Source organism: Artemia sp. Qi Xiang Cuo, chromosome 11, assembly GCF_049724085.1.
Source record: "Artemia sp. Qi Xiang Cuo chromosome 11, ASM4972408v1, whole genome shotgun sequence".
NCBI classification, from domain to species: domain Eukaryota; kingdom Metazoa; phylum Arthropoda; class Branchiopoda; order Anostraca; family Artemiidae; genus Artemia; species Artemia sp. Qi Xiang Cuo.
In genome coordinates, this window is record NC_142804.1 from 47333644 (window position 1) to 47455539 (window position 121896).

Consider the following 121896-nt stretch of genomic DNA (forward strand, 5'->3'; position numbering starts at 1 on the left):
AAACACTAACAGATAGTGCACTAAAAACATCAGAATCGACTTTAGAGGCCAAATTAATTCTACAATACTTCCCCCTTCCCCCCAAACTCAATTTTTTTTAAATCCACCTTTGCCCCAAACTCAAAATTTTCCAAAATTCTACTATAGAAGCTTTTTTAAATATCTCTAAAGCGCTAAGACATAGAGCGCTACAAACATCAGAATTGACTTTAGAGGGCAAGTTATGTCATGGGAAAATGTTTTTGAAATTCCCATTACCCCCAAACTCAAAATTTTCAAAAATTCTACTTTATATGCTTTTTAAATATTTCCAAAGCACTAATAGATAGAGTGCTAAAAGCATCAGAATCAACTTCAGAGGACATGTTATGTCACAGGAAGAGGTTTTTAAAATCCCCCTTTCCCCCAAACTTAAAATTTTCTAAAATTCTACTTTAGAAGCATTTTAAATATTTCTAAAGCACTAATTGATAGAGGGCTACAAACATCAGAATTGACCTAAGAAGACAAGTTATGTCATGGGAAGATGTTTTTGAAATCCCTCTCCCCAAAACTCAAATGTCTAAAATTCTACTTAAGAAGCTTCTTAAATATTTCTAAAGCACTAATAGATAGAGCACTACAAATATCAGAATCAACTTCAGAGGACAAATTATGTTATGGGAAGATGTTTTTAAACCCCCTTCCCCCCAAACTCGAAATTTTCCAAAATTCTACTATAGAAGCTTTTTTAAATATCTCTAAAGCGCTAAGACATAGAGTGCTACAAACATCAGAATTGACTTTAGAGGACAAGTTATGTCATGGGAAGATCTTTTTGAAATACCCATTACCCCCAAACTCAAAATTTTCAAAAATTCTACTTTAGAAGCTTTTAAAATATTTCTAAAGCCCTAATAGATAGAGTGCTAAAAGCATCAGAATCAACTTCAGAGGACATGTTATGTCACAGGAAGAGGTTTTTAAAATCCCCCTTCCCCCCAAACTCAAAATTTTCCAAAATTCTACTTTAGAAGCTTTTTAAATATTTCTAAAGCACTAATTAATAGAGGGCAACAAACATCAGAATTGACCTAAGAAGACAAGCTATGTCATGGGAAGATGTTTTTGAAATCCCCCCTCCCCAAACTCAAATGTCTAAAATTCTACTTGAGAAGCTTTTTAAATATTTCTAAAGCACTAATAGATAGAGCACTACAAATATCAGAATCAACTTCAGAGGACAAATTATGTTATGGGAAGATGTTTTTAAACCCCATTTCCCCCAAACTCAAAATTTTACTTTAGAAGATTTTTTAAATATTTTTAAAGCACTAAGACATAGCGCGCTACAAACATCAGAATCAACTTTAGAGGATAAATTATGTTATGGGACGATGTTTTTGAAATCCCCCTTCCCCCCAAACTCAAAATTTTCCAAAATTTACTTCAGAAGCTTTTTAAATATTTCTAAAGCACTAAGACATAGAGCACTACAAACATCACAGTCAACTTTAGAGGACAATTTATGTCATGGGGAAGATGTTTTTGAAATCCCCCTTTGCCCCAAGCTCAAAATTTTCCAAAATTCTACTTTAGAGGCTTTTTTAAATATTTCTAAAGTGCCAAGACATAGAGCGCTACAAACATCAGAGTCAACTTTAGAGGACAAGTTATGTTATGGGGAGATGTTTCTGAAATCCCCTTCCACCAAAACTCAAAATTTTCTAAAATTCTACTCTAGAAGCTTTTTAAATATTTCCAAAGCACTAATAGATAGTGCGCTAAAAACATCAGAATTGACTTTAGAGGCCAAATTAATTCTACAATACTTCCCCCTTCCCCCCAAACTCAAAATTTTTTTGAAATCCCCCTTTGCCCCAAACTCAAAATTTTCCAAAATTCTACTTTAGAAGCTTTTTTAATTATTTCTCAAGTGCCAAGACATAGAGCGCTACAATCATCAGAATCAACTTTATTGGATAATTTATGTCATAGGAAGATGTTTTTGAAATCCCCCTTTGCCCCAAACTCAAAATTTTCCAAAATTCTACTTTAGAAGCTTTTTTGAATATTTCTAAAGCACTAATACATAGAGCGTTACAAACATCAGAATCAACTTTAGAGGACAATTTATGTCATGGGAAGATGTTTTTGAAATCCCTCTTTGCCCCAAACTCAAAAATTTCCAAAATTCTACTTTAGAAGCTTTTTAAATATTTGTAAAGTGCTAAGACATAGTGCTACAAACATCAGAATTGACTTTAGAGGACAATTTATGTAATGGGAAGATGTTTTTGAAATCCCCCTTTGCCCCAAACTCAAAAATTTCCAAAATTCTACTTTAGAAGCTTTTTAAATATTTCTATAGCACTAAGATATAGAGTGCTACAAACATCAGAATTGACTTTAGAGGACAAGTTATGTTATGGGAAGATATTTTGAAATCCCCCCAAACTCAAAATTTTCGAAAATTCTACTTAAGAAGCTTTTAAAATATTTCTAAAGCACTAATAGATGGAGTATTAAAAGCATTAGAATTGACCTCAGAGGACACGTTGTATCATGGGAAGAGGTTTTTAAAATCCCCTTCCCCAAACTCAAAATTTTCAAAAATTCTACTTTAGAAACTTTTTAAATATTTCTAAAGCACTAATTGATAGAGGGCTACAAACATCAGAATTGACTTTAGAAGACAAGTTATGTTATGGGAAAATGTTTTTGAAATATCCATTGCCCATTGAAATTTTGACAAAACAACATTTTATCTTAATTTTCTGTTATCAGTTTCTTTTTCTCTGGCTTTAGTTCTGAAAATCATTTGAGCAGAATAAGCATATCCATGTTTTATTTCCATAATTTAGGAAATGTATTTGCATATATTTAAAACTTTCAAAGTTGGGAATGAGCAAAGTTTTGAAGCTGAAAACATTTTTGTTGTAATTCATTTAAACAGAAGATCTATTTTGCAAGGTTCCATTGCTATAACTCACTGATTTTTAAACGTCATTCAAAGTTTTTGAAATCCCCCTTACCATTCATCCCATTCCCCCTTCATACTCTAAAATCTGGTTGATAATTTGAAATTAGAAAAGCCTTATTTTCCACGGGGGTATTTTTTTTGGGGGGGGGGGGAAGGGGGATTTTCCGTGAGGGGATTTTCCGGCGGGCATTTGCCAAGAACCACAAATTTGATGGTATGAGTTTTATTAAAATCTTTGACTTTTAGGGGTTGTTTCCCCCTTTTACAAAACTCAGACACATTTTTTAGATAGGCAAATTATCAACCAGATTTTAGAGTATGATTCCGGTGCAACAGGTTGCAGCGAAATGGTCAGCTTAGATTAGTATAAGCAGGGGCACCGCGAGCAGATTGCTGACCACCGCCCTGCCCTCCCCCTGCTATCAAATCCCCTTGCAGCTAACCTTTCCACCCTCGAAAGAAAATTTTTATATAAGTTCCAGCATTTTTAACATATTTTAAATGGCGGATGTAAAAAAGAAAAGCAAAATTTTTCAACATCATAGGATTAAGCTATTTGAAAATGTTTTATGTCTTTGTCTAACAAATACCCGTTTTTTTGGTTTATTTGTCTAACAAATACCCGTTTTTCTGGTTTCCTTGTACAGTCTATAGCGGTGGGTTATTTATAATGCACAAGTACCAAATAATCTATATTCGTTTTGATTATTTTTTTTGGAAACCCCTTAACATTTTGAGTTGGGTAACCACATAAAACATATTCAAATAGCTTAATCCTATAATGTTGAAAAACTTTGCTTTTCTTTTTTACATCCGCAATTTAAAATATGTAAAAAATGCTGGAACTTATATAAAAATTTTCTTTCGAGGGTGGGAAGGTTAGCTGTAAGGGGGTTTGATAGCCGGGGGAGGGGGGGGGCGGTGGTCAGCAACCTTCTCGCGGTGCCCCTGCCTATACTAATCTAAGCTGACCATTTCGTAGCAATGTGTTACACCGGAATCATGCTCTAAAATCTGGTTGATAATTTGCCTGTCTAAAAAATTTGTCTGAGTTTTGTAAAAGAGGGAACAACCCCTAAAAGTCAAAGATTTTAATAAAACTCATACCATCAAATTTTTAGTTCTTGGCAAATACCCACCGGACCCCCCCCCCTCGGAAAATACCTCCCCGCGGAAAATACCCCCCCCCCCATAAAAAATACCCCTGTGGAAAATAAGGCTTTTCAAATTACAAATTATCAACCAGATTTTAGAGTATGAAGGGGGAATTGGATGAATGGTAAGGGGGATTTCAAAAACTTTGAATGACCTTTAAAAATATGTGAGTTATAGCAATGGAACCTTGCAAAAAATATCTTCTGTTTAAATGAAGTACAACAAAATTGTTTTCAGCTTCAAAACTTTGCTCAATCCCAACTTATAAGGTTTTAAATATATGCAAATGCATTTCCTAAATTTTGGAAATAAAACCTTGATATGGCTTAAAATTCTGCTCAAATAACTGAAATTGCGTTTTCAGAACTAAAACCAGAGAAAAAGAAACTGATAACTGAAAATTAAGGTAAAATGTTGTTTTGTCAAAATTTCAATGGGTAATGGGTATTTCAAAAACATCTTCCCATGACATAACTTGTCCTCTAAAGTTGATTCTGATATTTGTAGCACTCTATGTCTTAGCAGTTTAGAAATATTAAAAAAAGCTTCTAGAGTAGGATTTTAGAAAATTTTGAGTTTGGGGGGAAAGGGGATTTCAAAAACATTTTCCCATGACATAACTTGTCCTCTAAAGTCGATTCTGATGTTTGTAGTGCTCTATGTCTTAGCACTTTAGAAATCACAAACAACAAAAGTACGAAGAACAAAGGGGAAATCTTTTTGTAAGACAGTGGAGATAATTTGAATGAATATTTCGGCCCTATGTCCAAGGGCCGTCCTCAGCAAGACAAAAATATATAAAAGAAAAAAGACTCACAACAACCTCCGACCAATAAAACCAAAAAAAGTGGAAATTCTTTCAAAACAATCCTAGCATCATTACTTCAGCGAAGTTCAACCAGGAGTCCTGGTTGAACTTCGCTGAAGTAATGATGCTAGGAGTGTTTTGAAAGAATTTCCACTTGTTTGGTTTTATTGGTCGCAGGTTGTTGTGAGTCTTTTTTCTTTTATATATTTTTGTCTTGCTGAGGACGGCCCTTGGACATAGGGCCGAAATATTCATTCAAATTATCTCCACTGTCTTACAAAAAGATTTCCCCTTTGTTCTTCGTACTTTTGTTGTTTGTGATGGAAAGGCAGTGTGGTCTTCGTCGCTATTTTCACTTTAGAAATATTTAAAAAAGCTTCAAAAGTAGAATTTTAGAAAATTTTGAGTTTGGGGCGAAGAGGGATTTCAAAAAAATTTTGAGTTTTGGAGGAAGGGGGAATTATTGTAGTATTAATTTGGCCACTAAAGTCAATTTTGATGTTTTTACCGTGCTATGTGTTAGTGCTTTGGAAATATTTAAAAAGAATTTGAAATAGAATTTTAGAAAATTTTGCGTTTGGGGCGATGGGGGATGGATTTCAAAAACATCTCCCCATGACATAACTTGTCCTCTAAAGTCGATTCTGATGTTTGTAGTGCTCTATGTCTTAGCACTTTAGAAATATATTAAAAAGCTTCTGAAGTTGAATTTTGGAAAATTTTGAGTTTGGGGGGAAGGGGGATTTTAAAAACCTCTTCCTGTGATATAACGTGTCCTCTGAAGTCGATTCTGATGTTTTTAGCACGCTATCTATTAGTGCTTTGGAAATATTGAAAAAGCTTCTAGTGTAGAATTTTAGAAAATTTTGAGTTTGGGGGGAAAGGGGATTTCAAAAACATCTCTCCATGACACAACGTTTCCTCTAAAGTCAATTTTGATGTTTTAGGGCTCTATCAATTATTGCTTTAGAAATATTTAAAAAAGTTTCTAAAGTAGGGTTTTAGTAAATATTTAGTTTTGCGAAAGAGGGGATTTCAAAATAAGCTTTCCGTGAGATAACTTGTCCTTCAAAGTCAATACTGATGTTTGTAGCGCTCAATGTCTTAGTGCTTTAGAAATATTTAAAAAGCTTCTAAAGTAGAATTTTGGAAATTTTTGAGTTTGGGGCAAAGGGTGATTTTAAAAAAAAATTGCGTTTGGGGGAAAGGGGGAATTGTTTTAGAATTAATTTGGCCTCTATAGTGGATTCTGATGTTTTTAGCGCTATCTATTAGTGCTTTGGAAATATTTAAAAAGCTTATAAAGCAGAATTTAATAAAATTTTGAGTTTGGGGCGAAGGAGGTTTTCAAAAGCATCTCCCCATGACAGAACTTGTCATCTAAAGTTGATTCTGATGTTTATAGTGCTCTATGTCTTAGCACTTTAGAAATATTTAAAAAGCTTCTACAGTAGAATTTTAGAAAATTTTGAGTCTGGGGGGAAGGGGGATTTTAAAAACCTCTTCCTGTGATATAACGTGTCCTCTGAAGTCGATTCTGATGTTTTTAGCACTCTATCTATTAGTGCTTTAGAATTATTTTAAAAGCTTCTAAAGTAGAATTTTTGAAAATTTTGAGTTTGAGGGGAAGGGGGATTTCAAAATTATCTTCCCATGACATAATTTGTCCTTCAAAGTCGATTCTGATGTTTGTAGCGCTCTATGTCTTAGCGCTTTAGAAATATTTAAAAAAGCTTCTAAAGTAGAATTTTGGAAAATTTTGAGTTTGGGGCGAAGAGGGATTTCAAAAAAAATTGAGTTTTGGGGGAAGGGGGAATTATTGTAGAATTGATTTGGCCTCTTAAGTCGATTCTGATGTTTGTAGCGCGCTATCTATTAGTGCCTTGGAAATATTGAAAAAGCTTATAGAGTAGAATTTTAGAAAATTTTGAGTTTGGGGGGGAAGGGGGATTTTAAAAACCTCTTCCCGTGACATAACGTGTCCTCTAAAGTTGATTCTTATGTTTGTAGCGCTCTATCAATTTAAAGTGGGATATCCACGTGAAAGATATTGTCCGTAAAGCTAATGCGTTCGCTGGAAACTCTTGAGCACAGGAGAGGAACGCTATGCCTCCGTTTTGCAAATAATGCAATAATAAAACCTCGCACGGAAAACATTTTCCCCAAAAGACACTACCCATCCAGACACTGCCTGCCACGTACTGTTTCTGAACCCGTCCCAATCTTGCCCCCCATCTGTTGTTTAACCTCCAGATAAGAAAAAACCTTTATCCCCTTCATTACTGATCAAATAAACCACTAGTTTTTTTTTTTTTTTTTTTTTTTTTTTTTTTTTTTTTTTTTGTACGGGTGATACCCATGCTTGTGTCCGTTTGGTTCTTCCGTTCCCTCCCCTTTTTATATACTCTCTTTTAAACCTTTTTAACACTATTTTTATCTCAATTTTTTTTTGTTTTAGTTTGTGCCTTTTTAACTTTTTTAAATTTGACACTTTTTGTTTTTTTTACTAATGAATGGCTTTGTCTTTTTGATATTGTTGTTTTTGGCATTGTTTAGCCAGTTTTTTAGTTGTTGTGCTATTTTTATGATTTTTTTTATGACTCCAAAATCCAAATTTGGCCCTTTGGAGCTTGTGATAATCCTTTTTTGAAATAAATATCTTATATCCTACCTTAAATTGCAGCTTGGAGCAATCTAAGGAATTCTCCTTGTAGAGTTGACAATTTGAGTTATATTCTGGATTCTTTAGTGACCAGGTGCACTGTGCTGATCCATAGCTTCCCAGTTGAGTTTCTTCACATAGTTTATTCAGATAGTTTCTTCACAGTTTTTTCAGATAGTTCATACCAACTGTTGACAATTCTTGAGAAAAGAATTGAGCACATACTCAGGAAAGGGTAGACTGCTTAACAAGTTTCAACTGATGACCTTTTGTCCTAGTTCTTATTTCCTACCAACAGTGGGGAATAATGCTGGGAGTATATTAGCCCTCATTAACTTGTAGGTTATAATGGCATCACCTTTATTTCTCCTGTATACAAGTGTTGGGAGTTTCAGCTTTGCAGTTCCCACAAAGGAAAGTTCCCATAAGCCAGATATCACTTTGGTGTCTTCCGACACTTTTTTATGTCTTTTAAAATAAGGGGAGGCTATAGACATTCTAACTTCAAGCTTAGGATGCACAAGTCCCTTATGCAGGAGACTTATGACTTTAGGGGAGCAAATGGAAACTTACTTAGTACTTCTTCCTGAGCCATCTGGGGCACATAGGGCATTGACAAAGCCTTGGTAAACATCACATATTGGCGCTGTGGCAAGTACATCCTTCTACTGGGGTTTTAGTGATGTGTGAGCACTGTGTAGATCATGATCACAAATTTCGGCTATATATTTGCACATTAAGGGTGGGGGGTAAAGCATAGCATATATTAAATACGCAACCTAACCTAGGTTCCTTTTCCCCCGTAAACCCCCAAAAACAAAGTTTAAATATTGTAAACGCAATGACAAACCACGGTCTGCAATCCAATTCTCTATTGAAATAAACCTGTTTGACTAGTTCCTTAAGCATCTTCCCTATGTAATATATCGCGTGTGTTCCAACGAGTTGACAAGTACCGACATTGCTTATATGCCCTTTCGAAAATCTGATTGCAAATAATATTCTTGTTTAATTAAAACATACTCTAAACGAGTAGAGAGGGGGGTACCAGCCCCACGAGAACACCCTGCTGTCACCTACAATTGAGTGCGCATGTGCCTAACCATATAGACAATGTATTGATCCACAAGAGGGGAACTAAGTTTCCGAGAACTTGATTTGCATAATCGAGGGGAATTATTGATTTACGAAAGGGTATAAAAAAACAAATATGGCTTCTTTGATCTTAGGTCTGAGGGATAAACGCTCTTTAGGTCAGAGAGAAAAATTAATATTCTATTTTTAAATAAGGCTTCGTTGATCTTTAGTGTCAGGAATTAGAAATGACATCACTTGTTATCTTGGAATTATGTGAGAGTCTAAAGAGATAAATTAATATTCTATTTTTAATTACGGCTTCACTTATCTTTAAGTCGGAGAGATAAATTGGTATTCTAACGAAACCTTAATAGTGTAGCTAGGAACATTCATGAGATGAAGAGATTAACGCGGGAAAGGATTTCCTAGGAATTTCAAATGTGAAAGCGCAGTGATGCCAAAACAAAAGGAACACACAGAAATTACTTTTAGGGGATTATTTGGGCGAAACCGTTTTGAGACATTTTAGGGAATTATTTAAGTGAAACCGTTTGAGGCATTTTAGAAGATGATTTGGGGTGAAACTCTGTGGCCGTTATAATACACAAGTTCTATTTGAACAGTGGTGTGAGGTCCCCTACCACAGCCCCAAAGGACCCTCCTACCCCAACCCCAAAGGGCCCTCCTACCCAACCCCAAAGGGCCCCCTCGAGCCCCCAAATGCCCCCGGCGCCCACAAAGGCCCCCCGGGCCTCCAAAGACCCCCCCTGGGCCCCCAAAGGACCCCCGCACCCCCAAATCCCCACCCAGCCCCTCTCTTCCTCCCTCCCTTATTGAATTTTTTTAAGTTTTTTCGGACTGAATTTTTTAGACTTAGAAATTATCCAACATTTTCCCGTTTTTTTCTTTAACCCATTGGCATAGAGTTTTAGCCTAGAGTCTTAGCTTAGAGTTTTTGTTAGAGTTCTAGTTTACTTTAGTTTTAGTTAAGGGTTTAGCGTTTTAGCTTAGAGTCTTAGCTTAGTGTTTTTGTTAGAGTTCTAGTTTAGTTTAGTAATAGTTAAGAGTTTAGTTTTTAGCTTAGAGTCATAACTTAGAGTTTTAGTTAGAGTTGTGCGTACGTAGGCTAACATAACTTAATCTAACCTAACCTAACCATACTCTTCGGAAAATCCCCCCCCCGGTCGACTTTGTACCATGTTTAAGTTAGGTTAGGTTAGCTTATCATGAGCGCTCATGATAAGCTAACCTAACCTAACTTAAACATGATGAAATGTTTCTATTTATTTATTAATATTTATTCATAACTAACCTAACTTATGGTTTTGGAGGTTAGATGAACCTAACTCTAAACTCTTAACTAAAACTAAACTAAACTAGAACTTTAAAAAAACTCTAAGCTAAGACTCTAAGCTGAAAACTAAACTCTTAACTATTACTAAACTAAACTAGATCTCTAACAAAAACTCTAAGCTAAAACTCTAAACTCTTAACTAAAGCTAAAGTAAACTTCAACTCTAACTAAAACTTCAAGTTATGACTCTAAGCTAAAAACTAAACTCTTAACTGTTACTAAACTAAACTAGAACTCTAAGCTAAGACTCTAAGCTAAAACTCTTAACTAAAACTAAAGTAAACTTCAACTCTAACTAAAACTCTAAGGTAAAACTCTAAACTCTTAACTAAAGTAAACTAGAACTCTAACAAAAAGTCTAAGCTAAAACTCTCTGCCAATGGGTTAAAGAAAAAACGGGAAAAATGTTGGATAATTTCTAAGTTTAAAAAATTCAGTAAAAAAAACTTAAAAAAATTCAATAAGGGAGGGAGGAAGAGAGGGGCTGGGTGGGGCTTTGGGGGTGCGGGGGTCCTTTGGGTGCCCGGGGGGGTCTTTGGGGTTGGGTAGGAGGGCCCTTTGGGGTTGGGGTATGAGGGCCCTTTGGGGCTGTGGTAGGGGACCTCACAACACTGTTCAAATAGAACTTGTGTATTATAAGGGCCACAGAGTTTCACCCCAAATCATCTTCTAAAATGCCTCAAAGGGTTTCGCTTAAATAATTCCCTAAAATGTCTCAAATCGGTTTCGCCCAAATAATCCCCTAAAAGTAATTTCTGTGTGTTCCTTTTGTTTTGGCATCACTGAGCTTTCACATTTGAAATTCCTAGGAAACCTTTTCCCGCGTTAATCTCTTCATCTCATAAATGTTCCTAGCTACATTATTATGGTTTCGTTAGAATATCAATTTATCTCTCTGACTTAAAGATCAGTGAAGCCGTATTTAAAAAATAGAATATTTATTAATTTATCTCTTTAGACTCCCGCATCATTCCAAGATAACAAGTGATGTCATTTCTAATTCCTGAGACTAAAGATCAACGAAGCCTTATTTAAAAATAGAATATTAATTTTTCTCTCTGACCTAAAGAGCGTTTATCCCTCAGACCTAAGATCAAAGAAGCCATACTTGTTTCTTTATTCCCCTTTCGTGAATCAATAATTCCCTTCGATTATGTAAATCAAGTTCTCAGAAATTTAGTTCCCCTCTTGTGGATCAATACATTGTCTATATGGTTAGGCACATGCGCACTCAATTGTAGGTGACAGCAGGGTGTTCTCGTGGGGCTGGTACCCCCTTCTCTACTTAAACGTTCCTTAAAAGTTTCATTTTAATACTCCTAGCGTTATTAGTTACAGTAATCGTAGAAGTAATATTAGTAGCATGTACATGGAGCCTTCTGGCTAGTTTGAAGCCCCCCACCCACAACTTATCCTGAAAGGTCTAACTTATTAATGGAAGCCGTTCTTGAGATATTTCTGTGTAACCCTTTTGAGAATGTTCATAATCATAGTCAATTTGATTCAGTTCAATATCCGCCGAAATATTCCTTGACAGCGTCATCTTAATACCCTTAGCTTGCGTATTAGCAGTAGTAGAATTAGTAGCAGTATGCACATAGAACCTTTTATTTTCTCCAACACACCAAAGTGTCCTTAGAATATTGCCGATGCGCCCTTTGGCAACCTGTATACAGATGGCGTGGTGTGATTCAGTTCACCTTCCGCCCTTAATATTCCCTGAAAATTCCACCTTTTCACCGTTCATTACCGTTAGGTACAGCTGTAATGGTAGTCCTAGTAATAGTATTAGAATAGTATTGGCTAAATGATTTATTGGCTAAAATAGCACAAAAGCTAGCATAAGCACGTCAGAATTAGCATAACAAAACAAATGTTATGGCATAAACATAAAACAAAAAATAGAATCAATAATAAAAAAGATGTTAGGGGATAAACATAAAACAAAAGTTATATACCAATTGTTAAAATGGGAAACAAAATGGGGACAAAAGAGTTTTTGTACCTCATGGTCAACATTTGGGGATACAGATCCAGTTGGGTGTTTGGAGCTCTACGAGCATTGAGTCTTGTATTAGGAAGGGTTGGGGGATTTTCTTTAAAGGGCGGGAGAAAACGTCGATGATAGTCAGAACTAAGGCACTTGTGACCGAAGTTCATGGTAAGGATGTGACGTCATGATTCCAATATAATAAGTTCAAGTCTAGCCAAACCTTCATCATATGTATATAGGCCGTCCCCAGAATAATTTTTATTGCCCCTTTTCGAATATGTTCAATTTTCGAACATTGGTCCTTGGTCAACCCAGGGTACCAGTCAGGACAATCATTTTCTAGACAGGGTCTTATATAAGAACTATAATTGGTTTTCAGGTTTTGGATTGATATGGAGAACCGTTTTAGAAGGGACAAAGATTTAAGGAGAAAACAACCTGACTTAAATAAGAGGGAAATGTGGGAGTTCCATTTAAGGTCGTCCAACTGCACACCAAGCAGTTTAACAGTATTTAAATTTGGTATGCAAAGGTAATTATTGATAGGGGTTATATTTAAAAAAAAGAAAATAACATGAAACTGCTTTTGGGTATGCTTAAGCTGAGTTTATCATTGACAAGATTGTTCTTTAGATAGTCCGTTAATTAATTGAGTGTAACATTCAGTGTATTAGATGTTTGACAAAGGTCCAGCAATGTCAAATCATCTACAAATGCAAAAGTGTTGTCAAAACTTGGTTAAACATTATTAAAAGCAATTAAAAATGCTAAAGGGCCTAACTTAGTCCCGTGAGGTGCTCCAGAGGAAATCGAGAAAAAACCTGGTGAATCCCCGTTAGGGAGGACTACACATTGCTCAAAGCCAGACCAAAAGCTATCTACCATACGTAAAACCAAGTCTCTTGCACCTAAGGTCCTTGCATTATCTGAAACTGTCTGATGATCCAAATTGTCGAAGGCTTTGCTAATATCAGCAAAAACAGCCTCAACGTAGGAACTATTGAACTCAAGATGTTTGAAAATAGTATCAAGTGTATAAATTAAGCAATGTGCGGTGCTATGATTCGGCCTAAGGCCAAACTGATTTGGGTTGATTTTATCATGAATATCGTAAAAAAGGAAATGGTAAATAAAACTTTCAAAGATTTTAGAGAAAATGGGGGTTTTTGATATTGGTCTTAAGTCAGAGGGAACTTTTGGGGTCTTAGTTTTTGGTATAGAAGATATAATAGCTTGTTTAAAACACACTGGAAAAATACCATCTATAAAACATTGGTTAAAAATAGCAATTAGAGGTACACTTAAATACTGGGCACATTCCACAATCAATTTGATAGGGATATCACCTGGGTATACTGACTTATTTGTGTCAAGAGTTTCGAGTTTAACTTGAGTCTGATGAATTTCAATCACAGGAATGTCACTCACTGCACTGTTGACCTGGACTTGCTGGAGTGGCAGGTGAATTTTACAAATTGAAGCAAAATGATCATTTATGACATCCGCACCCACTGGGTCACCATTATTGTCCAGTAAGAAAAATTTTGAAGACATTTCCCATGAGATCTTGGACACTTGTGGAATTTCTTAGTGTCCGAATACAATAACATGTTTAGGAAGTGCGCACCATGCTCCTTTCATGATTTACAGAATTCGCTAACAACGATGTTTCTAAGTTTTCGATATTCTTGAAAAAATCATTCGTTAAAGAGTTTATCACGTTTATTTATTATGCACAATATTTTTTTATTTATCCACGGTTTGCAATTAGACTTGCGAGTAACATTTTTCATTGGAAAGGTGTCACAATATAACTGGAAAGTTGTGCTGAAAACTTAGAAGCCATTTCATTACCATTGGTAAGACACAGGATATTAGCCCAAGATTCGGAACTAAGTTTTAATTTGAAATGGGCGACCTTCTCGTCAGTAATGGGTCTATAAGAGTTACTGATCAATTGCTTAGGGGGAAAGGAAGATAAAGGGGTCCAAAAGATGCATAGATGGTCCTTTGCCCCTAATGGAGGGGCTATTTTGGGGACACAGTAGTAATCTTCAATGTTGGTAAAAATTAAGTCTAGGGTTTTATCACCGCGTGTAGGCGACTTGATTAAGGCTAAGAGCAGAGCTAAGCCACTTTTGGTCTAGCTCATTAAAATCACCACATATTGTAATTGCAGCGAATTCTGTCAGTATAAAGTTGCAGATATGCCGTCAGCTCCTTCTTAAATCCACTACGAGTAGGGTAATAAATAATACAAAAAATCATGCAAGATACTTCTTTTGGGAGATTTTTGGGTCTGGTCCATAGCCATAGAACTTTGGTTTTGGAGTTTTTCACTATTTCAGAAAATAAAGAATTCGATTAGGAAGGGTAGACCGACAAAAAAAAGGTACTCCACCACCATGAGATAGAGGGATACCATCTTTGTCTATCCTGGGCTTAAAATGGGAAACATAATTTGGAATGGAGCAAAATTTTTGAGTTGCAGACCATGTTTCATTAAGGCAAGCAATATCTATCTGGTTTTTGTCAAGACTAATTTGAAGTTCATCCATTTTATTTACCAGTGACCTTACATTTGATATAAGGATTCTGGGAAATGTGTAGGAGGAGCAATGTATCAAACTAGGGTTTCTTGATTTGTTATTGTAGACTTGTTGTAAGTTCTTGGGTTCATTTGATGTAAATAACGGAACTGAGGAGATTGACTGATTTGGCAATTTAAATGGGAGGGAGCTGGAACGTAACATGGAGGTCTTCTGAATGGGTTTGTTCGGTGCCGTTGATAATTCGGAGTCATGTCGCTTTTGAGGGCTGGTATGGCGAACTTCGTTTTTTGGCTGCTCAATATTCATACTTATAATACACGGGAGAGAGTTTGACAGTTGATGATAACTCTATCTGGTATTATTAAAAAGTTTTTTGAATGTGTCATAGCCATGATTCAAATGAATCCTGACACAACCAAAACAACGACCACTTCCAAACTTAAAACAAACTTTCTGGTGTAATAGTTGGCAGTCAGAGACCTTACACTCACCTCCAACTTTAAAACTCTTGCAAACATGCGGATATTTACATTTTTTTTTTGCCTTTTTTGCAAATATTATTCCAGGCAAATTTGCATACACCCTTATGTGTAGTCAGTGCACGACCGCTTATCTTGATTGACTTGAACTTTAGTTCGTATTCATTAGTATTCAACTTCATGTTCTCCAGGTCAGATGAACTCTTAATTTTGTTATCCCAAATGTAACTGAACTTTTGAAAAAACAAGTTTGTTTCATCACATCTTTGTTACAGGAAACAATTGAATATTTATCCAGGTGGGATTTATTAGTGATAATTTCCTGATTTTGATCCTCATTAACATCAGACAACTTGGGAGGGATTTCATTTAGACGCGACTTAAAGTACCAAGGACATCAAAATGAAAACACATTTAGCCCTCTTAATCTATTTTAGGTCTATTCATACCTGAAAATCCGGGTTTCCTATGATTTTTTGTTTAGCTGCTACTAGCATTTTTAGTTTGAATAAATTCGCAAAATAGTGTTGTCAATAATAAAACAACGATAAACTTCGGAGCTGAATAATATTAGCGAAAACTATTTCCTACGAATCCGACACTGTTTTTCATTTGTGAAAATTCAAATTTACAAAATCTGTTGATTGTTATATATATATTAGTGAAAATACATTTTGTGAAAAATATGACCTCAAGTTAAGAAAGTGACTATTCTGATGTGTCAGAAAATATTTGGATGATGACCAAGCGCTAGATGGTATGCAAGATACCATTTCAGGATACTTGTTCCAGCTAGACCCCGAACGCCGCGCCGGCGGAGCGACCCAACGCCGCCGACGAGAGGCCTGGCGCCACCTACGTGTCGTAACGCCGCCGGCACGCCGCAGGCCCGCCCTCGCCGAGAGAGGCGGCGGCGTTCGTTCGATTTAAAGTTAATTTTTTGGCCATTTTTTATTGCGTCAACCGCAAATTCGGTGCTTTTCCTTCTTGTGTGGTTTAGTATTTCGATTTTCCTCATTAGAAATCAAGCAGGGCTTGCACTATCCCCAAATTTTTGGGTATTTCCCCGAAAATCAATGCGTCACACCGAAAAAAAATTTGGTTCTCCGAATCCCCGAAAATCACGCAATCATGGTGCCACCCCTAGCGATTTATCACCAGTGACTTTTCCTGCCAAATATTACTTGGCATACCATAATTCTTCACGACTCTCTTGTTCATTAATTTTCGTCTCTTTCGTTACTTTGCATAAAAAAGAGACAGATGCAATTGCAAATATTGCAATATACAGGTCCTCGTATGCTGACAAAAAACAGGATCGTCTTTATGCAATGAGTTAAAATCATTTCGAATGTAGTTTCCTAATCGCTATTTCTTACATCGTTTGTAGTCAAGAATTTTATTTTCAAGTTGAATCCCAAAAAAAAACCTTCTATTGTGACAAAATTTAGCTATAGACTAAGCTATGTACAAGGTTTGGGAATTAAAGATTGAACTGGAAGTTACCTAAAAAATATAATTCAAAAAGAAATTGTAAATTATTGCCTATAGGAGGAGGTATAGGGGGCTATCAATTTTAAATGATAATACCTCATTTTTTTTATTGAAAGTGGGGATGCCAAAAGGTTAATTATTTTTTTCATTTAAAATAGAGACAGAAGAAAATTATACCAAATTCCCTAGGGAACCATTGAAATATTTTGATATACACAAGGCCCCCCATTAGGACTTGATCATTATCTTGGGTCTTTTGCGATTTCTCATAGGCTAATGGCCTAATTTGGTTTTTGTGTGTGCTCCCTTTTAATTGTATTCTTTGGATCTTATTGAATGCCACGGCAAATCTATGACTCAAGTTTGCCAATAATTTGGGGTATATCTGAGTAATTTTGACATTTTTGTTGTTGTCTTGTACCCCCTTAATCATACCCTCAATTTTTTCAAGGAGCACTAAGCTTTTTAACGTTAGTTTCCATGGTTGTTTGAACCATATTGTGATCTAATTAATTATTAAGTATCTTATTTTTCTAAGTAAAGCTGAGACGGTATCCTTTCAGTGTGGTATCTAGAGGGGGGGAGGTAAGTATTACATTTAAATGATAATATCTCGAAATTTTTTTTATTTAAAGCAGGGATCCCCGATTTTTTTTTCTAATTTAAAGCAGACACGGTATTTTATCAAGGTGGTATCCAGAGAGGGGGGGAGTAGTGAGCTATAATATTTAAATCATAATACCTCGATTTTTTTTTAAAGAAGGGGTGCCAATAAGTTAAATATTTTTGTTATTTAAAGCACAGACGGTATCCTATCAAGATAGTATCCAGAGGGGCGGGGGCGCATAGGGAGCTATTACATTTAAGTGATAGTTCCTGTTTTTAATACAAGATATCTTTTTAAGAATCCAAAAGAGCAAAAAAAAAAAAAAAAATTGATCAATATCAAAGTCACCCATTTCAATCAAATGTTTTAAATGTGATAGGCAAAGGGCATTATAAAAAAATTAAGCTTCTATGTTCAAAGCTATATTCAAAGTTTTCTGATTAGCCTAATTTAATATTAAGATGGTCTGGCCTAAAAAATAAGACACACATATAGTCAGAACTCCTATGCAAATCCATATATAGCTAAATTTATAAAGACTTCCCCCCCCCCCTCCCTCCCTCCATAATGGTGAAAAATATACCCTGAATTATAAATCAACACCATATTTTTGGTACATAGCCTAGACTGCAGTTTTCAACAAAATTTAGCGTTTCAGCACAATTCAAAATACTGAGTATTTTTCATGCTCTTTTATAATTAAATTATCACTTGACAGGGACTATTAATTTTGAGCTCTGAAGGGGCTCGAAAGCTCAGAACAGCCCATAGAAACCTAGTAACCCTATGCTCAAAAATTTGCTTCTTTAAATAACTGGCTAAGGAGAAAAATAGGTCATATGTAGCTGACTAATGATTGAAGCTGGCTTAGGCTATATATTTCTATATTAGGGAGGGGGGAGTAAAGCATAGGCTCGTGGTATCAACTTCTTTTATTCAGGCTCATCACTAAACAAAATATAACCCAGTTGTGCTAATGATTTGTATCTAGTAATTATATCAGTGATTCCAATCCTCAAAATGTAAATGGGGCAAAAATAACCAGTTAGCCATGATAAAATAAAAAGTAGCAAAATAGAAATAAGAAGGTATTTTTCAAAGTCTAACTGAGGCAACTGCTCCCCCTCACATAATTGACACCCCAAAATTATGTGGCCTAATGCTGAATTAGAATAAACAGTGTACAATGGCAAGTACAAACAATACAATAATATATTGTATATGGTTCATAATACAATAATATATATTACATCATAACAATGACAGATAATGATCTAATAGTATTGCTTTATTTCATCAACATTTGTCATTCCGAGAAATTTTTTTTGGTATTGTTCTAATATCTGGGCAACATGCAAGAATGCAACTTGAGAAAAGCCAAGAACAGATAACATTACCCAGTAATTTTCTATCTTATGCTCTATAAACAAGGGGTTTCTCACTCCAGGAACTATATTCAAGCTTTAGTTTTTTGAGGTTTAGGAGAAAAAAAATTACCTAGGTTAATTTAGGTTATGTATTTATTATATGTTATGCTTTACCCCCACCCTCCTAATGTGCAAATATACAGCCAAAATTTGTTTCTAAACTATTATATTTTTATCCTATTTTGTTTTATTTCATTAGCAATAACCAAACTTCACTTCTCGCATGTTCCCCAGATATTAGAACAGTACCCTTTTCCTGCATTGCTTTAGTATAACAGTGTGACATACTTTTCACTAATAAATACCCATAATTTTTTGAAGGCCTATAGGATATATGTTCTGAAAATTCAATCGATTATTATTATTGTTGCTGGTTTGCCTGTGAGTCCAGGCAATTTGATGTTCATGTTAGTCCTAAAACTCAGCTGCCCTTGCCTGAGACTATAGGCAGGCAGACCTTATGTCACCTGTTCACCTGCAAATCCAGGCAACTTGTTGGGTCAACCAATTTTGTGTTAGTGTAACTGTCTGAGCTTATTAACTGGGTTGCCTGTCTAAGACTTTAGGCAGGTAGACCCTATGCCACTTGTTTGCACACAAGGCCAGGCAACTTTTCAGTCAACCAATTTTCAATTAATTCTGTTTTAGTGTAACTGTCTTGGCTTATAGATTGGGTTTTCTGACTGAGAACTGCAAGTCCAGGTGACTTAGTGGTCATGTTAATCCTAAAACTTGGTCAAAATGCCTTAGACTCTAGGTGGACAGGCCTACTTGGAAAGTCTACTTGAATTACAATAGAGATGACTAAGATTTTTGGGGTGACTCACAGCAGACAATGTCTATGGAACTTGCTGATGAAGAAGCATCCTAAGCCTAATTTTCCTGGCCGCATAAATTCTCAGGTAGGTTGACTAAGTTTTAGGATTGATATGTGACCACCAAGTTGCCCGAACTGCAATTGGAACTATGAAAAGCCATCTGTATGACTTTGTTGTTTTCTCTATGTATCAGTGGGGTAATGTAATTTCTTTTGTGTGACATTTTAGTGGATCATATATTAAATGAGAAAACCAAAAAGCATTTAGTATAACTTTATTATTGTTTCTCTATAACTATTTGATGTTTAAAAAGTCATACAGAAGACTTTATATCATTATCCATGTTTAAAGGAAACACAATATCGCCTATTGTTTTGATTTTATAGTGCTTTGTATATAAGAGTAAATGAAAATATTTGTTGCTTAGAGTATAAAGAACCAATGACTTTGCCTAGTCAAACAGTGCTCACCCAAGTAATTTGTGTTTCTAATATAAAAAAAGCATATAAGGTATATGCTACTATTATATAGTAACTATGAGGTAGATTTATATCAAAATATTCAAGCAAATCACACAACCTACTAGGTGTCTTACCTTAGCCTACATAAGGTAGGCTATCAGTGGAAGTCTTTAGGTCTGCAAAACTACCTGTAGGGTAGCCTATATATTGATACTTTTTTTTAGAATCATTAATGTTTACCTTTACACTGCTTCATGGTTAAAAGATCCTGGAATGCCAAAAATCCTAGTAACATCAAGACTAGGCCTAGTCTAGCCAAGCTCTTTTCAAGAAGCATTCCTTAAAAAGTATTTTTCCAAGAAAAGAGCTTTGCTAAACTAGGTTCCGATTTCTGTTTTACCAGAGTATACAAGAAAACTACACTTTCTGAGGCTATATGCTCAGTTTTTAATTTTTTGGTCATTTTCTACTGTTCTTCTGCTTTTTTAACACCGCACGTTCTTTATTTTTGACAATGGCACAAACTTTCGCATTGGAATATGTTATGTGAACGGGCGATCTTTCTCCTTAAAAAATGAATTATCGGTTTTTCACACTAATTTAAGACGTATATGCCTGTGTAAGTTTGCACTTGACCAATTTAATGAATTAGTTTTCATTTTAGGTGTCCTTGGTACTTTAAGGTCTGTGATTGCAGATATTTCCTTGCTTATTAATTCTAATTTATCTCTCATTGCTATAAGGGAAAGGAGTGATAAGTCTGATAGGGGATTAGAACAACAATTGCCACAAGTAGTAGTTTCAGTCTGGCACGAGGCATTAGATTTGTTGACTTCGAGATGGTCGTTATTTCTTGAAAGGTTTGTATCTAAAGGGGATGATAGAATTTCCATCACAATACTCGCTAGATCATTTTCCGAGAGACGACGAGGGCGGTTAATTCGAAAAGGCTGCGATTGACTGGAACAAGTATCGGTAAAAATGATTACCTTTTTTGGACTGTCCTTTTTCACAGAACAATCTAGGCATAGCCAACTTTTAGTCCATTTGAAACATTCAATTCTAGCACCATTCTTCGTGGAAATATTATCCACAGTCATTGCACATCAAACAGTTTAACGTTGCCCTGCAGCGGCATTCGGGTGACATACTCTCCTAGTCATTCTTGGGGTTTAGGATAAAATGAAGTTTAGTCTCTAAATAAGTCCAAATATAATCCTTTTAATTCACACCTGTTCAAAAACTGGGATTTAATCCTTTAAAAGAATAAATATGTCTTAACAGGTCAGAGACTGAATAGCGACTCAGTAGTATTATTAGTAATAGCACTAGTGCTAGTAGCAGCAGTAGTATTAACATATTGCCTTTTGGTCAGCTGAAGATTCCTCTTATCAAGTTCTAGAAGTTTCAACTTAATACAATTAGCTGTTACTATCCCATTGCCAATATTTCCTTTTGATAACCTATATGTTCATGTAGTTGCTTAATTTTCATCTTAATACTTTTAGCTTACAAGTGGTTGCAACAGAAGTAGCAGTAGAACTAGTAGTAGTAGTAGTTGTCTTAGTAGCAGTAATAGTAAATGTAATTAAAACAGTAATAGCATTAGCAGTAGCGTGCACAGGGCCAGATTTAAAGCTTTAACGCTTAAGAACTAAGCGTTTTTGCCCCTCTGTTTTTGCAAGATTTAGCACTCTCTGAAAGCTCCAACTTAATACACAAATCCCTTTTTGAGATACGTCATTTTGAAAATCTGCATATGCATAGTGTCTTTTGATTTAGTTCAAGTTCCACCTCAAATACCCATTCTGTCAAATTTTTAACTTGATTAGCTTAGCCTTAATAGTGCTAGTTTAATAGTAGCAGAGGTCGTAGTAGGAGCTTTAGTAGTAATAATAGTGTTGAATGAGTAGTAGTAGCAGCAGTAGTAGCAGGTAGATGCCCCAGAAGTTGTATCTTGATACGCTAAGCTGTTCCAAAAAAATTGCTGATACACCTGTATCAGCAATCTGTACGTTATTGCAATTTCTCAATTGTTAAAATGTAAGGTTTTTACAGAAGGGATGGTTGTAAAAACTTCGAAGGAGGCTCCTTCGATTGGAAATTCAAAGTTCAAATTCAATTTTGAAGAATCATAGGTAATCACAGGACAATCAGCTTTTCCCTCTTAACCCACATTCCCCCTCCCCCCAAATACATCTGATCAAAATAAAAATAAACATTTTTAAAAATAAAAATTGCTCAGGTCTGATATTAAATTCAGTAGACGGTATGACCTTGAATCCTTGTTTACTTCAGCAGTGTCTAATAGTAGGACTGTTTATTCTCTTGTCATTGATCTGAAAAGCCAGTTTGCATGTGATACTGTTTGTTTGTTTTATAAGCCCCCTCCTTTTCCAACACATCTGTTCTGTAATTTGCTTGATCAGCTTTCTTGTGCAGGGACTTTCTCTAAGAAACGTATTTGTGTTTTGGGAGATTTTAATTGTAATATGTTAAATATTGGATCAAGCGATGAATGTGACCATCTGTTTGATGTGCTTTCTTCTTTTGGGCTACTTCCTTCAATTTTTTTTCCTTCACGTGCTGATCCTACAAGAAATTCTGCCACTTTGATAGATAATATGTTCATTTCTCATCCTCCAAAATTTAAGTTTACTTCTGGTCTTTTTTTCACTGATCTGTCTGATCACTTCCCTATTTATCTATCACTTTTTGTACCTTATACTGAGATTGCAGTGAATAAGCAAGTTGAATCTTCTTTTAGAACTTTTACAAATAATGAAATTTCTAATTTAATTCTTAGTCTTCAGAGTAATGATTGGTCTAGTGTTCTTGAAGCTAATGATGTTGAATGTGCAACAAGTTTATTTGTGTGTTGTATGGGAGCTCTATTGGATAAGCATTTTCCTCTGAGGAAGAGACCAAGGAATTCTACACCCAAATGCCCATGGATGTCCATAGGTCTGATTAATGCTACACATATGAAGGCGTCTCTGTTCAAGGTTGCGTGTAAAAGTAAAAAACAGGATGATCTTTTGAAGTATAAACATTACAAAAATGTACTTACGACTTCAGTACGTGCAGCCAAAAAGCTCTATTTTTCGCGTCAAATTGATGAGTGTAAGGGGAACCTGCGTAAGGTTTGGAATGTAGTTAATGAAGTTATTTCTCGCAAGAAACTCAAACAGTCCCCCCCATGTCATTACAGGAATGCTGATGGATCTATTGTGGATAAAAATTCTTCAGCAAATGCCTTCAATTTGTATTTCACCACTCTTCCTTCAGTTCCCATTCAACCCAAGAGTAGAGTGAGTAGTTTTCCCATAGCAGAAAAGTCATTTTTCCTTTCCCCATGCAGTGATATTGAGATTTATAGTATTATCTCCCAGCTTCCAAGTAGCCGTTCAGTTGATGGTTTTGATTCGAGTAATAATGTTCTTAAAAAAATTGGTCAGTTTTTTTCTAACCCCATCTCACACATAACTAACCTCTCTCTTTCTTCTGGTGTTTTCCCTCATTTATTTAAAGTTGCAAATGTTTTACCTTTATATAAAAAAGGTGATTCATCTATAATTTCAAATTATAGACCAATTTCTCTTCTTCATGTCATCTCTAAGGTTGTTGAAAGAGTATTGTATTGTAGACTCTCTTCATTTGTTTTTAGTACTAATACGACTGCAGGAAATTCTCTCATAACTAACCATCAGTATGGTTTTTATCCCACATTCTCTACCTTGTATGCACTTTCAGATGCAACAGAGTTTGTACGTGTTAATCTGGACAAGGGCTTGTGTGTTTTGGGTCTATTTCTTGACTTTTCAAAGCCCTTTGATATGGTTGACCACTCTGTTCTTTTGTCTAAACTATCTTCATTTGGAGTGCATGGAGTCCCACTGGAATGGTTAAGGTCTTATCTGTCGGGAAGATCTCAGTATGTTTCAGTTAATGGTAATTCTTCCACTACTTTGCCTATATTGAAGGGTGTCCCACAGGGCTCTGTGCTTGGACCACTTTTGTTTTTAATTTATATTAATGATCTCGTTGATGGTCTTCATCCCCTTGTGCACCCTATTCTTTTTGCTGATGACAGTAACTTTTTCATTGCTGCAGTAGACTTGCCATCTGCCACTTCCCTAGCTGAAGGTCTTCTTGATAAAGTAAAAGATTGGTGCTGGTCAAATGGTATGACTCTCAACAGCCAAAAAAGTGCCATTGTACACTTCAGTACCCCTTATCGTATGAGAGACGTAAGGGAGCCAATCATCTTGACTTATGGGAATGATGTTATACCGCAAGCTGATATGGTGAAATTTCTTGGTGTGTATCTTGACTGTTTTCTCTCTTTTAAGCCTCATATAACTCACACCCGTTCCCTCATCTTCCGCCAGTCTTCAATGTTGCACCGGGTTAACTCATTTCTTCCCCCAGATGTTATGCTTTCTCTTTATTATGCTTTTATTTTTCCTTACCTTTCTTATTGCTGCTGTCTGGGGTAATATTAATAAATCTCTTCTCTGCTCATTTCAAAGAGCCCAAAATAGAGCAGTGAAGGCTACTTTTCTTCTCCCTCGGCTTTACCCTTCCTCTGACCTTTATAATTATACTGGAATAGCTCCGCTGGATCGTATTGTGAGCAAAAGTAATCTTTATTTAGCGCATTCTGCTTTTCTAGGTACACTTCCACCGCCTCTACAGCAATTTTTTTCACGGACAGGCTCAGGTAGGTACTCTACTTTTCTACGTAGTTCTTCTCGTAGATTTATTTTGCCAAAACGTTCATCTACAGCAGCCCAGAGGTCTCCTGTTTATAAATCAATTCAATTATGGAATTCAATCTCACCGGATGTCCCGTTAGTTCTGTCTGCAAAGGCAGTTATTCGTCGTGTATTTCCAGTTTAGTAATTACTTTCTCCTTCGTTTATTTTCTCTGTTTTCTCTTTTCCTAGTGTTTCTCCTTTTGTATTTTTCCCTTATATATCGTTATTCTTTTTTTTTTTTTTTTTTTTTTTTTTTTTTTTTTTTTTTTTATTGTATGGTATTGTTTATTCTCTTTAATCTTTATTTCATATATATTGTTTGATTTAGAGTAATATTTATGGTTGTCTTAGTACTTTATTATTGTATTGTAAGGCCCACAACAAGCCAAGCTTCATGGGCTAAATAATTTTTCTTTACGTTTGTAATATAGTTTAGTATTAATAAAATGATTGATGATGATGATTGATTGATTGTTCAAAATAGTCTGAAGATCAAATAACCATGCCTTTTGGGTTAACAACCCCACCAGCAGCATATGGGGCAAGGGCTGTAAGTTAAGCTAGTTGCTCATTGCTAACACATAAGCTTTTTGTAGATATATAAACTTTGGGGGGGGGGTAATTTGATTGGAAATCTAAATTTCCAGGGCACTTTTTTAGAGTTAAAAGTGATCAGAGGGCTTCCACCCCACCCTATTTTTCCCCAAATTCATCCGATTTAAATTTTGGGACGGCCATTTTATTTAAAACAGTTCAAAGGTTAAATAATTATACCATGGTTAAATAACTAAGGTTCATAACCCTATTGTTTTTTACCCAATGTAAGTACGGTAGTTGAGTTGCACAAGGGTTCAGTTGCACGGTGGTTCAGTTACATGGGGGTTTATTTTCACGAGGGTTTAGTTAAATGGGGTTCAGTTGCTCGGTGGTTCAGTTGCCCGGTTGTTCAGTTGTACGGGGGTTCAGTTGCACAGTGGTTCAGTTACAGGAGTTCAGTTACACGCACACCGAAACTTCTATAGTTGGGTTCTCTGATATGCTGAATCAGATGGTGTGATTTTCATTAAAGTTTTTCAACTTTTTGGGGTGGCTTCTCCTTTTTTTCGAAAATAAGGCAAATATTCTCAGACATATAACTTTTGATGGTCAAGGCTAAAATTGATGAAACTTATATATTTGAAATCAACATGAAAATTTGATTCTTTTGATGTATCTATTGGTATCAAAATTCCGTTTTTAGAGTTTTGGTTACTATTGAGCTGACTTGCTCCTTATTTACAGTTTGTTACCACGAACTGTTTGATGCCCCGAGATAAGAAAAGAATTGTCAATTCAATCAGTTTCCTGTTTTTGGCACAAAATGAGCTCTTGACAACTTTTTAACTATGTAGTGTTCAAACTGTCATTACTTGGTTGTTTTTTGCAAAAAAAAAGTTGGGATCAGCACCAGTGCATCAAGGTACATCTGATCTTCTTTAAAATGTGGCCATATTGGTTTTTTTCTTGATGAAATTAATTTAAAATGGCAGCTAATATTATATTGATGAAACTATGTTCCAAGTGTCAAAAATTCATGTCTGATGTAGTGGAATACCAGACCAACTAAAAATGTTCTTTGAGCCAAATTCAAATTTAAATATTGGCTTCTATTATGAGATTTATTTCTTTTGATAATATTTTATAGTAACCTTGTCAAAATTTTTGACAGACAGCAACAGGCCCTGTCAAAATATAGGTGACTCTGTCAAAACTCCACTGAACATGTAAAACAGATGAGAAACTATTGGTGTCAAAGTCAAAACATAGTTGTCAAATTTACAGGTACTTTCCCAACAGCAAGAGATTTTGATCGTTATTATTTGTAAGAATATTTCACATTAACAAAAGTTTCTTTTTAATTGTAGTTTTACTGTTTTGATGATAGATTTTTCCATCATCTGCAGAATTGCCACTTGGCCTCATACCATGTTCATATTTTTAAGCATTTGACTTGGTTGATCTCAACACCCTAATTCATTTATCACTGAATAAGTTTGAAGTACACCCTCTCTAAGTAAATACTATACTTGTTTTCTTTCAAATAGATCCCAAGCTGTAAAACACAAATCTTCTCTCTGAACCCCTCCCTAATTAGCATGGAATTCTTATCCCACCCAAAATGCTAATGAAGCATGTTAAACTCCTTAGTGTCACAAACTTCTAATAATCTTAAGTAGGACATGCATATTTCAAGAATATTAGACTGATAGATTAATTTTGAAATGGCCAGCGTTTATAAAGAGACCTATATCGCACATTATATTATAGAACCTAAGTCACACAATTACACTCCATATGATTATCCAATTTTGTCTCAATACATGAGGCAATTCTTTCAGTTCTTTGCTTCCACTATTTGAATAGTATTTTATACATTTAGACATTTGAAAAGGTTGAAGAGAGACAAAGACATAAAGTAAAAAGAATAGGCGTGTCAAATCCACCAGGATCTGCCCAAAAGTATTCCCAAAATATTTTGACACTAGTCAAATTGGGTTCTGACTCATGTCAAAACAGGTAACTTTTGTTCAGTCAAATTTGTTGGTGAAATAATCCAATATAAAAATAGTAGGAGGTTTGTACACTTTTCTCATAAAACTTCAAACTTCTAACCAAACGGGCATATTAGTCGATATTTTTCTACATAATGAAACCCTTTTCAAACCAAAAGTCTCTTCATTAAGCCTTCGTCAGGTACTATCGGAAACGTATGCGTGCTTTGTCATGACAGTAAGGAATTAAATTTCTTTGGAGTAACAAAAAAAATCCCATTGTACAAATGGTGGATATGCAAAAGTTATCATTTCCAGAGAAGTTGGTACTCAATTTTCAACTTGATTAGCTTAGCCTTAATAGTGCTAGTTTAATAGTAGCAGAGGTCGTAGTAGGAGCTTTAGTAGTAATAATAGTGTTGAATTAGTAGTAGTAGCAGCAGTATTAATAGCAGTAGTAGCAGGTAGATGCCCCAGAAGTTGTATCTTGATACGCTAAGCTGTTCCAAAAAAATTGCTGATACACCTGTATCAGCAATCTGTACGTTATTGCAAGTTACCAATTGTTAAAATTTAAGGTTTTTATAGAAGGGATGGTCGTAAAAACTTTGAAGGAGGCTCATTCGATTGGAAATTGAAGGTTCAATTTCGAAGAATCAAATAATCATAATCAAATAATCAAGTATATAAAGTTTTCATTGTATCACAGCATACAGATAATTTAGCAATAGGCAATTTTCATTCATTTTTGTTACGTCATTCATAGAGAAGGCGAAAGCAAGCAATACGGTATTAACTGGTTGGGCAATGAATCATGACTGAATTTGTTAAATAATTTTTAATTAAATTTGTAAATTTAACAAATTATGTAAAAAAAAAAGGAGTAAACAATAGCACTCAACCTGTTAAGGACAGACGTAAAGAACATAACTCTAGCCCATAGTAATTAATTTAATTTTTTAAAAGAAGGAATCATACCTATGATTCCTAAATTGCTTCCGGAATTTTATGTGGTATTTAGTGTCGTCTAAATTGTTCAGCAAACAAATACTTTTTATGGATGTCCTTTTTAGGTATATGAGGACAGTATGTGGAGTCAGCCGGAGCCTTATTGGCCACATCAATGGGCCACTCCCGAATTCTTCAGGTTGGTTTAATTTTCTTTCGCAGTAACACCATTTGGGGTTACAGCATTCTCCTTTTGTGAATATAATATCATAATTTTAAATGAATATAATTTTATATTCATTTAATAGAAGCTTCAGCTGCAGGAATAGATTGCGAAGTCTTTATGACCTTGGTTAAACTCAGTAACAATTAGTCAATGTGTTTCTAATTCCGAAATTCTTGATACCAGCAAATTCATGGTTTAGCGATGGGCGCGCCCATGGTTACTGGCAAATATTTATGTGGAACATATTGAAAATTGGGTATTAGTTTGTATTTCTTGAAACATATCTTTTGGGGACGTTATATGGATGACGTAATTTAACTCTGAAATTATGGTGAAAATGAACCTAAGAGTTTTTCAGCTCACCTTAATACATATGATTGAAATTTATAGTTTACTTAGAAATCGAAATCACAAATAAAATGTCATTCCTATATGTGTTAATAATCCGTAGTTTAGATAAACTCAATTTTACTATTTACAGAAAACCAACACAAAAAAATAAATATTTACATTTTAAATCAAACCACCCCCCGTAAGTTAAAAGAGCTGTCGTAATCTCTCTTGTCGATCGTGCCCTAAACATTTGTTCTGATTCCAACATCACAGCCTAACTAAACTTTATCAGGGACATACTTTTTGAAAATGGGTATCCTATTTTATTTATTAATTTTGTAATTAACAAACTGTAGACTGGAAAGACGCTCACGTAAAATTAATGATAGTTTATCACATGAGATTTCTGACAAGCCCTAAACATAATTTACCTTCCCTACATCCCAAAATCACTACAAATCTTAAAAAAGTTTGCACACCAAATAATTTAAATGTAGTATTCACCAATAATTTCAAAATCATAAATTTCTTAAATTCTGGATAAGATAAAACCCCAGTTACTGGCCAAAGAGGGGTCTATCAAATACCATGTGATTGTGGCAAATACTATGTAAGTAGGACACACTAGATTTTAGAGAAACGCATTAAACAGCATAAAGACTATATTGTCAAAGCTCTGAATTTTAATATTTCTACTGTCTTATTTTATTCTGCTTTAGGCAACAATTTATTTGAGAATCCTAGCTATAATATACTTTTTGATGAATCTACCCTTACAAGCAATGCCCTAGGTACAAAACAGATTGTTCGAGAAGCAATTTAAATCAGACTAAAGACTAATAATAATTATTCCTTAAATAGGGACTTGTTGGGATGTCTTCCTTCACGTTCCATTATACCGGTACAAACATGAATAACACTATTATTATATCAAGAAAGCAGGACCTTAACTATGCTGGGATCAGCCCCATTCTCTAGAATAGTCAGAAGAAACTGTGGGTGCAAAACTGAATCAAATGCTGCAGCTTTATCAACGCTGCACATGTAGAGAGTTGTCTTTGACTCGGCTACTCGCCTGAAAATCTTTTTCATTAATCTATGGGTCGTTGCACAACCATGACGAGCCTTAAAACCAAACTGCTTAAAACCCGTAACACAAGACCAGACTAGATGCGGCAGCAGAATTCTTTTGAAGACCATACGAAGAACCAAAGAAACTGTTATGGGGCGAAACGAGGAACATATACTTTTGTCACCCCCTTTTTCCTGTATATTAGTCTTTTTTCCACAGCAAAATTCTGCGGGACCATACCAGTATTCAGACACATCAAAAAAAGCAATGTAATCAACTCAAAAGGAGCTTCGAACCTAACTTAAGGTGCTCACTTTTAATTTTATCTAGTCCCATTGCTTTCCCTTTTTTTGATTTCTTAACAACAGCTATAAATTTGACCAGCACTCATATTGGTTAAGCTACAGTGATTAGAGAAAACCTGCAGTGAGGCTTGAAGTCTTTTTTCTTTTTCCTTATTCAAGGTTAGGTTCACGGATTCATACACACTCCGGTAGTGATTTTCCCACTGCTTGCTGGATATTATCACATCACCATCAGTACTTTGTTTCTGTGACTTTAACAGTCGCCACAGCTTTTCGGGTGAATCTGGCAGAGTTTTTTATAACATTTCGCACTTGCGGCACATTAACTATTTGACTATATTGCTTTTTAGACTCGCGAAACAGCTGGAACAGCGTCCCGGATCTAGGTCGACCTTGCAAATTCCTCTCCCGATATCACTGTTTCACACGATTTTTTGCTGCTTTTACTTGTGGGTTTGACCACCCCGGCTTTCGCATGCCAAGACAAACTCTAGAAACAGGTACAGCGTAATTCTGTGCTACTTTCATACTATGAATTAATTCCTCCGTAAAAATATTCAGCACAGTTCGGTCTTCACAACAACCGTGTTCAAGTAGCTGAAGCGGGATCTTATTCTTTGAAAGCTCAGAATCATGAACCGTTCTATATAGCACACCCAATCACCGTGATGACTGCGTTAAAGCTAGCACACCCCAGCTTTTCCCCAATCATCACGAGTGTACCATTGCGACTTTCTAGCCTGTTTGGGGAAGCCCTACTTATTCGGAGACTATGGCCAAGATGGTCGCTATAAACGTATTCACTATCAACTTTACTCAGTATATCACTGGCCATAAAGTTGCAGAAAGAATGGTCTATATTAGAAGTTGCACCAGAGGTATTATGGATGAACGTAAAACTATTATCTTTTGGTACAAGTCGCATGCCTGTAGGCAAACAGGTAAGTAATGTAGTGAACCGCGTATCGTTGTCAGGTGAGCAATTGAAGTCACCGCAGATTACTACTCTTTCATTGCACAGCTTAGCTAGTAGTCGGCCAAGGCGAAAGCAGGCGTCGTTGAACTTCATTTCTGAATCCAGGTTTCTATAGTTCGTGGGTAAGTAAACAGTCACGATATTGGTTATCGGAGCTGCTTCAGCTTTAACTGCTAATAAGTAATCACATGATTCAATAAGGGATGTATTTAGCTCTTGACTAATTACGAGTCCAAGCCCGCCCGAATGTCGTCCAGCTGAGCTCTTTCGAATAGCAGGATGGAAAAAATATTGTTTATCAGAACTATGTTTAAACGTATTCGTATTCTGCTCTGTAGGTAAATGTTCCTTAAAGCATAACACGTCATGCTTATGGATTCTGTCGTACAGGAACTGTAACTTATGGGAAGCATGTCCGTATATATTTATTGAGTAAATGGAAATAACAGCCATTGAGCTTTAGCACTTGCCGGATCTCGGATAACTCCACACTTTAAGCTAAATGACGGGTGCTTCCACCCGTAGGGCACGCACTTCGCATTTCCAGAGGTGCATGGTCTATCCTTTGATGTAGTATGTCTTTCGCTGCATATGGCACATTTCACCGCTTCTTTACAATCTTTTGCAAGGTTGTTTAGTGACTGGCATCGGAAACAACATTTCGGTGGGCTGAAGAAATAACTTAGCCTCACTAACAAATAACCGACTGTGAGTCCGTTTTTCAACGCTGCATTCAGGACCCTCTGATCAGTAGAACTGATTTTAAAGGCTGTGCCTTTTCCGGTTCGGCTTACATTGGAAATTGCGGGGTTGGCTGCTTTGAGATCGGAATCGGTCATGGAAAACGACAAATTTCTCGCAACTGCTAGGTAGTCCTTTATGCGCACCGAGACTGCTGCTTCGGGCATACCAGTTTGAATAGTATTCACCAATGACTGAGAATCGGACGCATTGCGAGGCAATATAACTAAAGTATCTTTTTCCGTCACTGCTCTGGCTATTTGCCCGGCACTGGCTAAATCATCGAGGAATTTCTTTTGACTGACCACTGACTCCACATATTTTTTTTAGGGGGCTTTTTACTATAGATACAGGGTTTGTTTCACAAAGAGTGGGCCATTCTTTATTTTCAAACAGATGCCCAGCCCTGTCAATGCATGAATTTAACTCTTAGCAGTATTCGGCCACTTTACACGCCAAAGATGTGTGTAAGAAACGAAACGGGATCGTAGGCACCTGTTTCGGGTCCAGGATTGTGAATCTAATATTGAAATTACCTCGGAACTCCACAGTTTTCAAAGCCTCACATATATTGTCCATCATAGTCCCAGGAGCTATTCTGGCGCGTCAGTTTTATCTTTTAAACTAGTTGCCATTTTGCAGTTTTTAATATAACTGACAAAGGAATCATATAGCATTCCGATATTTATTATTTTTTATTTGCATTGTTTGCTAATTTTTTAGTTGTTATGCTTTTGTTATGATTTTTTTTTTGGGGGGGTTTCGAAATTTGAATTCGGCCCTTCAGAACTTGTGATAGTAATTTCTCGAAATAAATATCTATCTATCTATCTTTACATCATCTTCCACATTCTCGAGCAAAAACTTGTGCGCTTGCGTAATCGAATCTTTGTTCTAGAATTTCACCGCCGTAAATATAATCTCTTTACTAATTTCCGCCTTCACAACACTTTGCTGAGTGAAATCCAGAATCGGTCAATAACAATACTTCAGTTTACCCGTTCCTACACTAATTGCATCTCATCTGATTTGTTCCGCGCTGAAAATATTCAAGACTAAGCGAGAGAAACGTAGGCTCCTGCTATCTGTTCCCCGCAGTTTAAAGGAAACACACTCCCGGCACTTGCTACAGATTACCTCCCCTCTTTTGCTCACTCGTTAGTAAAATTTGCGAAAATAATTAACTAATCAATCAAAATAATTTGATGATTATTACCATAGGATTATCTTTCACTCGTTGGAATGCTGAGTAATAATTTAGTAATAATTTTATTCAGGTCTGTAATCCTTTGCCAGATATTGCAAAATCTAACAAGCTTCGCGGGGATTCAGATTCACTGAAAAAGCTTACTGGTTTGATAGATAATGATATCCAATTCTAAACAGATGTTTTACTTGGTGTCTTTTTTGTTTATTTCTATTGACTGACTTACTACTTTAGGAAGAATCCTATGACGTCTCTCCTATTAAACTGGCTAGAGAGAGAAATCTTCGTTTTAGCTCCAAATATGGCAATTCCAGACGTTCGACGCGTTTATGTGGTCATATTGAACTTGACTTATTCCGATCATATATTGAGTCCTTCTTTTAGAGGACACATTGCACCATACTTTGGGTCACGTGCTAGACATTTCCAGGTATTTTATTTATTATTTGTAAGATGGGCGCTAGCTTTTAAATTCAACCACGTTAATCAATAATTTTGAGCTGGGTCAATAATAATTACTAATATGTAATTAAAAATGTAATTATATGTTGAATTAATTACTGAATAATTAATGATTGACCCCTAACTTTCTGTGTTCACATGGAAATTCGTGAAAAATACATAATCATATTAAAACAGAAGATGTAAAATGTTGGGACTTAAAAAGATCTTCGAGGAGACTAAATTATTTAGTAAACGCTACTGAGCTGAATTAAATTTGGTTTGACGGTTTTTGGGGTTGTATTCGCTTTAGTTTTGAACATATTAATATGAAATAAATGCGTAACACGCCAGATTTAGGATTAGAAAAAGCTGTGGGTGCCTTAAGTTCATTTTATCTCCTGTATCTGGATGTTCTAAGTTGAGGAGTATTGTGGATGTGCGGAGAGGCTTTTTTGGTATAGGTATTTGTGCAAAACTCAAAAATGGAACTAGTTGTACTTTTTAAATCCGTACTTTAATCAGTTTATGTGTCATAAAATTGTTCGAAGTTTTGTTTTCGTAAGATACACAAAATTATACTACTTATTAGACTAAAATGGGCTGTAGCTAAAGTCTTATGAAAAGGAGAGTACACTTTTAGGAAGAGAAAACGATGTATTGATTAGATTTTTATTCTTATATTAATAATTGAGAAGTATCTGAGTCATCAAACACCTTTAGTATCTGAGTTTTATGGAATATTACCATGGGTGCCGGCAGGGGGGGGGGCATGCCCCCCCTGGAAATTTGGGACTACAAAGTAATTTTATGGAAACCAAAGGAAAAAGAGCAGAATAGGGAAAACCCATGGAAAAAATGTGTGTTGCCCCATTGTTGGCTGCCTGCCAATAGATTTTGACCTTTAATAAGGAAAATATAAGTTCTAATTTGTGACTCAGCGACCCCTTTCCAGTTTTCCACAAAAATTTTTGCTATATGATTTGGTTCGAGGAACAAAAAACAAAAAACACATCAAATTCTTGATAGTAACGAATGGTAAGTAAATATCGATCCTTGTCAATAACGAAAGTATGAGAGCCTAACTATTGCTAACATTAAATCTAAGAATCAGCTTTTAGGGTGATCCTAAATATGTATTTGTTAATTAGTAATTAGTGCAGCTATTAGTACACAAGAAAGTTCGCATGATCATAGAAAACAACTTAATAAGGGGTAATTTCGGTAAAAAAAGACCGTCAACTTTTGCTTGCATTGCAAGAGTACCCATGAGCTGATATGTGAAGCCACTTTAATCAGAAATGTTTCCCCTGAACGGAATGTCGGGAAATTTTCCCCCTTGAATGAATACATTTTTTGTCTTTTATTATCACTTTTTTTCCAGGAGTGATTATATTTATCTAGTTGTTACTTTGAAGAAGATTTAATTTTTTACTGTTATGAAGTATAAAGATGTCAATTCTATTAGTTTTTGGTATTCCAAATTAAATTAAAAATATTGAATTAACAATTTTTATTTGATTTTCTTAATTTTAACGTTTTACTTTGAACAAACTACTTTGACAATGAAATACCTTTTATAAACACTGAGGGGTCAATCCACGCCAAATCATCCAATCGTGACTGCGCGTGAAATTCCAATTTTGCTGAAAAAATTCTCAGCTGTTCTCTTCATTGATAGTACACACAGGATTTTTTTTTTTTTTTTTTTTTGAAAGCGAGTCTTTAGGTAAAAAATTTCCAAATTTTAAAAATTAGCAAAAAACGAGGTTTTTTGAAAAAAAAATAAAAAAAGTTGGTATTTTTTTCCCACTTATTTATCCAATTATCTACATAGCCAGGAGAGGTTGGATAGAAAAAATTGAGGCAATCCGATAACGACGGAAGAACTGACGGCCACCCGAAGTTTTTGAACCCTTGTGCAAAAAAGCAGAACTTCAAAAATCTGTAAATTCTTAACGGTAAGAGCTAGGATACCATTTTTTTTTTTATTCTTGTCTTCTTGTCACCAGGTACAAAGGGAAGTTTTGCATTTTGTCCTCTCGCTTTTAATTTCGGAGATATTTTCATAGAATTTTGACAAATTGTGAAAATTGTCACTTTTCATCCCCAAAAAAGCTCTGTAGGCAACGCGATCCAGGAAAACTACTTATTAGGCCCTAAACTACCAAACATGACCTACCTGAAACCGTAAAAACCTCGATGGCAAAATTCGATCCTGATTTTTAAAAGAAGATTGAAGTTGGACCGTTTTTCAAGTTAACAAAATGCATGCGGAATGAACTGCTGCAAGTTTAAATTCTTTGTTGCCAAGCAGTTTATTCAAATATCGAAATCACACAAATTGAGCGATTCCTTTCTCCAGAGTAAGTTAGTGGGATTCGTCATCGAATTATTTGAAGTTCAGATATTTCACTCACAGTCGAATAATTGCTATTGACCGTGAATGAAGTATAATTCATACCGTACTGTGAGGATTGTTAGATGTCGGAATTAGAAAAAATAGCTCTTGAAAAATGTTGTGTTGGACTTCATTTAAATAGCGAGTGTCACAAGAAAACATTTTTTCGTAAAGAAGGACTTAGACAATTTACCGAACTTTCAGATCAGAGTCGCGAGACAATTTTATTGAGAACATTTATTAGCTCCATAGAGCGTATTTGCTTTCATCATGAGCAATTCTACCTTCATCAGTTTGCTAAGGTGTTCCGAGAATCTGCTGTGATCCATTTGAGTTGCACACCTCTTGTCCTCGGAAAGGAACAAGAGCTATAACACTAGAAAACACTAGAACCTTGTCTCGTTTCAAACTTATTCCCGGTTACAAGGTGTGTGCTGAATGCCGCACCGAAATTGACGATCGTGCCTACGAAGAGTCCGATGATGACATTGTTAATATCCCCCAAGTTTCTAACGACGGATCTTTCTCATACAATTCCCAGCCTGATTGTTCCTCAAGACAATCTGCAGCGAACGCAGCTACAGTTGTTTCAACTTTATTTGAAAATATTGGGACCTCGCCGCTCAAGCCTTATTCCTTAAAACTCTCTGTTGGACAAAAAAAAAGACTACGTTAAACGGAAGTCCGAAACGGTTGCAGAATCCGTTTCCAAAATCATTAATGTCGCTTTGAGTGTTCCAACCAGTGCTACTTCCTCTCCTGTGCTGAAGCGCAAATGCATAGCTTCGTCATTGGTTCAGAATTCTATGGAGTCTGCTGAAGAATCTGTCCCCTTTCTGATGAACGACACAGAAACAAAGGATTTCTGTATTTCCCTGAAAACCAAACTTGAAACCTCGGATTTATTATCTAGGAAACTTAGTCTTCTCACTCTAGTGCCTCCGACATGGCCCCGGCAAAAAGTATCTGATTTTTTCCAAGTATCGGAATACCTTGTTAGAAAAGCTAGGAATATCAGAAAGGAGGGAGGAATATTGCCTCTTTTTACCTCAAAAAAGCCACCTAATGTTCTTAAGCCACATGTAGTTCAGGCTGTTCTGGACTTTTATGAATCTGACGTCAACAGCCGGCAGCTTCCAGGCAAGAAAGATTTCGTCTCCTAAAAAATCGATGGCTGAGTGGAATTTCTTTGCTTCGTGTCATGGAAAGAATGCGTGTGATGGGATTGGCGGTACTGTGAAAAGATTAGCAGCTCGCGCCAGCTTGCAAAGGCCATTTGACAATCAGATACTTACGGCACACGATCTTTATGAGTGGGCAGATAAGTCCCTACCCAACATTACAGTATTTTGGGTTTCGTCAAATAACGTTAATGAAAAGTTTGAAAGTTGCCTCGAAGACCGCTTTGACAAAGCTATTACTATTCCTGGAACTCAGTCATTTCACAGTTTTAGGCCCAAAGGCAAAAATAATATCAGTGCTTGCGTTTTATCGGATTTGGGTACTATCTTGCCAAGAGAAGAATTTATTGTGTTGCGGTTAGATTTCGAGAACGTCCTTTTAACCGATCTGGACTCGGGAGACTACGTAGCCTGTGTGTATGGCTCTGATTGGTGGGTGGCGTGTGTTGTAAGCATTGATGAGGAGAGTGGCGAAGTTGAAGCTAAGTTTATGCACCCAAATGGACCATGCTCAAGTTTTCGTTGGCCTCGGCCTGACAACACGTGCATAGTACCAGCTGCTAACTTACTACAAAAGCTGCCTATTCCTGAGTCTCGTAGTCGCTCCGCAAGAAACTTTGTTTTAGAGCCAGATGTAGTAGCCGTTGTTACAGAAACATTCAAAACTTACAAGAAGAAAAGCAGAGAAAGCAACCATTAATTGTTTTATTTTCATTATTTCATTTTTTTCTAACTTTATTGATCTAAGTAGTTTTGAAGAAGCGTCTATTTGTTTCAAGAAATATAAAATCAGCCATTTCCGGACAAGTTCACATGAAGGGTAGGCTAAAAAACTTTAGTATACTATGCTACATACTAAGAATACCAGGTGCCTGAATTGATGAATTACATTCAAGCTAGAAAAGTTTGAGATTGGTTACACGAGATACAGCATGAGTGGCCATATTAAAAGATATGTTCGCTAACCAAATAAAAATGCAATAATTGGCGATAGAAGAATCTGCATTTTTATGATAACAGGAAACTTGAAAAACGGTCGAACTTCAATCTTCTTTTAAAAATCAGGATCGAATTTTGCCATCGAGGTTTTTACGGTTTCAGGTAGGTCATGTTTGGTAGTTTAGGACCTAATAAGTAGTTTTCCTGGATCGCGTTGCCTACAGAGCTTTTTTTGGGGATGAAAAGTGACATTTTTCACAATTTGTCAAAATTCTATGAAAATATCTCCGAAACTAAAAGCGATAGGACAAAATGCAAAACTCCCCTTTGTACCTGGTGACAAGAGGACAAGAATAAAGAAAATGGTATCCTAGCTCTTACCGTTAAGAATTTACTTACCGTTAAGAACTTTTTGGATTTTTTTTTTTTTTCAAAAAACCTCGTTTTTCTGCGAATTTTGAAACTTTGGAAATTTTTTCCCGAAAAACTAGCTTTCAAAAAAAAAAAAATCCTGTGTGTACTATCAATGTAGAGAACAGCTGAGAATTTTTTTCAGCAAAATTGGAATTTCACGCGCAGTCACGATTGGATGATTTGGCGTGGATTGACCCTGAGTTGTCTTGATATTTTGGTATTTGATAACCAAGTTCAAAACTGTCGATATTTTAAAAAAATATTCATCCAACGCTTCGTTTTTGTTCAACAGAACTGACTACTGGGAGTATATATCTTAGTTTTTGTAAGTAAGCTATTGTTTTGTGTATTTTTTTGTGATTACTTACTTTTTTCATTTTTTTTTATACTTTACTTTAATTGACATACTTTTTCCATTGCCTTTAGAAAAATGTTGTCTCTAAGCATCATTAAATTTTAAAAAAGCAGGATTTTTCAACTGAAAGTAAGGAGCAACACTGAAACTAAAAGACGAACAGAAATTATTACGTATATGAGTGGGGTTGCCACCTCTTCAATGCCTCGATCTTCACGCTACAGTTTTTTGGCACTTTAAAAAATGTTACGTATTATTCTAATTAGACGAATCTTGTGTTTCAGGAGTCCTTTTTAGAGAATTGGGACAGAATTTAAAGAGCGAGGTGTTGAGGAGGGGGCCACCCCTCTCATATACGTAATAATTTATCTTTACTTACAGTTCGCTTCCACGAATTGTTTGATTACCCATCAAAATCCAAACAGAGATCATTGAAATATTGATCTTTTTTCTGTGTTACTTTAGTATACTTTAGTATTGTATTCATAATTCTTTACAGTTTCATGAAATGTAATTAAACAAATAGAAAAGGTTTTTCACCTAAAGTAAGGAGCAAGTTTAAAACTTAAAAGAAATTGAGATTACTCTGTTTATAAGGGGGACTACCCCCTTCTCAACATCTTGCTCATTAAACAAACGTTTTTTGGTGCTTTGAAATTTCTTTTTATTCCAATTGCAAATTTTCTTTTAAAATTTGGACCAAAGCCAAACTTCACAGTAAAGAGTAAGGAGCTAAGGAGGAGACAGACTTTTGATCTTTTACATAATTGAAACATTGTTTTATTTATATACATAAATAAAACAATGTATTTATATCGATAAATACATTGCATACATTTGTATAAATACATTGAAGTACTTCATATAAATAGAAAAAGAAAAATATTACCATACGAAATTGCTGAAAACTAAGTTCCTAGCAGTGTTTGCCACCCCAAAGAAATTTCCTGGTGGGGCTGATGATGGCCTGTCTTTCCTTTTCCACCTCTGTGCTGGTAGATATGGGAATGTAATATTTAGCTGTATAGAGAAACCTTTTAATTAATTCCGACTTACCCCTACCTCTTTCAACATTTCTCTACAGTCTCAGGAAGAGAAAACAGTGTGTCTATTAAAATGCAATTTTTTAGGAATCTACCCTATCCCCAACTAAACAATGACTCCTCCCTCGTCATCGTAGGTGATCGCAATTACAGATCACCAAAGGTAGCCTTATGTCATTACTTTTTAAAGCGAATCAACTTGATTGAACCCAGTTCTGCCACCATTTGGCAATGCATCTTTTGCAACTGGGAAGTGTAAAATATAGTTATTGATACTTTTAAATCATTATGGCGGCTATTCTTCATGTTTGTTTGAGACTCTTTTGTGAAAAAAATAGTTTAATTACAGGTAACCAGTCTTAAATAATAATTCATAATAAAAATTTGGTCTTCTTTTAAGTTTTCACACTGTTCTTTCTTTTCTTTTTTTTATCACTTCCTTACATGTCTTTTATCTTCAATCGATTGACGTCCTTTTTCTCTTCTAGGTTGAAATTTGAATCAGAGCTGAGCAGTAATTCGCAACAAACTCTGTGGAAGCCTGTTTACTGTTGCCGTCTTTTTGTATAATGGCGTTCATTTTTTACATAAAAAGGCGTTGCAACAGAACAGACTTCTTCTAATTGTAAAATTTAAATAAATATAAAGGGTTCTCAGCCTTAAAATCATTAAATTATCAGTAAAATTGTTGTTTATGCTTCTTTCTCTCCGTTTTTACAATTTGAAAGAAATAGAACCCTTAATATTTTTGTAATAAATGATCTTTTTTTGCTCACCCCTTCGATAAGCGAATTGCTGCCCATCCAAGCTCTTATGCTCCTTGTACTGCCTCTGTTCCTCGGCCATGAAACCGCTTCCTGAGTCAACAAACAAGAAAAAAAAGAATAATTTAAAAAAAAAATTTTGTTTTCGCTTTATTTTAATAAAAATTAAACAGCTTGTTTAAGTAAAACTTAATTTGGTTTTCTTTTAGCTGATCATATACTTACTACTTCATGTTCCTAGAGTCAATTATTATTTAAGGGACCCTGATAAAAAGATTGAGTCAGTTGGAAAGACAATCTTGCTCAGAATCCTAGTTTGGAAATTCGTCATTAAAAAATCTTAGAAAAAGAATTGCCACATTTTTGCGATCGTTAACCTATGCTACTAGATTAATATAACAATAATTACATTATAAATAAAATAGTTCGATACTTCCAATATAGTTAAAGAGTAATCAATAGGCAAAGCAAAACTTTCAGTTTGATAATTTAGAGGAGTGAATTTATGCTCGTTGTAATCAGTAACATCTTGTCTTCTTTTTGGTGAAAAGAATGCATTATTTTATCCCTTTTTGAAATGACATATCATTTGTATATATAGTGCTTTTATGTTGGTGATAACATCTGGTTTACTGAGAAGCGTTCAAAGCTGGAAAACCTGGTAAAACCCCGTTTTTGTCATGTGTATCTCTAGGTTTTATTTTTTTTTTTTGTTTTTTGTTTTTTTTTTAGGGGAGGTATATAGGATTTAACCTGTAACATAAAGTGCCAGTAAGTCTTAAGGGTTTATTATTATTATTTTTTTTTAGGGGAGGTATATAGGATTTAACCCGTAACACAATGTGCCAGTTGGTCTTAAGGTTGTTTTTTTTAAGAGGAGGGATATAGGATTTAACCTATAACACAATGTGCCAGTATGCCTTAAGGGGTTTATTTTTTTTAGGGGAGGTATATAGGATTTAACCTATAAGACAATGTGCCAGTATGTCTAAAGGGGTTTGCTAATCGCAAGCATAAGTATCTGCAGAGAAAAATGACTTTGACTAGGCACTCCGAATTTTTCAAAGTTTTTCCCTTTTATGATGTATTTGGCGAGTCCTGGAAACTTACCTTTCTTAACCTTTTTTAGGTCGGCAAAACAAAGTTTTGAATAAATTTTTTATCTTCAGATGATTGACATCCTTTTTCTTTTCTTGGTACCGTAATAAAATAGCTAGGTATTAAATTCGTATAACTCATTCTGTATAAGTATGTTAACTGTTGTATTCATCTTTTTGTGTAATTAATTTAAACAAGTTTTTCACAGAAAATTAAAGAGTTCCATTAAACCAAAAATGAACAGAAATAAAGTCAAACAATCTTCCAAGCGTAAAACAACCAAAAATCCCCATCAATAAATAAATGAAACCCAAAACCAACAGAAATTACAATAGACACTGAGTCAAACTCAAAACGAGCAAAACGTGAGCAGAGTTGACAACCCCCATGCCTTCTCAAGACCAAACCATATTTGCACTTTACTGAAAACAAAATAATTAAAAATTATTTTCACTTTTTATGAGTCGTATTTAAAAGATTATTTAGACTTTCAGGAATAAATATCAGTACATGTATGTATATTTAACTGACAATCCACAATCATTGTTTTTTTTTTCAGTAAAGTGCAAATTATTTCTTGATCTTGAGAAGGTATGGGGATTGTCAACTACTCATGTATGTTTTTAGTTTTTACCCTTTTTGAGTTTAACTCTGCTATTCATTGTAACTTCTGTTCATTTTGGGTTTAATTTATTCATTGATGGTGATTTGTGTTTTTTTTTTGTGCTTGGAAGATAGTTTGACTTTATTTCTGGTCATTGTTGGTTTAATGAAGCTCTTTACTTTTATTTGAAAAACTTGTTATTTGGAAAACGATTTTAAATTAATTTCTGTTCGTTTTTTTTTTACATAATCTTTTTTGTGGACCATTTTTTATGTGTATTTCCGTCTTTTTCTACAAGAATGTATGGTTCGTCTTATTGTTTGTATTTTGGACGAACTTTTTCAACAGATTTGAATCATAACACAAATATTATTGTTTAATTTGGTTTTATACCTCCTTAAGTTGACCTGAAAAATAAAATTTAATATCATTCCCCAGAAATTCTATCAATGCTCTTTGCCATCCTGGATGCACATACACTCTTTTGATTTATTTAAATTGTAAGAACAGAAGTAATAATAGTAGTAGCCTAAAAGTAGTATAATGGGCAAATTGCATAGCTGTGTAGGGTTGATATATCCAATATTCCTGGAAACATTGTTAGTGGACTTAGAAAAATAGGACTTCTTACTCTCAATCACTTTTGACTCTTAAAAACGGCGCTAAAACTTTTTATTTCCAGTCAAATTTGGTCCTTTGAAAGTTTAAATGATATCGCTAGCTATTATAGAGTGGTGCTGCCTCTGATTTTGCTTATATGCGGTTTGAATACCTGATTATAGAGTTTTTTGTTTAATTGAAACTCACTGAATGTTCCCAAAAAGGTTCGCCTTAATGCCCTTAGCATTATTATTTAAATTAACTGTACTGGTAGTTTCATAGTTTACACGTAGCGCCTTCCGGCTTGTTCATAATCCGCCACAACTTACTTTTAATAATGTAAGCCGTTCTTGAGATGTTTTGTTACCTTTTTGAAAATCTACATATTCATAATGCGTTTTGATTTAATTCAAAACCCGGCTAAATATTCATTCAAAGCTTCACATTAATACCCTTGGCTGGCATAGCAGCAACAGTTGCAGTAACAGTAGAAGCATTATTAGGAATATGCACATCGCCTATGGTTTCTTCAACACACGCTGAAAGTTTCAATTTAATACCATGAACCATTTCTGAAGTATTGCTGATACGCCCTCTTGACAACCTGTGTTGGCATAATGTGTTCCGATTGGTGGCCGGCGTTTACTCCCCTTGCGAATCCCCCCCCCCCCGGAAAATACATCCCGTGGAAAATAAGGCTTTCCAAATTTGAGAATTTTACTCGAGTTTAATTTTTTTAATTTCCGTAGGAGGATGCAATTTTGGTACTTGTGTATTATGCGCCACTCTCTGAAGTTTACGCTTTGTAAAATTCGAGACCACACCGTTTTTTTTTTGTTAGTTTCTTCGTTATTTTAGAAATAAATTTGCGCTATCGATGTGCACATTAGAGGGGGGGGGGGGGGTAAGCCTAACAGGCCTGCACGCAAAATGTGCTTGGTACAATTATTCTGCATATTAGATGGATGGACAAATATGTGTATTTTAAAGCCAAATATACGGCCATGAACACAGTAAAATAACATAAATCAATATAGTGAAGGGGACGGGGGGGGGGTGTGATTTCGACTCTTGGAGTAGTCGAATTTTACATTTAAGTATTTTCTCCGTAGTCGAATCTTTTCAGCATTTAACATATGAATAACGTCAGAAATACTTGAAATAATTATCAACATAACTTCTGTTAATATATATGTATATATAACCTAAACTATCCATGTAAATATAGCGAATTAATATGTTGAGTATTTTTTCTATGTTGCTTTTTGTATTATTCAAGAAGTGTTCTACATTAATACTTTATAAGCAATTAACAAAACACTAATTGGAATTAATTCCAATGCTAGTCTATACCGGGTTTAATTTTTTTAAATGCTCTAAGTTTTAACCAGTAATTGATGGTTCGTTTACACATTGCGGAAATTCATGCGGATTTAGCAATCCGTGCGGAAATTCCGTCCGTTTTTGTGCTAGAAAAAATCTAGTTTTCCGCAACGTTTTGGTCAAATCAGGACGGAATCTTGGCAAGATTTTTAAATGAATAAACTCATGAGTATGGATCACAGTTTATAGAATTAGCAGTATGATCATTCTCTATCTCTCCCATTATAAAAACCCGGACAGGGGTGCGAGTGCTCCGGAGAACGTTTTTGCGGATAGAAACATAGGCGTTATCAGATCTTTTCGCGGGTAGACAAGTCAGATTTCTCTTGGACGCGAAACTTGGCTTCAACGTTGGAACACTAATTTTGAAGAAACTAATTTTAAATTAATTTATTCCAATACATACATGAAAATCGGTAGTTAGTAGTGTAATGTTATTATTAGATGTTTTTAGGAATTAAAAATAGGTTTCGAAGTTTCAAGTTGGTTTCAAAGGCATTTTGAAAAAGTTTCTGCCAAAATACGTGTTCCGGGGTAATTGGACCGCTAATGGCAGATCAAATGAGAGGAGTTGTTTGTACGTGCCGATATAAATATAAATATATATATATATATATATATATATATATATATATATATATATATATATATATATATATATATATATATATATATATATATATATATATATATATATATATATATATATATATATATATATATATATATATATATATATATATATATATATATACTACGAAAACTTTACGAAAAAGAAAGTTTTTTTAAAGAATAGTAAAGGCCGTATTAAACTTAAGATCAGTAGAAATAGAAACCTACAATAACTCAAACTCAAAACGACCAGAAATTATTATTAAAGAATAAAAAAGGAAAGGAGAATAATTGGTATGACGGTAACACTGCATATAAATTTATATGAATGTATATATAGTGGGCTGTAATAATGCAAAAGGTAAATATAACATTGGTTTAAGAATGGAAAGAAAGAAAAGGAATAAATTTACGACGATAATCAAGTAAAAAATAAGTTTTATTTGAACAATGCCATAAAGCGATGACATTTGATTATGATGTTTGGTGCTTCGCATTGATATTTCAGTTTTCAAACAGATTTTCAAACAGAGGTGTTTATTGTTTAAAGTTCAGGAAGTCTGCCCATTTCATATGAAAACATTGATTGAAAACAAAACTAGTTTTATCTAGGCTCTCCGCCAAAACAGGTAACTAGATTTTTCAAATATCACAGGAACTACAATCTGAGAAAATAAATATCACGACGTGAAAAAAAAATGATAAACTATCCAGTTGTGGATCCAGAGGGGGGCGAGGGTTACCCCCGTAAAGTAGTCTAAAGTAGTGTAATTTACCTAATTAACGCCAGTTTGCATTAATTAAACTTGCTCCTAACGTAAGTTTGTCGGATCAACCTATTTTGCGCCCCCCTAAAAAAATACTGGATCCGCCCCTGAAACCATCACACCTACCCCACCAGTTATTAGAAGAAGAAAAAATTCCTTATTTTCACAAATTTCATCAACCCCTCCGCCCCCTTTTTTATAAAATCCTACATAGGCCGATCAGTTGAGTCCACGTAAATAATAGATTAAGTCATAATTTGTATATAAATTAATTCATACCTGTGAGATGGGACACTTGCAAACCACTTGGCTGGCTCACCAAGTTTTTTTCTGCTTTCGCAATTACGAATAATGCACTTGGTAACCATTTCTCAGTGATTGACGATAACAGACTAATCCGCTAAGGCAGAACCAAGTGGGAGGAGCTTTTTGTTCGCACCGAGACCGAAGACCAGAAATTATCTGCGATAAGCTTACTGTCTATAAACTGTGGTATGGATTATCAAAATCTACACGATCTTATAACTTTGGTTCAAGGCTACACCCGGCTTCTATGATCCTGCGCACCCAGGCTATAAAAAAACCAAGAAAAACGGTGTCATTTGGCTCTCTATTGTTCAACAGCTTTAAGAAGAGGGTAAGAACATAGGTCATGCTGTTGCAGTAATTTGAAATCTTTGCCTTAAAACGCAGCGTTATTTTAGCCATAGTTCGAATAGATACGAACGGATTTCCGCATGGATTTCCGCAATGTGTAAACGAACCATGAATGTTCTATCTTAAAGTTTTTAAAAGAATGTTCTTAAAGTTTTGCGACTTAAAAATGCTTGACACAATGCTTGTGTATATACTATGTTTTTATTTTTAGAAATGACTTTAAGTTTTAACTAGTGATTTAATGTAATATATAAATTCTTGACTTCGAGTCAACTTATAAATATTTTTCTTGTGAAATAATCCGTTAAGGGGTTAATAATTCTATATTAAGTTTGAATAGAAGGGTGAAACAAATCGCTAGCAAGAAACATAGTGTTTCTAATTAAGCGGCATATTATATTTAGAGTAAAAATAGAAAAAAGTAATTAAAAATAATTAACCTCTCGTTAAAAAAAAAAAAAGAAGAATGCAGTGATATACAAAATTGAGTGTTTCTTTTTACTATATGTGTAACACTTTATGCCTTATGTGTATTCTAATGTGAATATTTATTTTAGATACAGCCTTAGTTTTTTTTGGAGATCAACTTTTTCTTAACATGCTTTCGGATCCATTTTTTCAATCATTTTTTACGCATTTTTGGAAAGTAAATTTCAAAGCTAGTTCAATTGTGTCCTGATACTAACAGCTCATACCATCAGAAACCAAACCATAACTGGTCAACTAATATTTTGGAAACTGTATGCAGTAATGAAGAACATTGCTACCCTCTCATAATAAAGTGAAATAAAATCAAAATTTAAATTACACCTAGAAAATATCAAAGAAAGTGCTAAGTACCCTAGATGGCTTTATATTATTGAAAAAACATGTGAAAATGTTTTGTGTTGGAAAAATAAGTGAAAATTTAAAAACCAAAATGGTTATGTATAATTTATCCAAGGTATTTCTAGCTCCGGAAAATAAACGGTAAATCAACGATATCACCCAGATAAATCAAATTATTAATGGGAACTAAATTTAAACCCAATTAATCAAATAGAATCTAATATAACTTGAAATCTAATTTAAGCAAAACCACTCATATAATGCTTAAGCCACTGGGGGTCAAACTAAAACAGAAGATGCATATGAGAATAAAGGTGAAAAAAAAATGTACAGTCTTAAAGACAGAGAAAAAGAGAAACAAGGATAAATTTCAAAAATTGATATCCTTGGAAAAAAGAACATGGCATATATTTGGCCATAAACATGACCCTAAGGAAACCCATTGAGGGTATATGCCCAGAATGACCCAGAGATGGCAGCATAAGAACTGTGTACAAAATTAAGTTGTTTTAAAGGTAAAATATTGAGAGTTGGGGCAACTCTTCTCAAAATTGGAAGTATAGTGGTGAACATTTCTAATTAAGCCAATTTGAAATTTAGTAAAGTATTAAGAATCAAATACGTAAGTTTGGAATTACCACTTTTTATTAAGATAAGGAACATATCCTGGCAAGTGAATGCTTAACAGGAAATTGAGAAATTACCACTTCCTAGCTATGTACGTCAGTGGGTCCCGATAAGGTTTGGTTGAGGAAATGTATCAAAGATACATTTTATGAAAAGGGGCGGCCTGATACTAATCTTATGCCGGACTGACCTCTGGTCAGTTGATTTAGAAATACCGTGGAATATTGTGGGATTAATGTAAGTGTCTAAGTATCTCATTGTATTATATATTATTGTAGATTTCTGATACTTATTGTCTCCTTGGGACAACCAGTCCCAGCGGAATATATATATATATATATATATATATATATATATATATATATATATATATATATATATATATATATATATATATATATATTAAACGTTGTACTAGCATTTGTTAACTGAATAAAAGTATAATATTATAGTCATCCTCTCTACAATCTACATTTATTCCCTCGAACATACCCAGCTGGTACGCCTTATTAGTCAGGTCATAGCCTAAGGCATGCTACCAACGTTTAATTACCTTAGGGCTGCAGTTTATCTCCCCTATAAAGGGAGAATAAAGGTAACAACCACAACATCACCTTAATACCATAAAACCACTTTACCACACTAGTAGCTTTGTCTCCAGGGATGTCTTATCCCTCACAGGCCCAGGGCAAGGATTGTTAATTATGAAATTTGCCCATTGTTTACATGCAGCATTTTTCACGGTGAAAGGGGGAATATTTGATTTTGAGTGTCTCCGAAAAGGCTAAAGGTAGTAAAGTGAAACTTGGGGCAATATTGAGGGATATGTTGAACTAAATCGCAAGACACTATGTGCATCCAGTTTATCGAAAAGCCGTATCTACAATATTTAAAGAACGGTGTAGGACATTAAGTTGAAGCTTTCAGCGTATGTTGAAGGGTGAGGTTGTAAAGTAATTAAAGGGCAACGAGCACCCTCTCATGCCCTTTTAATTGCCCTGCCCCCAAATACATCCAATCAAAATTTACAAATATACACCTTGCATAAAACAGTCAAAAGGTCAAATAACTGAGCCTCCGGGGATAACACAACCCTCCAAAGCCCCTGGGGCCACGGCTAAGCCATGCAAGTTGCCGTTTGCTTATATATATAAGGTTTTTTATTGGGAAAAGGGGCATATTTGATCCTTGGTCACCAATAAAGTTTAGGGTATCAAAATAAAACTTTCAGTAAATGCTGAGGGGGGTGTCAAACAAAATCAAAACGCATTATATGCAGGATGGTTGTCAAAAGAGCGTCTCATAATTTTTTAAGGAACGACTGAGGGTGCTAAGTTGAAACTTTAAGGGCAGGTTGAAAAGAATCTTGAAGAATGATCAAAGGGCAACCAGTCCCCCTCCCCTTGGCCTATTTAGATGCCTCTCCCAAGACCGATAGAAATTTTAAAAAGCTGTTTTGTCCTAAAAGATGAAGAAGATAAAAAAATTAATAATATCTAACAACTAAATATCTTGGGATTCAATGCTCTCTACAGTAATAGAAATCCGAAATCCTACAACATAATAGAAAACTGATTAAATCAGTTTCATTTTATAACCCAAATGGAAAAAATAATATATTTGAAGTGGTAAAAGGTAAAATCCACACAGCTATCTATGGGAAGATACTAATAAATTGAACTTGGCAAGAAAAAGCACAAATAAAGTAATTCTAGATCGGGATTTCATGGCTATTTCACAATATGGTTTCAAAACATATTACAACCCAAAAGAAAAAATCATGGAACATTAGACCTTCAAATAGTCCCACCTAACCTTTTGACAAAAACGGATATTAAGATGATCCCTGATTTGTAAACAGACTACGGTATCATACTCTCCTCCATTGGATATTTTCATATACCCCAGTTCCTGCAACATATAAATTTCAACATTGCAGAGCAGACTGGACAGTTTTCTGACGAATTCTAGAGAAAGCAGATTATTTAGAATTAAACTGGCTACCTTTCACTTTTTTACAATACCTTTTATCAAACTTTGACTAATAAAATCCTAGAAGCAGGAGAGAAAGCAATATCTAAAAAATAACATTACGCACCCTTAAGATCTTACCTTAGGAAAGAAAAGATATGGTGGAATAAAAACATAGAAGTTGCAGAAGTAAAGGAAAAGAAAAAAAAAACAAGAAACTGTTTCAGCAAATCTGGGAGACTAGGAGATTGTAAAGAGAGGGAAAGAGCAGATGTAAAAACTCACGAAGTCATAGAAATGGCGAAAAACAATCAAGATTTTCCTTTTTTGAAAAAGTTGATGCAAATATCCATGTAGCCCAAGTACACAGTTTTATTAACAGAATAGAATTTTATTAACAGAGGATAAACTGAAAAAAAAATCCAACTTTCGGAATAAAATGTTGGTCAATCCAAAATGATGAGCATGAGGCAGAAGTCCTTGCCGAAACGTATCAAAAGCTTAAAGTTCAAAATGGCAGAAGTTCAAACGCCTATTACTCAACAAGTTATTTGGAAAAACGCAGCACTAAGAGTAATTGACTAGACCTCTTCAATAGAAGACTTAAATATGATCTTTGATGCAGCAGATATGATAATAGTACCAGGAGAAGACAAAATAAGATAAACTTGGGCAAAGAAGTCGAGGGAGAAGTGCCACCAAAACTTGTTATTGCTGTACAATGAACTATAAAAAAGGGATTTTCAAGTGTGCGGAAAAAGCAACTATTAAGCTAACTAGGGAAAAAGGTAAACCTATCAAAAAACACTCTTCTTACAGACCTTTTTCTATACTCCCAGTAGTCAGAAAAGTCATGGAAAAGATGATCTAAAAGAGACTTGAATGATTTGCAGAAAATAAACTATCTCTTCCCGCCATCACAAACAGGTTTAAAAAGTGATTCTCAGCGCTTAATGGAATGATTTATCTCGAAGAAGTCGCCCGAACAGTTTTGGAACAAAGTCAAATTTTACTAGTCAGATTGGTGATTGGTGGAATTTAAAGCTGCATATGGTAATATAAACAAAGAGAAGTTATGCGCAATTCATCTTTTGATAGATTTCCCAGAGCTATTTGTTCTTCATATTGGGAATTACCTAACCAGCAGATGGGTAAGTAATTCCAAATAGGCCGATCTGACCTATCCTACCCTCAGGGTTTGGATAAGTCAGTCAATTTCATCTGTTAAAAGACTTATGGTAGGAATACCCCGGGGATCTCCTTTTAGCCCTCTGATTTTCTTGCTTTTGATTTCAGACTTTGAACTTTCAAATTCAACAATAATCAAACGCGAATTTGTCGATGATGTCGCTATTTGTAACAAAACTAACACAGTAGTGCTAAAGACTCTCCAGAATGAATGTCTTAGAATGGCTTTGAGGCTTTACCACCACACAGAGGGAGTTAGAGTTTGCCAACTAGCCGGAATTCTGTCTATATTTGAACAAAGCCAAATGCTAACAGTATGGTACTTCATAAGAAATTAGACATATTTCTCAATCGACCTGTTCGAAGATATATTGCTCGAATACCTGCTATATCGGTTAACATTCAAAAAAGTGTCAACACAACGTTCGAGGAGAATCAGCGCATATGATACAAATATTTCCAAATGTCCAACTTGGAAAAATGACATATTAGCCTTCCCTTGTCTTCCAATTCCACGTGCATGGATGGTACCCCAAGTCAAAGTGTTTCTCCAATTAATTGCTGACGAGATACATAGTATCCCTCCGGCAATAAATCAAGCAAAATTCCAGTTTGATTTTTTCCTACAATTCCTATATGAGTGACTGTTTTTTGATGAGAAGTTAGTAGTAGTACCAGTCCACGAAAATGTAGGCCTCAGACTCTTCCCCTTATTTTTTTTATGACTTACTTCCGCAGCCTAAATGAAACCAAAATGTAATGAAGCATTACAAAGAACTTAAAATGGGGTTTTCTTAAGATATGGCTTGCCAGTAAGTGTTTCAACAGAGATTTGTATCCAGCCCACAAAAGATACTTCATATTCTGCCGGTAGTTTATAAGATTTCTCAGTGAAACAGGATTTTCTTCATGCAACTGGATTTTCTGCACAGACATTCATCTTCAGCAAAACTTCTTGTAATTATTTAAAGTATTTCTGACGTCATTCATATGTTAAATGCTGAAAAGATTCGACTACGGAAAAAACACTTAAATGTAAAATTCGACTACTCCAAGAGTCTAAATCACTGCTTTCGAACTAAAAGTCCATCAAGGTATCTACAACAGTAAAAAGGTTTTTTTCATACTAATAAAGGAATTTTTCTTGATTGAAATTTGTCAATATAGAAATTTGCTGATTGACTAAGTTCCATGATTTCCTGGAAACTTGTACGGATGGGTTCGTAATAACTGGCAAAGCAGCAGCTTCTGCAACCATCCCTCTACTAAACTTCTACATCTTGAAACTACTACCCGACGGTTTCTTTATTATCGCGACGGAAATAGCTCCAAATACGAGGCTTTTGAAAGCGAATTCAATAATTTAGAGCTGGAAAAAATACACCAAAACTTTTGAAGTTTATTCATCTCCTTTTTATGTTAAAATTGAGTCTGTCCTTGAAAATCTCCAAATGGATCTGATTGACATACAGTGCAATAAATGAATGTAAACGCATATTTGTAAATTCAGAATCAAAAATACATTTTTATCTAACTTTTACGTCACAAAAGAAAAATTATCCAATTACAGAAATTTGGCACAAAAAGTTGTCAGCACTTTTGGTTCAACTCACACCTGCGAGTAATTTTTTTTCTAAAATGAAATCGACCAAACACAAAAGACGCAACAAAACATAACGGACTTTAACCTTCAACACCATTTACGATATGCAAATACCCAAATTGAGGTCGATTTGCAAATGTTAAGTGAAAAAGGGGAGAAATAAATACCACACTAGTGAAATAAATATTTTTCTATGATTTAATTTTTTTTATTTCGTTATTTTTTTTTAGTATTGTATATTTTTGACAATGTTTATTTAGTATCATTATTGCTATTATATCATCTATGTTTATACTTAAAAATATTAGTAAACATAATTAATGAAAATTCATTATTTTTCAATTTGTCACTCCAAAAAATATCTATAATAGGTCAAAATAAAATATGGGTATACATAATTTTATATGCGGCCCGCGGAGTTATGATGCATCCAAAGTGACCCACAGTATAATTTGGCTTGTCCACCTAGAAGAGCAAAAGGCAAGACTCACCGTCATGGAATGGAGCATGTGAGGACAACCGAACTTTCGTCAGACCAACTATGAAGCCATAAGAACCTTGTATGATGTGAGTTCGAGTGGTATTGTGGTATTTGCCAATTAATTGATAATCATTTAATTTCTTAAACCACATTGGCCTGACATAACATAAAGAAAGAAAAACGAGCAAAAATGGGGTTTTTAAAGGCCAAATGAAAAATACTAAAAAAACACAACAAAGCAAATATTTCGAGAGGACAAACGCCTCTCTTCTTCAGCGCGAAACAAAATAGTGTATCCAAGGTAAGTGCCAAAGGATACTAGTTGTTCGCTAGTATCCCTCGATGGCAGTTCATAATTTTTTGGATTTTGTGCAAATCGCGGATATTGGCGAATAACTCACTTTTATGGCTGTTAGGTATTTGGTTTTAATTCTTATATTTTTTGGCTTTTATTGAATTTTATTCATCTTTTAAGTTTTTGGTTTTTTCTTTGGTTTTTTAGTTCTTTTCACATTGACTTTCCGCGTTTTTTTTCAGCACTTTCCTTAGATACATTATTTCGTTTCGCGCTGAAGAAGAGAGGCGTTTGTCCTCTCGAGATATTTGCTTTGTTGCGTTTTTTCAGTATTTTCATTTGACCTTTAAGAACCCCATTTTTGATCGTTTTTCTTTCTTTATGTGATTGATAATCTTGAAAATTTCAAGGATTGTTTGTGCGGTCAAGAGGACCTCAAGGCAACAAAAAATACTAGTAAGTACATCGTACTTGCTAGTAGTAAGTAGTAAGTACTAGTAAATTGATCAAGTTAGAAAAGCCGAAAAATATTTTATTTCCAGTTTTATGGATAAAACTTTGTCTCCAATTTATCCAAAAAGTTTTTCAAGAAATTTTAGCTGTCTTGATTTCTCTATCAGTGCTTTAAACGATGGAATTAGACATTCTGTTTTGCAGCATTACCTGGTTTTTGTACATTGAGTTTCAGATCCTCCAGTTTTTCTTTTGGAAACCAGAAACATAACTGTTAGAAAATATTTTAGGAAAAAGTTCTTTTCTGGGTGATGGAAAAATACTTTTTAAGAAGCAAGATGCGAAGAAACAGAAGAAAAGGAAATTATCCCATATTTTTTTTGTAAAGGTAGAAATCAGCTAGGAAATATATCGTTATAGTCTTTCCAAACATAATAACTAGGCCTACTGCTGCCACAACCCATGGGCTACGATATTTAAACAAGCTATTGCAATAGGGAATATTTGCAGCTGCACATGTATCATTAGGCCTATAGACTTCATAGCCTATAGTCTCCAGAACAAAGCACTTTAAGATTCAGCAACTGATTGCCATTCTAAAATAGGCTAGCCTACTTATTTATAGGACTATCATTCCTTGAGCTGCATTGATAAAATTGAAATCCCTCTCCATAGGCTAGTGGTCAAAAATATATTCTGAACAGTATATAGCCTAGGCTATACAATGAACTTACATATAATTTTCTAGGAAGAAAGTGAATGTATCACTTTATGCTCATTCCAAATATAATAATAGCCTAGCCTCCAGGGTAAGTTCAATTTTGAGCCCTTAAAGGGGCCCCAAAAGGTAATTTATTGCATTGTCTAGCGTAGTTTTTAGAATGTGACGTAGGCTAGCCTAAAGTTAAAAAATTAGTTAGAGCTCAGAATGAAACAGTTCATGGTAATAAACTGTATAGAAGGAGCCGTAAATTTTTACTAAATCATATTATTGACTTACAAATAAAGTAAACATAGGGTAAGACACCCAGTAGTCGGACACTTTAATCACTTTGAAAACTTTTTGACATTTAAACTACTCTAATTACTGTATTATACCACCTAGAAACTTAATTTTGTATCAAAAAATTTCTGAAGAATTTCTGAACAAGTAGGTTACTAATTCAAATAGTTTCACTTGTACAGTGCCGCCTATTTTTGAATTTACTAACAAGTGACAATTCTGCCTAAACTCCGACATACAAAGGGCTCATTGTAAATTAGCTATTAAAATAGTATAAAAGATTCTGTCCGAGAATAGGCAGGTGGCCGACTACTGGGTGTCTTACCCTACCACTTGATGCGTTTTTTATGCTCTTTCCAAATATAATAATCATTTTGGTAAAGTTCTACCAAATCATATTATTGAGTTAGGAATAAAGTGAATACACCATTCAATGCCTTTTTTATGCTGATTACAAATATAATAATCATTTCTATCGGAAATGAATTTCAGCCCCCCCTATATATGCCAATTCAGGGTTAGGTTAGGTTGTAGAAATATATACCCTGAATTGGCATATATAGGGGGGGGGGCTGAAATTCATTTCCGATAGAAATGATTACTATATTTGTAATCAGCATAGAAAAAGGCATTGAGTGGTATATTCACTTTATGCATAAGTCAATAATATGATTTGGTAAAACTTTACCATCATTTTTGTTAGAAATGAATTTTACCCCCACCCCTCTATACCAATTCAGGGTATATATTTACACATTAAGGGGGTGGGGGTAAAGTTTAAACTTACCTCCCATTTGCATCAGAAATAAAATTTGCCAACACCCCCCCCCTAATGTGCAAATATATACCCTGAATTGGTATGTATAGGCTAAGGGTGGGGGTAAAATTCATTTCCAACAAAAATGATTATTATATTTGGAAAGAGCATAAAAAAGGCATTGAGTGGTATATTCACTTTATTTGTAAGTCAATAATATAATTTGGTAAAAATTTACCAAAGGAGCAGCTCCAATGTTAACTGAAACTCTAAAAAACAGAATTTTGATAACAATAGATACATCAAAAGGGTTGACTTTATATGCTGATTCCAAATATATAAGATTCATTAAGTTTAATATTAACCATCAAAAGCTATAAGCCTGGGGAAATTTGCCTGATTTTTGAAAAAAGGAGAGAACATCCCCTGAAAGTCAAGGAATCTTATTATGAATTGTACCATCAGATTTAGGATATCAAATAACCTTACTGTAGAGTTTTCAAGCTTCCATCTTTAAAAATGTAGAATTTGTATTTATGCCAGAAGAAAGATCACAAATATGTGTTTACTTATTTATTTTTCTTTGTTCTTCCCTGAGGTGATGGTATCAAACCAATGGTCCTAGAAGATTGGGAGAGGGCTCATTTGAACAGAAATAAAACGTTCTAGTGCTCTTTTTCAGTAACCAAAAATATTACAGGGCAACTAGCTCCCCCATGCCTTTTTTCCACAATATTATCTAATCAAATCTTGAGATAGACATTGTGTTCAGTAGAGTTGAAAAGTCCAATAACTATGTTTTGCAGATGACCTGACCCCCCCCCCCCTCCCCACAACCCTTGGAGGAAGGGCTGCAAGTTATGAAATTTGCCCATTGTTTACACAGAGTACTTGTTATTGGGAAATATACAGACATTTTCAAGGGGGAGAGGGATTTTCTGCATGGAGAACTTCCCATTATGATAGAAGTTTCCAGGGGAAATTTTACATAGGAGAAATTTGCCTGAAAACATATACAAAATTTGTTTTATTGTCTTCCATTCTCATTGGCACCCATTTTACATGTGTAGATGTTCCATAAAAATAACAAGTTGTTTTTCAAATGAAAGTATGCTCAGCAGTATTTTTCAGGCAGAATCATCCACAATAAACATTATGGAGAGAATTTACAGCAAAGATAGAATTGCCTGGGGTGATTTCCTAGGAGAGGGGGAGAATTTTACATGGGAGAAACTTTCTATAGAGGAAAGTTTTTATGTGGAGAGATTTTCAATAGAGGGGGAGGTAGATTTCCTGCAATTATTTGAAAAACAAATCAGAAGTTAAATTAAAAAAAAAACAAGAATTTTCTACTGAAAGTAAGGAGCAACATTCAAACTTGAGACAAACAGAAGTTATTGTTTCCATATATGAGGGGGATGTCCCCTCCTCAACACCCCACTCTTTATGCAAAAGTTCAACCCTTTGTCCCAATTCTTTAACAGTGATTCCTGAAACATGAGAGCTGTTTGATTAAAGTCAGGAACATTTTCCTTACCTACTTTCACTAGAAAAAACTTGTTTTCTTATTTAATTTAATTATTATTTTTGCAAATTATTACCCATTACTTTAAAGTAATATATTCCAAATGCATTGATGATTCCAGATACATACGGTCTAATTCAATAAGTATTTAAATTTACAAAAGTATGATGTGTTTTCATAATTTATGTATTTGGAGGTGCATTTTCTGTCCAATAAACTTTGCTGTGGCATAACAATGGCAAATAGAGAAATTAAGCAATAAATAACCAATTGCTAATCTTTTTGGAAAAGAAGCTAAATTGTGCAATGTTTCAATTAAGGAAATTATAGAAATTTGTTTTTGTTCTGGAGTGAACCTATAACTCTCTTCAGGCTTATAGGTTCTAAGATTGAGAAAACTAGCAATGTAATGCATCTGGTATATACTCCTTATCCCTGACCTCTTGTAGCTTTTTGTCAAAGAGCACTATAGCCTCAAAACCCCTTAGGGGGTTTTCTTAGCAGGTGCTGCAAAAATATTCTGTATATATTTGTCAATTAAAATTATCTTACCTTAAACACACTAGGCATGGATGTTTGGACCTTCAAGGTCAACAAAGCTTTCTGAGTTATTGATTTGGTGGTGAATATAGCCAAGTTTTAACAGACCAGAGTAGGCTCCCCACCAGTTACTTGTTATTGTTGAATGTGGGTTTAGAGGGACTAAAATTGCTCTGTCCCTTCTCATAGTCTCAACACCTTCTTGGAGAGGGACTATAATTTTTTTTGCTGACCCTTTCAATCCCTCTAAATACCCAAATTTGGCTGAGAGACCTCCCCAGTCTTATTTCTGACAAACCAAGACACTTTCATATATTTCAATGATGATGCCCTCACCTCCTATGGGGTCTTGGTGTTCAACCCAATGCTGTAGCATCTCACCACAAAAATATCTCTGGTCTACACTTGCTTGGAACCCAATCTGTAGCTCTTACATAACAAGACAATGCTCCCACAAGTCACTTAACAAATGATAAATAAACATCATTAATTTATTAGTGAGTAACCCTACAACTAGTTAGTGCCTTGCAGGAAACTTGCCTCTCTGTCACTGACAGAGAAGTTGTATTTTTTTTTCTCAGTTTCTTCTTTGCAATCCAAGCAGATTTGTTATATAACTGTGTGTTATTTGGTGATGTGTAATGTGTACATGGAGTATGGTAGTGAGACCACTCTACTGCTGTAGACAGCACACCACAAGCCCTTAGAATACAAAAAAGGAAAATAAAAGATAAATTAGTTACATAAACCATTAGATACAAACTATTTAATTTTTAAAATTAGTTTATTGAAAAAAATTTAGTTTCCTTTGCAAATTCCTTTTGAGCCCTTACAGTAATACCTTGTTTCCTTATTTTTTTATTTAGCATAGTTTCTAATTGATTTTTAAAAGTAAAAATATTTTGAAAACCTACCATTTGATGCTAAGAAGATATTTTATTTTCTAGATTAAGTGTATATTCTATACATTTAAGGCCCAAATTGAAAAAATAACCGTAAATACAAGCTAAAAAAAGTAATAGATATTAAGTAATGTAAACTAAAAGAAAAAAAAACATGCATGAAAAATACTATATAAATATAAACTGAAAAAAAGTACAAAATATTAACTAATGTAAACTAAAAGAGCAAAAAACATACCTGAAAAAAATAAAAGTAGATATAAGCTGAATAAAGCAATAGGCATAAATTAATGTGAACTAAAAGAAAAACTATACATGAAAAAGATAAATCTTGGCATCATTCTTTTCAAAAAAATTAGAATCTACTTCAACATACCTGCAGGTACATCTTTTTCCAATTGACATGACCTGTTAAATGAATTTGGTAAACCATGCTGATATAATAGATTTGGTAAACCACTCTGATGTTTTTCTATGCCTTCTTCTGTTTATTTCCTGTCATTTCTGTTTAATGAAAGTAATCTGTAATTTGTTCTATTCACTATTGCTTGGTTACTGCAAAGCTATTGCACAGAAAACACACCCTTTACTGCAGAAATCAGGAAATATTTGAGATATTAGGACAATATTTACAAATTCAAAAAGTACTCATAAAATTAACCAGTAATAAAAATTTGACCTATATATTTTTTTACTCTTAGCTTTTTGTAAATTCCCTAAGAAAATACCAGAACAAAGTGTCATAAAGTACAAAAATGATGATTTTGATGGCATTATTATAATCTTTCCAACATTATTAGTAGCTTACTATACAATTGTAGAATGAGGATTAATGACTCATTTGACAAATTTATTTTTTACCTGTCTGCAGACCAATTATGACTTCACCAAAAAAATTGTAATTTGTATTTAAATGCCAAAAATTTTTGGGTACCATGTCTTACTACATTGGGCTTACTACATGTTGAAGGTTGGTTAGGCCCTGTCTAGAGGGCCCTGTGTAGGATGTTCTTTGATATAAGTAATAAAATTATTTGATCTCTTTGGCATCATACCATATGGTCAGTTACATTTTTGCCTTTCAGCTCCTCAGTTTTGCTAGGCAACAGCTCTAAATTTCCTTATGGGTAGTTTTTTTTTTAAAAAGCATTTTTCTTTTTTTGGCTTTGCAACTTTAAGCTTCCCTCTATAATTTATACATGGAATATGTCTTCAAGATATTTACTATTGTATTGCACTATTAGCTTCATTTTTGTAATCAACCAGCCTATGAACTCCAGTTTGGCAGCACCAGTTTGGTGGAAATTAATACCATTTATGGAATATATACTTGGTGAATATTGATTTAGGATATTTATTCTACAATCTTTAGGATTTTCAATAATTATTGTTTCATTATATAGGACAATTCCCAAAATAACCATTATTTGATCCTGAGCTGAGTTTAGTACAGCATGTTTATATTGCTAAAGATGGGGTTAAGGAGGATTTGCAAGGGTATGGACATGGGGGCCCTAATATTTTTGCTTTATTTGCACAGATTAAAAATCATCTCACTACTCCAATTTAAGGTATGGCATCCAGCATTTTTGTGAAATTTACTTAATATATTTTGGATTTGGACACATATATGCCAATATTAGTTTCATATTTCTAATTAGCAACCTTAGGAATGTTCAAAAATCAATTGTGGCAGAAATCAAACTCTTCACAAAATCTGTACTTAGCATATGCTATTTAGGATATTCATGCTCTAAACTTATTGATTTCAATAATTGACATTCAATAGCTTAGAATAAATCTCTGAGGGATTGTATGTTGAAAGAGCTACAACATTTCTATATGTGTGAATCTGGGGATGGACGTTAGAAGATACATGGCCTAAATGCTTAGGGCCCAGTCATATTGATGGGAATAATCTTGCATGCTAGGGTGTATGTCCACCATTTATGAAATATATACTTCATGAATTTATATTTTGGATGTTGAACTGGCAATATTAGGCTCAGTTCTACTATCAGCTGACTCAGAAATGCCAAAAATCCAATATATTGCAGTTTACTAGTATTTTGTAATGTAATTTTGTGAAATAGAATTCTATGATCCAAAATTTTAATATATTTTTTTAAACTTGGCGTTTGATTTTTGCTTAAGTCTGTATTTAAGGTTTTGGTTTTTGCTTGATGATAAAAAAAATCTGAGGCCACTATTGCAAGATAGATGTTTAAAATACCAGTTAGCTGATATTTCACCAGGGCTTATGTGTTAGACCTGGTTACAATTAGGTTGCGTGTGTGGGGGGGGGGGATTTTCAATATATATGATTGGGTGAACCAAAGTTGGGCTACTAAGCCCATTGACCATTGCAATATAGAGATGTTTGGTCTTGTTTAGGGAATAGTTTGGTAATGATTGTAAATATTTAATTGTTCAAAATTATTAAGGTTACTTAATGATAAATCACAATACACTAAGCATATTTCACAAATGAGAGCTGGTAAGGTTGTTGATTATAAATCTGAGGCTGACACTGTAATTAGCGGCAGAAATCGTAATAAATTAATTAGATATCTGATGGGTTCTGACAAAAGCTGTCAACTAAAGATTTATTTTGTTGTTTATTACAAATCTGAGGCTGGCGTTGAACTTTGTTGAAATCAGAGTACTGCAGGTATTTAATACATGCATTGGCAAAGGATCAAGATTGGGATTCTTGAAACCATAATCCTCTTCAGCCCCCCCCCCATCTCTTCAACTTCTGACTTCACATTCATAGAAATTTATTGCCTCTTTTTGCTTGGGATTATTCAGAAATGGCTTTAATATAAATCATTGGCCTTAAGATAATGGTTAACATAACTGGTTTAATATAATCATTTAATATAAATCATTGGCCTTAATATAATGGGTTTAATATAATAATTTAATATAAATAAAATTGGTATGAATACAAGTAATTGAAAATCCTTAAAGCCACTGTGTGATTATCCTAAATTAAAAATGCCAAGCATTTGTTTCACAATGGGTGTTTGATTTCTATCAATGCTGATATTTCATGATTTTGAGCATGTTGATTCTAAATTGGAGGCTACTACTTCAACATAGAAGTCTGATGTTAAAACTTGTTAGATAAACATTTTATGAATTGTTTTTGATTTTTACCAACTTTTATATATAAGGTTTTCCAAACTTATTTATGGCATATCCTAGGCTAGTATTCCAATTTAAATCAAATGTCAAAATACAGTAAATACATAAAATAAAATAAGAAAATGAAAAATATGTTTAAACAAGACAGTCAACTTAAAAAAAACCACTATAGTTTAACATATGTTAGGTCCTTTCATTTCATTTTTACTGTCTTAAATAAAAGTTTTACCTATTTTGATATTTTCAGTTCATTGTACATATAAATGGGAAGGCAGTGTTGCCTAAGAAATTACACACTGTAAATAAACCACTTGTTTCTTATAGGGCGTTTGAATATCCACCAAAGTTAAAGCATGGTAAACAGTGTGCAGATTTCACAATTCACAAATCATGTTTGAATTCCACAAATTTAAGTATTTAAAGGTTTCTAAACCTTGTCGTTTTTTACAAATCTGAGATTGTTTTTGCACTATAACAGGTCAAAATCAAAATGAGGTGGGTTCATTTTTTTTCACCAATGTGAAAGTCACCACAACTGCCCCTAGTGTAACAATGCTCATAATGCAATTTCTTCTACAACTTATATAGTCAGTACTTCCACATCAGTACTTCCAATCTAATGGTTCCCAATATTACTGCATATAACAAAGCCATTCTGATCAGGCATATCCCTATCCCGATTAAACCTACAGCAGGAATGGTCTTGTCACTCTTTTTTCAATATTGTTCAGGAGTTGTGCGTATTTTTTCAAGTTCTATGCAGCATTACTTAAATTTTGTAAGAGCAAAGACTTAAGTATTAAACCTGTTTGTGACACCAGGTCGTCTGCTTGTTCTGATGCTGTGAAATCTTTAAAGGAGAATTATGAGGAAATTAAACATTGTTTAAATCTTTTTAGAGGAAATAAAATACTATAAACAAGATTTACACCTAACAGTACTGAAACACGAAATATTGCAATTTAAGACCTTTTTAATTAAAGAAAAATATTATTTTGCCTCTATCCATGTTGTCATATATTCAGGAAAATAACGTTATCACAACCTTCCCTTTTATAAATATTAATTAAAAAAAACTTTTTCCACAAATTAAGTTTTTCAAGGAAAAGTTAAGATCTCCTCCATTAAACCAAAAATGAGGAAATACAATCGAATAATCTACCAAGCATAAAACTACCACAAATCAGCATCAATAAATAAATGAAACCCAAAACGAAAGAAATTACAATAGATAACCAAGTCAAACCCAAAACGAGTAGAAATTAACATGGTTAGGGCTCACAACCCCTATGCCTTCTCAAGGCCAGAACATAATTTGCATTTTACTGAAAAAATACAAATGAATGTGCATTGTCAGTTTAATATGCATATGCTCATATTTAGTCCTTAAAATCTTAATAATTTTTTTATTTATTAAAGTTATAAAAGTGAAAACATTTACAATTTTTTTTCAGTAAAGTGCAAATTATGTTATAACCTTAAGAAAGCATAGGGGTTGTGAGCCCTCATCACGTCAATTTCTGCTCGTTTTTAGTTTGACTTGGTTATTTATTGTAATTTCTGTTCGTTTCGGTTTTCATTCATATATTGATGCTCATTTGTGGTAGTTTTACACTTGGTAGATTAGTTGATTCTATTTTTGCTCATTTTTGGTTTAATGGTGTTCTTTACTTCTCCTTGAAAAACTTATTTTGTGGAAAAAGTTTTTTTTAATTAATTTCTGTTTGTCTATATTGACTAATTAAAAAAAAAAAATTTCTGAAAAAGAAGTTTTCAAAAGAAAAGTAAAGGACATATTAAACTGAAGATCAGCATATACAAATACCTGTTAAAATTCAAACTAGAAACAACAAAAAATTACTATTAAAGAATAAATGAAACCCAAATTAAATAAACAATCATAGCAAAAAAACATACAATAGGTACTAATATAAATGAATAAATCACAAGAAATTACTATTAAAGAATAAATAAAGCCTAAAATGAACAGAAATCAAATAAAAAATCATAGCAAAGAAACATACAATAGATACTAATATAAATGAATAAATAAATCTTAAAACAAGTGAAACTTAAATTGAATTTGCAAATCAAGCTTGAAACAAACAAAAATCACTACAAACAAATGTTTGGGTTTTGCCTCCTTCTCTCACTGTAAAAGTCTAAAACCTACCGCGTCATTGGCTTCATTGCATCATTGGCTAAAACCTACTGGGCTGTGTCGACTCCGGAGTTTTTGTTATTTGATCTTCAAACGATTTTGAGCAAAAGGGCTATCTCATAATTTAGATAGGATGCATTTGATTAAAAATGGCTTTGGGAGGAGGGGGGGGGCAAGTTGCCTTCTGATCACTTTTGACTCTTAGTAAGAAAACTAGAAATTCCGATTTACAATCGAGTGAGCCCCCTCCGAAGTTTGTGTGACCATCCCTTCCATAAAAACTTCATTTATCCCTGGGGCAAAATTTACAACACTTGCATCCAGGTTCTGGGAGGGGGGGAGGGGGCTGTGTTATCTCTGGAGTTCTTGTTATATGATTTTTGGCCTATTTTGAACAAAATGGCTATTTAAAAAATTCGATCGGACGTATTTGTGGAAAAGAGGGTTGGGGGGGGGGGTACAATCAGATCACTTTCGACTCTTAAAAACGGAATTAGAACTTTCAATTTTTAATCATTTGTGTCCCCTCCAAAGTTTATATGACAACCTCTTACATAAAAAGCTATATACCCCCAGAGCATAAGCTACAACGCTTCCCCTGGAATCCTTGGGGGGGGGGCATGTTGACCCTGAAGTTTTGTCATCTGAATGTTGGACTGTTTCAAACAAACTGGCTATCTCAAAATTTGACTGGATACATTTGGGGAAAAGAGGGTGTATGAATGGGGGGGGGTAGATACCCACCAATCACTTTTGACTCATGAAATGATTAAATGAGCCACCTCCAAAGTTTATACAACCATTTCTTGCACAAATACCTTCTATGCTCCCAGGGCGTAACTTAAAACACTTGCCCCTGGGCTCTGGGGAGTTGTATTGAGTTTTTGTTATCTGATGTTTGAACTATTTTTAAAACAATGGTTGTCTCAAAATTTTTATCAGATGGGTTTGGGGAAAAAAGGGTGTGTGGGGCTAGTTGCCCTTGGATCTCTTTTGACTCTTAAAAAGTGAAATAGAACTTTTAATTTCCAATCAAATGAGCCCTCTTTGAAGTTTATACAAGCATGCTTTTCATAAAAACCATATATGCCCCCAGGGCATAACTTAAAACGCCTGCCCCTGGGCCCTGGGGGTCTTTGTGTACACCAGAGTTTTTGTTATCTGACCTTTTAAGTATCCATAACAAAATGGTTATCTCAAAATTTTTATCTGATGCATTTGGGGTAAAAGGGCGTGGGGGGGGGGGGCTAGCCGCCCTCCAATCACTTTTGACTCTTGAAAAGGGAAATAGAACTTTCACTTTCCAAATAAATGAGACCTGTTTGAAGTTTATGCAAGCATCTCTTCCATAAGAACCATATATGCCCCCAGAGCATAACTTACAATGTCTGCCTCTGGACCCTGGGGGGTTGTGTTGACACTGAAGTTTTTGTTATCTGACCTTTGAACTATTTTTAACAAAATGGCTATCTCAAAATTTCATCTGATGTATTTGGGGAAAAAAGGGTGTGGGGGCTAGATACCCTCCAATCACTTTTGACTCTTAAAAAGTGAACTAGAACTTTCAATTTCCAATCAAATGAGCCCTCTCTGAAGTTTATATGAGCATCACTTCCATAAGAACCATATATGTTCCCAGGGCATAACTTACAACGCCTGCCCCTGGGCCCTGAGGGAATGTATTGACACCGAAGTTTTTGTTATCGGATGTTTGAATTATTTTTAAAAGAAATGGCTATCTCAAAAATTTTATTGACGGGGTTTGGGGAAAAAAGGCCGTGGGGGCTGGTTGCCCCAGACCTCTTTTAACTCTTAAAAAGTGAACTAGGACTTTCAATTTCCAATCAAATGAGCCCTTTCTGAAGTTTATACAAGCATCCCTTCCATAAGAACCATATATGCCCCAGGGCATAACTTACAACGCCTGCCTTTGGGCCCTGGGGATTTGTGTTGACAACAGAGGTTTTTGTTATCTGACCTTATGATTATTTTTAACAAAATAGGTATTTCAAATTTTTATCTGATGTATATGGGGAAAAACGGGTGGGGGGTATAGCTGCCCTCAGATGTCTTTTGACTCTTAAAAAGTTAACTAGAACTTTCAATTTCCAATCAAATGAGCCCTCTCTGAAGTTTATATGAGCATTCCTTCCATAAGAACCATATATGCTCCCAGGGCATAACTTACAACGCCTGCCCCTGGGCCCTAAGGGAATGTATTGACACCGAAGTTTTTGTTATCGGATGTTTGAATTATTTTTAAAAGAAATGGCTATCTCAAAAATTTTATTGAAGGGGTTTGGGGAAAAAAAGCCGTGGGGGCTGGTTGCCCCAGACCTCTTTTAACTCTTAAAAAGTGAACTAGAACTTTCAATTTCCAATCAAATGAGCCCTTTCTGAAGTTTATACAAGCATCCCTTCCATAAAAACCATATATGCCCCAGGGCATAACTTACAACACCTGCCTTTGGGCCCTGGGGATTTGTGTTGACAACAGAGGTTTTTGTTATCTGACCTTATGATTATTTTTAACAAAATAGGTATTTCAAATTTTTATCTGATGTATATGGGGAAAAACGGGTGGGGGGTATAGCTGCCCTCTGATGACTTTTGACTCTTAAAAAGTTAACTAGAACTTTCAATTTCCAATCAAATGAGCCCTCAGAAGTGTGTATAAGCATCCCTTCCATAAGAACAATATATGCCCCCAGGGCATAACTTACTACGCCTGCCCCCGGGCTCTATGGGGTTGTGTAGACACCAGAGTTTTTGTTATCTGAGTGTTGAACCATTTTAACAAAATGGCTATATCAAATTTTTATCTGATGCATTTGGAGAAAAAGAGCAGGGGGGGGGCGAGCTGCCCTCTTATCACTTTTGACTTTAACTTACTTATATACTTGGGCATAACTTACAGCTCCTGGCCCCAGGCCCTGGGGAGTTGTGTTTACACCAGAGTTCTGTTATCTGACCTTTTGACTATTTTAACAAAATGGCTATCTCGAAATTTTATCTGACGAATTTGGGGAAAAAAGGGTGTGGGAGGTTTGCTGCCCTCTAATCACTTTTGATTCTTAAAAATTGAACTAGAACTTTCAATTTCCGATCAAATGAGCCCTCTCTAAAGTTTATACAAGCATCTCTTCCATAAGAACCATATATGCTCCCAGGGCATAACTTACAATGCCTGTTCCCGGGACCCTGGGGAGTTGTGTCAACACTGGAGTTTTAGTTATCTGACCTTTGAACTATTCTTATCAAAATGGCTATCTCAAATTTTTATCTGACGCATTTGGGGAAAAGGGATGTGCATATTGTGAAGACTATTGAAAGTATAAAAAGAAAGTGGGAGTGCCAGAGAATGCTTTCATGAAGCATGTCTCAAGCCACTGGCTGACGATTGGACTTGCCCTTTCTAGAATCATGCAGCAGTGGCTGACAATCTTAGAATACTTCCTGAACTTCATGACAAGAGAGAAAAAACTGAAGAATCATCTGTCCACTCCCAAATTTCGGAAGATTGTGGCTTATATCAAAAGTATGATGATGAAGGCCCAACTCGAGTTTGTTCTTGCCTCAGTAGAACTGTTCATGAGTTTCACCCAACTGTTCCAGAAAAAAGAGCCTCTCATTCATGTTCTGCACTCAAAGATCAAAAGACTAGTTGTGACGCTTTGTAGACGGGTCTTTACTCCAGATTTCGTGACCAAGACTGAACATTTATCACCAGAAATGTGGAACCTTGCTGAAAAATTTGCAGAAAAGCCCATAGTTTCAGAAAGTTTGGAACAAGCTTTTGGTGAGAGAGCAACACTGAAGGACAAGGCCATTTTCTATGTCAATGTGCGAAAACATTTTTTGCAGGTATTTGCCATATCTTGAACAAATGTCCTCTGGAAAAGGATGGTTTTCTAGAGGCTTTATGCTGTTTGAGTCTGATCAATATGAAGGATTCAAGAAGCATTGCAGACATAACGGTTGTGGCACGCGAGATTGCGATTGGAGTAAGCTCAGACGTCGCCCAGGCTGAGTGGCTGCTTTTGCGAACGAAAACTGGACCCCATGAGGACATTACTCGGATTGATCATTTTTGGAGCCATTATTTTGGACTGATGAATGAGTGCGGAAACAGCAAGAACCCGGAACTTACCAAGCTTATCAAAGTGGTGCTGACGTAGTCACATGGCAGAGCAGATGTTGAGTGTGGGTTGTTGTGCTCTGGTAGGGTTCTCGGTGAAGACCAGGCGTTAATGTCTGAACGCGTTCTGGATGCGAGACTCATGGGATATGCCACGTTGAGGCTTTATGGTGGAAAACCAGAACTGTTTGTTATTATAAAAGAGCTGTTGAATTTTGCACGTTCTGCATGGTCCTGGTATCAACAAAATCTAGATGAAAAGAAAAAAGAAGAGCTTTCCAAGAAGGAGAAAGCAGCTTTCGAAGAGGACAACAAGCAGAAGTTGCAGGAGGTCCACAACAAAAAGAAAGATATAGAAGACATGGAAAGCAAAAGGAAAAAACTTAGAGCATCCGAGCAAGAAAAGAGAACAGTAGCAGATACTTTACTTCAGAAAGAAACCAACAGAATCAGGAAGCGACCCTAGCTGTTTCTTTGCTTGAAAGAGCTGTGAAGCCAGAACAAGCTAAAGAGAGAAGATGGTGGAATCTGCGAGAATGGAGAAGTCTCTTGCAAAGAGAAAAACTGACCTCATGTCAAAATTGATGCCCAAGAAGCAGCAAGAGTCAATTCAATCAGTCAATTGTTGGCACAGTATGTGTATCTGATTTTTTGCTGTTTTTTTACTATTTGTACACTTTGTATTTGAAATAAAAAAAAAAATGCAGAAACTTGGGAAATGATGAATTTTTGTGACCAGGCATCCCACACCATCTACCACAGATCTGATCCCAAGGACTTCCGAATCCTATATTTTGCCTATATTTGGGCCCGGGAAATCCTATAAAAATAGGACAGAGCCTATAATTTGAATCAAACCGACCTGTCCAAACCTTGCAGCAGTATTAATAGTGGTAATAGCATGTATATCTTACCTTTTCATCAGTTGAACATTCCTTTTATGATGTCCCAGAAGTTTCACCTTGACATGGTAAGCCATTCCAAAGATATTGCTGATTTGTTCTTTTGACCCCCTTTTGATGCCCTTTTCATCTACATACTCTAAGCCTTACAAGTTTTTGCAATTGAAGTAGTAGTTCGAGTAGTTTAGCACCATTAGCAGTATTAGTAAACGTAGCATTAAGTATTATCTGAAAGTTCCAACTTAATACCAAAATCTATGCTTGAGATACGCCGTTTTCACAATGTGCTTGAACATAGTATGTTTTTATTTAGTTAAAACTCCCCCTCAATACTCTGTCAAATTTCCAACTTCATATGCTTAGCCTTAATTGTACTATTATCATAGTAGTAGTGGTATTAGGGGGAACAGTAGTAGCAGCAATAGTGTATTATTATTATTAGCAGTAACAGTAGTAGCAGCAGTATTAATAGCAGTAGTAGCAGGTACATTTTGCCTTTTTGTCAAATGAATATCCCACTCATGATACCCCTGAAGTTTCCTCTTGATGCAATAATCCGTTCTAGAAATTGCTGATGCACCCATATTATCAATATGTATTCACATAGTATGTTTTGATTTAGTTCAATGTTTCACCTCTACATTTCCTCAGATGTTTATTTCAATGTCCTCAGCCTTAGTAGTACTCACTACAGAAGTAGTAGTTTTAGTGATAGTGGTGGTAGTAGTAGTTGTGGTAGCAGTAGTTGTAGTAGTAGGAGCGTGCAAATATTGAATGAATGAATATTTATTTCCCATCATGTAGTTAAACAAGCAAACGCGATGGAGTATTATGAAAATAAAAGAAAGAAAAGAAAGAAAAAGGACGAGCTATGAACACATAACATAAACATCAAAACAAAATCAAAATAGAGTCATTTTACAGGGGTGTGAAGATGGCCGGTTTGATAAACGTTTGAACCGAGAGTTCCCTGCAAGGAGGGGCTCCGTAACACCGAAACGTCGAAACACATAACCGTTTCTAAACCATATAGGGATTGGTAGAATGTACTTCGCAAACTTGATGTAAGGTTTCTGCAGAGATTGATTATCAACATTGGTCAAAACATCCCAAAAAGGCGTTAGATACCAGTATATGCGGAAGGGCAATACTATTGTACAACTTGGCCAGTAGCTTATGTTTAAGGCTAACTTGCAAATGAACAATACTAGCATATGCTGTACATATTTTTGTCTCAGCATGCTTAATAAGCAGCTTTCTTGTTTACCTAAGGGAAGACCTAATCGATAAACCAAGGTAAACTAGCTCTGATTTAGGGACAATATCTAAAGAACCTAACCGTACGCTTACCGGAACTAAAGAAACAAGACAATTAAAAAATAACACTTGTAACTTAGCAACGATAATAGATAAATCTTTGCTAGCATAGTGAGTTGCAAGCTCATCAAAATTGCATTGTAAACTGGTAATGGAAAAGCACAGGTTCAACAGGTTGTCGGCATAATAAAGTACAGATGTATCAACACCTTTAGATACACAGCTAGTAAGAAGATCAACCTGGGCAGGGAGAGCGGCATTATTATAAATGGTCGGAGGTTATTGCTCCTTGTTTTATACCAACGTAAACTAGGAGGTTTTCTTCAGTAAACGAGACACCGAGTTTCAACAAGACTTTCAGATGGTGATACATGTAGTAAAGAGGCACTATAACGTACAGGATTACACCGCGGTTATATAATTCAAGCATTGCGTGAGAACGGAGAAGTGATCCAAAGGGATTTGTCACATCATATGCACCTAATATCAACTTATTCCCTAAAGCCTCTGTATCTTGAAAAATAGAACATACACTTCGTAAAGCAAGGAAACATCCTAGCCCTGACTGAAAACCAAACTGAAATGGGAGCATAGTACAACGCACAATACCAATATTAAAAATGATCTGAAAAAGCAATGATGAATGGCTATATAACATATCACTCCTGGCCATAAGATGCTGTGCACATATACTGTCCGCTCCTGCAGAAAACTTTTTTTTCATAAGTTTATGCACTATCGCCTTAATACCAGACGGCGTAACCATTACCCCATTGGGTCTCGGTTTGGAAACCAGAAGCTTGGACAACTGTGCATCAAAAACACTTTAAGCTTTACTATTTGGCTTTTAAAACTGATTTTCAAAATAGGAAACCCATTCTGAAACTGGTATACATTGGGGACCATCACCAGAATGCACAGTTTTACGAGGCCGGAATTTCCAAAGAGAATGTGGGTCATTCAAACTTTTTCAGCGTTAGGGGTCTTGATAGCAGCTAGATGCTGTTCAAGGACCTTATGGTACCTTTTCTTTGTAAATAGTCGCACAAAGTTCAGTATACCCGACCTAGGCCTTCCGCATTAAATCCATAGACGCAACCACCACTCATCACTTGGGCACACATTTTCAAAGGAAGTGTTATTCCGCCAGCTAGACTTTTCAGTATTCCTTCTCACTTTATTCATGAGGATTGCCACTTTAGTAGTACGCCTAAGACCATGAACAATTTCTTTACAGCATAAACTAATTTGCACTTGCAGCTCACTATTACTCAAACCCGTATTACTTTGAAGAAGATGAAATGGAAACTTAATCTTACTTAATACATGGTCACACGTGGCCTGAAACAATGGCACATTCATTTCCTTCTACATTTTCCGCTGATACCATTTATTTTTGGTTGGGTTGTCCCGTTTGCGGGTTAGGGTGACAGTCAAACGTACAGAAAGATGATTATCATAGGTATCATGGTCATGAGGCACGGTTACAGGGTGGAATAAACTTCCAGAAAACAGCACGTGAATCAGTTTAGATATCAAACTAGCCGTATAAATAAATGTAGTCCTTATCTTTCATTAGAACCGAGAACGAAGAGTGCCAAGAACCATTAGTACCAAGGAGTACCATTAGAACCGTAATTCACTACGTGGGCAATTCATACATGCAAGATCAAAATTGAAGTCTCCGATGATCAGGCATCTCGGGTATGACCTAAGTATCTTCTTAGCACAATTGGATAATTTACGATAAGCAGAGGAAAAAAAGCGTCAGATGCTTGATCACCATAATTAGTCGATAGGTATATGTTTATTATTGCTAAATCACTGATGCCAGCTGCAATAAAGAGATCACTGAGTTCAATGTTTTGAAGCTGAAACCGACAAATTATAGTAAGGCCACTGCTTAGACGGCCACGAGATTTGCGTTGGATTGCACTTGAGATGGCAGTTGACTCCGCATTCTGTACGTTTAATAAAGAAAGTCGCTCTGTCGAAAGGAAATGTTCTTGCAGACACACCACTCCGTCATTCTGGACGAGGGTCTCAATAAGTTGGAGCTTTTGGCTCACTCCACCATTAATGTTCCAAGATATGATAGATAAATCGGTACAACTAGCTAAGTTTAGTGAAGTTATTACCGTGCGGCTTTTCCAGCGTTAGTTTACGATTTTCAGATATATCAGTACAACTAGCCAAGGTTAGTGAAGTTATTACTGTGCGGCTTTTCTAGCATCAGCTTACGATTTTTGGGACATCGATACGAGTAGTAATTGTGCTTCTTCAACTTACAGAAGATGCAACAAAGTTCATTACGGCATGGCGATTCACGCTAGGATCTATGACCTCTTTGAGCACAATGGGAACAAACCTCGGCGTTGCTCAGTCTTTCGCCAAATGTCCATCGGATTGATGGCAATTGTAGCATCTTTTTGGAACGAAATGGAAAAGTTCAACCCAATGCACCTCATACCCGATCTTAACTGGGTTTGATAATGCATTATCTAGATCAGCTTGTGACGAGAAGAACAGCTTAAATGTGCGGGATTCGGTACATTTTTCAGTCTTGGTGCAGTTGGGTACGGCTGAATATAGCTCACTTTCGAATCCCGGGGGGACGTGCTTAACGATACCTATGAATTGCTTAGATCGGACATTGACAACTGTCTCTTAATCATTGGCTTTGAACAAACTGGCTATTTTCTCTGCTCACGGTTTTACTGTCCAAGAGAACTTTGAAATCCGATCTGCCCCTCCGAATCTCAATAGCAGACTTATCAGGAATGATACCACAAGCCGAATCTATAACAGACTTTCTAGCCTCAGCCGTACTGAGGGTTTTGGGGAAATTGTTCACCACGACTGAGTAAAGAAGGGTGGCCTTACCGGATTTCTCGACGGGACTGTGGTCTACAGGAATAGGTAGCTGCTGCATATGTATAACCGCTTTCTCAACTTTTTTGCACATCTCATTAATTTTGCTTATAGCATAAACACCAACTAATTCTGACGAAGCTGGAACTTCCGCAGGATCATAAATTACGAACTTAGGTAGGCTCTTGCGGTCTTTAGCAAATCTTTGCAGCATTTTCCCAATGTCTACCACATTGTCATTTTCTTTCACATGCTTTACGCAATGTTCTTCATAAGCAGCCAACTGAAATAAAATCTTTTTCGCTTCCAGGATAGCCTCCTTTTCGAAAAACTGCACGCAAGATCGTACCAAGGAGTCCAATTTAATTCCTGTCTGCATTGACCAGGTGATGTAATTAACCAGCACATTATGCAAAAATTCACCACTCATTGCTGCACCGTATTCCAAAAGCAATATCCATTTTCAGTCCAAGTCGGTATCGGTGGGAAAAATAACAAGATGCATAGATGCACAAATAACCGAGGGAAGCGTAGGCTCCTACTATCGATTCCCCACAGTTTAAGGAAGACATATTCCCGGAAAGCACTAGGACACTTGCAATAGGTTAGCACCCCTCTTCTGCTTGCTTATTAGTGAAATTTGCGATAATAACTAACTTATCAATCAAAATAAGTTGACAATAATTGCTGTAGGATTATCTTTCACTTGTTGGAATGCTGAGTAATAATTCAGTAATAAATTTATTCAGGTCTGTAATTCCTTGCTAGATATTACGAAATCTAACAAGCTTCTCGGAGATTAAAACTCACTGAAAAAAGCTTACTGGTTTTATATTTAATATCTAATTCTAAACAGATGTTTTCACGTTGAACTCAGAATGAATACTGCCTTTTTGGTCAATTGGTCATCTCCCATATCATTTCCCAAAAGTTCCAAATTAATATACTCAGTCAGTGCTGAATTACGCCCTTTTGACAACCCATATACATATAACATGTTTTGATTTAGTTCAACATTCCTTGAAAGAATCACCTTAATATCCTTCGTATTTTGGGGAAGTAGTAGTCAAACATGCATACTTTTTCTCAATAACTTATACTATACGTAAACCATGAACAAATTGCCTAACTTACAGTCCTTGTCTGGAGGCCTTGGGGCGGAGGGGTTGACATCCCCAAACGCATAATTACTGAACCTTTCAACAGTGCTGAAAAAAATAGATGTCTCAAAACTTTATTTAGATTTTCGTTTTTTTGGAAATGATGGGCTTAGGGGGTTGGGGGCTGGCTGCTCTCAAATCACTTTTGACCCTTAAAAAAGGCACTACAGCTACTAATTTCAAATCACATGAGCCCCATCTGAAGCTTATAAGACAACCCATTACATAAAAACCTTATATACCCCAAGGGTATAACTTGCAGTCCTTGCCCCAGGGCTCTGGGGGATTGTGTCAACCCTGGAGGCATTGTGATATATTCTTTGGACTATTTTGTTTTAAAATGGCTATCTCCCAACTTCAATCAGATGTCTTTCATCAAAAGAGGGGTAGTTAGGGGGGCGGGGCTAGTTGAAGTCCATCAGTTTTGACTCTTAAAGGGGAACTAGATCTTCCAATTTTCAAACATATGAGTCACCTCTAAAGCTTATACAACCATCCCTTCCAAAAAAAATTGTATAACCCTGGGGTATAACTTGCAACCGTTGCCCCAAGGCTCTGGTGGGTTATAACAGCCCCAAAAGCCTTGTTACATGATCTTTGGACTAATTTGAATAAAATAGCTATCTCAAAGTTTTTATTGTCTGCAATCGGGGAAGACGACGTTTGTGTGTTTGTGTGGGGGGGGGGCAGCTGCCCTCTGATCACTTTGACTTTTAAAAAGAGCACTAAAAATTCTGATTACCTTTCCAGTGAGACCCTTTTGAAGTATATACGACCACCCTTTCTCTGTTTTGAGAATGATGTAAATAAATTATTATCGGTAGCTACACCTTTGAAGAAGGTTTTAAATTTGTAGTCCGTGAAAAAATTAGATTTGGACTATATAATTTTCCCCAGGTCGCAATTTTGATTTTGGGTTAGACTAACATTGGGCATTAAAAGCATAACTGAATTTTAAAAGTCAACAGTAGAATATTTTTGTGCAATTTGAAATCCAAATGGCATAGTTTACATGACGAATATTTGTTACATCATATGCGTCACATATCTGACGTAAAACTAGGTAATATTGTTTATGGCTGCTGAATCCTGTGACAATTCTCTTTTTTTAGTCATTTTTTACGTGTCGACAAGATGCACGACTCCCCTTCACATTTGCATGAGACCTGTTTGGATTTTATATGTGAGAATATTGAAGCTGTTGTATGTGAATCAGGAGGAAAGGTAGATGAAATTTCTGAACAGTTAAGCCTTAAAGATAGTAGTGTATATATTCCATCAGGACTTTCTGAGCAACTAATTTCAGTTTTGTCCGAAAAAGGAAAGCTAAATGACAATACAGTTAGTGTGTTCTCAAGTGAAAATACTTCATTGAAACATGTTAATATTACAAACGGTCAAGGATTAACTAAAAAAGGATTGCGAGTCTTTAAGGGTCATAATATTGTTGAATTGACTACTGTTGGCCTTAGTGCTCCAGTCTGTGACTTGATGTCATCATTAAATGAATGGACAAAGCATAATCTTGTTTCTCTGAATATATCTGCATGTCCGTTCCGGAATCCAAACTCTCCCATTGTAAACGTCTTAGAAATATGTCGTTTGAAAAACCTTCGAGTTTTGGATATAAGTCGAACAGAACTGAATGACCATAATTTGGCAATGATCTGTGAAGATTTACCAAATTTAGAAGTCTTAGATATATCTCAGACTGAAGTTAACGACATAAGTGTTTTGAGACTTTTAAAAGACAGACTTAGATCATTGACTATGTATGACCTCCGCTCTGTGTCTGCAGATAATTTGATATCTGTCCTCAGTGATTTAAGAAAGCTTCAGCATCTAGATATATCAGTGGACAAGGAGAGAGATCAAAGAAATGTACCATTCCGTGTTATGACAGCAAATCAGCTCCGACTGGAGAAATTCTTAAAACATCCGGATATGTTACCATTACTCTTATCACTGGATATTTCTGGGAAAGAAGAGGATGTAGAGAGTGGAGATCTTAGACGATTTCTTGGCCAGCATACCAAACTCAGGTATTTAACCATGCCTTTTTATTCAAGGTAATAGTGCTAATTATGCCCATTATATTTCAGTTTTTATAATTAGTTGTTTTTTTTTGTGAATCTTCACTTGCACAGGGCAACCTTCACTTGCACAGGGAAGGGGGTCAGACTTGCTGGAGTTTGGGTATGTCAGATTTTGATTGAATTTGCAAAGATCATTTTCGGGTACTGTGAGTCCCTAAAGGAACGTAAAAAACTATGAACTGGTATTGTTTTCGTGTATCAGTTCCTCAAATAATATTTGTAACATTTGATTTGGATTAAGATTTTGTTTCATCTTTACTGTTTTTATGAAAAAAAAAAATTGGGTACTTGGCATAATTGAAATAATTATGCGTAAGGAAAAGCTAAGATTAGAGAGATAAAATAGTTTTATTAAAAAAAAAAAAAAAAAACGCTCCTCAGAAGTATAACTGCCAACCTTAAGTTTTATGTTAAAATAAAACTGTATAAAGAAGTGTTCAATAAATGTTGAATTAATGTCCCAACTTAGCAAAAAAAAAAAAAAAAAATTCATCAATGAAACTTGTTGTAAAGTTTAAAGAAAAAAAAAATATGACAAAGAGTTAAAACTTTTAAACTAAAACGAATAAGCGTCTAAAAACAGGCATTTGGGATGATGAGATGGGTAAAATATGTCTCAATAGTAACAAGCAAAATAAATATTTAAAAACAATAAAATTAGGTTTGTGTGCTTTGGCAACATGAACTGTTGCAGGAACAATGCTTTGTTTTTTTTTCCTTCGGCAACTCTTAAATGCTGTAGTTATCAACCCTTCAATACTTAGAATTTGAAGCTAAAAAAGTTCACTTTTTAAAAATTATGAACTATTCCTTAAAGACGGTCTCAAAATACACTTTTTCTGCTTAAAACTAGCTTTATTCTCTATATCCTGACAATAAATCGATGTTGTTACTCTTAAGATGCGCCATCTGTATAAGCTAATTCTGTATTTATTTGCCTCAAAACGCAAAAGCTAACCTATCTCGCTGTTTTTGTCAAAAATGCAGCATGTGCAAGCTTTAGCTGCTTTACTTTGCTTCATAACATAACGCCTATTATTCGCTTCTGACGTATTGGATGGTAACAACAAGATGGTTCTATCTATCACCATCGCATCATTACATTTATGATAATTTCAAAAGTATGTCCTTGTATTGCCTTGTATATTTTGTATGCTTGCTTGACGAAAATTTGTCCTAGCCTAAATGGACCATATCAGTAAAGAAATTAAATATAGACCATTTACCACATTTTCAAAACCCTTTGCCCCTTAAGCTGAAACGTGCTTTAAGAATCTAGCTTACAAAGCACTCTGTGATACAGGAAAAGTCCTCGAACAATGAAACGAAACCCATGGACTGTAAAGGATAACGGTTGAAAATTTCATGTTTATAGTCTCCTCTGCTTTTATTACTTTTACGAAATTTCAAAAAAATCAAGAAACATTAATATGAACATTGGTGAAAATTAATTCCCTCTGTCCCTCAGCCAAAATTACTCACCTTCATAAATTGAAAGGGAATTTGAGTACTTTCGTGCAAAAACTGGAGAACGGGAGTACGCTTCAGAAAATCGTCATTTTCATTTCCTATTACCCAACATACTTGTCCCAAAAATTTCAAGCCAATCAGGAAAAAAATGCAGCCCGACCTCTGATGGGCAGGGGTTGGTGTTGGAGAAGCTACAAACTCTTTATGCTTCTAGTCATATGCAATGAAAATTCTTGTATGACAAATTAAGAGAAGATGAAACATGCCCAAGTTTTTGCTAAAAAGTGGGCAAGAAGATGTTTAGGAGTGCTTGAGGACCGTGGGTCATTTTTGCCTCAAAATATGTAGATTGAAAATCAGTGCACGACTTAAACGAGGCGACAGATAGATAGATCGGTAGATAGACATTTAAATAGACATACATTTATATGATTCAGGTTCAAATAAGTGCAACATGCCTACCTTTCAAAGGGCTTCTGGGGCTCTTCAGTCCTCGCTAATTTCGTTTTTCCCTTTATTCCCGGCCATAGAGTCTTGCGGGGAATATAATCTAAAAAATAATGCAGAAAAATCATTGGTCTTTAATCTATGCATAAAATTGTGAAGAAATGAGAGAGAGAGAGAGAGAAAGAGACAGAGAAAGTAATACAAAATTAGCTACAAGCAGTTTATTCTAATTACAAATAATTCGATAAAATCTACTAAACTCTATAATTATGAACAAAAAATCTTCACACATTTCCAGAACATAATATACAAGAGGCTCGAAGGGTCCATTTTCTGACTTTGTACAAGCTGTAACAAAGAAGAGCTGGGAGAAGATAGAGAGGAAAAGAGGACAATGAGAGCATTGCATACAGGGGAAAATATGTCTAAGCTGCCTTATAATCCCTGCTCCTCTTGAAACCGCCCTTTGTGTGTATTTGCAAACACGTCATAGTTTTAGGGTTGGGGGAGCATCAGGGAGTTTCTCCGGTGCGGTGGGGGATGGGGGGGGGGTCAAGAAAACAAAAAAATTGACTTACATGTCATGTCGTAGTTTTTCAGGATGTTGCGTTGAACTACACTTTTGGGGAACGCAGCTTCCCATCCCTTTCTAATTTTGCATGTATAATTTTATAATATGTCCTTAAAACCTCAAATCAAATTTGGAGGAACCCCCCTTCCATCCCTTTCTGCCTTGGGCCGGTATAGTCTCATTAAAATGGGGTTTGAAAGCCGAGAGCAAAATATCTTTTTAGTATACCAGATCTAAATGTTTCTGAGGGGAGAAGTGGACAAATTTGATCCTTTTAAAGAATATTAAATTCCTCCTCCTACCTTATGCACATCTATAACCCTCAGAAGTTCTAAAAAAAGGGGCATAGATATTAAAAGAGCTCCCGAGTAAAGCTCCATATATAAAATGTGCATTGATAATTGTTTAGATTGTGTTTATTGGCATAACAAACATAAACCGGGTGAAAAAAGGGGTTCTAAACAAAATAACACAAATAGACTGAACAGCTGAATATTTTAGCTATACCTCCAAAGATATTTGAGAGCTCCTTGTTGTTTGAGAGCATACATAATCTAGTAGATTAATTTTTTTTTACTTTCAGGTTTTTAGGACTGGCTCACACAGATGTATGTTTTGATGAGATTTTCATTGACTATAGAAACCCTGACCATATGCCAGATCTAATTGTAACTGGTTCAGCTACGGAACAACAAGTACTAGAAGCTTTGAAGCGATATCTTATACGACCCTCTTATGTTCAAAGAGCTTTGTATGATGTTTTTCGGCTCACGCAAAGTTTTAATGAGCCAAGAGTCGATGTGTTAAAGGTAAATATATTTGAATTAATAGAAAATCGTTGTCACGTAAAAGGGGTGTGATATTATATTTTACGCCTGTAATTTGTCGATCATACGAACACAGGTACTCTAAAACTGTAATTTAGGAATGGGGCGTAGGGTGCAGTGGCTTAATTTTGTCAAAATCCGGGGGGGGGGCAAAGTTGGAGCGAATTTTCCCAAATCAAGTGAAAATGACAGTGAAAAAGGAAAAATTAACCATATAGTACTATAAGGGCAGAGGTATACTAAAGAAAATTAGATTGTTTCTCTGAATGCTTGAATTATGCAGGCTTATCTTAGTTTTGACAAGTTTTTTTTTGCAGAAACTGAATTTCTGGTGGAGGGGGGGAGTTAGAGGTCTGGAGGGGGCAGTTGCCCCCCCCCCTTTCCCATAGCATATTACGCCCTTGGTCGGGGGGCTTGAATTCAGTTCTCTTCTTAAAATGCTACTTCTGATAATTGTTCCTGTTTAATAGTAAACTTAAAACGATTGTAGATAAATCATAAATTATTACAGATACTTTATTGGGAACTGATCAGGTCCCAGTTTCCCCCCACAAACATAGAGCTGACACTCATGCATTGGACATTAAGTATCAAGAAATACTTACAAAGATTTTTGTAGTCCAGCTCATCACGTTTCTTATAAAGTACTATTAGCCTGAGGTGTAGCTTAAAGAATCCAAGTAACTTAGGATTAGAGCTTGTGTCTTTTAGACAGGGCAACATTAGTGTAGTGCTGTAACAAAAACTTATGGGAACGTATGAATATTTTTCTTTTGATTTACAGATACTTCCGTCCCTTCTGATCAAGTGCTTTTACATCCTCTTATATTATGAGTCAGATTATCTTGTTAGTCTGTATTAACTGGCTTCATTTGTAGATATATAGTCATGTTATAACAAGTAGAACAGACTTGGTAAGATCAGGAAAACAATTTTAGTTATGTAGAAAAAATGCTGTGTATACCAAAATGAATGCATATATGTAAATACAAAAATGAATGTAATTTTTACTCGTCTCTTTATGACCTCCCCCCCCCCCCTACACTCAACAAAAAAAGTATTCCCGCAAAACCCTTCAGAGCTGTATAAACCTTATTTTTCCCTCTCCTGTAAACCTATGAGAATATAAGATGTGCCTTTGATTTTTCATTTGACAGTCTTATTTGTTGTTTTTTTCAGCTTGTGTTGAGAGGGATGAGCCTTCATCCAAGCAAAGTGTCTATTCAGATGGCTGCAACGGCATGCTTATATAACTTATCCAAAGGTGAACTTGGGCAGAAAGTGCATCCACATGTGTTACGAGACGTGGTCTCCAACACTCTGTCGGCGATGGAAACTTATCCGAAACACCAACAAGTGAGGATTCATTTTTGGTGAATTTTACATTGAACAACAAATTCAGGTGGAAAAAACGAAAAAAATACTAAACATACTGCCCCACTTGTGTGATTAGAGAATAAGTAGAAGAAACAAAATTTAACCTTATAACCATGGGCATATCTTTACTTTTCTTAAGAAAACGCCCGGAAATTTTTTTATGTATTTTTTATGTTTGAATTGTGAATTCTACAGAATAGACTTAGGAAAAAACCACAGAGAATGAAAAGAAAAGTCAAAACTTATTTTTTGTGTATGTAATTGGTGGGAAATATCGTTATCGCGTCTGGCACATTTTTCAAAAGTTTTCTGGGTATGAAATATTCTAAAAGAGGGCCTATGCATAATACTATCTGTATATATCAATGCAAGTTCTAGTTTTTTTTCAATTTTTTTTTTTTTTTTTAGTTTCGACAATTTTTGAACAGCATGCCATATATCTTTTTTGAGGTTCTTTTTTTTATTGAATTCGAGAAACATGAGAAATAAAATGCGCTACCGATCTTGTTATGCTTGTATTTATTTATTTTGTCTTGAAACTCGTTGCAGATAGATATTCCTTAAAAAATTCTCAATTACCTCAAGTCTTTAGTGTATTTATTAACGACGAGAAACGTACGTAAAATTTTACAAGATATGCGCAATGTGATCCCCAAGTCGCCCACAGTAGGGGGCTAATAAGAGATTGAGAATGAATTCCGAGTTTGTTTTTTGGGGCTACCATAAAAAACGTTACGAGGTCAACACAGGTTTGACGCAATTGACAAGTTTTTGGTCTAACCGAAGGAATTGAAAACGAAGAAAATGTCAAACGCATACTATACAGTAATTCGTTTTGGAAATTTCTATTCTTGCCCCCCTTGTACAAATGCTATCATCTGAATATTTCAAGTAAAATGAAATGGTTTTTCTTGGGTGTGTGGGGGGTCTAATGCTTCAGTAAGTTGTGTTAATTTTGTTTTATATTTTGGCATCTTTCTCTGCACAAATTTCTGCCCACTATAGGAGTCCTGAGACAGATCATTGGAGGGGAGGGAGTATAGAATAGATCTTAGGGCTTTAATTCCCAGACCTGTCCGTTATTCTGTGTACAGTCATTTTAAAAAGTATTCTTTTGTTCGCCTTTGGATAGATATCAGTAACAGGACCTTGTGCAGTTTATTATTTCCTCTTATTTCATACATTAATTCCACTGAACATCTATTGTTAAAATGAATTATATATAAAAAAAAAAAAAAAAAAAAAAAAATTAATGTTTCGTAGTTTATGCAATAGGTTTTTGAAAAACTGTTTCAAATAAACTGACTCGTGATATTCCCCTATATTTTTACAATTATGAAAAACCAGTCCTAAACTGAAAACACAAAACTGACGCAAAAAAGTAGAATTAAGAGCAGAAAATCCTTAAGCACCCTGCAGAAAATGCGAGATTAATTTATAAAACTCGGAATAGTCTTGCTATGCAACTTTAATTCCCTAAAAAACTCAAGCACGCATATCTTTCAGTAAAGCGGCAGTTTTTGCTAACTCTACAAATATAGGAGAATACCACGTGCCAGTTTATTTCAAACAGTTTTTTTTTTAAATATATGGTATGCACTGTGAAGCAGGAATCTGTTCGTTTTCAGCTTCAAATTTGCTCTTGGTTTTCATCACAAATATTTTGTTTATAAAATATTAATCTTTGTTGGTTTTTAGGTTTTAAAAATATACAAAATAAACCTTGTCAAAGATCTTTGTCCAACATAAATCAAAGAAGCTATACATGTCAACATGAGTTTTTGTTCAAACAGGGCATTAAAAGCAAGCTTTACTTCGTATCTCTCTTAAACTCTCCCTAAAAAAACTGCAATCTTGTCACTTATAGTTCATGGGGTATACTATTCTTGGTATTTTTGAGTAGGTAAAAAATTAATTAAATATGAAATATTGCCCTATATGAGATATATTAAGGTTTTACAAACCGGAAGGACATTGGAAGAGTTTAAGATGTAGTTAGTATGATTTACGGAAACTAGAGTTATTGTCATTGCAATTTTTCTGCTGCAATGTTGCAAAGACTTGAACTTCTGGAATCCCATATAAAGGAACAGTGAAGATTTCAGTAGTAGGCCTCTTCTGAAGGGAACATGCTATGGGGCAGAGCGGGATTACTTCGTCCCCTGCTGCTGGATATCGTGTTCCATCTATCCAGGATTCATTGTGCCTTTTCTTTTTTTTCAATAGTCATACTGTTGAGCTAATTGACACTTTCTAGTCAAATAAAGCATTAGAAAGACAGTATTTTCTAACTTTTTTGTTGCTGTTGCTTTTATATTGCAAGATATCATGAAGGCCATATATATCACTTGGTCCATTGTATTTATCACCATGACCTTCAAGTGAAAGGCGCTGGGATGACATTATTAAAATGTTGCAAAATGATTTTTTCTTGAAAAAGTTCAAACCATACTGACACGCAAAAGGCGGGGCAGGATGTCTAAACTGAGCGAAAATTTGAATACTTGGGCGTGAAAATGCACTATTTTTTGTGTAAGGTACTTCTTCCTTCCTGGAAAATTTCTGTATATCCCCAGAAACAAAATCCTGGATACATTTCCTGACTGATTTTTTTTTTAATGTTGTTGTTGGTGCTTATTTTGATTTTATACGATTTATTTGCTGACTTATCTCTTCAAATATTAGTGTTATAGAGAATCGAATATAAGTTTGTGTTCTTAAGTTATTTTATTCATTTTGTGTTTTTTAGCTTCAAAAAAACACTCTATTGACATTATGCAGCGACCGAATTCTTCAGGATGTGAGTTTTGACAGATTTCGCTGTGCCAAACTTGTTCTGGACTCGCTTTGTCAGTTTGACGACCCCTCCATGGGTAGAATGAGTGTCGCCATCTGTTCTATACTTGGTAGGTCTTTACTGATAAATTTGCTTCATTACTTAACATACCATCTATGAATAGTTAAGGAGTAAAAGCATGTTTGTGTATTGGTATAAAAAGGACAATGCATGGGTCCATGTGGTCATTTACATGGAGCAAGGAATAAACAATTGTGTATTTTTAGATTATCTAAGTAAATTTGGTAGTAATTAAGTAAATTTAATAGAGTAAGGAATAAACATAAATTTTTGTGTGCGTTAAGTTTTGTTTCAATAATTTAGTTTTTAGAGGAAAATGTATCTTTTAAAAGTGGAAAAAACCCACACAAAACGCATTTAAGATTAACTTAACGCCACCTAGATCTTTAAGACGTTTTCCTTATTCTTGTTCTATTTTAGGACTTCAAAATTGCTTCGTTACTTCACTGTAGTAACATTTAAGCGAAAAAATCTCTTTATTCTCAGCGAAATTTGTTGGCGGAGGGTCGGAAGCTATTCAGTTTGTAATTATTTCTTTTACAATTCTGTACATTAAAAGCTGAATGGCTTCCAGCAATCGCGTGACAATGATGCCCTATTTGTAAAAATTACAAATTGCAGCATAATTCGTCAGTATAGGTGTTTATCTCTCCATAAAATTTAGAAAAGAGAAGGTTAAGTATTTTTGATTTGACAATAAGTGTAACAACGCTGTAAATCTGCATTCATGTATTTGCCTATCTGATGTGTCGGAATTTTTTTTTTTTTTTTAATTGACGTTCGGTGATGGTGCCAACAGAGAAGGCTAAAATATAGACAGTAATAAAGAAGAATAAGAGTAATAAAGAATAACGTAAAAAGTAAAAAATGAAAAAAGAATCAAAGCAATAAAGAAGAAAAGCAATTATAAAGCACCCGAAAAATCTTTAGGAAAGAGAAGGTTAATTTTTTTTGGTGAGACAGTTTCTGTAACAATGCTGCTAATTCTGACTTCAGATATTTCCTTATCTGATATGTCGGAAAAAATTGTGAAAATCGACGTTCATTGACGATGCCAACAGAGCAGGCTTGAAGATAGGAAGTAATAAAGAAGAATAAGAGTAATAAAGAATAAAGGTAAAAAGTAAAAAATAAAAAGAAGGATCAAAGTAATAATGAAGATAAGCAGTAATAAAGTACCCAGAAAATTTTTAGGAAAGAGAAGATTAATTATTTTTGGTGAGACAGTTGCTGTAATAATGTTGCTACTTCTGAATTCAGGTATTTCCTAATCTGATATGTTGGAAATAATTGTGAAAATCGGGGTTCATTGACGGTGCCAACAGAGCAGGCTAGAAGATAGGCAGTAATAAAGTACCCAGAAATTTTTTAGAAAAGGGAAAGTTAATTATTTTTGGCGAGACAGTTACTGTAACAATGTTGCTAATTCATAATTCAGGTATTTGCTAATCTGATATGTCGGGAAAAATTGCAAAAATCGGCTTTCATTGATGGTGCCAACAGAGCAGTCTAGAAGATTGGAAGTATTAAAGAAGAATAAGAATAATTTAGAATAAGGTAAAAAGTAAAAAATGAAAAAAGAATCAAAGTAATAAAGAAGATAAGCAGTAATAAAGTACCCCGAAAATCTTAAAAAAAGAGAAGGTTAATTATTTTTGGTGAGACAGCTTACTGTAACAATGTTGCTAATTCTGAATTCAGGTGTATGCTAGTCTGATATGTCGGGGAGAATTGCGAAAATTGACGTTCATTGATGGTGCCAACAGAGCAGGCTAGAAGATAATCAATCTTAAAGAAGAATAAGAATAATAAAGAATAAAGGTAAAAAGTAAAAAAAAATAAAAGTAGTAAAGAAGATAAGCAATAATAAAGTACCCAGAAAAGTTTTAGAAAAGAGAATGTTAATTATATTTGGTGAAACAGTTGCTATATCTATGTTGCTAATTCTCAATTCAAATATTCGCTATTCTGATATTTCGGAAAAAATTGTGAAAATTGACTTTCATTGATGGTGCCAACAGAGCAGGATAGAAGATAAGCAATAATAAAGAAAATTAAGAGTAATAACGAATGAAAGTAAAAAATAAAAAATAAAAGTAACAAAGAAGATAAGCAGTCATAAAGAACCCAGGAAAGTTTTAGAAAAGAGAAGGTTAATTATTTTTGATGAGACAGTAACTATATCAATGCTGCTAATTCTGGATTCAGGTATTTGCTAATCTGATTTGTCGGGAAAAATTGTGAAAATTGACGTTCATTGATGGTACCAGCAGAACAGGCTAAAAGATAGGCAGTAATAAAGAAGAATAAGAATAATAAAGAATAAAAGTAAAAAAATTAACATAAAAATTAAAAGCAACATAGAAGATAAGCAGTCATAAAGAACTCAGAAAAGGTTTAGAAAAGAGAAGGCTTATTTTATTTGGTGAGACAGTTGCTATATCAATGTTGCTCATTCTGAATTCAAATATTTGCTAATCTGATATGTCAGAAAAAATAATGAAAATTGACGTTCAATAATAATGCCAACAGAGCATGCATAAATATAGGCTGTTATAAAGAAGAATAAAAATAAGAGTAATGAAGAATAAAAGTAAAAAATAAAGAAGAATAAAAGTAATAAAGCCCAATTTTTTTTAGAAAAGTGAAGGTTAAGCATTTTTGGTGAGAGAATTTCTGTAACTATGCTGCTGAGTCTAAATTCACGCATTTGCTGATCTGATTTGTCGGAAAAAATTATAACATTTATGTTCGGTGATGGTCCCAACAGAGCAGGCTAGAAGATAGGCAGTAATAAAGAAAAATAAAAGTAATAAAGAATAAAAATAAATAATAAATAAGAATATAAGTAATAAAGGAGATAAGCAGTAATAAAGAGCAAAAAAAAGTTTTTGAAAAGAGAAGGTTAAGTATTTTGGTGAGACAATTTCTGTAACAACGTTGCTAAATCTGAGTTTAGGTATTTGATAATCTAATATGTCGGAAAAAAAAGTATAAAAATGAAGTTCAGTGATGGTGTTGACAGAGCAGGCTAAAAGATAAACAATACTTTTACTTACTTGACTTAATTTGTACTTGGGTCAGGACAACGGCTGCGAGCATTCCCTGGCATCCAATATCAAACAGTTCGTGGTAACAAACTGTAAGTAAGGAGCGACCCGGCTCAATGGTAACCGAAACTCTAGAAAACGGGTTTTTGATACCAATAGATACATCAAAAGAATCAGATTTCAATGCCGAATTCAAATATATAACTTTCATCAAGTTTAGTCCTACCCATCAAAAATTAGGCGCCTGAGAAAATTTGGCTGATTTTTGAAAAAAGGGGGAAAGACCCCCTAAAAGTTATAGAGCCTTGGTGAAAATCACACCATCATATTCAGCGTGTCAGAGAACCCGACTTTAGAGGTTTCAAGCACCTATCTACAAAAATGTGGAATTTTGCATTTTTTGCCAGAAGAAAGATCACGGATGTGTGTTTTTGTTTTTTTTCCCAGGGGTGATCGTATCGACCCTGTGGTCCTAGAATATCGTGGGAGGACTCATTGGAACGTAAATTAAAAGTTCTAGCGCCATTTTTAAGTGACCAAAAAAATGGAGGGCAACTAGGCCCCCTCCCACGCTCATTTTTTTCCCAAAGTCATCTGATCAAAATTTTAAGATAGCCATTTTGTTCAGCATGGTTAAAAATATGATAAATATGTCGTTTAGAATGACTTAATCCCCCGAAGTCCCTGGGGGGAGGGCTGAAAGTTATGAACTTTGCCCAATGTTAACATATAGTATTGGTTATTAGGAAGTATACAGACGTTTTCAGGGGGGATTTTTCCTGTTAGTAGGGGGTGGGTGGGTTGGGGGTTACGTGGGAGTATCTTTCCATGGAGGAATTTTTCATGGGGGAAGGGATATTGCTAAGAAGGGGGCGCCGGAATTCTCAGCATTATTTAAAAAAAAATCAGAAATTAAATATAAAAAAAATAAGTTTTTCAACTGAAAGTAAGGAGCAACATCAAAACTTAAAACGAACAGAAAATATTACGTGTATGATTGAGTTCACCCCCTAGTCAGTACCTCGGTCTTTAAGCCAAAGATTTTTTAGTGCATAAGAGCTATTTATTCTAAATAACGGCCTTTGTGATTAAGGGGTTATTTTTAAAGATTTGGAACAAAATTCGAACTTTAGCTTAAAAAGCGAGGTATTGACTAGTAGACGAGCCCCTTTAATAAATGCATTAAAATATATGAATATAGAAGTTCGTTACGTAAGTTAATTCGTAAGTTACGTATACTTATTACTAATAAAAACGTTCGTAAAAAAAATTAAACAAGTTTTGAGAAAGCCATTTAACCAAATAAAAGTAAAATTAATATGCAAATTTTGTTTTAATTATTCATGTACGGTGAGCCAAAATCAAAACCTGCATTAATTCAAAAACGTTCAAAAATTAAATAAAAGAAACAAGTTTTTTTTAACTGAAAGTAAGGAACGACGTTAAAACTTAAAACGAACAGAAATTATTCCGTATATCAAAGGGGCTGTCCCCTCCTCAACGCCTTGCTCTTTACGCTAAAGTTTCTTTTCCTCACAGATCTTATTTTTTTAAACAATAAAGAAACTTTAGCATGAAGATTGAGGCATCGACGATGGGACAGCCCCTTTCATTTGCGAACTAATTTCTTGTTCGTTTTAAGTTTTAACGTCGTTCCTTACTTTCAGTTAAAAAAACTTGTTTTTTTTTATTTAATAGTTTGTCAACGATTGAGCTCCATCTTTGGCGGTCCATGCTCCTTTCCTGTGTGATTTCGAACAAGTTCTTGTCCCACCGTCGGCCAAAGCGGCGAAATCCCCCTTTGGGTTCGAGGTCAGCTTTGACGCAGGCAAGTCACGTTTTGCGTTGTCGCCATTGGCGTTTCATCCAGCCGGGGAGAGGCTGGCAGTGAAGGGCTTTTTTGGTCAGAGCCCTGGAACAAGACAGCCATCTGGCTCCACCTTTGCTCTAATCGTACTGAAAACCAGGATTTTCTAGGATTTTCCTTTTGTTTGCTACAAAGCAGAATTCATGTGCGGTGTTTTACCAGTGTTTCCAAACCAAACCAGAAAAACACTATGGGGAAACTAATTCGGTAAATTTGACGATGCTTTTCGTCTGTCAAAATTCAGCACAAGACAATCTGTTCATTTTCTTTTTGTCAAGACGACCTTATTTCAAACCAGGCTAATATCCCCAAGGTTTAAGTGCTATTAGCCTATGATGACATTCTATGAAGACAGTCTGGGAGATTTTCATCATGGCTTTGGACCAAAAATTGAATTTCATGTTTCCTTTACATAATTAAGTAATGAAAGTGATTATTTAAATCAAAAGTAATAAGGGTTCTTTGGAAATTTCTAACGGTATAAATATAACAATATAGGATAATTTGTCTTTCTAAAAAAATGTTCTTTTAGGTAAGTCAATTAACTCATAAGCCAGTTTGAAGCATTTATCTTGAATATGTTCAGCAATAACCATGTTAGAGCATAAATTAGATTGTTAGCCATTCAATGATACATATATATATATATATATATATATATATATATATATATATATATATATATATATATATATATATATATATATATATATATATATATATATATATATATATATATATATATATATATATATATATATATATATATATATATATTTTTTTCCAATTCCTTCCCTATTTGGTAACAAGATGTTAGGGTTATATTCGTATATAATTTTTCTCACTCAGTCACTGTGTTATTGTTTTTTTTTTTTTTTACCCAGTTTGCCGTATTTCTGCGCATTTCTTTTGCCACAACAATCAGAAAATTGCTATAGTTTCGTGATGATATTTTATTTTCCCTTTTTTTCTGCTGATTTTTCACACACGGCCCTTATTTTCAAACTTCGCGCCCACTGAGTTCTGAAACTGCATGACGATTCATGGAGATCTTTTTCATTAAAAAAATGAGTTTTTGGATTTGCCTAATTTTTAAGACGTAGACCTATTTTGTTGTATAAGTTTTCACTGAACCAGTTTATTGAATCAGATTTATTTTTGCTGTCCATGGTACTTGAAGTTGTGTGTTTCAATAACAGATTATCACCAATGGTGTCTTGTCGGGCCATAAACAAATAAAACAGAGTTGTTGACGCAAAAAAGCAAATTTTACAAGTGTAAAAGAATATTTGTGTAAAATTTATCTATCATGAGCCGTAACGGGCCAAGCTCATACTTTGATTTGAAACGACCACACAAACATAGGACACAAAATTAAATACGGCCACGCCAAGAGAAATGTAATTCAAACGGATATGTAGGAGACAAATTAAATAAAACATTTGGAAATTATGACAAATCATCTTCAAACGGTAAAAAAGTATCCTCAAAAAAAAAAAAAACATTATAAAAATATCAATACTTCTTTGTTAGATAGGGATCCCAAGCCTGAGTTTATTGAAAAGGCGCCCCTGAAAGTTTTTTGCCTGTATTTCATTGTTTCACTGTCTCTTTTGACTGTTGCATAGACTCACCTGGTATTACTGTTCTTAATTATCTAGAATAACAGTTGCAAAGACTTGTTCTATATTGTCAGGTAATCGACCGTGCTTTGCAAATGTCTCCAGACACAAACTCCCCCGGCCTTAATGAAAAGTAGTTGAATTAAAAAAAAATCCTTTTAGAGTTTTAACAGGTGTTTGATCAAGAAAGAGAGAGAGCCTAGATAGGAAAGATAATCATTTAAATAAGTACGAAGAGCTATAACCTTAAGGCTTTTCAGACTGATTTAAAGAGTATAATGTTCAAACAGTTTTCATGCTTGGGTATTTTCTTGCTCATTAAAAAATTCTCAAGAAAAGGTCTATCATTTGGGGATCTTCAAGCAAGAATTTCTCAACGTACTCTGGCGTACGAGTCTGACCTCTCGATTTTAATATGGATTTGTAGTAAATTTGGTAATTACAATTTAAAATAGTAGCAAGACAAACTGCTTAAATGATGGTTAGCAACCACGCTTTGTAGCAAAAATTATTTCCAATACAACTCTGATGCTTCCAAGCTCCATAATATCCATGTCAAAAATAATTAAGACTGTGAAAGACTAAACGACTACAATAATCACTTTAGCCAAGCTCTACTTTTAATTTTGAATGAAAGGTTTCCTGTTGTCTTTGATTTTTGGAATGAAGATTTAAGCTTTTTTCTTAATTTTTGGTTATAGTGGCAAAAATATGATTGAAAAAACATCAACTATGAGCACATCCTCCCTCAGTTTTTGAATAAGCGGCTGCATCTCGTCAAATCGAAAACCGATTTTGAAACTGCTAAAGCTATAAAATATGAAGATTGCTAAATATGGCCTTGGTACATAAACTACATCATAGACCATAAGGCGCAAAGTATAACTCAACTAAACATAGCTGGATTAATGTTGCCGTATTTGAGCCTGGGAATTGGAAGTTCTAGTGCCCTTTTTAGGAGTCAGAAGTGATTGGATAGAAGTAAGATGCGCTTTTTATAAGAAGTTATGTTTTTTGGTGTTACTAATCAGAGCCACCTCCTTGGTCAATCTTTCAAACATAGAAATGAGTGATTCCGTAAAGACGTTTGAGGATCCTCTATAGGAGGACAACTGCGGCAGGGCGTAAGATCCAGATCAATGAACAACGACCTCTGCAAACGGCTGCCTCGACCCTTTCTGGGTACGTGCAAGACTGGGGACCTTGCGGTCAACTCTTTTCCCACTTGAGGAGTGGCACCCCTCGAGGAAATTATAGCCTAGTAAACGACACAGCATTCGCACGGGATTATGATTAATGGATAATTCTTCTGAGATTGGTCTGTTTTGACGGGCGTTTTCGGGCTGAAAAACTTCTTTCTAGCTAATTTATCTACTATGGGTTGCCTCCTCGTATTAGCATAATATTTGTAGGTATGAATATATAATGCGTTGGAGGTAATAGGCTTGAGACTGTGTGCAGGATTTCGACTCTTGTTGATAGAAGAACATGGCTAGGTGCTGAAAACCATGTTGCCAACAAGATGGACCCAGGATTGCACAACCTTACCTTAGATCTTAGATCCGTCTGTGCCTCCTGAGGCACCCAGGGGATAAAGGAAGAGTCACAAATCTACCTTCCTATTTGCTGCTACAATAATATCCTCCCATACCGGTTGAACGGAGGTGTGCAGGTCTCTAGATCTCTTTGGTAGGTCCGGCGCAGTGTGTTTCCGGGTCTTCCCCGGATGTGAGCTCCTGGTGGTTGCCAGTGTAAAGCGGCTTTTGGGACTCTATGGTCATCTGTACGTAGGACATGGCCCAAATATATCCACCTTCTGACTCTGATGATGTCGGCTATTAGAGGTTGTTGCGTCATTTCATGGATGGACTGGTTTGTCACCTTCTGTGACCAATGGATGTTCAATATTCTACGAAGACACGAGTTTTCAAAAGCTAAGACTCTTCTCTCTTGTTCTGGATTCAAGTGCCATGTTTCTGCTGCGTAGAGTAGTATTGGTATAACATTGCTGTTGAAAAGCCTTAGCTTTAGGTGCAGAGAAAATCTTTGAGATCTCCATACTTGACGTAGTTTGTTGAAGGCGCCAATTTGCCTGTCCTATTCTGATGAGTATTTCTTTCACTATCGAGCCGGTGTTCTCAATGATACTTCCCAGATATTTGAACTGGACAACTTATTCAACATTTTGGTCACCACATTTAATGGACAGGGGAGAGTCACTAGTCGCCATGCATTTGGTTTTCTCAGCATTCACCCGTAGGCCAAGATGGTTTGCCTTTACCGTGACATAGTCAAGCAATTCTTGAAGCTCAGAAACTGAGCTTTCAGAAACTCATATCCCAGGGGTAGGAAGCATGAAATTAGGTGATGTAGAATTTTTTTTACTCAGGCAGGAAGGATGGGGTACATAGACAAAGAGTAGGTCTCATGATGAATAAGGAAGATGCTAAGTCTTGTTTAGGCTGGGAAGGTATTAATAATAGAATACTAATTGCTCATTTTATGACTGAAAAGCTCAGGGTATCAGTTACAGTAGTATATACCCCTGTAGGACCGACTGACGGAGATACTAGCGACTCAGATGAATTTTACTTGCAGTTACAGGAGCAAATAGACAAGGTCCCAGGTAGAAATGTAGGGTCTTTACTAGGAGATTTTAACGCCCATGTTGGTAGAAATAGGGATAGATGGTATCCTAGCCTAGGTAAATTTGGTGTAAGAAAAGCAAACAGTAATGGCTACGTACTTTTGCAATTTTGTAGGTACAACAATCTAGTTATAACCAATACGGTGTTCTTTCATAAAATGGCCCATAAATTAACATGGTATTCACGTGTTGGTAAGACAGCAAACCTAATTGATTATGTTATAGTAAACAAAAGACTGGCAGGATCAATGCAAGATACTAGGGTATATAGGAGTGCTGTTATTGATGTTAAAAGTAAAGATTACCATCTAGTAGTATCTAGGGTTAATTTAAAGCTGAAATTTGAAAGGGTAACTACCTCCCAGGAAGTTATGATGTTGGTAGACTCCAGGATGAAAATTTGAGAGAAACTTTCCAGGAACAGTTGAATACTAACCTTGAGAGTTCAAAATTTGACAATGTGGAAGATGGTTGGAATAATTTTAGAAAAACAATGTGTAAAATTGCTGATGGTGTCTTAGGGAAGAAAGTTAAGACTGCAGCTAGGAATATTAGTGAAAAGGCTTTATGTTTAATAGAGTGTAGAAGGGGCTTGTACCAGAATTATCTGAGTGATAGATCATATGAAAACAAAAAAGGAATATAAAGAAAGTGGAGAAAACATTAAAATATGAACTAAGGAGGTGTGAAGTGGAGGCCATGGATAAAATTGCCGAGGATCTGGAAGATGCAGCTAGACGGCATATTAGTAAAATATTGTGCTGGTATGTTAATAAATTGAGAGGAAGTTATCAATGTGGACTTGTCCCAGTTAAAGATAGGAACGGTGCCGCAATTAGTGATAAGGAAAGACTTACAGAGAGATGGGCAGAACATTTTGAGAATGTGCTAAACCGAGATAGAGTGGCAGGAAAAGATATAGAGGAAAATGAAAAAGTTTGTGATACCTAGGATGTGAAGGAAAATTTGTCTTGTGAGGAAGAATTAGCGACAGTACTGAAAGTATTAAAAAATAATAAGGCCCCAGGCGCTGATAATGTGGTAAATGAATTTTTTAATTATGGTGGCTCTGAGGTTAGAAATAAGTCACTGAAGATTGTGAATATGATTTTTGAAAAGGGGAAGTACCTAACGATTTTAGAAAACCTCAATTCACCCACTGTATAAGAAAGGTGATAAGAGTGAGTGTAGTAATTATTGAGGCATTAGTCTAGTCTCTGTAGGTAGCAAATTACTTAGTAATATGATACTTTTTAGACTGAGAGATGCTGTAGACAAGGTTTTAAGAGAAGAACAGTGCGGTTTTAGAAAAGGTAGAAGATGTTTGACTAAATTTTTCACTTTTAGGTTAATAATTGAGAAGTGCCTGAGTTGTCAAACACCATTGGTAGTAAGTTTTATAGATTATGAGCAAGCGTTCGATTCTGTTGAAAGAAGAGCTTTAGCAAAGGTCTTATCCTTGTATGGTATACCAGACAAATTGATTATGTTGTAGTAAACCGAAGACTGGCAGGATCAATACAAGATACTAGGGTATATAGGAGTGCTGTTATTGATGTTAAAAGTAAAGATCACCATCTAGTAGTGTCAAGGGTTAATTTAAAGCTGAAATATCGGAAGGGTAACTACCTCCCGGGAAGTAATGAAGTTGGTAGACTCCAGGATGAGAATTTGAGAGAAACTTTCCAGGAACAGTTGAATACTAAACTTGAGAGTTTAGAATTTGATAATGTGGAAGATGGTTGGAATAATTTTAGAAAAATAATTTGTGAAGTTGCTGAAGGTGTATTAGGGAAGAAAGCTAGAACTGCAGCTAAGAATATTAGTGAAAAAGCTTTATGTTTAACAGAAAGGAGAAAGGACTTGTACCAGAACTATGTGTGTGATAGATCATATGAAAAAAAAAGGAATGTAAAGAAAGTCAAGAAAGCATTAAAATATAAACTAAGGAGGTGTAAGGTGGATGCCAGGGATAAATTTGCTAAGCATCTGGAAGATGCCGCTAGACGGCATAATAGAAAAATTTTGTACTGCCACGTTAACAAATTGAGAGGGAGTCGTCAATCCGGACTGGGTCCAGTTAAAGATAGGAATGGGGTTGCAATTAGTGGTAAGGAAAAAAACTAAAGAGAGATGGGCCGAACATTTTGAGAATTTGCTTAACCGAGATAGAGTTGCAGGAAAAACTATAGAGGGAAATGAAAAAGTTTGTGATACCTTGGATGTGAAGGAAGATTTGTTTTGTGAGGAGGAATTAGCAACAGTAATAAAAGGATTAAAAAATAATAAGCCTCCAGGTGCTGATAGGGTGGTAAATGAGTTTCTTAAATATGGTGGCTCTGAGGTTAGAAATAAGTTACTAAAGATTATGAATATGATTTTTGAAAAAGGGGAAGTACCTAACGATTTTAGGAAACCCTTAATTAATCCACTTTATAAGAAAGGTGATAAAAATGAGTGTGGTAATTATCGAGTCATTAGTCTGGTCTCTGTAGGCAGTAAATTACTTAGTAATATGATACTTTTTAGACTGAGAGATGCCGTAGACAAAGTTTTAAGAGATGAGCAGTGTGGTTTTAGAAAAGGTAGAGAATGTGTCGACCAAATTTTCACTCTTAGGCTAATAATTGAGAAGTGCCTGAGTTTTCAAACACCTTTGGTCCTCAGTTTTATAGATTATGAGCAAGCGTTCAATTCTGTTGACAGAAGAGCTTTAGTAAAGGTTTTATCCTTGTATGGTATACCAGACAAATACATTAAAGTGATTAGTGCTATGTCCGAGAATAACACTGCTGCGGTTAAGGTAGGAAATGAGGTTAGCAGCTGGTTTTGTATTAAATCAGAAGTTAAGCAGGGTTATGTTCTATCCCCCCTTGTATGGATTATTTTGATGGACTTTGTTTTAAGGAGCACAGGAAAGGCAATGGGAGACCACGGAATCAAATAGGGAGGAAAAAGTCTCCTGGACTTGGATTATGCTTATGATTTATGCATCCTAGATGAAAGTGTGAGAAAAACGAATGAAGTCTTGGAGGTTTTATGAGTTCAGGGTGCTAGAATTGGTTGGAAAATTAGTGTTAGGAAGACAAAGTTACTAAGGCTAGGAGTAAGTGAAGATGAAAAGGTCACGTGGGGCAATGAAAAGACTGATCAGGTGGGCAGCTTCACTTACCTTGGTAGTATTATTAGTAAAGATGGTGGGAGCAGTGAAGATGTTAAATATAGAATAGCCAAGGCTCAGGGTGTTTCTTCACAGTTAAAAAAAAAAGTCTAGAAGAATAGGAATATAAGTCTGCAAACCAAGATTAGTATATTAGAAGCTACAGTGATGACAGTGGTCAAATATGGCTCTGAAGCATGGATGCTCCGAAAAGCGGATGAAGATTTGCTAGATGTTTTCCAGAGAAATTGCTTAAGGATTGTTCTGGGTACCAGGCTGACTGACCGTATTTCAAACAATAGGCTCTACGAAAAATGTGGTTCAATACCGCTCTATAGGGCTATGATGCAAGAAAGTTTGAGGTGGCTAGGGCACGTTGTGCGGATGAAGGATGACAGATTGCCGAAGATTGTTCTTTTGGGGCAACCATTTAGGGCTAAACGGATAGCAAGTCTTCCCTGTCTGGGGTCGTAAGACGTCATAAATAAAGATTTAAAGGAAATGGGAACTTCATGGGCTGGTGTAAAAAGGGATGATTTTAATCGATTGGGATGGAGTACGAGCGCGCGTAGTTGTGCTGGCCTCAGGCGGCTTGATGCCGCGGTGAGTTGTTGGTAGTAGTAGTAGTAGTAGTGGTTAAGGTAAGAAATGAGGTTAGTAGCTGGTTTTTTATTAAATCAGGAGTTAAGCAGGATTGTGTTCTATCCCCATTTGTATGGATCATTTTGATGGACTTGATGTTTTAAGGAGCACAGGAAAGGCAATGGGAGACCATGGAATCAAATGAAGAGGAAAAACTCTCTTGGACTTAGATTATGCTGATGATTTAAGCATCCTAGATGAAATTGTGAGCAAAATGAATAAACTTTTAGAGGTTTTGCAAGTTTAGGGTGCTCAAATAGGTTTGAGAATTAAGGTTAAGAAGACTAAGTCACTAAGGCTAGGAATAAGTGAAGATGAAAAGATGACGCTGGGTAACGAAGAGATTGATCAGGGGTGGGCAGCTTCACTTACCTTGGTAGTATTGTTAGTAAAGACGGTGGGAACAGTGAAGATGTTAAAAGTAGAATAGATAAGGCTCGGGGTGTTTTTTTTTTACAGTTAAAAAAAAGTTTGGAAGAATGGGAAGATAAGCCTGCAAACCAAGGTTAGAATATTAGAAGCTACAGTGATGACAGTGGTCAAATATGGCTCTGAAGCTTGGACGCTCCGAAAAGCGGATAAAGATTTGCTAGATGTTTTCCAGAGAAATTGCCTACGGATCGTTCTGGGTACCCGGCTGACTGACCGCATATCAAACAAAAGGTTGTGCGAAAAATGTGGTTCAATCCCGCTTTCTAAGGCTATAATGAAAGAAAGGCTGAGGTGGCTAGGGCACGTTGTGCGGATGAAGGATGACAGATTGCCGAAGAGTGTCCTTTTTGGCCAGCTATATAGGGCTAAACGGAAAGCAGGTCGTCCTCGTCTGGGGTGGGGGGACGTCATAAAGAAAGTTTTAAAGGAAATGGGAACTTCATGAGAGGGTGTAAAGAGGGAGCCTTTGAATATATTGGGATGGAGGAGGAGTGTTCGTAGCTGTGTGGGCCTCAGGCGCCTTGGTGCTGTGGTGAGTTGTTACTAGTAGTAGTAGTAGTAAAGACATTGGCCGCTTTACTATTGAAATCGCGCTGTAGATAAATGGAAAGCCCTACCGGAATAAGTTACGACGTTCCCTTCCATCCAGCCTTTAAGTAGAGGCTGGGTAGATTTTACAGTTAAAAATATTGAACATCTGTGAATTTAGAGGCATTTGCCTTATGTCTCAATATATCATTATTATAATATCTCTCGGAAAAGTCAAGTTTTCAATTTTGCAACTGGAAGTTTTTCAGAAGTCTTTACTTTGTGAATGTAGCTTTTAACTTCTTTTTTTCTTTATTTTTGGTATTAGCGGCAAAAATATCGACCGAAGAAACATCTCGGCTTGGAGCACAGCCTCAATATATGAAGAAATTATTGCAGATTGTCAAGTCTAAAACTGACTCCGAAGTTGCTGATATTACACTGAAGTTCACGCTCAGTGCCCTATGGAATCTAACAGGTGCTCTTCTGATTTACTATTTTGCATATAATGATTCTCTAATACTTGTTTGCTTGAATTTCATCAAGTATATATATATATATATATATATATATATATATATATATATATATATATATATATATATATATATATATATATATATATATATATATATATATATATATATATATATATATATATATATATATATATATAAACCGTTTGTTTTGATAGAATATGTTTAACCGACCCTTAGTTAGTCAGCTTTGTAGCAGCTGGAATTAATCCCTCCTCCCTGTATTGCCTCTCACTCCATTCTCCAGGATTCACCAAAGAACCCAGGAAACTTCGTAGGATTTCTTTTGACCTCCCTCGCCCTCCTCTTAAAGTAGGACCATATGTGAGCACAGAATTAATAATGATGGACACGATTGGAACTTGACCTCCCCAATTGGTATTTTTGCTGATCCATCCTTGTAATAGTGCCACTTTTGAACTTCTGGGGAGGGAGTAGGTGCCTCATTAACCACCCCCTGGTCTGTTGCTCCGAGGTTTCAGGACCTGTTTACTCCTATATTTTTAAAAGCACAAGAGGATCGAGAAATAACGTATTTGACGAATACGTCAGTCGTACGATCAAGGATAAAAGTTGTGTAAGAAAAAATAATACTTTATTGATAAACGACAATCACAAGCTGTTTAAATCCAAACCAGAATCACAAGTATAAAGCGAATCAATATTTGGTAATAAAACGAGAAAAAATAGAAACCATTAATAACTAGAAAAATAGCATGGGTCAAAGAGCAAAAACGGAAAATCGATGCTTGAAAAAAAAATCTGGGTCACAAAGGGGCAAAAATTAAAAAAAAATGCATGTATAACAAGTGACAACACGCGTTATCTATTATGACAACACACTGAAACTGAAACAGAAACAGAAGAGCCTTATTTAGTTGGCGACAGATATTAAGAATTATTAAGGTGCTCCAAGATAACACTCTTTCGAAACTTTTTGGTAACAGCATAAATCTACGAATAAGTTGAAACTGTTGTGAAGGCTCAGCGGGAGATACGTGGTCAAGTGTTGACGTGAAAATTAGTAAAATGCTCTCAGTGGGGGTATTGGAAATGGAGGACTTAGCAAAACTCAAGAAAAGAGTAGTCCTCCTTTCTTGGGAAGTGGTAAGGCGTGCAGACTTAACGAGGAAAGAGAGTGGGATTTTACCGAGCTTCTGAATGATCCTGAGCGAGTCCTTTCGGACCTACTCAATTTTTGTGGTAAGTTCACTGGTAAGATGTGGATGCCAGACCAGGCATGTATGTTCCAATGACGGCATGACAAAGGATATGTAAACACGGAGTGAATGCATCCTTGGGCAACAATTATGCGTCGAAGAAGGAGAAGAGATGAAGATCTCAGAGATACTTTAATTGGGTAGTATATTAAAAAAGCAATAATATAGGAATATATGAATAAAAGAAAAAAAAATTAGAATAAACAGTTTAATTTGGGACAGGGTTGAGGATTGTGCTATACGATTGTTTTGTTTTTGTTGTGTTTTTAAGTTCTTAGAGGTTTGTTTTAAGAAAAACCGTGTTTTCTTGCCAATACTTAGATTGTGGATTTTGAACTTTCTTATGCAAGTTCCCCTTCGTAGGCTCAGGCCTAAAGACCTTATATTACGAGACGTCAAATAACGCTATTTTAGGAACTTTTCACGCGTCTTTTCATTTAGATAGAAATCAGAATACCCTCTATTATAGCTTTTGACTATTCTATTGTGGTGTTTCTTAGAAAACACGGCTTCATTCATCATCAAATCGTCAAAACCCTACTTTAGCTAAACTTGCCATAATAAAAAATACCCTGAATAAAACCAGTGGTGGTTCTCGCGCTCGGGGCAGAATCTTGATTAGTTTCCCACAAGTCAACCACAAGATTTTCAGGCCAAATATTAACAGAATTTTCGTTTATGAATCAAATAATTTTCAATTTATTAATCAATTAATTTTTAGTTTTTTTAATTTATCATTTAAATATTTAATTATCTGAATTTAATTGTTTTAATTATCATTATTTTCATTTATTTTTATTAATTAATTGATATTCTACTAATTATTTCTAGTTATTAACTGCACCCTCTGCTTAATGGAAAAAAAAATCACAAATTCGAAAGTGATTATAACCGTTAGACTATATCCTTAAAATTTTGCACCCCTAAAATTTCTGCGCCCGGGGCAAGTGCCCCCCCCCCCCTTTTCCCTCCCCTAAAACCGCCTCTGAATAGTATAGAAGATCTACCAATAAAGCTCATAACATTTGTATTGCTAATAGATGAATCTCCAATTACTTGTGAGAAATTTCTCCAGCATAATGGAATGGCCCAGTTTCTAACGGTCCTCGAGACATTTAAGCACGAAGCAAGTGTTGAAACGAAGGTCCTTGGGCTGATGAACAATATTGCTGAAGTCCCAGAGCTGAGGCAAAATTTAATGGTTGATGATTTCCTTGTTGTTTTGAAGTAAGTTTTACTGTCATTATTTTTCTTTATAACCTCCAGTAAAATGATAAATTTTATACAAAGTGGCCTTCTCCCCCCTACTCTTATAAAGTTCATTCTTTTAACGTGAATAACTGTGCTGTTAAAATTTAATGCCATTTCTTCCATCTATGACAAAACAGTGATTACATTTTAGACATTTCACTACTTTCACGCCTAAAGACCCATATCTGACATTATACATTATACTGAGATCATTGCCAAAAACCCGTTGCCAAGCTGTTCTCAAAGGGACGATCAGCAGTGTTTCTTTACTAAAACTAAGATTCTCTTGGTGTACTTTTCCCGGCTGATTTTTTTTTATTTATTTATTTTTTTTTTAAAGAACTTATTAAAGTGTTTTTGGCAATTTTCTCGGAAGTATAAATTGTCAGATCCGACTTCTAGGTGTGATAGCTATGATTTCCTAGTTTTTTCTACTTTTTATCTTTAATATCAACTCAGCTTTTTGGTATTGATCGTTTGAAATATGGTGGAAGAAACGGGCTAATTTGGTACGAATAATTCTGCGTTTTATCTACAGGTGTTATATTTTCTCGGAAGTATAAATTGTCAGATCCGACTTTTAGGTGTGATAGATATGATTTACTAGTTTTTTCTACTTTTTTATCTTTAATATCAACTCAGCTTTTGGGTATTGATCGTTTGAAATATGGTGGAGGAAACGGGCTAATTCGGTACGAATAATTCTGTGTTTTATCTACAGGTGTTATATGTCTCGTTTCGTGAAAAAAAACACGCATCTGTGTGAATCCATGGCTGAAACGATGCTCACGACGAATGAAATTACAACTGGAAGTTTAAATTCTTCAGCAAGTGAAGAAACAAAACAAATAAATGGCTAATTTTTCCAACAATGGTACGGAACAAGCAAAAAGAAACTTTCAAACATTTCGATACTATGCTTGACAATAGTAATCATTGAACATATCAAACAATAATAAATTTAAAAGTACCCTAAAATGAAATATGTCACTTATTTTATTAAAACAAAACATGTCCATCTATTGCTGCAGCTACGAAACCTGACTCTATGCAATCTATATAATCATAAATACTCACTTGCCTTTAGGCTTCAGATACCCGTCACATATCGTCACATGATTGTTTTCAGATTAGTAGTCGGCTGAGAGTTTCCAACATTGCCAATTCTGTAAGCAGGGATGAGTGTGCTAAACTCTCTTTTAGTGGTTTTGCTTTGTTATTCCTGTTTATGTTTATTATTTTTCTTTTTTGTGCTCTTTTTCTAGTTCTTATCCTTACTTATGTTTTGTTGATAAGAAATTTCCTTTATGCTGAAAAAAAAAATCATGTAATAAGAGCTGATTCACTAGTACCATTAATCATCTTCAATATGGCTGAAATGCCCCTGCGGAAATAATTATAATATACTGAAATATTATATTTCCGCATATTATAATTATAGGTGGCATTATAGATGGCAGGATGCGGAAATAACTGCGGAAAAACGTGTTAAACACACATTGTTGTCATTTCAAGCTTCCTTTTTGGACCTTTTTACTGCTCCTAATACTAGAGGTTTTGCATCCTGTAGGAGATATTGCGCATTTATATCTAATTAGGCTCTATTTAATTTCCTGTCTTCTTTGTTCCTATGTACTAATTGACTTCTTTCAGGCGACTCCTTCACAGTACTCAAATTGATGTTAGTTACTTTGCGGCCGGAATTATATCTCATCTGGGTAGCAGTGGAGCTGATGCCTGGATTGCAGAAAGTGTGTCAAGATCAGCTCTTCTTGATGAGCTCGTAAGTTGGACTATTTGGTTTTGTTTATTCTTATAAAATGATTTTGTTGGGCATCTGTATTTTACTTGGAGCATTGGGGAGAAAAAAATTATGTAATAGAATAGAAATGGTTTGAATATGATTTTAGAATCAGCAAAACTGCTTTATTAAATTCACATTTGACTCGAAATAAAAAGTTCAGATTTCTTCTTCTTCTTCTATTTAACAGTAGGCGGGCTTTTCAGTAACACTATTTAGCCCTTTTCCTTTTGCTTCACTCTGTGGGCTACAGAGCTACTGGCTTGATTGCCTCATATTTATTAGATATATTCAGATATCTTTCAGCAGATCTTTCGACTCTAGGAGTTCAAATATAAGATGATAGATGTCGATTTCTATACTCTGTGTGCAGGTATAGTTGGCTAGGCTCTTGGCTGATAGTGGGATTTTGTGGTGTTTGAAGTATTTTAACAGTTTAGAAAGCAAGGTATGTTGTGCAGACGTCAGCATATTACATTCAAATAGGCAATGGTCAATTGTTTCATTATTCATATTACAATGCCTGCAAAGAGGGGACAGGGGAATTGAACCACTTGAATTAGAAAGCTTATATGAGAATGCAAGGAAATTTAGTCCATTTGTTCCAGAACGAATTCTATGATAAATTTTAGAAAGATACTTATTGGGAAAGGGGGAAAGGATAGGATTAATCTTATTAAAATTAATATCTGATAGCCTCCATCGGTAAATATCTCTAATTGGGATTGGTCTCCCACTTGGCTGGTCAATATTTATAGCATTTTTTGCTATTTCATCAACCTGATGATTACCACTTATGCCAGAGTGGCTAGGAATGTACTGAAAGTAAGTTTTTATGCCACTTGAAGCAAGATTATCAATAATACTGAGACAATGATAAGTGTCAATGTCCAACTTGTATTGAGGAGCTGAGGCCAGCAACTCAAGGCTTGATAAAGAGTCAGAATATATGATAATATTATTCGGATTTTCAATCAAAGATTGATTTTGCTTAAGGTGTTCTAATGCCATGATTATGGCATTTAACTCAGCAGACATTATAGATAAATTATTAAATAATCTCTCGCCCATTGCAATTTTCAGGTGAGGAAGGAAAACACCACTTGCAACCTTCTAATTCATTTTTGACCCATCAACAAATATTTGGAAGTGATTTTTATAGGTAATTGTATTAAGTTCTGCAAATTTTTTCTGAACAAAAGCAATGGGGGTTAAATCTTTATTCCATTTTGAAAATTCAGTATTTATTATGGGACATGACCAATTCCATGGAGGGGATTGGGGGAAAGTAGGTGCAATAGACTTTGCTGGTACAGGGAACTTCTTTTGAATATTGGCATACTCATCTGCAATACCTCTATACATGGCTGGATTTTTTAACCAATTATGTAATGTGTGTGAGCTATTTGATTCAATTTTTGTAAGATGTTTTATCAAGAGAAAGCTACGTATCTCCCTTATTGTTGTTAATCCACTCTCCATAAGCAGAAACTTGGTGCTTGTGGGTTTCCTAAGACCAAATATGAGACGTATTATATCATTTTGTGTTGTTTCAATTTTTTGCATCTGGGTCTTTGCACATGCACCATAGACAATGAGCCCATAGTCAATATGGGGTCTTATATGTGATTTATAAAACTGGAGTAAGGTTTTCTCCTTACAACCCCAGGGTGTGGAAAGAAGTCTTTTTAGTATATTTGCTTTTCTATAACATTTTTTTATTGTGTTTGAAATGTGGAGGTGGAAATTAAGTTTTTGGTCAAGCATGAGACCTAGGTAATTAATATTATTATCCTCTGGAATAGTTGTTTTATTTAGAGTTAGTTTTGCATTAACATGGTTTCGCTTCCTGTGAAATTGGATTATTTTTGACTTGGTGGGTGCAATGGGTAAATCTGAATGTTGAGAGAATTTTTCAAACTGGAAAAGTGACTTTTGCAGATTTGACTGTGCTATCTGAAAGGTGTTGCCAGATGACCATAGCACCAGATCATCAGCATATTGTAGATTCGTGTGGGGTAGGTTCATGTCCCAGAGATATAGGGCAAATAGGAGGCAACTGAGGACTGCTCCCTGAGGTAGGCCTTTGGATATTGTCTTTTGGGGTGAAGAGGCTGAACCAACACAAACAATGAAACTTCGCACTTCTATGAAGGATTTAATAAAGGATACTAGCGTGGGAGGTACTCCAAGGTTTGCAAGTTTATTTAAAAGGATTTGGTGGTTCACATTGTCATATGCTCCTTCAAAATCAAGGAAAGCTGCCACTAGGATATTATTTTTTGAGAAAGATTCATTTATTGCATTTGTTAGCAAAATGAAAGCATCCGTTGAGGAGTGGTATTTCCTGAATCCAGTTCGAGTGTGTGGGATCATGTTATTTTTCTCAACAAACCAGAGAAGTCTGTGATAAATCATTTTCTCTATTATTTTCCCCATCACAGGTGTAATCATTATGGGCCTATAGGACTCAGGGTTATCTTTTGGTTTATTTTTCTTTAGGATTGGTAGGAGGGACGAACATTTCCATATATTGGGGAACCTAGAGGATGCCCAAGCGTGATTATAACAATTTAGCAGTTCTTGTTTGTATGAAGGTGTGAGATTCTTTATCCATGTAGGGTGTATATTGTCATAGCTGCTGCTAGTTTTGGACCAAATATGATGTATTGCATTATTCAATTTCTGGATTGAAAATGGATTAGTTATGTACTCGGATCCTGGGCGTGGTTGGTAACTAGGGTTCATAGGAATTGTGGACAGATTGCTTTGATTGTTTGATGTTAGTTTATTAACAAAAAGAGTTGCAAATAGGTTAGCCTTTTCAATATCGTTGTCATAATGGGTATTATTATGTATAAGCTCATACAGGAGTGGGTTGGGAGAAGTCTTTTTCCCACATATGTGGCTTATGACTTTATGTATAATTGGCTCATGCGTTTCTCTGGAGAGATTATTTGCAAAATTATTCCAGTATTTATATTTAGCATCTATTATAGTCCTTTTTAGATTAGATTCTGCTTGTAATTTTTTTAAATATGTAGTAGGTGTTGGTTTTTTTATGAATTCTGTCCTAGCTTCCTTTTTTATCTTCCATTTATTTAGGCACTCATTTGTCCACCATGCTTTAGGAATTTGTTTAGGGAATGTTTTCTTAGGTGTTGTCCTGGGGATAGCATGATTAGCTGTATTTATTAGTAAAGATGTCAAGGCTTCAGCATGTGTGTCAACTGTTGTGTTAGAAATGCATGAACTTTGGGTGAAACTTGTAATTTCATCATTTAGCTTATTTTGGAAAATAGACCAATTTGCTTTAGTGTTGATATAATTGGAAGTATGAGAAGAAGTTTCAGCAGGTTCATTTAGGGAGCAAACTATAGCAAAGTGGTCTGTACACAGACTATCAATTTTATTTATGTAAATTTTGTTAAAAAAATTTAGAGACACAATTTGTAGGTCAATTGTGGAGAATTTGGCACTTTTGGGGTTAAAATATGTATTTAGGTTTGGAGGGGTAGCAACAGCTAATTCATTATTATTTGAAATCATATGCTCAATAAATTTACCAGCTTTATTTGCTGGTTTATTCCCCCACAAAAGGCTGTGGGCATTGAAATCACCACAAATAATGATGTTTTTTAACATATTAGAATTATTTATATAATTAAAGAAATCCTTGGCATCTGAAGTTTGGCCATTAGGGTTATAAAAGCTTATTATGTAGGTTTTTAAATTATTCAGCCAAACACTTATACCAATTACATCAACATCATTTTCAAAATCTGGAAAATTGATGCCACAAAATTTTATATTATTATTAACTAATAAAGCTACACCACCTCCTTTTCTCTCTGAAGATCTATCCTTTCTCAGGATAGTGTATCCCAGAGACTTAATTTGTTGATTTTGGGTTAAATGAGTTTCCTGGAGGCAAGCAATATTAATAAAATTATTATTCATAAATGATGTTCATTTAGCTTATTTTCTGTGAGTGATCTTACATTCCATTGGAGTATTGATAAATGTTGTGTTGTTGATTTATTCTTCATATGAATGTGTATCAATGTTCAGCTTTGTTAAAAGTAAAGCAAGATCTTTTTTTGCTTGAATGAGCATATCATCTGGGATGTAAATTTTTGCCAATTCTGCAATAATTGTTGTTTTCTGTAGTTGATGTATGTTCATGGCCTGAACTGCATTACAGTTTAGAATGAATAAGCATATATTTGGGGATTCCATTTTTGGTAGTGCATCCTGTTTGTTGGTTAATGGATTGATTCCTGGTAGTGTTTCTGGTTTGTTTCTTCTTGGGAGGGAGGGTCAGGCTGGCCTCATCTCACCGGACAAGGAGGCTTGTTGGCGTGGTGATTCCTTCTGAGAGGGATTTGCGCTAGGGGGCTTAGAAGATGGTGTCTGCTATGGGGTGCTTGTTGCAGTGGGGGCATTTGACGTGGGGGTTTTGGTTGGTATCATTACAGGCTTTATTTGGTATTGTTGGGCAGCATTTGCTTCCATTGCTGCAAAGGGGTATGGGATTGCCTTCTCTGTTGATATTTGGAGTGTTAGAGCTCTTTTCTTGTATGCAGGGCATAATGATTTATTTGTAGATTCATGTGGGCCTTTGCAATTGATGCATGTAGGCTGGGTGTTGTTGCAAGTTGTCAGCTCTTTAGGATGGAAAGATTTACAATTACTACACTCTTGGAGAATTTCATTGCATTTGTTTGTTGTGTGTCCCAGTTTGAAACACTTCTGACACTGAATAGGCTTAGGTTTGTATTCCTTGTGTGGTTTGATTTGTCCAAATAGGAATAATTTTTCTGGGATATCAATTTTATCCTTCAGTGTGAATAAGAAGGATCTACTAGTTTTTAGGCCAGTAGAGTTAGGTTTTCCAAGTTGGGTAACATCCTCAACTGGGATTGTGTTTCCAGCCCTATCTGAAAGGCCTTCTTTTAACTCCTGAGTAGATATCTCTGGGGGAACATTATAAACTACTATTTTTGTTGGTGATTGTTTTGGGTTCCAATTAGATGCAATAATTGGGGTATTCAGAAGGGATTTAAGGTTAATTATTGTATCTGCTGATTTCTGATCTTCTACAGCTATTAGCAGAGATCTATCACGGTTAATGTTAAGAGAGAACATTGATTTTAGCAATTTAAAAATTGCAACTCTTATTGCAGTGATCATTTTTATTTCAAAGGGGGGAGTGGTATTAATTTTAAGGTAAATTCCCAAGTTTTTGGAGGGATGATCTTGGGCAGGGAGAGGAGAAATGCTTTTAATTGGGGAGATTTTTTTCCTTTTTTTAGAACTTCTAGAGAGGACCTCTTGAAACCCATTATCATCAATTATGGTTACATTAGCCCCTACACTTATCATTGTCCTATTCTCCGAACTGGAGCTATCATTTGAACTTTGAGAAAGTGTGCTTGACCAGCCAAGATGGGTATCTTTCACTATGGCACATTCACTGGAATTTGATTTGGGATCTGGGGGGACATTTTTTTTGGAGGACTTCTAAACATTGCCTATTGGAAAAAGCTTTAAACAGAGAAAAACAAAACTAAAGCAAGAAGGGAAAATGGAATGATATCAAACCGTCTGCACTATACTATGGGGAGAAGAACACCACAGTATAGCCCTGAGGATGAGTTGAGCAGGATTGGTTTGGTATAACTGCTGATTAGAAGCGATAATAATTCACAAGAAAATTTGTTTTAATTTTCTTATAGAGTTGCTGTTGCTGAACTGTTCTTAATATGTTTATTTTTCTTTTATTATTCTTCTTCTTGTACTGAGGACGGCTGAGCATGGGTCTTGGCTAAAATACAATCGGGTTGGCAATCCCCCCTCCCCTTTGCAGATTTTTAAAAATACCTTTTTTTTGTTATTTTCCTTGAAAAATGTCTCTTTTTCTATTTTCGTTGAACAAATTGAACAAGCAACAAGATGGGATGGACAAGAACAGTGAATAGATAAGAAGTTTTGAAGTCTGAACATTTTTTTTGTTATCTTTTTTTAAGCTGAAAAGGCACGGGAATGTATCCTTATAGATTTTCCTGAAAACCTTTGCTATTTTTGTATAAAAGAAAAAATTATTTGGTTCGTTACCCCTATCGACAAAAGTTCCATCTTACAATTTTTTAATTTTTGCCATGTCAATAAAGTAAACATCAATAGTATAAAAGCTTAACAGGATATGGCTAGAAAAATCACGCGTGTGTATTCGTAATGCCATCTATTTACGACTCTTTTTTGTCTTCTGGCGTTTGGCCCTCTTAAACATAATAAACGCATTTTGTTGTACGAGTTTGTCCATCTTTGCTTGTGACAATTATCATATAAATGTTGACTATAATCAGTACAACTGTTGGGCTTGAAAATATGACTGTCAGATATACATAAGAAACTTGTTTGTTTTTAGGAAATCCTACATCATTCAGAAATGCGTGTATTTAAAGTTGAGATATGCTTATTCAACAAAGAGTAGTGCAATTATAAAGCTGCACGAATTTATGCAACTAACCCAGGGAAAAACTGAAAATCAAATGTGGATAAAGCTAAACCTAGAAAAGGAAAAGAGATTCATTGCGCCTGTGTAAAGTTGGTTGATCCGATGCTATTTGTGGCTAGGTGAATACAAAGAGTGCAAACAGGGGGTTGAGTTCCCTTTGATTTGTCTCGTAGTTCAAAAGCTTATGTTGGAATAAAACATTTTTTAGTTTGTTGAACGCTTTCTTTAAAGTTAAACGAACAAAAATTTTGTTCCTGAACATAGTGATTGCTGCAACTATTAAAAAGCGTATCTCAAAATGAATGCCGGATTTGAATTTACTATGAATCGAATTTACGAGATATTTACGAAATTACACCACAAACATTAACTTGGAGAACAAAAAACAGTATCGAAACATAAACTCGATGATCCGTGATAGCAAAGCATGTAAAAACAATGTTGCCTACCAATTCAAATAAAAATAACAGGCTTTTCAAATTAGGCGTTTTATTTAGACTCTCTTTATAAATGTAGTTAAGTGTTGATGCTTAGCATTAGGCCTTCATTTTAACCAACCGCTTTTGGCTGTACAATGCAAAAAACTAAAATTCTTGCATTATTTTCATTTAAACAAGGTTTAGCATGTCTACTTTTCTACTATAGTCTATGGTGCTTCTTTTTTAAATGGGCTGTTCCTGTAATTCGGCGTCTGCGCGCCCTTTTATGCGGGGACAAAAAGGGTATTGGGTGCGCTTCGATTGTTTATGTCACTTAAAAAGGGCGCTAATCACAGAATATCATTGAATAAGCCCTCTTCGGAACTATTTTTTTTAATCATTTCTTCTGTATGAATCAGTCAGGAAGCCTGGATCAATGTTTCCCCTAAGTTTGGTGGATGTTTTACCAAAGAGAAGCTTATGCACTCCTACTTAGCTGGTCCTCACCTGTAAGAAAAGTAGCTGCAAGTAACAGCAGTCTTTAAATATCAGGTTTCATCCTATTCACTAGTGGAAACAGTAATAAAGAGAAGAGAAGAGAATGAAACAGTAATAAAGAGAAGAGAAGGAAAAAAATAAAGAGAAGAGAATGAAACATTAATAAAAAGAAGAGAAGAAAAAAGATAAAGAGAAGAGAAAGAAACAGCAATAAAGAAAAAGGAATTCCACACTTTCGCTCCAAAAGAGGAAGACTTCAGAAGGTTTTCCTTTTCGAAGGAAAAACAGTTATCTAAAACCTCGATAAAATACTAGCGGCAAATTAGACCTGGTGCTGTGAATTTAGGAATGAAAAAAATAAGCAACGCTATCTTCTGTGTATATATGCTACTACCAGTACTACTAACAACTCACTGCAGCAATCTTTCTTTACGACATCCTCTCGCCCCATCCAGGGACGACCATTTTTTTTTGTTGGGTCCTAGATGGTTGGCCGGCAAGGACAATATTTGACAATCTGCCATCCTTCATCTGCAGAACGTGTCCTAGCCATCTCAACATTTCTTCTATTATAGCCCTAGAAAACGGGATTGAACCAAAGTTTTGTACAGCTTACTATTTGGGATACGGTCAGTCAGTCGGGTACCCAAAACAGTCCGTAGGCAATTTCTCTGGAAAACATCTAGAAACTCCTTCTGTTTTTCGGAGTGCCCACGCTTCAGAACCATACTTGACCTCTGTCATTACTGTAACTTCCAATATTTTAATCTTGGTTCGCAGACTTACCTTCCTGTTCTTTCCAACTTTTTTCAACTACGAAAAAATACCCTGGGCCTTGGCTATTCTACTTTTAACATCTCCGCTGCACCCGCTGTCACTACTAATTATACTACCTACGCAAGTGAAGCTGTCCACTTGGTCAGTCTTCTCTATTCTCGATATCAACGTCTGTATATGGCTAGCGACTAATTTGTCCTCTCGAAATACAGCAGTGGGAACTGTACCACTTAAACTTGTCTATAAATTTGAAATGAACCAATCTAGAAGTTTTTTTCTCATAATTTGAAGTTTATAGTCAATGACTTGAAATCCACAAAAATCTAACCATATTCTTTTTGTTGATGATTTTGACATTGATTTAATTAGTAAATATTAGGAGTAGCCACAATTTCCTCAGTAAATGATGATACGAGCAAGTATTATACTATTTTTTTTTTCAACCCTCTACAAAACTATTTGATGCGTACAAATTTTTTGTGCCTTAATGTTTTCGGTAATGGCTTTTTATTTCGATATCAGTATCTCGTCTAGCTAATCGATGTGTCGAAATTGAAGTTTCTTATAATATTATCAACGATACAGACGACAACAGAATAACGATATCCATATAATATTGGTAACGATTAGGCTTGTCTCTTTCGTATTTTAAGGTAACAGTCCATGACTTGAAATCCAAAAAAATATATATATATTTTATGTTGTTGATAATTTTGACCTTTAGTTTGCTAGTAAGCATTACAAGTAGCTACGAATTTTTTATCAACTGATCGTACGAATATGTTTGATTACGATTACGATTACTTTTTATTTGTTAACAGCTTCTATAGAACAGTTTAATGTTTATGATTTTTTTATGTTTCACCGTTATCATTGACAATAGAATGCGAAGAAAAAAGGTTCTCGATAATGGGCTTTTATTTCGATATCAATATCTTGTCTAATTAATCCAGATGTCTAGTCAAAAATTCTTATAATATCTGTTGATTTTTAATGCAAAATCAAGTAGTTGCGGGCATCAAGCCATGGGCTAATTGTAGAACAAGCCAAGACAGATAGCCCGAGTGAGTGAGAGGTAAATCTGGCATAAGCCCTTTTTAGGATTAAAAAAAAATTGATTTCATGTAGAGAATTCTCGAGAAAATTCTTATTAACGAGTTTTATTGTTTTGACTAATTTAAAAATTATTTACTCAAGGGTGAAGAAGTAATGCGATGGCAAGCACCAGAAGGTGAAATGGTGGCGTATCGGTCTTTTAAGCCATTCTTCCCGCTTCTAGCTTGTGATGGAGACTACCAAGTCCAGTTATGGTCGGTTTGGGCCATTCACCATGTTTGCACTAAAAATGGCAAGTTTTAGTTAAATTTTCGTTCTTCGTTTCTTTCTCTATACATCTTTTATTGTAATGTTTACATTAGAGCTATTCTAAACAGGGAAATAATCAGTCATTATGGCCTTGTGTTTTTCTGGTTGTTGTCAATAGTTTCATATTAGATTGTGTAACCATTATTCAAAGTTGCTCTGAACTCTAATTTAATTGTAGGTACAAGTATTGACTTCGCCTTGAAGCGAGCCTATTAGTTGATAGAAACGTTTGCTGTCTTGTTGATAAAAACAAAAAGCGAAAATAAGATTAGCTTTATTTCTTAACTAATAGCAAAGCCTTCAGATGACAGGCATATGAACAGAAAAGATGCAGTATATACTCTTTTGTGAGAGTCGGGAAAAATCCCCCCCCCCCCACAAAAAAAAAATCCATGTAAGTTTCAACCGGTCCCCGAGCTGTGAGATGTTTCGAAAAAGAAGTTAAGTGCCACCACTCTAACTTTGAGAACACTCATTTTCAAATAAAAAAGCCCCCCCCCCCTTCACCTTTCCTTTCATAGAATTTTTTATCAACCTGCTCACGTAGAATAGTCCATAAATGCAAGTTTTTCTCACAACAACAAAAAAACTATTTTCAATATTGCATTTTTTACTAATGGGAAAAAAAGTCCAACACTGATCTCGAATGCGCAACCTAAGATTTGGATGACCTTCCCACTGAACTAACTGGCCTTGTTAGTTTGTTTTGCATGTTTGGTGTTTTATTTGTTAAAATAAGTGGGTTTTTTCAAGGGCTATATACACTTACCAATTATGTAGGTTGATTTAAATTAAATAGCCTTTTCTATTTAAAAAAAAAATCTTAAAATTTGTCACGAAAGAAGGCAAAAAGTATCAAAATGGGATTAAGGAAAATCGACGGGTACCCTTTGTGGATTATTACTTACGTACCTTGAACACCTAAAGGCACGAATAAAAACCTTGTGTGCAGGAAAGATTAATATAAAAACACTAAAATATGCAAAATTTTGGTATTTGGGCATAAAATTGGGCTTATTTTGAAACTTCGGATCCAATCAATCTTCGTAATGGTCAGGTATTTACATGGTTATCATAAATAGTATTCCAAGATTCACCAAAGGACCCAAGAAACTTAGTTGGATTTCTTTTGACCTCTCTCGCCTGCCTTCTTAAGACAAGGCCAGCGGCGGATACAGAATTAATAATTTGGGGATTACTGAAACTTGAGCTCCTCCATTGGTATTTTTGGAGAATCCAACCCTGTAGTTGGTACAGTTTTTGAACTTCTTGGGGGGAGGGGTGGTACATGCCTCATTAATCACCCCCTGTGTCCGTTTCTCGTAGGTTTCAAGACCTATTTAATCCTATATTTGTAAAAGCAGAAACGCAGAAAAGGTTCCAAACGCGTTGGAACCTCTTATATGAATCACCATTCCTATTGGCCAATATTTCCTGATTTGTTCCAAAATAGTTTCTTGGTCTTGTAGAGGATCATTGAGTTCATTTTATTTTTGTATATCTAATGAAAATAAGTTGAATTTATTTTCTGTGTTTAACTCAGGTCTTGCATCCGTTGGAGTCTCAATTAACCTTTCAAAGTGTGAGTTTATATGTCTTGATAGTCTTAACTAATCGGCCCTTTAGATTTTGACGATACTTTTCTTTTACTTATTAATTTCTAGTGAATAGAGCAGTGAAGAACCTAAGGATAGCATACGGAATAATTTTGTATAATAAAAGGAAATTTAATGGAAAGAGTCTTTACAACCAAAGATTATAGGTAACTTACAAGATCTTCACTGAGAACTGATTGAAATTAAAAAGCTCACTTGATCCAATCATCTTTCACTGGGGGGGGGGGGGAGAAATGAGAGTGTCAACTGTTGCCATAGACACATCCCAAATAATCTTCAAAGCTTCTTTGCAGGCATGGTACATACGAAGTATTTCTTCTTGTTTTTGAGCTTCCTCTTGGCTTTCCTCCATCATGTTTGACTAATTAGAGAGAGATCAGTAATTAATAACATAGGAATATTACAATAAAAATAATACACTGTATTCCACATCAGCCTAGAACGCTGTACGAGAATTCCTCCAATTTTCTTGAAGGATTATCTTTAAGAAACAAATCCAATAGTCCTCTCCTATATAGTCTGTCAATCTTTTTGTCATTACGTACTAAATTACGTACAATACGTATGGGTAACTCACAACAATTGGAACTGGCGCAAGTGTAAAAAAAACGCTATGTAGTATTTGGCTTCTATTGACATTTTCTTCAAGCTTTCCAATCTTGTTTCTTTCAGAAACTGAGGTCAGACGGTTATTACGGCTCTAATTTTGCCGATTACACTAATTTTGCCTTACTATTACACTAAAAATGCCAATTAAACACCAAATGTTAGATGGCGTAGATGGTCTTTATAATCGACACCAGTTTCCACTCTTCTATGTTACCCATACTCTTTGGTTTGTATCGCAGACTGTATCCAGGAGGGGGGAGGTATCGGCTTTGAACCCCCTTCTCTATGCTGGATTTGTTTTTGTCAGACTAGTAAAAAGGTAACAAAAATGCATATAAACAAATTTTTGATGTTATTTAAAGTTATTTGTACCCCTCCCCCCTTATCTCGAAAAAAAACTTGGATAGATCCTTCTTTGTAACGCAGTTATATTTTACCAGATAATCTTTTCCTTTCCGGTATTTAACGTGGAAAAAATTATTGTACTACCCAAGGTGCGACGTATTTCAGATTCTGTAAGTTTTTACTTCTTTTGCCAAATTAGCACCGTAGCCGTAATTGAATTGACAAATTTGATCTTATTGGTAGTCCCCGAAGTGGTGGCGCGCCGCCAGGCACGCCGCCAATTTTTTGGCGGCGCGCCGGTTTTTCTGATTAGAAATAAATAAAAAATCCATTTCACCAAGCACGTTCAACCTTAACTTAATTTTAGTAAGGATTTTTATATGGTCGGGTAAAAACATACAAGAACAATATGACAAAACAGGAATTTGTTGAGCTTTGTGGAAAGTGTTTAGGCTCACCGTCAATCAGACCAAGTAGAATTCTCCTTTTTAACCACTAAACCCAGGGAAACCTATGTTGTGTTTATGTTTAGTATCGCATTGTTCCTATAAAATTCCGTGTTTAGTCATTTAATTCTTGTTAATGATTTGGGCTAATGTGTGTATAACTTTCAAAGTTTGAAGTCCAAACATATTCTGTTCATCAAATATATACGAAAAGGAAGTGAAAAAACAAAGAACAACAGCAAAAACCCTGCATATAAGTCAGATACCATGGCTTAACACCAACAATTTTAAATTTACGGTTACAAGAAGGTTAATTCAGAGATGACACTCTGAACCATTGTTTTATGGATAAAAGTGAGTTGGTTCACTCTACTTGGAGCCAGTATTGACCTTTTTGCAAGTACTGTCAGTCCTGTCGTGCTAAAAAGCCGTTCAGCTGGTGGACTTGTGGCTGGTACAGCCAGAAGTTGACGAGCGTAAACTGCCACCCGCGGGATCTAATTTTTGTAGTTTTTCCAGAAGTTTAATTTCTGTTTTTTTTTTTAAAATAAATTCAACCGGTTGGCTTCAACAGCCAACGAGAAATAAAGATAAACCTGAGGCCGGATTATCAGGTTGATCTCTTCCTGTTCTGCAAGTGAATGGCCATCCTGACCGTTCATCTGTTGGAGTATTTTCTTATGGACAGTTTCTCAGTGCCAGCAGATGAATAGAGCCTTTTCGCAATTGGTTCTGATGTTGCCTCATTATCGCTCACATCACTCAAGTTTTTTTTTACTCTCTCTTGTGCATTAGTGGTGCTGGAGCCAGCAGTCATCACCTCTCATCACCAATCTCTTCAACAAATTGTTTGAGCTCATTTTCTGTCACACCTTTTATTTATAATGTCAAAGAGGAAATCTCGTTGGTTCTGAGACGATTCAAGGAGGGGCTCGTCAAATTTCCTTTAGTCTAAAGGTCTCAAAATCCAATAGCACTGCTGATACCATCAAATCGTCTCGAGGAAAACGCTTATCAAACTTGGCCCTCAAGTCTTGCTTGAGCTCTGATATTGGGGAAGTTTCATCCCCTTTTCCTCCATGTGCCTTTAACATTCCTCTACATAACAAAGCAACATTCAGTGTCGGAAAGGTTCACCTTCGATTGCTTGCACTGTAGTAAGAAAAGCAGCTTGCACTGGGCAGTCATGAGCTCGAGATCATCTTCGTCCAAAACTAAGTCAGGTATGCCAATTTGACAAAGGAGAGTTGATACAACAGTTTTATGATTTAAAATACTTTGCAACATTTATCTTCGCCACGGTGGCGTTCCACCGCGGGGAAGATCTCTTTTGAGCATCCTGTAATGGTCATTTCTTCCACTGCAGGGTATCTCCTCGGCCACATGAACAATGGGCAGCCCTAAGTCTGCGTCTAAAACCTGATCAAGCTTGCTCAGTTCCTCAATCACAAAAAAACCTTTGGATTTCTGTTTTTTGAATTCACGGCTTAAATCAGAGCCTCTGTAAGTCAAGGCTTTGACAATAAGTCTAGCCTTTCTCACCAAATCACAAACCTCTGTAACTTTTGACACTCCATCAGCTGTGATCAGATTGTGAAGCCCATTTGCAACAGTATCTCTTGACTTCACATCCAGAATTGTACGTAATTGTGAATTGCCGTAAGAATCAGCGGCGGCGTTAGCGTGCTAACGCGAGCTCGGCGGCGCGCCATCGACTTTTCAGTGAGGCTTCGGGGTCTTCTTTTTGGTATATCATTTCATATAAATGGTCTTAATGAAGCTCTGTATATGACTTATTTGCCGAGCTTTGAACTTGGTTTCTGCAAAAGAGCTCTTTTTTAGTTTTTACTTCCAGAGGTTAGTTAAAGCAATTATTGTTTTACAGAGTCTGCTGCCCTTTTCGTGCCGTTTTCTGTCTTCTTTTGTTTCATGGTTGGTTGTATTCAACGATGTTTTTTAGTTTGTTTTTGGTAAAAAAAAAAAAAAAATTGACTTCGTGAAGAAGCAGACTTTAAAATCCATCGTGCAAAACTTCAGGTAATAAAATATCGTGATAAATGTTTAGATTCAACATAAAAAGCCCATCAAGGCGACACAGAGGCTTTATTGAGCCGAAAACTATACCTACCAGCAAGGGCTTATCCAAGATGTTTTCAGGGGGGTATCTGGTCCTTTTTACGCTTTTTCTAACTAAATTGGAAGATTTCAATTAAAATGGTCATATTTACACAAAACTTAATTACACAAAACTTATATTTACACAAAAATTAACACAAAAACTAAAACACGCATCAAAATCTCTTTATATGCATTTTGTTACGTTTTACGAGTAAAACTAAAGTTTCGGGGGGAGGGGGTTCAAACCCTTTACTTCTCCTGGGTACAGCCTGGTCTCTAAGTGAAATTATGAAATAAGAAAACACTAGAACTTATTGATTAATAAAAAAATTCTTTTTTTTAGCCAAAAGGTATTGTCCAATGCTTGTAGCAGAGAAGGGTGTACCCATTTTGAAGCACCTGTCAACTCGTCCGTCAACGCATTTTCTTGTCAAATCTCGTTGTGATGAAATTCTTGAATTGCTTCGAATGTCCCACATTACTTACAATTATGCTTAAATTGAAATTAGTTTTTGCGTAGTAGTTTGTACGCCTATTATTTTCTTATTTTAGTGCTCGAATATAAACGTAACCATTGTTTTCCAAAATGACGTATCTTAAAAAAAGAGTGAGAATTAAAAGAAAGCTTTCTAAGAAATATGCTACTACTACTACTACTAGTAACAACTCACTGCAGCACGAAGCTGTCTGAGGCCAACACAGCTACGCACGCTCCTCCTCCATCCCAATCTATTCAAAGCCTCCCTCTTTACCCCTTCCTAGGAAGTACCCATTTGCCTTAAATCTTTCTTTACGACATTCTCCCATTTGGGGACGACCTGCTTTTTGTTGGGCCCTAGACGGTTGGTCGACAAGGATAGTTTTTGGCGATCTGTCATCCTTCATCCGCAGAATGTCTCCTAGCCATCAGCGATCAAAAATCCTCAAAATTGTTGGGAGTGAGTCAAATTGGTAAGCTAATGAGTCAGTTCAATGTATTATAAGTTAATTAAATGAATTAATTATGCCTGTATAGATAAGGGGTCAGAGAATTTACCCCCGATATTGTTCTCCATAGAAATCATGGATTTTTGACCTGATTGAGTAATTTACAGTCTTTGACTTGGGCCTCATACCCCAATGATTTCCCCTGTGAAATTGTGTTCTAAAATGCATCCTTTTTTTTCTGATTTTGACGTATATTCGTCGGGAAACCCTCATCATTCTTTTACATATACCCTGTACATCTTTTTGTCTCTCAATTTTAGCTTTGTATAAAAGTAGAGATAATACAATTACGATATTTGCGATTTATTTCTATCAGTTCTCACTGTTTTTTCAAGATGACGACTTTTAAGAGATATGTAAGTAGTTGTAAATTTTTCTGAGTAAAATTCCTGTGCAATTATTGCCCTTTTCATCTTGTTCATGTATTTCCTGTTCATACTACATAATTTTCATGCTATTCATGAGCCGTCCTAGCCGAGTGGTACTTGAAAGCCTTCATCCACGAGGCCAGGGTTCGATTCCTGTTGTCGCTGGTCATTTGGTTTAGAATATAGGTCAGTGGTGTGACCCTCTAAGTTCAGCCAGAGTCGATCCAGCTCTAAATGGGTACCTGGAGAAATCTAGGGAAGGTAAAATGGAAGTCTATGCGAAAGCACAGGATGGCTTGCTCCCATCCTCCCATTGCACTTCCTGCTTGAAGGGCCGTGAAGGAGAGATCAGCACCGCTGGTAGGAAATGTAGTCCAAAGCCGTATTATATACCTGTTTAATCAGCTCCGACCAGGGTTGCCACCCCTACTGATTTATCACTGTTTCTAGTGATTTTATATTGCCTAAAAATCACTAGATTATTGAAGAATATCACTAAATCAACAAACAAATCACTAAAAATCTTTTTTTTTTCATTAGGTGGCAATTCTGACGCTGAAGTTCTTGATTTTGAATTTTACTCTTGTCTATTTATTTTTAGGGTGAATTTTGGATATTGCGTATCTTAGTTGAATTTGTGTCGTATACTTTGTGATATTATTCTAATCATTAGTTTCTTACATTACACTACTTCCATCCTTATTTTTAGATTAAACATTCTTTGGCCCAGATTAAATTACATTTGAATTAAATTTGATTAGATTAAATGTTTCTTTGACCCAGAGTTATATAGTCAGTGGTTTGTCCATTTTTGTATTTGGTGCAAGTGAATCAAATCTGGTAAATACCTGGATGAATTTAATGTTAAAACAGAAATAATTCAATACATGACGTTTTTTTTAGTTACGGTTACAGCTTTGCTATTAAGAACGTTATCGTTGGCCTTGTTAAGCTTTCAGTTTCCGCGAAATATAGGTTCACGCAATGTTAAAATAATAATAATTTGGTAAATAATATAGTAAAATATATAGTGAAAATACTAAAGTAAATATAGTAAAAATATAACAATATAGTAAAATAATTTAATATAAAGTAAATGTAGCAATATTAGCGCTTATAATTCAAACTAAATTGATCTAAAGGTATAAACTGACTTCTTACATTAATTAAACAAGCCAAAAAATGCATTACCTATTGTCTATTGTCGCTACTGTCTTTTCTCTGTTTCTCGGCTCTAAAATCTTTCCTTTCTTGTTCTCATTCTGTTAAGATTTGTTCGCACTTGTTGTTTGTTTCTTTCTTTTTTCTCTCTTTTTAGTGGGTTTATTTGAAGGATAGTTTTTTTTAAAGAACGGTCGTATTCGCTTCTTTTTTTGAAAACATTAAAACAAGAAGAGGAAGAAAAAGAAACAGGGAGCGGAAAAAGAAAAAAAAAGAACAAAAAGAAAAAGAAGAGGAAGAAGAAGAGAAAGAACAGAGGGTTCCCGAACCCTCTGTTCTGTTCTGCTGTGAATTAGAAGAAGAAGAAGAACCCAATTATAAGTAATAGTAACTAATTTTTTGCTATTATTTTCGTTCAAAGAAACCAGAAAACATAAAGTTATATGCAATTTGTAGCACAATAAGTGCAGAACAAACTACAACGTTAGCCCTTTTTACGTATTACAAACATTTTTCTATTTTCTTTTTTTTATAAGCATTTGTTTGTTCATAAGCATTTGCCAGTCTTCCTTCTTTCACCTGCTCTGAGACAAGGCTTACGCTAGTATTGGATAAAGATGGAATAAAAAGAAAAGTGTACTGGGTAAGGTTGTATCCAGGGGGGGGGGGGTGTTTTTTTGCATGGTTGTTTAAAACATGAAAAAGAATCCAAATAATTCAACTAGACTTTTTCCTTCTTTTTTTCCTTTTCATGTTTGTTCTGGTTTAATGAAGAGTTTTAGTTTTGTATATCATGCTTTCCATCGATGACGTTATGATCGAAGTGTTTGTGAGTTTCAATTAATCTTCAGTTGTTTTCCTTTGTCTATTCTTGTATGCAATTCTTGAAATTGTCTTGTGAACATAGCAGCTCGGAAATACGATGTAGTCTCAAAAGTATTTGATTGTCTTACACCTTTCTTCTATTATTTTTTGTGTTGCGTAATAATACAAGCGATTTTTTTGTCTTTTCTATTGTACGTTTTGGTTGTATTCAAGTTTGTCTTATGACGATTAAATTTGTGCATATTATACAAATAAAATAAGGTATTGAGTATATCGTTGAATCTTTAAACAACAGAACCATATCCGCTGATCAGCTTTAATTACCATATTAAAGGGTAACGATTCATCAAAGGTAATGCTTGTGCATCTGGCGTCGTCAGTTGTTGACGTTTTATTTACCTGGTCTTTTTTACTGGGACAGATAACAAGCCTTTCCTCCTACCTTGCGACAGCTGAAATCGAACCCTCAGCCCCGTATCGCCAAGCAGAGATCAATTCACTGTTCTACCGTAGGTCTGTTTCTTTCATCGTGTTCACCATTCACTGTTCTTCCACTATGCTCATGAACTATGTTCTGATTGAGAGGTATATTGAAAAGTTGTTGAAATCACTTCTTTCTTTACGAAGTTGAACTGTTCCCAGGATCATTTGATGCAGTCACTTTTCTTTGTAATTATATAATACGGTTTCATTCGAAATTTTGATTTGGCTGGAGTTCGATTGATAGATAAATTTGTAGAAAAATACATATTCATTGCAATAGAAGCCGCTTTGGACCATGGTAAAAAAAAAGTCACAAAATAATAGCACATGATAATAACATACATAACAACATATGGTACATAACAATAACCATGAAAAAAACTTAACAGTTGCAAAACAAACATAATAAAGCACATAATACCAAAAAACTAACTCAAATAATTGCACGAAATGTCGGACACAAAAATTATTTAATTTCTGTTTGTTTTTGTTTTATTTATACTTCAATAGTAAAAGTTTTTTGTTCATTTTAAGCTTTATTTGTATATTCAATTTAAGATTTACTCGTTTTAAGGTTTATTTATTCATTTTTATTAGTACCTTTTATATGTTTGTTTGCTAGGATTGTTTATTTAATTGCTGTTCGTTTTGGGTTTCATATATTCTTTAATAGTAATTTCTGGTCGTTTTGAGTTTGAATTATTATAAGTTTTTATTTCTGCTGATCTTAAGATTAATATGCCCTTTACTTTTCTTAGAAAAAACTTATTTTTCGAAAAAATTTTTTTAAATGAATTTCTATTCGTTTTTGATTGCCAAAGTTTCAAGCTTTTCAAAATTCCCTATTCCAAAAAATATATATATATATATATATATATA

General features: G+C 35.2%; 2 protein-coding genes across 3 annotated transcripts; both read left to right on the forward strand.

Moving 5' to 3' along the window:
• Positions 1-19184: 19184 nt before the first annotated feature.
• LOC148947056 (E3 ubiquitin-protein ligase Topors-like) lies at positions 19185-41022 on the forward strand. Its single transcript, XM_089097243.1, has 4 exons — positions 19185-19472; positions 28214-28287; positions 33183-33378; positions 40211-41022. The coding sequence occupies exons 1-4, from the start codon at positions 19371-19373 to the stop codon at positions 40220-40222; spliced, it is 384 nt and encodes a 127-aa protein (XP_088953369.1). The 5' UTR covers positions 19185-19370; the 3' UTR covers positions 40223-41022.
• Positions 41023-53667: 12645 nt separating this feature from the next.
• LOC148947057 (protein zyg-11 homolog) lies at positions 53668-120805 on the forward strand. Of its 2 annotated transcripts, none has more exons than XM_089096849.1 (10): positions 53668-53687; positions 75192-76121; positions 79247-79472; positions 80670-80846; positions 83617-83773; positions 98001-98150; positions 100469-100655; positions 102333-102462; positions 111892-112042; positions 117537-120805. In XM_089096849.1, exons 2-10 carry the CDS (start codon positions 75214-75216, stop codon positions 117689-117691), a joined length of 2241 nt encoding a protein of 746 aa, XP_088952975.1. In that variant the 5' UTR covers positions 53668-53687; positions 75192-75213; the 3' UTR covers positions 117692-120805. The 2 variants fall into 2 exon arrangements, with proteins under 2 accessions (XP_088952975.1, XP_088952974.1); XM_089096848.1 differs by lacking the exon at positions 53668-53687 and adding an exon at positions 53893-54041.
• The last annotated feature ends 1091 nt before the right edge of the window (positions 120806-121896 follow it).

What these genes read in the sequence shown, in the direction of transcription:
- LOC148947056 (XM_089097243.1), top strand. Translation starts at nt 19,371, where the DNA reads ATGACTAAGATTTTTGGGGTGACTCACAGCAGACAATGTCTATGGAAC. An exon ending in CTGGCCGCATAAATTCTCAG is followed by an intron (nt 19,473 to 28,213) that starts GTAGGTTGACTA and finishes TGTCCTTTTTAG; the next exon opens with GTATATGAGGACAGTATGTG. An exon ending in GCCACTCCCGAATTCTTCAG is followed by an intron (nt 28,288 to 33,182) that starts GTTGGTTTAATT and finishes TTACTACTTTAG; the next exon opens with GAAGAATCCTATGACGTCTC.
- LOC148947057 (XM_089096849.1), top strand. Translation starts at nt 75,214, where the DNA reads ATGCACGACTCCCCTTCACATTTGCATGAGACCTGTTTGGATTTTATA. An exon ending in CAAGAGTCGATGTGTTAAAG is followed by an intron (nt 79,473 to 80,669) that starts GTAAATATATTT and finishes TGTTTTTTTCAG; the next exon opens with CTTGTGTTGAGAGGGATGAG. An exon ending in GATTTCCTTGTTGTTTTGAA is followed by an intron (nt 100,656 to 102,332) that starts GTAAGTTTTACT and finishes GACTTCTTTCAG; the next exon opens with GCGACTCCTTCACAGTACTC.